The sequence below is a fragment of the Coenobita brevimanus genome, chromosome 30 (assembly GCF_032717465.1).
Source record: "Coenobita brevimanus isolate Jiangsu-jjx chromosome 30, ASM3271746v2, whole genome shotgun sequence".
Classification (NCBI taxonomy): Eukaryota; Metazoa; Arthropoda; class Malacostraca; order Decapoda; family Coenobitidae; genus Coenobita; species Coenobita brevimanus.
Genome location: NC_136983.1, coordinates 28,441,958 through 28,586,136, shown reverse-complemented (window position 1 = coordinate 28,586,136; position 144,179 = coordinate 28,441,958).

The window sequence follows — 144,179 nt, the reverse complement described above, 5'->3', positions numbered from 1 at the left end:
AATGTGCAGTAATTAGACAGGAATTTGCTAGTTAATTAACCATCATTTAAATTAAGTAAAGATAAATAAAGATGTCAGCTAGATGTAGGCAACACACACACACACACACACACACACACACACACACACACACACACACCTCTAACTATCCCCATCTCTAACTCCTGCTCTCTTTCAGACTAATTCTTACCCACTACATTATTATTTCGTAACAGTATGTTACTTTCAGTTTAAAGTAATGGAAAAAAAACATTGCTTTTGTATAAACAGCCTTTAACCCCTTAGCCACAGAGCGTCACTTTCGTGACACTTGGGAGCAAGGGATCATACCGCGGGGCATCACTTTTGTGATTCTGTGTTATTTTGAATTCGCCCGGGCTTTCAAGTGGTGGCTTGTATCAACTATCAGTACTGCCAATGTCCAACACTAGTCAGCACTCCTAATCTCATCTGTACTCCCATCCATTGTTGACAATTTAGCCATTTCCCCCATTCTTGACTCCCCTCCCTACCTCCCCTCCATTACCCTCTCCTCTCACCTGCCCGGCCATGCTACGGTAAGTAAATCTTTCCTGGAATTTTCCACTGATTTCATCCATTGAAATAAGCCCTATGCCCTATTTTTATACCAAATAATATATACAAAAAAGAAATAAGGTAAGTGAGAGTACCATACACCTGGAATTGGCTAATTATCATCTATCAACACCTCACATGCACTCGTTCGCTAATTTTCGCTGTTTATTTCCTCTTGAAATATGCTGTATAATTTACTCTCATAATAAAAATATTTATAAGAAAGGAAGGGAGAAGCCTAAGTGATATTTACATTCACCTGGAACTACCTAATTTATTATGTATTGTTTAGATTTCCTGCCAATCATTTCACAGCGTATATATTAGCAGCTCTAACAAGGCTGACGTTGGCAGTATTGCACTGCCCCTAGGCAGGCCACCACTGTATTCTATGCTAAGTAAATCTTCCCTGGAATTTTCCACTGATTTCATCCATTGAAATAAGCCCTATCCCCTATTCTTATACCAAATAATATATGCAGAAAAGAAATAAGGTAAGTGATAGTGCCATACACCTGGAATTGGCTGATTATCACCTGACAACACCTCAAGTGCACTCATTCGCTAATTTTCGCTGTTTATTTCCCCTTTAAATATGCCGTATAATCTATCATCGTAATAAAAATATATATAAGGAGGGAAGGGAGAAGCCTAAGTAATATTTACACTCACCTGGAACTACCTAATTTATTATGTATTGTCTAGATTTGCTGCCAATCATTTCACAGCGTATATATTAGCACTGTCACAAGGCTGACGTTGGCAGCAATGCACTCCCCCTAGGCTAAGGCAGGCTACCAGTATCAGTTTACTGTCATCTTTCAAGGTGAAAGTACGTCGGATTCACGCCTGTCAAATTCCGCCACTTTTTAGCCCCATGCAACGGGCCCTGTGACCTCTACCTCTTACGAAACCTGGCCCTGTGACCTCTACCTCTTACTAAACCTTGTGTGGAAAGATGTAAAGGGCTAATTGACTGCCGGAGAAACGTGAACTGGCTAATTTGTCAATGAAAATGATAGAGAGTGACTACGATCTTTCTGATGAGTAAAACAGTGCAAGTGGAAATGTAAATAATATGTAAATAATGTGTAAACAGCAAGTGAAAGCAATGAATGTAAATATAAGTGAACAGTAGAAAATAGTTTTATAAGTTACTGCAAGTGACAGTGCCTAACACAGTGTAAATAAAATAGAAATGTAAATAATGTAAGTAAAATAGAGAATATAAATAGAAATGTAAATGAGTAGTAATATAAGAATACAAGTATATGTACTAGGAGTAATGAAAGTGAAAGTTTCACTCTAGCACGTATGAATACTATGAGTTGTGAAAGTGAAGGTGAAAGTGAAATTCACTATCAATGCTAGTATACATGACGAGAAAGTGAATGCTACGTATTTTACTGAAAGAGAAATTGAATGCCTGCAGTGACAATAAACTAATATTACTGAAGGAAACTTATGGATAAAGACTGTAGATATATATAAGTGTTATATAGTAATAGAAATATAAAATGTGAGGAGTTTTATGAATAATAAATGACAGAACACCAGTGGCGAACGATCGCAAGTGGGAAGGTCATACGCACTCATAATTTTCATTGCATTAACAGTGTTTTTTTTTTTTAGTATGGATTCCAAACTATTTGAGAATCATAGAATAGTGTTTCTAGTGATAATATCAGGCTGTGGTAAGCATATTACGAGTTGTCGGGAAGTGTAAAGTGGAGACTTCGTTACCCAACTTCAAAGGTCTCCAGAAGTCCTACGGTACTCAACGAAGGATCAGCAAACATCCCAGGAGAAAGTTGAAGGTATATGCCATATACATATTTAATTTTAATATTCTAGGACTAATAACTGATTTTTGACAAATATTTTTATAGAGTCTGTCGGAGCACGAATATGCCCGTGGGACACGCAAGTCAAAGCAAAACAAGCCCACGTTTTAGGGGTTAAAAGAATGCCCCAGTTCATTTTTACTTTCGTTTTCGTACATAACTTAAATAGGTATCATTGAAAATATAATAAAATCATTGAAAATATAATAAATATAGTAAATAATATGTATCATTGGTAGGCCACATTTTTATTGCCTTTTATTTATGTATGTTACTTTCAGTAGGTATACTAGGTAACAGTGTAAAAGAACATTTGTTACATTATACAATAAATAGGTTTTTCCTGTACCTTCGGCTCTAAGCTTCATTAAAGTGACACAGATATGTATATGATTTTTTTTTTAATATAAGTATATACAGACATTTCTGGTATGCAACATAACCACTCAGACTGACACATATCAAAAACAGAATATGGTGTACCTCTATATCACAGATTTTTGATAACCTTTCCTTCGTCTAGCTTTTTTTTACCCAAAGTAGCGGGAGCGCCACTACATTTCGTATCAAGTAGCGAAACCAGTCACGCCACTACTTTTTCGAGCTAGTAAAGGGAATGGGAGCGTCGCTACTTTTTATTAGTAGCGTTCCCAGCATTGCCTTTGATCTGTTCTAGGGCATACAGAATCCTCTTAAAATCTTTTCGCAGAGCACTGGTTGCATCAGCATGACATGACCAACAAGTATCTAAGAGTTGTTTGGGCAATGGTACCTGTTTGTCTAATGCACTGAGAAGTATGCTCCAGCGATGAGTAGATGCACTAAAAAATGTGTACACTTTCTGAACTACATCAAATAAGTGAACAGCAGCAGGACAGCAATCAAGATTTCACCAAAACGGCCCCACTTAAACCAAAACGGCCCCACCCTATGACCAAAACGGCCCCCACCCTATGACCTCTCTTTGTTTTCGTATTTTGTGCATACTGCAGTGTTGTCAACAACTCAAGGCTGTTCAGCCCTTCATAGTCATTGAAATGCAAAGATAGTGCAAGGAGATAGATAGATAGATAAAAGTTTATTGTTAAAAAAGTACTACAAAGGAGGAGGTATGTGCCGGCCTCCCCTCATTCAACAGATAGATGGATAAAAGTTTATTGTTAAAAAAAGTACAGCAAAGGAGGAGGTACTTGCCGGCCTCCTCCCATTCAATAGAAATGTACAAAAATATGTAGGCCTACATATGTTTGAATCTGTTCATACAATAACTGAAAGACATTAACACCTGGGAGCAAACTTAGGAAATTCTTTTAATATGTTGGCAATAATGTTATGACTAAAAAAAACAACAGATCATATCTGTGAGATCAAATTGGCCCTGTGGTCTGAACTTGTCAATGAGGGGGCATTCTATGTCATAGTGGTGCAGTGTGTGACCTTTTGGCCTTCCCAGTCGAAGACGCATTGCTGCCACATCACGAGATGCACTGTATCTACCATAAGTGTATTCACTTTTTTGTAAGACATCCACATAGTGACAACTACTGGCACTGCCAGTGTGACAGCAATGCGCCAACTGGACCCTATTAACCTAAAAAAGGACCCTAATTCTATTACCTAAATTTACACTGGTATACTGCACAATATTGTGAGCAAAAATCCAATTAAGATGGTGCAACTCTTCTACAGCAGCAAATTTTCATGAAACGAGAAGTTGAGATGGCATTTGATTCATAATCATCCCACAGTTTGAGAATTTGACCCTGCAGTGTTCTGAATATTTTTCTTTGGTACCTCTTCAACTTGTCTTCTTTTACCAACTTGACTTGAAGTACCTTGATGAGAACCCAGAATTGCAATTTCTATCCAGCTTTACTATTAATTCTTTGATGCCATCCCTTGACGCAGTTGTTAGTCCTGATGGGAATGGACCATGATATCAAGGGCCAGGATCCTTCAGTACATGTGGTGCGGATATATTCTTCGAATGGGGCAGTGAATCTATTTCCCTTTCTTATTAAATTGTTGAATGCATCCGTGATGTGTGAACCAGGCAGGTAGGGTAGGGATTAAACTGCTGGAGATATTCATGTAATGGACTTCCTTTCTTGTACTGTGGGCCTAAACCTATTTCCTGTAACTTTCGGTATACTGTCCACCCCCAGTGGAAGTTCCATCCTTGTATGCGTGACTCTGGAAATGTTGCTCGTACACCCTTCCAAATAGCAGCCTCAAAATCTGCGCAGAAGTCAGAAACGGCTGGTGTCTCATGTCTGTCCACTATGGTTTGCAGAACTCGACGATAATCTCTCTTCCTCCTCCATGACATCAACATGAAGCATAGTGGCACTTGCTCGATATTTTCTTCTTCACTTTTAATAAATGTGTGTGCACTAAAGAGCTGGGTGAACGGAGATGGGACGATTTTGAACGTTCCCTCTAAATACCAAGTTTTTGCTTCTCTGAGAAGAGTAAGCTGTTGATATGTGGGAAAAACAAGATGACGTGCTGCATCAACCTGGATGTCTGCTTGTAGAAACTTTTCTGGCATGAAATGAGCTCCGTCTTCTAGATCAAAGTCTAAATCTTTTGGGTGAACTGATTGCATTTTTTGTCGTAGATAATTGGCACGAAGTGCTAAGTTTGCTGGATGTGGACTGCTATCAGGTGGTACATTCTCAGGAATGGTGTTTACAAGTACCTCTTCAACAATACAACTTTGCTGGTCTGAAAACGTCCTCCTTACTGGCCTGCTTCACCTTGACAATAGCTTTCACAAAATACCCTGCGTCTGGTGTTACTGAGTGGCTATGGTCGTGTAATCCTGAACTGAAGGTGTTGCCATCCTGAATAACTGTTGCTTTGCAGGTGTGAGACATTGCGTACAGAACAGTGCCAGGTGACTTTTGTAGTTACCTGTTTCCTTGATTTGATTCCCTTTCTGTGAACCCACCTCCACAACTTCGTAACCACTCTTTTCCTATAGGTTGTTCCTCTGGAAGCGAGTCATATGATAGTGGTGGTTCCTCTGTGTCACATGTAGTAAAACTTGCACTTACTCAAAATGAGAGTTCACTTGTATGGATGGATGAGTGGTCATTGGCTATATGCTGGTTGTCAGTCTCCATGGGTGTGGAGGAGTTGTTTACAGTGATCTCCTCCATAGGTCGTGTTTGGCATTGAGAGTGTTCTGAATCTTCTGTGGTGCTGGAGCATGGACTACACACCCAAGGGAAATCCTGAGTACTTTGCGTTCCACATCTTGATTGCTGCCAGCAATAGCATGTGTTACGCTGTGTGCCATGACGAGGAAGCACTTTTCTGCCACAGGCAATGCAGTGACTGAGCATGACCACAGCCATGTTGACGGTCCAAGCTGTTTGGATTAACTAACGATGGAAAGCGGAATAAGGGACAAACAAGACTGGCTGGCTAGTAGGGGTGGGCACGATTCTCTCACTTTGGATTCGATAGAATCGAGTCAAATGACATCTCAGCTTCTCGTTTCATGCAACAAAACTGGTTGGCTAGTAGGGTGGGCAAGATTCGCTCATTTTGGATTCGATAACCATCTCAACTTCTCGTTTCATGAAAATTTGCTGTATAAGAGTTGCACCATCTCAATTGGATTTTTGCTCACAGTATTGTACAGTATGCCAGGGTAAATTTAGGTCATAGAATTAGGGTCCTTTCTCTTTGCACTATCTTAGAGTGGACCCGTTTTGGTCATAGGGTGGGGCCGTTTTGGTGCAGGCCATTTTTAACTGGGGCCGTTTTCTCCTGTTTCCGCAATTAACAGCACTTTCTCCCACCAAGTTTAAGGAATGAGCAAAACAGGGAATGTATGCAGCAAGAGGGTTGATTGAAAGAATATGATCCTTTACACCACTGTATGTGCCAGACATGTTTGATGCATTGTCATAGGTTTGACGACGGCAGTTACTGATATCTATATTGTTGGTCCTCAGGAAACCTAGAAGTACAGTGGCCAGTCCTTTACCTGTGTGTGTTTTAATATCAATGAAAGAAAGGAATCTTTCAACAGGCCCAGCATCCTGTACATAACGAACTGCTATTGACAGTTGATCAACATAAGATATATCTGGTGTAGAGTCAGTGCAAACACTGTAATGCTTGGCCATTTTCAGTTCCTGAACAGTTACAGAAAGTACTTTATTATCCATGACACAGATCAATTCTTCACATATTGTAGAATACAAGTATGACTTTTTACCTTGCCGTGGGTTACCATATTTCTCGATGAGGGTGGCCAGAAAAGTGTCATACATAGCCAGTAGCTCAAGTACACCCATATAATTACCATCTGCTGGTGATCCAAACTTTTCATCATGTCCTCTAAAGGACATAGCTCGCTCAGCCAAAAATTTGATGATGTCTACCGAACGTTGAAGAACTGATATCCAATAATTAGTTTCACTTATCACTGCCTTTTGCATTATGTGAACACAACTGATCAGTCTTGATCGATGTTTAAGAGCAACGCTAGCCAACAGGTGAGTCTGACTCTTTTCATGAAAGTCAGTGGCACACTTTACATTCTTCCAATCATTAAAGCCGTGGGATAATTCACTGTCATCAGTTGATAATAGTTTACATGTAAAGCAGTACACTTTGCCTGTTGTTGGAGAGTAGCATAACCAAGTTCGATTTGATTTTTCACCTGTAAGAGTCTGTACACGATGTTGATCAGCATATGAGCATCTGGACTTGGCAGTCTCATCATTTTTATGCTGACAGTGCACACTACTTACATTAATAAAATGTGCTTGCGTATCACATGAGATCTCTTTCCATAATCCTCAATCTGTCTCATAAAAGCCTGAGGATGTATTTCCATTATTTTTTATGGTTAATGAAGCTTCCTCATGGCCATATGGCTGTTTGTTAACATCATAATTATCATGTTGACTGTGAGGCAGAGCTTCTTGATGTTTTATCGGCACGGATGTCCCTTCTCTTTCCGCTGAAGAGGAAGATGTAACAGGATCAGACATAGATTGAGTGAAAAACGTCTCTATCCGTGCTGTTTGTTTGATTACACTTTCATCTTTTAATCTTTCAGCTGTTTTCTTTCTTTTAACTGCCCCACTTTCATACTTTCTAAGAGACATCTCTGGAAACAGAAGTGAATTCTTGTAAGCTAACTGTAATGAGAGTAAAATTAAACTTTTGTTCTAACATACTGAAGACCACAAAAATTCTACTTACCACATTACCACAACACAGCCATACCACACACCTTACCACAATACCATATCACCATACCACACACCTTACCACACTACCACAAAACACATTCTTATCATACTATACACACTACCACCATACCACAACACTATTATAACCACACTAGTAATCACTCACCAGTTCACTCACTCGCCCTTTTCGGTGGTTATGCAGCTACTGTATCTGCAATATTCTTAACTTGTTGCAGTCAACCAAGCACAGCATTTCACGGCAATTATATATTTATAATTTATAATAATTTATAATAATAATAATAATATTTATAATTTATAATAATTCTTGTCATAAGTCACAGAATAATAATGCACAGAGCTGACACTTGTAATGTTACTGGAGCTAAGGAGACCTAACACTTTTTCATAACAGAACGAAGGAAGGAAAAACAAATGAATAAAAAAAAAAAATAATCCATACACCAGATTACTGGTGTCCTCTGTTCATAAAATATCAGTAACAGTTATCCTTGAACAGATGTGGGTTGATATTTGGAGGGAAACAACTCTTGGGAAGCGAGTTCCTGAGAGATGCAATTCGGGGAATGAAAGAATTCTGACAGGCAGTGTAATACCAGGAAAATTTATCCCACCGGTTGACACCAGTGTAACGGTAAGAATTTACTATCCCCATCGTTATAGGTCATCCAGTGTAATGCTAGTGATTTTATCCCACCGGTATTCTTCAATCAGTGTAATGACGGATATTTATAATCTTACCTGTTCTGGGTACTAATCAACTCGTCCATGGATAATATAGGTGGTACTCGACTTAGTATAATAGTTGATAGTAATTTAAGAAATATTGTGGTGGCGTTTGTAGTTTTTGGCCGAGCTTAGATTTAGTCAGTACCACAGGTGGTCGTCGTTCCCTCAGTGAAGGAATCTTGAATTGGATGGGGAGTGAATTAGGCTTGAGTACATAAATTCCTTGATTAGGTACACCAAGAAAGAAAAGAAAAATGATATATACTTTACTCTACTTTAATAACTTGATGCTAGTTTCCACAAAACATTTTTAATTACATGACCCTTTTTAGTATGAAAGGAGATTGTACATTAAAACCATGGTTTGGATGATCATTCCTCCAACATTGTTACCAGGCGAAACCAATTTGATACATACAAGCGATGTATGAAATCATTGTACCTTACTTTCTTTTTGTCAGTTACTCTTGGGCTCGACAATAGCCTCAAGACAGGGACCTTTTTACGAGCATGGGTTGTCAGCCTCGAACCAATAAGAATGATTACTCGTGTTCATTTTCGTCTATATAATATACTCTCATCATATAATTCTCTATAATCCACTATCAGTGCAGGATTATTTATAGTTCATAATCATCATTACTACATAATCACCAAAAATGTATAATCACTCGGGTCTGTGTAGCCTCGAGGTACAATTAAAAAAAAAAATTGTTTAATCACTAAGAATTCGTAATCACTCGGGCTTGTTTAGCCACGAGGTACTATTCAGACATTGTATAATCACTAAGAATACATAATCACTCGGGCTTGTTTAGCCTCGAGGTTCATTTCAAAATTACATCATTGCTCACAGTCACTAAGTTCCCTTCCACGCTCCTAATTTCCCAACCTTAATTACAGGAAAGAAAACGGTTAATGGTTTTGAATTTCGCTCTTCCGTTACCAGATTACATCACTTTCAAATTTCTATTTCTTATTTACAAAATAAAATTCACTTGATAGATCAATAATACTATTACAATTACATTTGGTTTATATAATAATTCATTGGTAGTGTAAGTGTGTATGTTCTCGTCTAGGGACAATACCACGAAGAGGCCTCATGCTCACACTGACGTCGCCGGTGTCTGGGGACTGAACGAACGTCCATTATATACGACGTCTGGACCTCGAGTGGCTACGTTAAACTTTCAACAATATTACTTCATATAGTCCATGACAAGTAAGGATTAAACAAAGAAAAAGAGGGGGGGGGGAAGGAGAAATGTGGACGGCTCACCTGAACGAACGTCCATTATATACGACGTCTGGACCTCGAGTGGGCTCCTTGGGTACACTAGCGACACCACTGCTAAGTCAAATGAGGTGGTGTTTTTGAAATATGGTGGGTTTCAATTCTTTTTACAATTTATTTGGTAGTGTACCCATGGCGCCAGGACTTTTGACTGAATTGGGGAAAATTTGGGCTTTATTCCTTGCTTAATTTAGATACTGATTCTATCACTATCTCACTTTGAATTTTAGGGCAGCTCATGCCATCTAGTGACGGCTAAGACAAACGGGACCTGTAAATCCTCACAAATAACATTATTTAGGCCTTTTGGACTGTTAATCTTGCATATTTGGGTTCTAACAGCTTCATGGGTAAACATTTCACAACTAGGTTACGGAAAGAATTGTATATTCATCATTATTCTGTTTAAGGTTTAAACTCGGCGCCCAATAGCGATGCACAAAGGAAGAGGAAAAGCTGCGCGCATCTGTTATTCATTACTCGACCAGACGGGGAATTCCCGTAGCTCAACATCCACAATTACATCACCCAATGCATAGATACAGAGATACATACATATAAAAATAGTTAACCCTACATTAATCATTAACATATGAATTACTACTTAGGATAGGAACTTATAAACTAATATTCAGGTTACACCCTATCTAACTTAAAATTACAGTACCTCTAAACACATACATGAATATCAAATGTGTGGCACTACACAGCTCCCACGTTCGGAAAACAAATTTTACCCAAGTCAATTTTCTAGGACATGTGCATGGATGGAATGTTGTTACTCTGATAACTGCTGTGAACACTTTGAATTAGATACCTTTCCCCACAATCGGTGGCACCTGTCGGTCCACATTAAACACCTGATGCGTACCTCGAAAGGTCGCTTGCTCACTTCATTAGGAGGTATGATCACTCCTTACACAGGATATTATGAGGGAATTTATGCCCCAGTCAGCCTCAGGTTTTGGAGAATAGCTTGTCACTCACCTGAGCTCGACAGGGTCTCTCGAGAGTGAGATCACCACGGGAGGCGCTTCCTTACACTCTTCCATTCACAATCACATTCACTCTGTCCTTTTGTTTCCAGCTTTCCGCCTGCAAGAGGTGAGCGCTCATTCTGTCCTGAAGACTCCATTACCTCACAAACCATGCTAACTGTAAAGTGAGGGGATTGATCACTCCCCTCGAAGTAAGGCACTTCCCGGTTCCAACAGGAACTCTTCTCTCTTTTCCTTTTTACACCCTCTCCTCGGGGATGAGTCCACCCGGAACATAACTTTAAACAGTTATGTTTCACAACATTCGTCACATGCATTTGTCTACTTTTCTAACTAACACTCCTCTTTGAGTCTCCGAGGGGCATTCCTCACTCGCGGTGGTAATCGCTCATCGTCGGGCTCCGGGGCAAGCTCCTGTTGCAACGGTTCTAGGAGCCATTCCTCGGTACCATAATATGGTTTTACCTTTTCAGCAGCCCTTTATATTTTTTTCCACTAAATACATTTTCAATGATATAAACACTTCCATCTAGCAGCACTTCAATCACTTTATACGGGCCATCCCATTTGGCATTCAGTTTCCTACAGGTACCCGGCTGTATGGTCTCTTTTTTCGCCCACACCAAGCTATTGACTCCAACCTTCTGGGCTCTCCTCCGCCTGTTGGCCACCTCCCGGTATCGCCTAATCATCCTTTGGTTAATACCCTTGATGAGTGTGTGTGCTCTCACCAGGTCGTCCTCCTCTGCATCCACGGAAGGCAATAAGGTACCAATGAGGCGAGGGGGATGGCGTGAGAAGAAGGCATAATAAGGCTGTTGTCCCGTGCTCGAGTGCACCGCTTGATTTATGACGATTTGACACGATTGGAGCAGCTGAGGCCAACGCAGGGGGTGTCCGTTGCAGAGAGATGCTAGGATGCTTTTCATAGTCCGATGCATCCTTTCAGTGGTGGAATTTCCCTGGGGATGATAAGGGGTGACGTAGAACAAGTCCACCTGGTTCCTCCGGCAAAACTTCTTGAACTCTCCACTCGTGAACTCTCCGCTGTTGTCCAGCACCATACCTTGTGGCATCCCAAAGTCGGTAAAGTATTGCCCAAGACAGTGTATGATGTGTTGTGTATGTTTATCCCTGAGAGGATAATATTTCACAAACCTACTATAATGATCTATCACAGTAAGGACATAGCGGTAACCCTGAGATCCATCAACCATGTCAGTCAAGTCAATCCCGATATGTTCCAATGGTTTGCTTACAGGCAGGAAACCTTTCCAAGGTTGCTGCAACCCAGTTTCACCTTTGAATCTCTGACAAGTGGGACACTGTTTCACATACTCGCATACATCTACCTTTAGATTTGGCCAATAGAATAGTTCTTCGGCTTTCTTAATGGATTTTTTCTGACCTAGATGCCCTGAGATTTCATAAGCGTGTTTGATAGATTCTTTAATGATTGACTTAGGAATCACCAAACAATATTGGATGCTACCATCATTTGTTTCATGGGCAAAATATAATAGTTCGTCAATCAATGCGAACTGGCTCAACATAGCTTTTGGTAGTCTTTTAGCAGGGAGCTTCTCACTACGCAAGTACTTAACTAACTCATCCCACATGGGTTCTTCTCGTTGCTTATCTCTCATCTCGTCTCGACTAAATCCAAGCCAGTTGGTTTCTGACTGGTGGAATATCACTCTGACAGGTCTAGAAAGTTGATTGGCGACTACATTATATTTACCCTTGACGTACTGCACGTTGTAGTCGTACTCATGCATCTCGAGAATCCATCTGTTCATACGTGGGGATTTGGTTTTACGTTTAAAAATGCTGGTAAGCGGTTGATGGTCTGTCAAGATAGTAAAGTGGGAACCCCACAAGTAATGGTGAAAGTTGCAGCATGTGAGAACGACTGCCAATGCTTCTTTGTCTGTTGCGGAATATTTTCTCTCGCAAGGATTGAGCTTTTTGGAAAAGTAACCAATAGGCAAGTTGGAGTTGTCTGGTTGGATCTGACTCAATATGCCACCAATATGGGTGTTGCTCGCGTCGGTGGTTACAATGAATGGTCGAGACACGTTGGCTCTTACCAATACTGGCGCATTCCCTAAGCTCGTCGTCAATTGATCAAAAGCGGATTGACACTCATCTGACCATTCGAACGCTACTCTGGATCTGGTTAAGTTAGCAAGGGGAGCTGCTATTTTTGCTAACGAAGGTACATGTTTTCAGTAGAATCCGCACATTCCAAGGAATCTCCGGACTTCTTTTACTTTGGTGGGTCTTTTCATTTTGTTGATAGCCTCTATGTTTTTGGGGTCCGGCGTACTCCCGGCCGCTGAGATTTGATGGCCAAGAAAGGTTACTTCTTTTAACCCAAAGGTACATTTGCTTAAATTTAACTTGGCCCCATTCTGTGTGAGTAAAGTGAATAATTGCTGTAAGCGACTCAACAACATGGAGAAGTCATCAGCCCAAATTATCAAATCGTCCAAATAATTTTTTACCCAGCCTTGCTTCAACAATGGAGTAAGAATGTCCTGCATTCGTCGGGAAAATATGGCTAGTGAACATTTTAGTCCGAATGGTAAGCGCCTAAATCTGTAAAGTGTGACTCCATCACTGAATGTGGTTAAATCACGACTTTCCTCGTCCAGCATGATTTGAAAATATGCCTCAAGCATATCAAGCGTCACATAGTAATTATGACCTGCGGCCTGCTCAACTAATTCCTCCAGTCTGGGCAGTGGATAGATATCCGTGGCTAGATGTTGATCCACGTGGCGATAATCTAAACACATGCGCTTGCTGCCGTCCGGCTTATTAACTAATACTATAGGAGATAACCAGGAAGCTGTTGATCTTTCAATAATTTCTCTCTCTTCCATGTCTTGCAACATTTCAGCGATCACCTGTTTAGCTTGTTCAGGATATCGATAGATCAGTCCACGGCTGGGCTGTGGATCTGCTACTTTAATGTGAACGGGGGGACCGCTGATGGTTCCTAGTTCTCCTTTTTCCAAAATGAAGTGGGGATCGTGTTGCAGAATTACGTTAGCTAATTCTTCTTGTTGAGCTGAATCTAAGTGTGGCCATGTCTGTTCGTCAATTAGCTTTCGGAGTCATTGAACACGAGTTCCGCTTTCATCTGTTCGATCACTGGTAGGGATCAGGTCATTATGAATTTTGGTAACTGAGTTGACTGTACTTACAGGAGGGTCGTCAATGATTTCATATGAGCCTAGAATGGTACCTATCCGAAACAGTTTATCTTGTTTGGCTCTATTATTGAGGGGCAAATAGACTAGGCCCTCTGAATTCACCTGTCATATGCAAGGGTGACTATTATGACTGAAACGCGCTTGTAGGTAAAACAGTAAAGTGGTTTTAGGCTCCTCACTGACTGGCACGGCTATGAATTTGGTTTGATATGGGGTGAGTCTCTCTACTGTTACAAGATTAATTTGCTTCAACTGTTGAGGGTTCCTGACGGCTCTGATAGGGGTGGCCTGGACTCGCTCAACTTTCCCTTTCCGCCGCACAACATAGTTCATGACGTACGGGGCTCCTCCCCACATTAGTGCTCGTTGCGCACCATTCCAGATCAACGGAGATTGTCCGAGGACGTCACATCCCAACAACATTTCAGTAGTCAAGTAGGCATTCAGGACGACTGGACACCACTGTTGATGAACTTTCTCATCTCCCACTCTGATATCTACTTTGACCATACCCAGGATACGGAGTGGCGCTCCTGTGACTCCCTGTAATCTCGGTGGATTTCTCCTCGTATTTATTTCTGTTCCTCTTTAAGTAAGGTATATCCACTCCCTGTATCAACTACAGTTTCCACGATCTTATTATTCACGCTGACACTTATTGTGGGCGATGTTATACCTGCGGTTAGTCAAATAGACTGATGGGGGAACTTTGTTTGAGTGGCAGACTGCCTCACATTTGGACTGGGTGGGTGAAATCTGTTATTGCTCCGCGTCGCTGCGGTGTGGTTTATGCGACCTGGGCAATCACTACTGCCTCTACGACATCCCAACCTACGGCAATCAAAACAGTGTCCTGGTGGTGGTTTGGCCCAACATTCTTGCAACGTGTGTGAACTCTTCAGACAATGACTACAGTATTTCTGCTTCAGCGTTACAGGAGTAGATTGTTTTTGATTGAGTTGTTCTAAATTTGTTTTCAAATCCCTTAATTGAGCTCTCAATTCAGTCACTTCCTTGTCTGACTCGGATTGACAGTTATCATGGGATGGTCTTGGTGGAGTATCAACTACATTGGTATCTGAGGGATCTTCCCTTTTATTGTCTCTATCCGGCATTGCATTAACTCTGGTGGTATACCTTTCTTCGAGAAGCTGCCTTTCATTTTCGATCCTGTCAATGAATTTACGGAGTGGATATCCGTCATCAAGGTAAGCTTCCAATTTTTCCCTAGACTCGAGCGGAAGACCATACCACAGTTTCTTCTTGATCCGTTTATCTCGAGAGGGAAACTTTTCTTTGGGGAACTTTGTTTCGAGAGCCGCATGCTTACACATGAACATATGTACAAACGCCTGGGGTGATTCTTCCCAGTCATAGGTCATGCTCTCTAGCTCTTGCCAAGCTCGATCTACACTCAGCTCGATGGCAAACTCCGCATTCAAGAATTTTTTAAGCTCGGGCCATGACAGTGCAAAATGCTTCTTTTGATAATTATAAATAAAAGTGGCCAATTCGGAACCCATTCGACTTTTGGCAACCTGGATTCTAGTTGCGTTGCTAGTATGAGTTTGTTCCACCGCCTCACAAAACATTTCGAGGCGAGATGTAGCTTCTATCCCTTGCAGCTGATTTAATTCCAAAATTGGGATATCGCGCGGTTTTGTGAGAAAGTGATGTGAACTCATAATGTGTGAACAAGGGGTCGAGTGTGAAAGCAGCGTTCTGTTAGTAGCACCGAACTCTTCCTCAGCCTCATCCAATTGAATGGTTACATGATCTCTCCCCACTTGTGACGGACGATCAGCTTCCGGCTGTGTCTGAGCAAACAACTGTCCATACAGAGACATGGTGACACTAATGTACTATTCTTACTCACAAAAAAAAGGAAATTAAATTTTGAAATGTTGTCTCTTTACCTTTCACTTCCCTTCATTTTCTCACCAACGCCACTAATTTGGGAACGATGAATATCCCACCGCTATTGCCACCAGTGTAATACCAGGAAAATTTATCCCACCGGTTGACACCAGTGTAACGGTAAGAATTTACTATCCTCACCGTTATTGGTCATCCAGTGTAATGCTAGTGATTTTATCCCACCGGTATTCTTCAATCAGTGTAATGACGGATATTTATAATCTTACCTGTTGTGGGTACTAATCAACTCATCCATGGATAATATAGGTGGTACTCGACTTAGTATAATAGTTGATAGTAATTTAAGAAATATTGTGGTAGCGTTTGTAGTTTTTGGCCGAGCTTAGATTTAGTCAGTACCACAGGTGGTCGTCGTTCCCTCAGCGAAGGAATCTTGAATTGGAAGGGGAGTGAATTAGGCTTGAGTACATAAATTCCTTGATTAGGTACACCAAGAAAGAAAAGAAAAATGATATATACTTTACTCTACTTTAATAACTTGATGCTAGTTTCCACAAAACATTTTTAATTACATGACCCTTTTTAGTATGAAAGGAGATTGTACATTAAAACCATGGTTTGGATGATCATTCCTCCAACATTGTTACCAGGCGAAACCAATTTGATACATACAAGCGATGTATGAAATCATTGTACCTTACTTTCTTTTTGTCAGTTACTCTTGGGCTCGACAATAGCCTCAAGACAGGGACCTTTTTACGAGCATGGGTTGTCTTTTCGGGCTGGCATAGCCTCGAACCAATAAGAATGATTACTCGTGTTCATTTTCGACTATATAATATACTCTCATCATATAATTCTCTATAATCCACTATCAGTTCAGGATTATTTATAGTTCATAATCATCATTACTACATAATCACCAAAAATGTATAATCACTCGGGCTTGTGTAGCCTCGAGGTACAATTTAAAAAAAAATTGTTCAATCACTAAGAATTCGTAATCACTCGGGCTTGTTTAGCCATTGTATAATCACTAAGAATACATAATCACTCGGGCTTGTTTAGCCTCGAGGTTCATTTCAAAATTACATCATTGCTCACAGTCACTAAGTTCCCTTCCACGCTCCTAATTTCCCAACCTTAATTACAAGAAAGAAAACGATTAATGGTTTTGAATTTCGCTCTTCCTTTACCAGATTACATCACTTTCAAATTTCTATTTCTTATTTACAAAATAAAATTCACTTGATAGATCAATAATACTATTACAATTACATTTGGTTTATATAATAATTCATTGGTAATGTAAGTGTGTATGTTCTCGTCTAGGGACAATACCACGAAGAGACCTCATGCTCACACTGATGTCGCCGGTGTCTGGGTACTGAACGAACGTCCATTATATACGACATCTGGACCTCGAGTGGCTACGTTAAACTTTCAACAATATTACTTCATATAGTCCATGACAAGTAAGGATTAAACAAAGAAAAAGAGGGGGGGGGAAGGAGAAATGTGGACGGCTCACCTGAATGAACGTCCATTATATACGACGTCTGGACCTCGAGTGGGCTCCTTGGGTAAGCTAGTGACGCCACTGCTAAGTCAAATGAGGTGGTGTTTTTTAAATATGGCGGGTTTCAATTCTTTTTACAATTTATTTAGCAGTGTACCCATGATGCCAGGACTTTTGACTGAATTGGGGAAAATTTGGGATTTATTCCTTACTTAATTTAGATACTGATTCTATCACTATCTCACTTTGAATTTTAGGGCAGCTCATGCCATCTAGTGACGGCTAAGACAAACGGGACCTGTAAATCCTCACAAATGACATTATTTAGGCCTTTTGGACTGTTAATCTTGCATATTTGGGTTCTAACAGCTTCATGGGTAAACATTTCACAACTAGGTTACAGAAAGAATTGTATATTCATCATTATTCTGTTTAAGGTTTAAACTCGGCGCCCAATAGCGACGCACAAAGGAAGAGGAAAAGCTGCGCGCATCTGTTATTCATTACTCGACCAGGCGGGGAATTCCCATAGCTCAACATCCACAATTACATCACCCAATGCATAGATACAGAGATACATACATATAAAAATAGTTAACCCTACATTAATCATTAACATATTAATTACTACTTAGGATGGGAACTTATAAACTAATATTCAGGTTACACCCTATCTAACTTAAAAATTACAGTACCTCTAAACACATACATGAATATCAAATGTGTGGCACTACAGACAGAAGTTCTGCAATATGGCTGAGTGACATTCCAGTCATGAGCGCTACCAGATGCCCGGGTAGCATGAAGGAAGGCATGGAGAAGTGGCAACATGGATGCAACTTCATCTGAGCATTTGCCAAAAAAAATATCTGTTAAATAATGCAAGGGAGGCAATATTCCTTCTTACTTGCAGGGGAGGTAGTTTATTTGTAATGGCAGGGTTGTTAATAATTCTAACAGCTTTGTTCTGAATTTTGTCTAGTTGTTTTAATGCAATCTCTCTACATCTATTCCACAAGGGTGAGCAATATTCAAGTTGAGAGTGCACATGACTCTTATAAATTATAGCTAACTGCTCATCAGCGAAGAAGTTATGGACTCTGTACAATAATCCAAGTTTCTTTGAGGCGGTTTTAGCAAGTAATCTACCATGAGAGGTCCAGCTGAGGGCATTGTTAAGTAAGACGCCAAGAATTTCAATACTTTTGGAGATGAATATCAGTAGCACTGAAGGTAATGTACGAATCTGGCAATATCTGTCTACTAGTAAATTGTATATATTTAGTTTTACTAGCATTAAAAGAGACAAGGTTGTTTTGTTCCCATTCACTGATCATAGATAGGTCTTGATTTATGGAGATGGCTGTACTGAGTTGAGAGGTAGAGATATTAGACTTTGTAAATGGGTGTCTGAGTGTGAATGAACTATGTAGTGTTGAGTCATCTGCGTATGAGTGGATGGGATTGTGGGTGACAGATAAGAGATCATTAATATGAAGCAGGAATAGGGTTGGCGCCATAACTGACCACTGCGGTGAAAGTTCACAAGTCAGGTTCAGCATGCTGAAGCTCCCTGCGTTACCATTACATAAGCAAGACTGAGCCTCTCTGAGATTGGAGAAGGCCGGCCAAGCCCCGCCAGTGCCGGCCGCCAGTGACACATGAAGTATTATTGCACATGTATACGCAGTACACTTTAAGTCACCTTGAAGTCCGTGATTTAGCCGTACCATTAAAGAAATTTTATTCTTTGAAATTATTTGAAGCACTTATTGAGTAGGTGCATGTATGAAAAGCCTAATGTAAAAAATCACCAAATCCTGCCGACTCTAGTGCTGAGTTATGGCTGCCTTTGGTATATGAACATTCTTAGACTTTTTAAAATTATTGTATTTTATTTCACATTATTTTTATTTATTTCATTTATTTTATGTATTGATTTATTTTTTAATCATCAGGGGTCCCCTGAATGCCCAGGGCCTGAGGCTGCAGCCTCATTAGCCTCAATGTAAATCCGCCATTGGGGGCCCTTGCATTCTGCACATGGGTATGAGGTCCCTTTTCATGCTGGGGGATGGTGTTTGGTGGTGTGACAGACGTGGCATCACCTGTAGGGCTGATGACCTGCTGTGGTACGGCCAATCTCTACCAGCTTGTGCTGCCGGAAGTACTCAGCATTGCTGAGCCTGTCCCCCATAGCCGCTGTTCCCCTCGTTGCACCTGGCACCTGTCCAGTTGAATATTCTTCAAGGAGTTCGCATGCCAGCTCTCTCTCAAACTCTCGTAGAGAGAGACGTTTCCTGACAAGCTCCTTGAACAGTATATAACTGTTATGCTACGTGTTTTAGGATCGCCTTCTCGTCCTTAGAACAGTAGCTACTGAGCTGGGATTCTCTTTCGAGACTGGGTCCAGAATATACAACAAGAGGAACAGGGCATAAAAACTCGGGTCAACCAACCTTACTTGTATATTACCTTATTTACACAGTGAACAGGTTACAATATTAATATTATACACTGGTCAGGTTAGGGGACACAATAGGACTAGTTGACTCTGGCCCAGGCTGCTGTGGTCTTGGGCTGCTTACAGATGTCACCCAGGTGTGGGAGGTAATGTAGCTCAACAGGTGTGCCCTCCCAGAGTAGGCACGGTACTACTGCCGAGGGCTGGGTTGTCCAGAGTGGGCTGCTGGTCGGCATGAAGGAAGGCCCTACCCTAGTGGGGCCTTGGTGGGAAAGGTGGCCCTCTGGACTGGGGCTGAAGAGGGTGAGCAGGTGGGCTTGCCTCTGCCCACTCCTGGAGGAGAACTGCCTACTGGCAGGGCTGGGGAGGTCATGCCCCAGAGTCCTGGGAGTGCCCCTGAGCATCTGGGGTGGAGGGGCTGTGGTCTCTTCTAGGTTGAGTCACCATCAGGAGTTGCCTGTGGTGTGCCTTCCCAATGGAGTCCGACAGCAGGGGGTGTCACCTGGGTGCTGGCTGCAGGGTACTGACTCCCAGGCTCACAACAGGACCTCGCCAGAGCTCCTCCAGCTGCAACTCCTCTGGGGAACTGCACCTGTGGAGAGAGAGAGAAGGGTGTCCCACTCGCCTCTGGGTGGGTGGTGAAGCAAGCAAAGGACTTCCTCCGTAGGGGTAGTCACAAGGGCAGTGGATGAGGTACGTACAATGGCCATGCCCTCCTTCCTGAGGGGGACAGTGGCTGTCAACACGGTTCCACTTGCCCCTGAGACAGCAGAGAAAGGGTGTACGGTGGCTGTCCCTTCCTTCCTGGTGCAGGCGGTGGCTGTCACCATGGTTGTGCCCTTCTTTGGGGCCACAGTCGGAAGACGTAAGGTGGCCGCTCTCCCCTTCTCGGTGTCGATGGTGGCCGTCACTGTGGTGCTGTTCCCAGAAGTGGCTGCAGACAAAGAGCGTACGTGTACGGTGGCTGTCCCTTCCTTCCTGGTGCAGGCGGTGGCTGTCACCATGGTTGTGCCCTTCTTTGGGGCCACAGTCGGAAGACGTAAGGTGGCCGCTCTCCCCTTCTCGGTGTCGATGGTGGCCGTCACTGTGGTGCTGTTCCCAGAAGTGGCTGCAGACAAAGAGCGTACGGTGGCCATCCCTTCCTTCCCCATGTGGACAGTGGCCATCACCACGGTCGTGCAGGCGGTAGCAGCAGAAGAGCATACAGTGGCCGTCTCTTCCTTCCCAATGCGGACGGTGACCATCATCACGGTGCTGCCTGGGACTGTATAGATACAAGTCCCACCCCAGTCCTGGCGAGGGCTGGTCTGGTTGGAGAGTAGTTTACCAGCACTGCGTACCTCTCGTTGGGTCTGCCTGAGAGGAAGAGGGGCACATGGTGGGTGGGAAAGTAGGATCCTCTGGCTCGGATCCCTTAATCACTCTACGCGCCTCCCCGTGGCCTCCCCTTTGGATAGGTATTTTGCCACCCTGTCCGTGGTCCCTCCTTGGGGTGGATATTGCACCACCCCTACTATGGTCTACCATTGGGGTGGGTATTTCAGTAACTGTTCAGGACAGCGATGACAAGAAGGTGTAAAAACACCTTCTTGTACCACCTGCAGGACTTACATAGGCAATGAACCTCACGAATTTGGATGTCCAGTTTATCAACAAGCCGCATGTTGATATAATTGTTGACAGTGTCTGGCTTTATCATGGGTTCCCTGGTCCTGTAGTCTGTTTTTCCAGTTTCTTCTAACACACCCTTATGTACTGTAGACAACATGTTAACCCATTTCTTGTCATGCCAGAGAAGGGCTAATATTTTGCCACATTTCTTGGTAAGAAGGGCTCCTTTCTCACTATTTGCTGGAAATACAGGCAGATTCTTTCTGTTGGCCCTAACAGTTCCACAGGACCCAGTACCGTGGTCAGGCAAATATATGGTCAACACCAGGGCAGTGTAATAATTATCGGTATACAGAATGTGGTGCCTGTTGAAATACCATTCAATAGCACTTTCACGACAGATGCCTAGAAACCATGAGGATCGTCACTAGGTATATCAACATCTGTTGCCAAATAAACTATCACATCTAGCACATATCCACTTTTGCAGTCGCAAAGGACAATGAATTTGTGGTCAGATAGGTGATGCTTTGACGGCACTTACTGAATAAATGCCAGCCTGCCCCAGAATAACACCAGCGACTTGTCAGTAACCACTTTCTGAAACGGACAAGAAACCCTGGAAAATGACTAATTGAGCATTGTTAGGATTTGTCTTATTTTCCACAGCCTGTCATTCGGTGCGGGCCTGTAATTTCTGTTGAAAGGAAGGAACCTTAGGATGGCCAGGTACCTGTCACAGACCATATACTTACCGAAGACAGGTGTGCCCACGAGTTAATCAACCGACCAATAGTCATGGAGCAAATGTTTTCTTATGTGTACCATCTACATGGTAAGGACTAGCCACACAGACATCTCCCCCACCTCCACAGGTATCCAGTCATGTATGTGCATGCTCTCGCAGGCAGCCATGTCCAGCCAACGCACACACATGGCCTGGTGCAAATTGATTTCCTCCACCAGGTATTGCATGATAGTGGTTAAGAATATTGCCCTGAAAATGTTGCTAGAAATCCAAGGCCTGAGGTGAAGCTCATCTTCCTGCACACCTGCTCTCCCTTATCGAATACCGGCACAAACGACTCGAAGCCGGCACCATCTTCCCAATTAAAGGTATTGACTCTACCCATGCTTGGTAAAGCTGGCTGTCTAGCAGTTGCAGGACGGTTTTTCATGACTTGTACACGCCCACGTGCATGCCCATGGACAGGGAGTGAGGGGGCAGGAGAGGGAGAGATGTGGGAGGTGGGGGAGTAAGTGGGTGATGACTCACCTGACACAGGACTTGCCTGAGGAAATGCTCAATATTAAGTATCTCCACGTGGGGCCTGTGTGGGAAATACCACTCCCGAAGGGCCTGGTTGTGGAGAATCAGCTCTTGAGGTGCTAGGATGAGGTGTAGGGGATCGTTGTAGGGCGAGATGTCGGTGAGCAGGCGGCGAGAGTGTAGGAGAGACGGCTCTTCAGAGTTTGTTCCAATGATGACCGCCAGCTCCACAGTTACCTTCCCGGTGTACAGGGTGATTTCATCACTTTCATATGCCCTTCCCTCCTCCTGAAGGAATTTCAGAGCTTTCTCTGGCATTGGAGAGTGGGTAGGGTTCGGAGGCTGAGAGAGGTCACTCTCCTCCAAGGACATGCTCTTGCTATGTGTCCGTGAGGACACAGTGTCGTCCAGGGCACATCAAATGGCACTATCACTTAGCCCTTTCCCTTGCACTAAGGGTAGAACTTTCGTGGGGGTCGATGAGGTGATCGGCCTTTCACCCAGTGTAATGGAATTGGATGATGATGAAGAAGACGTGGCTCTTCATGCTACCACTGCCATGTACAGACTGAACCGCGCATCCATGGGGTACCTGGGGGTCATATCTATGCGGTGGGTACCGGTATCATAGAAAATGGTCACGAATTCAAAAAATGGCGGGAAGGTGAATGTGGTATATGTTGTCAGCCGGCGGTGCTCCTTGCCCAGAATCGTGACGGCTATACACATCAGCCATCAGTTAGGGGTTAAGGAAAAGGTGCTAGGGAGCCAAATTACCTAACGAGAATACAGACCTCATTCACTTACCATTCAGTTCCTTCAATCCTGACTCCACTTCACAGGCATAACCAACCTCACACATGTGCTTTATATCACCAGTCAGATAAAGTAAATCCATTGACTATAAAGTAAGAAAAAAAAGAAAAGAGGGGGGCCTTGCCATGTGCTCGTCCATACGAAATTCAGTCAACCAGCTCGAACTCTTGTCAGTTCCCTTGCCTCTTCATCCACCATACCTCACTTTCTCACACCTTCGTGATCTATAGTTCCTCCCTCCTGCCTTCAAACCTGCATATTCTAATAATAAAAAAAAAGTTGTATTATGGCTGGAATTTAGGCTAAATCACATCTCTTTACCACTCTGCAGTGCCTAGCAAGCACTCTACTTTAATGGTCAAGAAAGACAAAATATCTTCGCTGGAAATTTAGGAATGGTTATAGAAATCTGAGGACGATGAGGCTGGATGCCCGTTTCATGGGATATGCGTGGTAGTATAGCAAGGCTTCTGCCAAAGATCTGAAGTCTTTCAACACTGTTTCAAGATGTGACCGAGAGACTGGTGGGATCCTTGCGAATCTGATTGCAGTTACCAGTTACTAACTTAATCACATTGTTCAGAAATAGGGTTTGCTAAATAGGAATTACTAGAAGGTTCTCAGTATTTCTCGTATTTTCCAGTTACATGTCAGAGTTGCCAGTTAGCCTGTTATTGTGAGGGGAGTTATTTTGTAAGTTATACATTAATTATTGTGCTATTTTTCTCTATTATGTTTTATTTATGTGATTGTTAAATTATGTAATTTTGTCTCAGTTTGTATGGAGAATAATTTTGTTATTTTATATAAGTTGATATCCTCACTCAACACCAAAAATGTAAGAAATTTCTGGTAAACAAATCATAGGCCCTCACTCGAGGCACCAAAAATTTGTCCTTAAGTAAATTCACATAAGTCTCTTAGGTTTAAGTGTACCATAACTGATACTTTGACTCACCTAATTATTACTCTCCTATCTCCTAGCTAAACCCCCATTGAATTGGCCAATTCGTAAATGTTACTAAGCTAGAAAGAGTCGGACATCAGATGACAACGAGTTTGACTTTAAGTCATGTCCTTGAGGTGTTAGCTTGACGAAGTCCAGGAGCAGAGCGCGTGAAAATGGTGAGCCTCTATCTCCCTCATTGAATTGTAGAGGTGCCAACTATTAGTTAATTACAATGCTAAACACAGTTAGATTACATCATGATATATACAGAATGAAACTAACTAATTAATCTTAGTTTTAATTAAACTAATTCCAACCCAAATATTCCCTTTATCTCTGTAAATATATTAAACCCACATCTGCATTTCCTGTGAGGCCTCTTATCCTCTAGTCACGTCATCTAATGCACCGACTCAGTTTAGGTCAATGGAACTTTCCAAATAACGACTCAGTTTAGGTCAATGGAACTTTCCAAATAATTACATGTATTTACAATATAGTTGTCCACGAGGGTTAGATGCAGTACAATTAATTTATTAATAATAAGAATTATTAAAGGGAACATAATTTCTGGGTTATAAAAAATGCTGGAATAGGTATTAACAATCTCAGGTCTTCCTCTGTTCTCTAACCAGGGACGACTATTTTAAAGTAGAGAGTGCATCTGCTCTGGGGGGAAATATTTCCCACAGTTTTGGGGCCAGGCAAAAAATGATATGCTGTATCATGTAATATGACCTTTAGCCAGGAGTTCTCTCCATAGGTCTTGAGAACCCTGTGCTTCGGCCCTTTTAGGTCATGCATCTTGACTCGCTTGGGGTAGCCGCTAACTCAAGGGGTATCAGTTTATCAATAGTTTTTATGTTGGTATGTCCCCTACATTTTATTTTTACGAGTCTCAGCACCCCCTCTGAATCTGGGTGCGTGGAGATCACCTTCGCTAATTGCCACTGGGATCTTGGTTGTTCTGTCTTCACCAAGATCATAGCTCCTATGGGTATGGCAGACTCGTTACTGGCAGCCTGAGCTCCATAAAATCTTTCTCGTAGGCTCAAAAGATATTCTTCGCTCCAATGTCTATTCCAAGTATCCAATACCCCTTTCAGACGTTGATATTCCTCCCGCAGATGTTGTCCTAGTTCATTATTTTCTGTGGTAGGGTCATTTACTTCTTCTTGGATATCCACACAAGGCACCGGATGGAGCTTTCTGCCATATAACATATGAGCCAGTGTCAAGGCCTTAATCGAAACAGTAGTGTCATCTAAAAAAGTTAGGGGTCTTTTGTTAATCGTAGCTTCAATTTCTGTTATCACGGTTCTTAACTCTTCTCTTGTGATCTTAGTTCGGTGTAATGTTTTTCTTAGGCAGTTCTTCACAATACCGATCATTCGTTTGGTACATCCGTTCTGCCATGGTGCTCTTGGAGCTATGAACTGCCAGGTACGATTTTGGATTCCCAGTGCCGACTTAACCTTTGGGTCATTCATTATGTTCAAAAGTAAAGGTGTAGCTCCAACGAAACTGGTTCTGTTGTCGCTTATTAATTTGTTAGGACAAGACCTTCTAGCAGCAAATCTTCGAAATAAATTCACGAATGTCTCTGAACTCAGATCTTCCGCCATTTCTAGATGGACTGCCCTTGTGTAAGTGCAAGTAAATAGACATATGTAAACCTTATGGGGAGTTCCCTCACCTGTAACAGTTACAGCTCCTGTGTAATCCACTCCAGTTACCTTGAAAGGCCGACTCACATTTACCCTATCTCTTGGTAAGGCAGATGGTCCTGGATAGTCATATTGTCGTTGTTCATACCTCCTACATGTGATGCATCCTTTGAAATATTTCTTTTTGACCTGTCTACCCTTGGGGATCCAATACCTTTCCCGGATTCGGGCCAAAGTCTGCGGCACACCTCCATGAAGAGTCAAATCATGGGCTTGCTTTATAATTAACAGCACAAAGTATCCACTCTTGGGTAATATTATGGGATGTCTCGTTTGGAGAGGCAAATCAGCCTCTATTATTCGGCCTCGGCATCTAATCAGACCCTTTCCATCTAAGAACAAGCCTAAATCTCTTAGCTTATTCTTGTTCCCAGTGCCTTGGCCTGAAAGGTCATATATCTCTCCGTAATAATTCCTTTGTATCCTTTTCAGCCAATATTCCATAGGATCTAACTTCTGAAACCCCACATTCTTATCCAATTTTTCAACAACTAATTTAGTAGTGTTAATAAGTTGTCTTAGTGATGAAAATCGGTTGATGTCAATTACTTCTGGTTTAGGTACTACATGATCCAAGTTTACTACACCAACCTCAGGCCAATTTTTAGTGAGTAACCATTTAGGACCTTTAAGCTACAAGTTATCTTCAATCAGTCTCTTTACAGTCGAACCTCTCGAGAGCAGATCAGCCGGGTTTTGTTTAGAGGATACATACATGAGTTTAAATTTGGAAGACAGCTCTTTAATAGTCTTCCCTCTATTGTGGACCAAAGGAATTTTACTGTCTTCCTTCCCTATCCAGTAAAGACATATCTCACTGTCAGTCCATATATAGATATCCTCAAACTGAGTATCAAGGGTAGTGGTCAAATACCTGGCCAAATTTAGTTCCTACGTCTACGGAAGCCAATTCCATTTGACGTAGGGTTCTTCCTTTAATTGGCGCAACTCTGGCTTTGGACATAATAATCTTACTATCCTCTCCTGTTGCACAATAAACTACTGCTCCATAAGCCCTTTGAGAAGCATCACAAAATATGTGTAAGTGCAACTTCTCATTACTGTTTATTTTCCTGGGAATACATATGTTTGATGTAGTTTCAAACTCCTTTCTAATCTGTTCCCATTGTTCCACCTATGTCTCACCTAATTCCGTGTCCCAGTCTAACTTTTCTTGCAAAGCCTCCTGCACTAAACATTTGCCCCTGATAGCTGTAGGACTGACCAAACCTAATGGGTCAAATGACGTGGACACCTGACTTAACAAGGACCTCATGGTGAGAATGACATCAGAGAACTTAATTGGTTTCAAACTTATTTCATCAGCTGTTGTATCCCAGTTAAGACCCAACACATTTTGAATTTTGGGAATGTCAGAATTTGGATAGTCCTCTTGTATTTTATTCCTCAAAAACGGTGAATTTGTATTCCAGCTCTGTAACGGCAAATTTGCTTTCCCGCATTCGGAATTCGCTACTTCATGAGCCTTCAAAGCTTCCGATTCTGTATCAGCAACACCTTGCAAATTATCCATATAAAAAGCCTGCTCCATTTCTGGGCATTTGGCATTTCAAAATGATGCTTTAAAGTGTTGCAAAGTAGGAAAGGACTAGCACAAGAGCCAAAGAGCACCGATCGGAAACAGTGAGTTTTCAATGGACTATCCTCATTTTGAGGATCACGAGGCCAGAGGAATTTTGTAAATTTCCTATCCTCCTCTCTCAGTCCTATTCAGAGAAAAGCCTTACTAATGTCTGCTGTGTAAGCGTAAGGTTTCTCCCTAAAGCTTAGTAACACATTGTCTAACTTCTCTGTTAGTGTAGGTCCAGAGTATAGGGAATCGTTCAAGCTAGCTGATCCCTTGGACGCTTTACTACTACAATTGAAAACTATCCTTATGGGAGTAGTTACTGAATCCTCTTACATCATGATGTGGTAAATAATGTCCTTCCTTGTGGTTAACAGGGAATTCTACCTCTTCTATAAATTTATTCTTCAATTGATCTTTTATAATATCATCATATATGGTTAGATGTTCTGGATTATCTCTTAGCCGTCTTAGAAGAGAATTTAACTGAGCCTTAGCTGCTTGGTAATTTGTTGGTAACTCCGAATGATTTAGTTTCCATGGTAATCCTACCCAGCCCTGTCCATCCTTAAATTCCACAGACTGGTTATGCAAGTTCAAAGTTATTTTATCTTCAAGGGTTCGTTCTTCAGAGTGTATTCTTACACTGTCTAGGCCCCACAATTTGAGTACAGGTTCAATATTTTCATCCAGCAAATCATTTGTCTGGGTAGGTTCTTATTCTGCACCTATTCTAGCTACCATCAATGACCGTGTGGGCGTAACAAGGACTGAGTCTACTAGTTTAGCCTCTCCTTTAACCTGTTTTGGAAAAGGCAACTGACCCATAATTAGGTTACCTCCTGGACTCTTGGACAACTGTACCTTATTCTACTTGATAGTCCTATGTAGGAATCTCCCACAGTAATGAGAATCAATTATCATTTTTGTGGGACCCACAGTATCTGATTCCACATTTCGTTTAGCCAACTTTATCCCTGAGCTTTGTAAGTGATCAGAGGTTTCCTTCAATCCTTTTATATATATACTTGTCTCCATATTAAGTACAGCTGCTGTTATACGGCATTTATATCTGCCTAATTGTATTACAGGTCTAACTATATCTAAAAGACTGAGCTTTCTTAGTTGTTAAGAATCCTGTAATGGCTAGATTTACCTTGCCAATAATAGGTAACTTTAACTTCTTCACAATGTCTGCAGAAATGAAGGTTTTCTGAGCACTCATATCAAAAAGGGTACATACTAATAGGTTTCTATGCTCAATCAATGCCTTCACATCTGCTACTGGAACTGCAGCTGGCATTATTATTGGAACATTCCCCCTTGCAATTGTCATATTGACTCTTGCAGGTTTAGAAACCTCATTTTTCATCCTTGGGCATAAACTACTATGATGATGATCCTTTTTTTCATTTATATTAGATTTAATTTAGTCTTGCAGTCTGCGGCAATGTGTTCGAAATTCATACAGATTATACAACACCCCAGTTCCTGAAGCTGTCCTACTTTAGAAGCACAATCAGGATAATGTTGACAAGATGCACTGGAATGTTGTTCATCACAAAATGCACAAACTTTCCTGCCCCTTACCATGGAAGGTTTTACTTCCTTATTTTCATCAGCTTGTCTATTCCTTGTCTTTAATACTTTATCCTCAGGCTTTATGGAACTAAGAAAAGTACCTATCTCTTTTTTAGGCACATACTTAGTCTTCTCAGATTTAAGTTTCCCAACCAGTTGGTTACCAGGTTTTTTCTTTATTTCAGTCTTGTGTTTAATCTCAGTTGGTTTTACTGTTCCTGGCAAATGTTTACAGAGTTGCATCAAGCCTTCCTCAATCTCTTCGCAGGAGAAATTATCCTTTTGGTACCTACCATACAAGGCATCCTTGGTTTTTGGTAGAAGCTTTAAGGACACAATTCTGGAAAGCACCCAATCTGATGCCTTAATATCTCCGTAAGTACCAAAGGCCTTTAAATTACAACTCATTGTAATTCAAAATTTTTGCAAGGAATCAAAATCGTGTTAAGGTATGGGTACTTCTATTAGAGTCTTCAGTAATTGGGTGATAACTTGTTCCCTGTCTTCATAGTTTTGTCTAAGAATAGTCAAGACCGCCTCATAATTATTTTCTTCTACTGGTAATTACTTTATCAGCTGATAAGGTGTTCCTTTGACCTGTCCTAAGAGATATGTGAGTTTCCTCACCTTAGAGAGATCGGTTCTATCATGAACTAAGTGTCTGAATTGATCCCATTCAGATCTCTAATTCTGCTCCCCATCAAACTCTGGAAGCGGTATTTGTGGTAGTACAAACTCTGCTGTTCCTCAACATGTGTTTCTGCGGCACTCAGCTAATGACTTTACTACAGTTATATATTCTTCTAATTTACCTTCAAATTTCGTACTCTGTGACACTAACAGATCTTTATCATCAGACTTTACTATAGCCACTTCTAAATTTATATAACTTTCTTCATACTTAGTCCATTGGTCTTCCAATATATTTAGGAGACTATTTAATTTCTCCCTGGACAAGGGTATTTCATCTAACGATTGTTTGCAATCATTTATGGCTCTTGTTACCCATCCTGCCTTACTGCTAGCAGATCTCTGCAATAAGGAAGTAGACATGTTGACTGATTTCTAGTGTAATAATTTTATCATTAATTTCAACCACAAATTTACCCCAGCTTAGTAATTATGTAATTATTTTAAATTTTGAAGAGTGTAGGAATTAGGTCTGCAATATCAAGCCTATTCCCCTGGGTTGTTAAACCTCTAGGGTTATATTTTCTCCACACACTCAATTTAAACATCTTCATGAATATCATTTCCTCCCAGGAAAAGGATAGTACTGTCATGCCTCCAGTCTAATACGGCATTCAGCCTTCCATTGTCGGAGAAGGGACTTGACCATCCACCCGGAGCTCGGTATATACTTATTTCCGTCATCCACTTCAGCCGAACGTGGTAGTAGGCTATGCCCAACAAAAGCAACTTTAAACACATTCAGTACTTCTGCACACATCTGCTTTCCTCACTTTCTGGGGGCACCAGAAATGTCAGAAATTTGATTTTATATAAGTCGGTATCCTTACTCGACACCAAAAATGTAATAAGTTTCTGATAAACAAATCTTAGGCCCTCACTCGAGGCACCAAAAATTTGTCCTTAAGTAAATTCACAGAAGTTTCTTAGGTTTAAGTGTACTGTAACTGATACTTTGACTCACCTAATTATTACTCTCCTATCTCCTAGCTAATCCCCCATTGAATTGGCCAATTCGTAAATATTATAAAGACTTATTATATATAAAGATATATTATATATATTATAAAGATATAAAAACAAAAAATGAGATTGTTAATGGTTACTTTGTGAAATAAATCGTCTAGGAAGAGATGCTAGGGAGTCTCCTTAAGTGAGGAGAATACCAGCCTCAGAGATGTGGTGGACAGTGTCAATGGACCTGACGAAGGTGAGATATTTGTATGCAGATGATTTACTCTTTTGTGTTTTTAATTTGGTGGTGTCATGAGGAGTTTAACTGATGCAGCCATTTTTACCATGAGGAATGGAAAACAATGCACTGATCATAAAGAAAATCAGGCACAAGCTCCCATCTTAAAAGACAGGTTGATAATCCATTTAATTATAGAGTAGGAATTAGTTTGTAACAGTAACCACTTCATTATCATCGCAAACCCAATTTACAGCTAGAAGACGGGGTGATTAGTCCATCAGAAGCAAGGATAAACACAGAATTAGAGAGGCATCAGACTCCATGCACAGTGAAATGACTAACAAAATCATTCCCACTAATGCTTATCGAAATCCTAGTTGTATCTCACTAGGAACCCCATCTCCCCATATGTACTGCGCTATACCTGCACGTATGATACACCGGTGGTATGTCGAATGCAAAGTAAACCATGACATGTGGCCATACAATTACCTTGAGGAAATATTGATCCGTCGGCAGCAGAGAAGATTGTAGACTCCAAGACAAGCAGCAAGAAGAACCGATACACCATTTCTACCTTCTGTGTAAGAGACTGAAATACTCTTAGGTTCAGCTGATGACCTCTGCTTGGACGGCATCATACATACATAGTCTAGTCGTATACCCTTTTCATCTTAACTTGGCCTAGGTTTTCGTCTATTTACCTATTTCACGTAGGTCATTGACGGAAAATGACATTACTACAGCTCTACATTCTTTTAATAGCACTTGCTCATAACTATCATCATATAGTAATATTAATCAATTGTATTCAGGATGCTGAGACTGCAATTTTAGGCCAAGTTAGAGTAAAACGAATATAATATCTTTGTTGCCGTCGACAGTACGGGGATAAATATTTGAAGTAGGATAGAAAACTAAACAAAGAAAGTGTATGATTTATATAGCAGGTAACAGGTATAATTATTCCCTTGTACAAAGGAAAAGGGGAAAAAGAAGTGTGTGGTCATCATAGGGGCATTTGTCTTCTTAGTATAATAGGAAAAGTGTATGGTAGGATACTTATCGACAGAGTTAGAGAAAGAACAGAGAAATTAGTTGGAGAAGAACAGGGAGGCTTTAGGAAGGGAAGAGGTTGTGTAGATCAGATATTCATTCTCAGATCTTTAGTGGAAAAGTTTCTAGAGAAGGGAAAGAAGTTGTATGCGGCTTTCATGGATTTGGAGAAAGCATATGACAGGGTGGATAGACTAGGATTGTGGAAAGTGTTAAGAATATATGGAATAGATGGGAAGTTGTTGAATGCTGTGAAGAGTATGTACGATGGTGCGAAGGCTGCAGTGCGTGTGGATGGTGAACTAAGTGAATTTTTCTCTTTGAAAGTTGGGTTGAAACAGGGATGTGTCATGTCTCCATGGTTGTTCAATCTGTACATGGATGGGGTAATAAAAGAGGTACAAGGTAGGGCAGTGGATGTTGGAGTGGCCCTGGTGAGAGAGGATAGTGTTTGGAAACTCCCTGTACTGTTGTTTGCAGATGATACCGTGTTGTTGAGTGAAGACGAAGGGGAGCTGCAAGGCTTGGTGGATGAGTTTGAGAGAGTGTGAAAGAAACGGAATCTAAAGGTGAATGTAGGGAAGAGTAAAGTGATGGTCTTTGAGAGAGGTGAAGTCAGTGAATGTACAGCGAGGTTGGATGGTGAGGAATTGGAAAATGTGAGTACGTTTAAGTACTTGGGTAGTGTGATGAGTAAGGATGGAGGTTTGGAGGGTGAAGTGCTTGAAAGGGTACAGCAGGGAAGAAAGGTTGCTCGTTCTTTGAAAGCAGTTATAAGAAACAGGGAAGTGAGCATGGAAGTGAAAAAGTTACTACATGACAGTATTGTGATACCAACTCTAACGTATGGAAGTGAAGCTTGGACGTTGTTGGAAGGACACAAGTCAAGAGTGAGAGCCGTGGAAATGAGTTATTTAAGAGGAGCCTGTGGAGCCACATGGAGAGACAGGCTGACGAATGAGGATATAAAGGAGCATTGTGGTGTTGATGTGGATGTGATAGGAGGCGTTATGAGGAACACACTGAGGTGGTTTGGCCATGTGGAGAGGATGGAGGGTCAAAGACTGACGAAGAGAGTGTATGTGAGTGAGGTGGAGGGGGAAAGAGGGAGGGGGAGGCCGAGGATGAGATGGAGAGATGGGGTGGAGAGGTATATGAGAGAGGGGGGTGTGAGTTGGGAGCAGGGGAGTGAAATGGCGGAGGAAAGGGCGACTTGGAGGCGATTTGTTTGTGGCCACCCCAAACGGGATTGAGGCGTCTGGCAATAGATAGATAGATAGATAGTAACAGTGAAGTTTACTGAATTCATTAAAAGTTTATTGCAGTATTTAAGTACGACGTAATTGTAATGTTCTAAATAACTCTACAAGTCTTCTCTTTGTGTGATACCTACCGTAACTCCCTGATGACACCATATTATCAGAAAAATTACATATTTATCAATATACTTCCCTCATGTCTAACATAGCATCGATAATTCAACGCAGTGTTGACACGGCTTCCGACAAATGATGAAGCATCCTCCTGTGTCATTATACATCTGATACTTCCTGTATCCTAGCACTACCATTTGCTTAACCACTTCACTACGATGGCGCAAACTTCTTTCCACTTCAGGTGGGTCAACATTAAGGGACAAGCCTAATGGCTCCTTGTATACTGTAGTTTACAATGTTGGATGGTAACAATGATGCCAAACTGCGGGGTGAACTGGAGCCTGCTATGGTGTCCCTGTTAGCTGGGTGGAAAGACGATGTGCGGCGACCATTCAGGAACCAAATCTCCATATTATTTCCCGCACCTGGCTGTGGTAAGGTGCTGTCAACCGCAAGGAAACATCGGTTCACTGCATGGTACAACCATGCAGGGGCGGTTGCTTCCCTGCGGTAGATGGATCTGCTTGGTCATGCAATCCGAGATTAATCAACAACAACTACCACCAGATAATTTTAGTCAACAGAGAAGAACGCCTGATGGTAAATGGTTAGTGACGTCTTAGTGTAGCCACTCCACTTCAGCAAGTATGCCCTAAGCTGAATAAACTCGGCTGGGTGATCGAAAGATTAATATGATCACTATTTCTCCCAGTTAAAGGAGAGTCCAGGTAACGTCCGTTTTAGTTTAGTCTTGCTGCTGCCAGACGATTTTATCCAACGTATGAAAAACGTCTCGTACTGAAGAGATCCATTCAGGTTAGACCTAAGATCTCCAATTCGAATATATATATATATATATATATATATATATATATATATATATATATATATAAACCGTATAAAATAATGAAGAGATGGCATGAATAAAGTATAACCGCGACTGCTGGCACAAGATTTAGCCGGAGATAATTCAATTTACTTTTTCCAGTTTTCACTGATATGAAAATAATACACACTGAGATCTACTAAAGCTTGAAGTTTTGAACTTGTTAGCTTGGGAGCACTGGAATTTTCATATGTTATTAATTGAAAAGCGAATATTTAAAGCAAGAATCAAACTTACATTTATATTGGTAAAATAGACAGCGTTTAATTGTATATAACCTTAAAGTGTATAAAGTAAATTTTTAAATATAGTAAATTTCTTTTTAATTCTTCGTTGTTATATATATACATCAACCTAAATCTTAAACACAAAATTATACGAAGCTCTAGGTAAACACCGAGAGTACCCTCCGGTCCTCCTTCTTCCTCTTCTCCTCCCTCTCAGCCTGCAATCCAGAACGAGCACAATCTCAGGTCCACAATCTCAATATATAAGGAGACCCATCTTGGTCTTATAAGACAGTGATTCATGCGGCCATATCTCTGATGGAACGGGGTTCGGCTGTGCCTTAGAGGCTCTCCCGCATGTGCTCAAAGCACTTATGCTAACAGAGCCTCAGGAGCCTCACCTCAAGATGGAACTATGAATTTTATTCTAAAATGGTTCTTATGCCACTCATTAACTCAGTATATCAAGGAGGTCTGAGTCAAGTCTTTCTCATGAATATATAGTGGCCCTTTATTTAGCAGATTAGTGTATTGTCATCCTAAGTCAATGTGTTAAACAGCCAGATCTTGTGTGTGTGTGTGTGTGTGTGTGTGTGTGTGTGTGTGTGTGTGTGTGTGTGTGTGTGTGTGTGTTTTGTCCGTCTGTGTGTCAGTTCATCTCACCTGCACACCTTTTTACACTACAACACTGGAAATTTACCACCGTTTTAAAATTCACAAAAAGTCTACCAAGTTTTCCAGTCATGCGCCAGGATTCTCAAAGTTTTTATGATGGGTTCCCTGTCGTATCTCAAATTAGTTCTTGCAGGATGGCGGGCAACATTAGATTCTTCCCCTGTCTTACGTTCTTTCGTCACAAACAGTTCCTCATGACGAGAGGAAAAGTGTTGCAGCTGTTGTTTGTTTTGGATGGAAGGACAAAGAATGGACAGTAGACACTTTCCATGCCTCCAGTTCTTCATGCACAAAACACATCATGGTTACAACAAGGCAGGGATCGTAAATATGGCTGAGAATCCCACCCCTGGATTATTTCAAATGTAGCCTTCCCTTTGGCAAGTGGAAATTGGAGGGAATATATTATGAAGTTTTCTGAGTCAGGAAAATGGTGGCAGTAGTTTTTTATTCTCTCTCTCTCTCTGTCTCTGTCTCTGTCTCTCTCTCTCTCTCTCTCTATCATTGGAAGGACATCCATTTGGAGGGCTCAGATACATCTTTCTCTTCTCCTTCACTTCGAGGGACGTCTCTTAAAGTAAACAAATCAATCAGACATTAACAATAGAAAAGTTAACTAGACATCATCAGGCCAAATGGATTAACAGACAGCCTAGTGGACAAGATATTTTATGTATTTGGCTGTAAGCATTGACCATCGCGTCCGTTTCCGAGGCTCAGCAGCCATTATGCCTTCACGAATTAACGTATATCGATTTCTCATATCATCACTCTGGAAGTTACACCCACCGAGTGTTCTGGTTTTATGCTTAGGCTCTCTGATTAGGGCTGGTGTGATGGTTTTAGCACTGGTGTTGTTTACATATCGATGGACTTTGTTATAAATAAACTAAGAATGATTGAACGAAATATTGTCTATCTATTGCCAGACGCCTCAATCCCGCAAGGGGTGGCCACAAACAAATAGACTCAATGTCGCCCTGTCCCTTGTCATTTTACTGCCCTCCTCCCAGTTTACACTATCCTCTCTCATATACCTCTCCACTACACCCCTACATCTTATCTTCGGCCTCCCCTTTCCTCTCCACCACCCTCCACTTCAATCACATACACTCTCCTCGTTAGTCTCTCGCTCTCCATCCTCTCCAAGTGGCCAAACTAACTCAGTGTATTTCCCCTAACGCTTTCTATCACATCCACATCCACACCACAACACTCCTTCGCGTTCTCTTGTGTTAGTAACTCCACATGTTCCTCTGACATAACTCATTTCCACTTTTCTCACTCATGACCTGTGTCCTTCCAACAAGGTCCAGGTTTCTCACTTCCATACTTTACAGTTCGTATCACAATACCATCATGCAGCGACTTCTTTACTGACATGCTTACTTCCTTATTTCCTATCACTGCTTTCAAAGAACCAGCAACTTTTCATCCTCGCTGTACCGATTCAAGCACTTCATCCTCCAAACTTCCATCCTTACTTATCACACTACCCAAGTACTTAAACGCACTCACAGTTTCCATTTCCTCGTCATCCAACCTCACTGTACATTCAGCGACTTTATTTCCCTCGAAGACCATAACTTTACTCTTCCCTACATTTACCTTTAGATTCCGTTTCATATGCACTCTCCAAAACTCATTCGCCAAGCCTTGCAGATCCCCTTCGTCCTCACTTAGCAATACAGTATCATCTGCAACAAAAATGTAGGAAGTATCCAAACGCTGCCCTCCCTCATTATGGCCTCTGCAACATCCACCGTACTACCTTGTATCTTTTTATAACCCCATCCAGTTACAGACTGAACAACCATGGTGACATGACACATCCCTGTTTCAATCCAACATTCAGACAGAAAAATTCACTCAGTTCACTATCCACACACACTGCAGCCTCATCACCCTCATACACACACTTCAGGGCATTCAACAACTTCCCATTTGCTCCATGTATTCATATTTTCCACATTCCTTGTCTACCCACTCTTCTATAGTGGTTTTCAACAGACATTTTTAATTACATGACCTTTAGTCATATGAAAAAGGGTTGTACATTAAAACCATGGTTTGGGTGATCATTCCTACAACATTGTCACCAGGCGAAACAATTTGGTACATACAAGCGATTTCTGAGGTCATCGTACCTTACTTTTTATTGTCAGTTATTCTTGGGCTCGACAATAGCCTCAAGACAGGTACATTTTTACGAGCTTGGGTTGTCTTTTCGGGCTGGCATAGCCTCGAACCAATAAAAATAATCACTCGTGTTCTGTTTCGCCTGCGTAGTATAACCTCATCATGCAATTCACTATAATTCACGAACACTATCAATTTATAATTGTTATTAGTTCATAATCATCATTAAGGCATAATCACTAAAAATATAAAATCACTCGGGCTTGTTTAGCCTCGAGGAACAACTCAAAATTGCATAATCACCAAGAATACATAATCACTCGGGCTTGTTTAGCCTCGAGGAACACTCAAAATCACATTATTGTTCACAACCACTAAGTTCCCTTCCACGCTCCTAATTTTCTAACATATTAATATAAGAGAAAGAAAAACGGTTAATGAATTTGAATTTCGCCTTTCCGTTACAAGATCACATCACTTTTTACATTTCTATTCATTATCTACAAAAAAAAGAAGTTCACTTGATAGATCAATAATACCATTTCAACTACATTCGGTTTATAAAATAATTCATGGGTAGTGCAAGTGGGTATGTAAGAGTCTATGGGCAATACCACGAGCAGGCCTCGTGCACACTCTGACGTCGCCGGTGTCTGGGGACTGAACCAACGTCCATTACACACGATGTTTGAGCAGCGAGTCCACGTTAAGCTTTTAACAGTATTACTTCATATGGTTCACGCCAAGTAAGGATTAAACAAGGAAAAAGGGGGGGGAAAGGAGAAATGTGGACAGCTCACCTGAACCAACGTCCATTACACACGATGTTTGAGCAGCGAGTGAGCCTCCCCGGGCACGCCAGAGACGCCACTGCTAGATCAAATGAGATGGTGTTTTTGTATTATGGTGGGTTTTAATTCTCTTCACTATTTATTTAGTAGTGTACACATGACGTTAGGACTTTTGATTGAATTGGGGAAAATTTGGGATTCAATCCTTACTTAATTTAAATACTGAATTTACCACTATCCCGCCTTGAATTTGGGGTAGCTTATGCCATCTAGTGACGGCTAAGGCAAGCGGGACAATTAAATCCTCACAAATGACATTATTTAGGCCTTTTTGACTGTTAATCTTACATATTTGGGTTCTAGCAGCTTCATTAGTAAACATTTCACAACTAGGATACGGAGAGAATTGTATACACCTCTGTTTAAGGTGTAAACTTGGCGCCCAACAACGATGCACAATAAGGAGAAAGACTGCTCGCATATGTTATTCATTACTCGACCAGACAGAGGAATTCCCCGTAGCTCAACATTCACAATTACATCACCCGATGCATAGATACAGAGATGCATACATATAAAAATAAAGTTAACCCTACATCAATCATTATCATATGAACTACTACTTAGGATAGGAATTTATAGGCTAGTATTCAGATTACACCCTATCTAACTTAGAAATTACAGTACCTCTAAACACATACATGAATACTAAATTTGTGGCATTACATTATAATCGTGTTACTTTCATTCTCATGTTCAATAGTTCCTTAAATGTTCTGTCCATCTGCTCACATTTTCTTCTTTCTCCACAATCAATCTACCATTTTTATCTTTCACTCCCCTATTAACTTCTTGATCACCTTGTCTAACACTCTTTACCTCCTTTCAGAACATTTTCTTACATACCTTCCATTTAACATTCAAATTCTTTCCACATTCCTCATCCATTCTCTTCTTACTCTCTCATACTAATCTTTTCACCTCTCTCTTCATTTCTACATATAGCTGCCTCTCAACTTCCTCCATGCCTCTGCTTCCTTCCACTCACTATATGTTTTCTTCTTTTGCGCCACAACTTGACTCTCCTCTTCATTCCCCCATGCTGTTCCTTGCACCCCCTCTCGTCTTCTCTTCACCCACATGCCACCTCACACGGTGCACAGATTTCTTCTGTGAATAACTTGCACAGACCTTCCACGTCCCCCATCTGCTCCATATCATAATTATGCCCCTCCCCCCATTTCTCGCATATTCTGCCTATTTTCCATCCTTTTGCAACCTTTGTACCCTCCTTGTTTGAACTGCTTCTTCCTATCATTCCCTCCATCTATTCATCCATTGTTCTTGAACCTTGACTTTCACAACCACCAAGACATTCAGAAAATCCACTACCCCAACCTCTGTATCCTCTTGCATACATTACATACCTTGTCATCCACACGCATATTAATCATTGCCATCCGTTCATTCAGTTCAACAACGCACTTCTTATCACTTGTCACGTATACCTGAGGATCATTTTGTGCCCAAAGAGGATTTTTGGCAATCACCAACCCCTCCCCGCACAAATATCCATTAGAACACTGCCATTCTTATCCGCTTAAGCAGGTACACCCCATTCATCCCATCCACCTTCACACTCCCTACTTTTCCCTTTATATCACCAGTCAAAAACACTCTCATTCCCCTCAGACTTTATCCTGCATGCTATTACATTTCCCCTGAACTCTTCTTTCACTCTGCTTGCACGATCTTGCGTTGTGGCATACACACACACAATCGCTCACGTTTCTATTCCCACTTTCAATCTTATCCCTTAAGTTGTCCTTCCATTTCTTGCACTCAACAATACATACTCCCTCTTCTCCCCTTCATTGTCACCTACTCCCACGCATGTACCCCATCCATACCCCCACCCTCTCACACTCATCCTCCATCTAGTTTCATTTAATATACATATGTCCACTTTTGCACCCTGAAGCACCTGGTCAATCTCTCTCTCTTTTTCACCTCCTCATTCGCACCCCGTACATTCCATGATGCAATCCGTACCATGTCCTTTGTCTTGTTCTTGGTTGGCACCTGTTAGTCAGTCCTAATCCGAGGCTTCTTATTTGTGTTTGTAGTAATTTGCTTTCATGGAAGGGACACTAACCCTCTGCCTACCCAATTGCTGACACGTAGCCAACACTTGTTGGCTGGTTATAGGGTTACCACCCAGTGTACTTAATGATTTCCTGGTTTACAGGAAATCATTTGGCTTGTCACTCACTGCAGAGTTACCCGAAATAGAGTACCACTGCACTGAATGAATGGATGATGGTCGCTCCCACCGACCTCCTGGACAAAATCCATTTTCCAAAACTGTTCCCAGAACTTGTCCGGGATCGATCTCGCATTCTCTCAGTCAGCAGTCCACCACATGACGCAAACTGTAGGTGGCGGCGTAGCATATAATGACTTTTTTCAAAAATCACACATTTCGATATGGGATACATTCACGTGAAAGGCTTTAAAAATATCAGTGTCATTTTTTATAAGTACAGTACTATATTGTTTTTACTCTAACCTGGCCCAGGTGTTCTTCTTTCTCTATATTTTACGTTGCTCAGTGGCAGAAAAAGACAATACTATAGCTTTACATCCTTTATATAGCACTCTTAGTGACTAGCATCTTATTCTAGTATCAATCTCTTCTTGCAACTCAATATTCACGAAGGAGAGATGGCAGTTTTTGGCTGTTAGAGTAAAAAAAAAAAGTGTAGTTTATTCTCTTCAGTATCACACCAGTGGAAGGGTTCTAAGTCCTTTTCACTTCACTGGCGTCTTTTGAAATACCCAGACGAAATACTGGGCCTAGGAGACGTTTCTCACTGGAAAAGGTCTATTAAAAAAAGAAAAAAATCTCTTGAACCTAATATACCGCAGATGGCACTCAATCAGACTATTCTGTACTCTTTTCACCCTCTGCCCATCTATACTGTAAACAAAGAAATGAAAAAAAAAATGTACGGTGACAAAAAGATAATGCGATGGCTCTACACCCTTTCCATAGCACTTCTTTATGACTAGGACCATGTTCTAGTGTTAATCTTTTTATTAAAACTCAGTATCCAAGATGGAGAAAAGGCAGTTTTCGGCAAGTTAGAGTAAAAATAATACAGTCATCTCTTGCAGTGGGTATGATGATAATGGAAGTAAGACATGGATAGCAAAGAAGATACTTTTACAGACTTGTCTTTTATCAAGCTGGATAAAATGGTGTGAAGTAATGACTGTAGTGAAATGGTCAGTGTTTTTGTTCGCCACTACAATACACATATGGCTTTTGCAAACTGCGCTTTCTAAACTCTGTACTGTAGTAACTGGCTTTGTCGATCCTAGGAGGAAAGTTACTCATGTTAGGAGAGAGGTAGTATCCCATCTGATGAATCACATATTGTGCTTGTTGATCCAGTTCACTCCGTCTTGTTTGATCTATTCTACGCTGTGCTCTCCTGTTGCGTAGGTTGCCTTCCTCCTGCCAACGCATCACCCACCTACGCACAGTCGTCGTGCTGGCTCCCGTCCACTGCCCTACAGCTTTGAATGACAGTCCATTCAACCACAACCACACGATCATTTCACGTTCCGCCAGCAGTGTCCTTATGAATGGTGGGCGGCGCTGTGTGGTCAACATCTGTGCACGCTTGTATTAACCCTTTCGTCGCACGGAATTTCTTAAAGCTGGATAAGACCATCCGTCATGAACTGAAATAAAGTACGAAGTTGTGTATTCTCCACCAGAACAAACAATGTATTTATTTTTATATTATACTCTAGGAGACCTGACTTTCTTTATTAGATTTGGTTTTAGCTAATAAAGAAAATATCATTAGCGATATAGAGGTTGGTGGACGACTTAGTAATAGCGATCATGAAGAAATTAAGTTCAAATTTATTTGGGATGTCTGTTCCACTGAAAATACCTCCACCGTTCCTAATTTTCGTCTAGGAGATTTCGATGGCTTAAGAGCTTATTTTCGAACGGTATTCCACAGGGAGATTAACTATTTGAGGGAATGTCAGGTTAGTGGGGATCCCCAGGTCATAGGTCAGGCGCAGGAAGCACGTGGGGACGTCCGTCAGGTGTCTGTGAGGGGGGAGGTGGTAGATAGGAATGTAGTCCAGGTGACGGAAATTAACTCAGCTCCAGTACCAAGCAGACGTTCAACCAGTGAGAAGTATAACGAGTTAATAAATATAATATACGGAGGCCAAGATAGATATATTCCTTCAAAGCCGTTTAGAACTAATAATTCGGAACCTAGATGGTTAAACAACAGATTAAAATCTCTCATAGGCCAAAGGAAAGGAATATATAGAAAAATAAAACGTGGAGAGGAACACTTACGTAACCGGTACACAATTTTAAATAGAGAAGTAAAGAGGGAGATAAGAAAAGCAAAGAGAAGTTATGAAATTAAGGTTGCAAGTGAATCAAAAGTAAACCCCAAGGGTTTTTATCAAATGTACCGAACGAAAAATAAAGATAGGATAGGACCACTCAGAACAGAATCAGGTGACATTACCAGTGAAGATAAAGAAATGTGCTCCATCCTAAATAATTATTTCATATCAGTATTCACCAAGGAAAATCTAAGCCTGGTCCCTCAAGCAGCAAATATTTACCATGAGAATACGGAAAATATTCTTAGTAAAATAACCATTAGTAAGGAGGACGTATTGAAAGAAATTAACAAGTTAAAACCTCAAAAATCGCCAGGTCCGGACGATATATATGCAAAAATTATAAAAGAAACCAAAGAAGAATTATGTCAGCCACTTTTAACGTTATTTAATGACTCTTTAAGTTCAGGAGAAGTTCCAGAGGCGTGGAAAACCGCAAACGTAGTGCCCATCTTTAAAAAGGGTGATAAATCAGCTGCGTCGAATTATCGTCCGATAAGTCTAACGTCAATAGTAGGAAAAATGTTAGAGTCAATTTTGGCAAATAAGATTAGAGAACACTTAGAAAGATTTAATCTTATAAACGAAAGTCAGCACGGATTCAGGCAAGGACGATCCTGCCTCACAAATTTGTTGTCATTCTACTCGGAGGTCTATGAGGCAGTAGATAGCGATAAAGCTTACGATGTTATTTATCTGGACTTTAGTAAAGCTTTTGATAGAGTCCCACACGAAAGGTTAGTTAGAAAGGTTCGAGCACACGGTATAGACGGCGATATCTTAAAATGGATAGAATCCTGGCTGAATGGACGAAAGCAGAGAGTATTAATAAATGGAACTAAGTCGGACTGGGGATTAGTAACTAGCGGTGTACCACAGGGTTCAGTACTCGGTCCCTTATTATTTATCATATATATAAATGATCTAGACTTAGGAGTCAATAGCAGAATCAGCAAATTTGCCGACGATACAAAAATAGGGCGTATCATTAACTCGACTGACGATTGCCATTACTTACAAAAAGACCTCGATACATTGTCCAAATGGTCTAAAACTTGGCAAATGGAATTTAACGTTGAAAAATGTAAAGTACTTAACGTAGGCAAGACCATTGGAGATACTAAATACAGCTTAGATAACAAAGAAATTAGCAAATCGGAATGCGAGAGAGATCTAGGAGTTATGATTAGTAACGACCTTAAACCTAGGCAACAGTGCATTAATGCGAGAAATAAAGCAAATAGGGTCCTAGGATTTATTTCGAGAAGCGTGAGCAATAGATCATCTAAAGTAATACTGAAACTTTATCTAGCATTAAGGCCACATTTAGACTACGCAGTACAATTTTGGTGTCCTTACTATAGAATGGATATTAATTCGTTAGAAAATGTACAGAGAAGAATGACTAAAATGATACATGACGTCCGGAACCTGTCATATGAAGACAGACTGAAAAGACTAAGTCTGCATTCGCTAGAGAGGCGTAGAGTAAGGGGAGACTTAATTGAGGTTTTTAAGTGGATGAATGGTATAAATAAGGGAGATATTAGCAAGGTACTTAAAGTGAGCATACAGGATAGAACTAAAAATAATGGTTTCAAACTAGAAAAATTCCGTTTCAGAAAGGAAATCGGTAGAAATTGGTTTGGTAATAGAGTAGTAGACGAATGGAATAAGCTACCTAGTAAAGTAGTTGCTGCCTCTTCCATTGAGAGTTTCAAGCATAGGCTAGATAAGCATATGACAAATAAGGGGTGGATATAGAATAAAGAAAATATTATAACCAATACTAACTAAAAAATAAATTTTCTTTTCAGGTTACACTATGATAGTCTCTATTCTCCTTTCACACTTTCCTGTAAAATGTCCAAGCCAGTTTTTCTATACGGCGTGGTGTTCTTTCTGACTTTTTCCTGCCGGCTTCGGCTGGAGGGTTTGGAGGGCGGGGGAGAGCCTTCTTCTTTGCTATCCTTATCTCATTCTAGTAGTTCAGTTACTCTTCTAGGAGCTGCCTAGCATGGGCCAACCGGCCTACTGCAGTTATCCTCTCTTCTTATGTTCTTATGTAACTATACATCGTCTGACATCGATCGAAATAGGATGTTGTGGTCGCAGTAAGAATAATTCAAAAGAGGTTAATGCATTTTTTTTTTCTGTTTCCTTTTAAAAGAATCTTCTTAACCCTTGATAGGTATAGTGGGGTATCGCCTACCACACACTACTCATAAGATGTAGTTACAGATTTCAAGGTTATGGAGGGATATAACCAACAAATTGAAGCATCATAAGCGGTGGAAAAAACAATCCCCTTTGTACTTTCTGCTGTTATTGGAAAACTGATGAAGCTTGTGTTGGGGTGTGCCGCAGTAACCTATACCGTTATTTTAACTTAGGTGAATTTCATACATTTAAACAAATTAATTCATTAAATCACTTCTGTGTAATTTCCCTGTTCAGCCATTGCTAGTACAAGAGCGTTGCCTAATAGAACAAATGTTTTTTCTTTTACTTTTTTTTCCAAGTTCATGAAGAAATTGCTTCCCCACAGCAGGGAAAAGGTTATGATTTTATTTTAATACTTTACGATCTTTCGCATTATCCACGGACATCTCGTAAAATCCCATCGGCAAATATCATCACACCAGCCGTTTATTGCACATAAGACAGCTGGACCTTGGGGAACGGACTGTACAGGCCCAGAATCAAGTATATATTGTTGATGTACAATATAATGAAGATGCTGGAGCTGGAGATCAGCAGTTATAGGAACTGTGTCTTGTTTTTTTTTAATTTTATCTCTCTGTTTTAAAGGATGATCGAATAGGATGAGTAGAAAAAAACCATGTATACAAGAAAATAAAAATTTCTTTCTAAAATAGTTGTTAAGAAGCAGGAATGGCGAAAATGTACAGATGAGAGATGGACAAAGCACAGAAACAGGAGAGCATTCAGGATGGGAGGAGATTTGGAGACTTATACTCATTACTATATTCCACACTTTGGCCACAGACTTGTAGCAGGTGGAATGTGGTAGTGGATATAGGTGTCCAAATCTCCAACCATCCTGAATGCACTCGTGTTTCTGTGCTTTTTTCATCTCTTATCTGTGCACTTTTGCCATTCCTACTACTTAACAATCATTTTAGAAGAAAATTCTTGTTTTCTAGTTTATGATCTTACTGTGGAATATAATTATGCTTAACACAAATGTTAGATTTTGATTGTTACTTACATAGCGTACTGAAAACCGAAAACGAGGGGGCTTTCCCGTGAAGAGAAGTGTTTTGGTACGTTCTTTAACTGTAGGTGAGCTGTAGCTAACCAATATTCCACAAAACGGCGTACCTACGGGAGACCCCACTGTGGTTTTCCGGCCGTAACTCGCGAACTGCAGCCTGAATGCCTTTCTAAACATGAAAAGAAACATCTACACTTGACAAGCAGCGTTTTGGTTTAGTGTACGCTCGCGTATGCTTCTTTTTTTCTTTTTTTTTCCTAACATTGGCTGATGAAGTGGAAAGAAAGAGAGAAAGAAAGAAAATGAAGAACAAAATCGACATTTTTGCTGTTCGGTTTTGCGACTCCCACGAAGGTTAGCAAGACTTTGCGAGTAGTTTTGCGCCAGGATACTGGAGGTCTTATAGTTCATAAGCTTAGAACTAGGCTATGTGACCATTTTCGCGTAAATGTACAAGATGTACTAGATGCCATTTTGCACCTGCGCCATCCCTACTTATGTAGTGGCTACCGCAATCAGTGATACTCGTGTGTGTGTGTGTGTGTGTGTGTGTGTTTATATATATATATATATATATATATATATATATATATATATATATATATATTGCCAGACGCCTCATTCCCTTTTGGGGTGGCCACAAACAAATCGCCTCCACGCCGCCCTGTCCCCCGCCATTTCACTGCCCTGCTCCCAACTCACACACCCCTCTCTCATATACCTCTCCACCCCATCCCTCCATCTCATCCTCGGCCTCCCCCTCCCTCTTCCCCCCTCCACCTCACTCACATCCACTCTCTTCGTCAGTCTCTCACCCTCCATCCTCTCCACATGGCCAAACCACCTCAGTGTGTTCCTCATAACGCTTCCTATCACATCCACATCCACACCACAAAGCTCCTTTATATCCTCATTCGTCAGCCTGTCTCTCCATGTGGCTCCACAGGCTCATCTTAAATAACTCATTTCCACTGCTCTCACTCTTGACTTGTGTCCTTCCAACAACGTCCAAGCTTCACTTCCATACGTTAGAGTTGGTATCACAATACTGTCATGTAGTAACTTTTTCACTTCCATGCTCACTTCCCTGTTTCTTATCACTGCTTTCAAAGAACCAGCAACCTTTCTTCCCTGCTGTACCCTTTCAAGCACTTAACCCTCCAAACCTCCACCCTTACTCATTACACTACCCAAGTACTTAAACATACTCACATCTTCCAATTCCTCACCATCCAACCTCGCTGTACATTCACTGACTTCACCTCTCTCAAAGACCATCACTTTACTCTTCCCTACATTCACCTTTAGATTCCGTTTCTTACACACTCTCCTAAACTCATCCACCAAGCCTTGCAGCTCCCCTTCGTCTTCACTCAGCAACACAGTATCATCTGCAAACAACAGTACAGGGAGTTTCCAAACACTATCCTCTCTCACCAGGGCCACTCCAACATCCACTACCCTACCTTGTACCTCTTTTATTACCCCATCCATGTACAGATTGAACAACCATGGAGACATGACACATCCCTGTTTCAATCCAACTTTCAAAGAGAAAAATTCACTTAGTTCACCATCCACACGCACTGCAGCCTTCGCACCATCATACATACTCTTCACAGCATTCAACAACTTCCCATCTACTCCATATATTCTTAACACTTTCCACAATCCTTGTCTATCCACCCTGTCATATGCTTTCTCCAAATCCATGAAAGCTGCATACAACTTCTTTCCCTTCTCTAGAAACTTTTCCACTAAAGATCTAAGAATGAATATCTGATCGACACAACCTCTTCCCATCCTAAAGCCTCCCTGTTCGTCTCCAACTAATTTCTCTGTTCTTTCTCTAACTCTGTCAATAAGTATCCTACCATACACTTTTCCTATTATACTAAGAAGACAAATGCCCCTATGATTACCACACACTTCTTTTTCCCCTTTTCCTTTGTACAAGGGAATACTTATGCCTGACTTCCAATCCTCCGGGACTCTACCTTCCTCCCAGGCCAATCTGCACATCTTCCACATCCATTCTACTACTATCTCTCCCCCATGCTTCAGCATTTCACCACACACTCCATCAATTCCTGGGGCTTTCCCCGATTTAACTTTCTTCATTGCTTCCACAACTTATATCCTCCTGATTTCTTCCTGTCTTCTCACCTCCCTCCTTCTCCCAGCCATTCCCCAGCCACTTATCTCGCATTACTTCCATCCTCTATGTTCAACAATTCCTTAAAGTGTTCTCTCCATCTGCTCACTTTTTCTCCCTTCTCCACTAGTAATCTATCATTTTTATCTTAAACGTACTCACATTTTCCAATTCCTCACCATCCAACCTCACTGTACATTCACTGACTTCACCTCTCTCAAAGACCATCACTTTACTCTTCCCTACATTCACCTTTAGATTCCGTTTCTTACACACTTTCTCAAACTCATCCACCAAGCCCTGCAGCTCCCCTTCGTCTTCACTCAACAACACAGTATATATATATATATATATATATATATATATATATATATATATATATATATCTTTCTCTGTAATAGGGGATCGAGTAACAGTTATCTTGGTGTCTGGTAAAATCAGTTTCAGAGAGAGAGAGAGAGAGAGAGAGAGAGAGAGAGAGAGAGATTATATACCCGCCCTCCGTTGTGCAGTCTGTTCTGAATGTGTATTTCGTGTAATGATTAAATGCCCTTGTCATTATAGCGACGATACGAAGTACTCTCACAATTTGTTGTAATTTTTGCCCAGAATTGTTTGCCAAGTGTGCATTACAACACACCCTAAGCCACACCAGCACCACACTAACACCGTCAGCCACACCAGCACCACACTAACACCGTCAGCCACACCAGCACCACACTAACACCGTCAGCCACACCAGCACCACACTAACACCGTCAGCCACACCAACACCACACTAACACCGTCAGCCACATCAGTACCACACTAACACCGTCAGCCACATGAGCACCACACTAACACCGTCAGTCACACCATCAACATTAACACCGTCAGCCACGCTTACCAGCGGAGAAGCGATGGTCCGGCGCGGCGGGTGAGGCAGTCTGCCACTCAGGGTCAGGCTGCCAGTGACGCGGACACACCGACACGCCCCTATTTATTGCACCGCACACTCCCCCTCCATCCTCACACCCTCATCCACCCCAAAACCCTCACCCTCACTGTACGCTGACAGCCTGACACTCCCCTCACAGATCACACCGCCCTTCTAACGTAGGACACCGTATTCTTGAACAATTATTATTATTATTATAATTATTATTAGTTGTAGTAGTTGTTTTTGAGAGAGTTTCTACCTTCCACTAATTGCACACACACACACACACACACACACACACACACACACACACACACACACACACACACACACACATAGTCACTGTCTAGAATCATTCTTTCGTTCCCACAGATTGTAGCGTATCTTCCTGAGCGATTTATTCATCAAATAATTCCTTAATTATTTCTTGTATATGTCTTATATCTTTTTACTATTATCACTGCCTTTCCGAGAAGAAGGTTTGGTAATATAGACTAATGCATGTACAAGGCCCGTATTCTTGTCGGTTAAGGAAGCGCCCTAGCACCTTTTCCTAATCGATTTATTTAATTTTTTTTTACTACACCTTACTCTAATCTTCTATATTACATAAATCTATCTAATATCACCATACTCTGTAGAAACAGTGTACAAGAGGATATCAACCACCCATATTCAGAAATAAATCGCTATGGAAGAAATGTTAGTGAGCTTTCTTTACCGAGGAGAGTACGAGTCACCTTCATCATATTTACATCAGTAATACACAAGACGATACCGGAATAATACTTGTTTGTATTACCTGGTTACTTCAGTGCACAGCGCCGTCTTGTCATCGGTTCAGGAAGCTTGTTTTCAGTTTTGTCAAGAGTTCTGCGTGTTAAGAAATATTACTCGTTTGTACGTAATTTTATTCCGACTTAGACTGACTATATCACATACCTTACATGAATGTATTAATTTTTATGATTAGGGAAATTGAGGGTATGGCACACATATGCTAACGCTGTCACTGTTAACATCGAATTATCAGATCCACTTTTGTTACACCCAACTGTGCGTTCGCGGGAATGGGGTATTATTTTACATTGTGTGTGTGTGTGTGTGTGTGTGTGTGTGTGTGTGTGTGTGTGTGTGTGTGTGTGTGTGTGTGTGTGTGTGTAATGACTGACTTTTTATCCAATTTGAACCACATTTGATGGATGGGTTGAGGATCTCCCCAGGAGTTGACCAAATGTTTTCTGTAAAGCGTAGGTCTCAGGTCAGGGTAACTTACATAATTTTTATCCGATTTAAGCCAAACTTAGTGGAATGGCTGCGAGGGCAAGGATGAAGGGAATCGATTTTGAGGTCGAGGTCGTAGGACAAGGTCAAAGGTAACTAAGTTTGACTGGGTTGGAACCAAACTAAGTGGAAGAGCTGAAGTTTATTCAAAGAAGAGGAAATTCGATTTTTATTATTCAGCTGAGTACAACAGGTTGAAACGGATGAGTGCAAGCGCTATAAGTAACTGTGATATAGTTACATTACTGGCATAGTCACGTAACCCCGAATCACCGAGAGAACCGAATGAAACGAAAATGGAAGGGAAAAAATAGTGATTATAAGAAGATAGGCTACCAAAAGTCTCAGAGAAAAGAAGGAAGAGAGAAGATGAAGGTGGAATGATGAACTCAAAATCAGAAAACTCTTCAGCCATGGACACTGGTTCTCACACTCGCAGCCATGGTCCCCAAGGGGACCACGAGAGGATATTACAGGGTTTATGGCGGGCTAGTGTAAGTAGTACATCAAAGTGAGTATGTATAATCGAACTTGGAGTCCTCTTGCCATTTTCCACAACATATCTGTGAATCTGGTATCTCCACCCTTTTACACATAAAAAGTAAAAACTGAAACCGATTGGATGTGGACCCATATATGACATGTGTGTTATCAGTGAATTAACAGACTGAAAGAAAACAGTGTCATTCATCCCACTGACATGTAACAAAATATGAATTCTGATTAATAGTTGTAAGCATTAAAATAGCTGGAGAGAACCGAAACAGTTTTTTTATCATTATTTGTAAGGGGCATCAGAAGAAAATGAAAGGGGGCCGCGAGGATGTTAACATCCGCACAAGTGGGGAATGAATTGAAAAGGTTCGAGAAACATTGGGCTAGAACAGGAATGGCCGGGAGGGAAAAACATGAAAGAACTTAAGTTCCCTAGGACTACACAGAGTCCAGAGAGAGACTAGAAAAGTGAGGAAATCAGAGATATTTACACACAACACGTCCTTGGGACCTTTGTTGTGTCTATTGCTAATTGGATGCCCTTCTCAATTGTATTGACCTGACTTGGTGGTCTTACTTTGACCTAAACCAACTCCCTATACGTAATTGCTCATTCTTCCCCTCTCATTTGGTGAGGTCAAAGCTACACCTGCAACAGTGATTGACCAACAAACAATATCTCTTTGATTAGTGACTTGATTTGTACATCTATGTGATGCCTCTAAAGGTTTTCCCTCCCACTCATTCCTATCTGTTCGTCAAAATGAACCAAGCACATGTTCAGCCTAGCTTTGAAGATGCTGACAGGGACAGTGTGTATGTCCTCAGACAGAAGGTTCCACATATCAACATTCGAAGAAAACACCATTGAAACTGGTAACACGGCATCTCATCGGCTGCAATTTCAGAATAACAAAGTTGTAGGGCAAGGTAAACTTACATAGTTTTGAATACATTTGATCCTGACAGTGGAAGGCATAAATGTCAGGTAAGAATGAAATATTTCGTTTTGAGAACAATCGGTGGAACGTGAGGGTCACAGGACAAAGTCAAATATTTGGTTAGCTTAAGTTTACTAAGCTGAGAGTTGGTAACAAAAGCCTGACATGGTTAACCTACCAGATACGGATGCAAGTACATACAGGTAAAGATGAGGTGATAGGAGGACATTTTAAAAGAAACTAGAAGGCTCAGAGAGAATGCATGCCTCCGCCACGACAGTATTATTTATTACGTCTAAACCGACCTCAGTCTCTCCGTGTTGGCGCAGGTAATTAAAGGACTTATTACAACAATGAACACATAACGTCTGATTTACCAACAGTATTACCAATATTTAAGACTTGGGCAACGAAAAACTATTTTTGTTTTGTTTTGCGCGCGCGCGCACACACACACACACACACACACACACACACACACACACACACACACACACACACACACACACACACACACACACACACACACACATCTTCCTGTTCCTCGCCATATTCCCACATCTATCCTCCTGTCTTCAGCAAACATATAACTCTGCTCGTCATCATTTCTTATTGTATTGGCGTCTCAGATTCTCGTGCTCTCTTCAACCAAAGCAGTGGCTGTGATTATGGATATATTGTGTTGGACCCGTGCTCTCTTTAACACCTTTAGCACCAGATTTTTTTTTTTTATTCTTGCTAACGTCAGGGTACGCTAACTGAGCTTAAAAGACCTTGCTGGCGTTCACTGGGCAGAAAATGGCTAACATGTCAGCAGTTTTTGCCAGCCAAATGATAAGTAGTCAAGCAGCATTCAGCCTGATTGGAGATTGGTTGCTGTGTTGAGTACTCAGATGAAATAAATATTAAATGTTTAATTGTTTTAACTGTCATTTAAATAATCTATTTGAACACCTTTTTTCGATAAATCCAGGATTCCACTGACTGGGGGAGAAAAGTAGGAAGTTCGTCGTCGTCGTCATCATCATCATCATCATCATCATCATCATTATCATCATCATCTGAACGCTGCTCAAACAAATGGTTACAAAATCCTAATCAGTGAAGGAACAATGTAAAAAAGAACTAAAGTCAAAGCTGGCCATCCTGTAGTGTGGAAAGATCATGTTACATCTCTTGTAAAATCTGCTTCCAAGAGATTAGGTGTGCTAAGCTGACTCCGTTCCTTCTTTACCCCTGCACAGTTGTTGACTCTTTTCACTGGTTTTATCCGCCCCTGTGTAGAGTACAACTCTGATGTGTGGGGAGGCTCCCCACGTGCAGCTCTTCTCAATAGGGTGAAGTCAAAGGCTTTTTGTCTCATTAACTCTCCTCCTTTTACTGGCTCCCTTCAACCTCTGTTTCTTCGCCACACTGTTGCATCTTTATCTCTTTTCTACCGCTGCTTCAATGGTCACTGCTTCTCTGAATTGTCTGCTTGCATTTCTCCACCTCTATGAAGGGCACATAGCACCCGTCTAGCATCTAACTCTCATCCCTTTTCTGTCCAACTCTCTAATGCAAGAGTTAATTGTTACTCCCAGTCCTTCATTTATGCAACATGTCAACTCTGGAACTGTCTTCCTCTGTTTCTATTTCCTGCTAACTATGATCTCCAGTCCTTCAAACGCAGTGTGTCCAAGCATCTCGAAATGATCGGATCTTGAATTTGGCTCTCTTGTATTTTGTTTTTCTCTTGGAAGGAACAGTTATTGCAGGCCAGTGGCCTTTGGTTCCTTCTTCCTAGCATAAAAAAAAAAGTACTGTACGGTCGTGGTGCTGCTCTGACAGATTATAATAACTTGACACTGACTCTCCAGAATCAGACACGCCAACCAGGTTAATTTCCTTTTTTCCTCAAGGAAGTTTTTCCCTCGGATTTAGACAAAACAGTGATATTATGCTGGTAATACTGAAGACTCTGGATGAATTACTAAAAACCTGATGCCAGTTTAGTCCCGCGATACTCCTGAGAAGTTACCACAACCAATGAAGCTGGCAACACACCAACATCTGCCTCCTGACGCTGCAAGTAACTGCTACGCCACACAATTATCGGCTGATCCATCAAGTGCCCGTTAAACTGAAATCTACTCAGTGAAGCGGTGCAGAGATCATGAAGTAAATATCAGAAAGGAAAACATTTTAGCAAGAACTGAGAAGGTCAAATTTGCCCACCCAGTAGTACTGTGCATTACAGGTGGTGGTATGAGGGTGCGGTCACACTTGCTTCTAATATGTGATCGACCAAAGAAAGTGAGGCTCAGGGTTCGTTCAACGTTCAGGCATGGTATAAAGAAGAGGTGGTGTACTCACTCGCAGGCGGATTGGGTACAGACGCGCGCAAGACATTAGGAGGACCATACTCCCGGGACAGACCTTAGTTCAGTGTTGGTTTTCAGTCAGTCAAAGTCAACCCAATTTTCTATCATTAATTCTCTGTTTTGCTTGAAATATGCCTGACAAATGTGCTCATCAGGTGCTCACTGCACGCGCGAAATGACGAAATTTCCCTGTACCGCATCTCAAGAAATGAGAACTCCACCAGAAATAGATTCGTCTGTGTGGAAGAAAAGACAAGATCAATGCTGATAGTGCATGGATTTGCAATCACCATTACTTGGCTCCCAGGTATCAAGTATCAAGGAACAAGGAAAGTTGATGAACCCAAGTAAGAAATTGTATGAAAAGCTTCAGAAGATGGAAAATCTATGCAAGTGTTTTCATAGGCACCGAGGAAGTTGATTCAGAATGCTTCGTGTGGTGTGGCATAATGTACCGTGCCGTAAGGGTGCCGAATTTTTTTTTATGGCCTGTACTTTTCAGCAGATACAGCCAGGCATGTAGATATGCCAATCGTAATCACTTTTTCTTTGTTCACGGCTTCATGTATTTTAGAATGTGTATCTTAAACACTAAGGTGAAATCATCAAGAAAATACAATTGCAAGATGTCAAAGCTTTGGAAGAGGTAGATAAAGAAGATTGAATGAGGGAGAGAGATTGTGAAGACGGTTATGGAGTGAGAGAGCAACAGAAAGAGGATGTGACAGAAGGAGGGAAAGACAGAGAAAGGGGGATGAGAGAGAGACAGAGGAGACAGATACGGAGAGAGTACAGTGAGGGTGAGACAGGTACGAAGGTAGGGCAAAGGGGATACGGGGAGAGGAGATAGTGAGAGGGAGACAGAGGAGGGAGATAGAGGGAGTTTGAAAGGAGAAGACTGAGGTTAAATATAGCAAACCAGGAAGAAGGGACAGAGAGATTGGACAGAGAGAGGAAAAGGCAGAGGAAGCAAAGGACAGCGAGAAAAAGTGAGATAGGGGGAGACACAGGAAAGGTAATGCATGAGGAAAAGATATTCATGCTACCAATGTTGATAGCTAGTGATGAATCCTTCTTTTATTTCAACAGTAGAATACGCATATCCCACTCGAGTTATCCAATTCTCTTAATGTTCCTATGTATATACTTCATCATGCAGACACAGTGTCTATGTAACAGAACAGAGTATATCCACAGCTTCTTTGGTTTTATAACCTTATATTTCATATAAAAGTTTCGGTAGGCTAATCAACGGTATATACAAGATTAGAAACAATTTTCTACCCATCCTCATTGCTCTGAAGCTGCATAACCACTCTAGCCACTGAAGAAACGGACAAAACGGCATCACCACTCTATTCTCTGGTAGACAATTCAAAGCAGGGCAGGCTAGCTGTTGCCTCCAGCTTACGTCAGCATGGGTCCGCCCACCTGCGCATGAGTAGACCACTTCTTTACACGCACCATGTAGTTAGACACGGATACTGCGGTGGCTCTGACTCGGTGCTTTGTTTTCTCTTGATGGTCACATGTTTGGAGCAAGTGTGGCCGCACACTTAGTGACGTGAGGGTCGTCCAGCACGTGTACGACTGCTGGATATGGCAACACCGACATAAGATTACCAGGGTAGCTCCTCACCAACAAGGCCGTGAACATCCAACCAATCACTCCTACTCGTCTCCACCAGTGCCATCTACTTACCGAACTATCTGGTGACACGCATATCATCATCAACATTATCATCACAATAATAATTATGATCATTACCATCGATATCTTCACTGTAATCCCATCGTCACCGTTATTATCCCCACCAGTATTCCATATAATGGGGATATAGGAATCGCCCTTATTCGTCTGTCTGTCTGTCTGTCCATCTGTCCGTCCGGTCCTGTAACTCAGAAACTACCTGGTGGATTGCCTTTATATCACACAAAAAGACAAAGTATGTGTCGTACCTGATGCCCGTATATGAAAAATTGCCATACTGTCTTAACTTTACGAGCTATGACCATATAAGGAAAAGTCTGACGTGTTATATTTTGGAAACTTCTTGCTGGATTCTCTTCTTATTTTACAGAAAAATAGAGTATAAGTCCTACATTATGTCTTTATACATGAAACTGCCACATTGTAAATTTACGAGCTATTTTCGTATAAAGAACTAAGCTATAAATAGCTGTATCTTGAAAACTAATTGCTGGATCATCTTCACTTCTTAAAGAAGGGTACCGGTAGTGTATGAGTCCTAAGTTTATGACCCTGTACATGAAATTGACATACTTATTAGTCAATATATGTATATACTTTACCACATTGTGGAGTTACGTCTCTTCTAAAGGCTTCTTAACGTTATGCTTCAGCTCATAATGTTCACCTTCAAATAAATTATCACAAATCACTCCAGCAATCACGGGATGAGGCTTTGGTGCACAATCTTCTAAACCAGTGGTTTCCAAACTTTTTCGGGCTGCCACAGTGCCACCCCCTTGGCTCCTGGGCCACATCCCTGGCGCCTCCCCACCCTCATACATATACAAACACACTCCTCTTTCTTGGTATTAGGTATACTGCAAATTCAAAACAACAATAAATCTAACACTGTAAACACACGTATGTATTTCACAAATTAAATTTAACCTAGTAATCCAGTTTATTTAGCTGTTTTAACAATATGAAAGGGTAAATTTACATCTCACCTGTAACTACATTGTCTTCACAGTTTTAATGGGATGGATGTGCTTGGTGCAGGGATATCAGCTTCTCAACATCGGGCTGGAAGTCATTAAGAAGTCATAGATCCCTGCGTTCCGTAATTTTCAGACTGTTTCTTTGTTTGGAAAGAAGCTGGGCAACTGCACTGAAGCCCTACTCTACTGTACTTAATAGCAATAAACTACATGACTTTCCACAGTGCAGAGTAGTGGTCAGATTTGTTTTGTTTTGTTTTTTAGCAAAAAATCTTGATGATTTTTTGAACTTTGGCCTCAGTTCATTGTCATTTTGGAGTGAAACAAGTTCTTCCTTCACCATTCCTGTTTCCTCATTGCTGATATCTAGGAATGATTACCCAGTCTAGTATTTTAAGCACAAAAAAAAAGTTCCTGAAATCTGTCAGGCATGTCTTTATGCAGCTCATCCAGGTGTGCCCTGCTGAGGGGGGTCACCTTGACGTGGTGGCAGAGCTTGAAGCGTGGTTAGCGGTGCCACCTATTTTGGAGGCATGCCTACCTTTGTAGGGTTTGGCATTTGTCGGCCTCGTGGACCAAGCACCCCCTACATCACTGGTGGAGGAGGCCTGCTGGTGATGTTAGTCCATGCCCATTGCCATCTAGGGCGGGACTGTTGCCTCCCCACGTGTTTGCCGTGCGTGGTGTCCCGTAATGCTGGGAGACGGAAGTTCTGGGGGTTGAGTGATGCTGCGACGCTGCCCCTGCAGCTAGCAATACACCTCTTTGGTCCCTTATTCCGGCTAGACGGGCGGCCTGGTTGGGCCCGACTAGGTCAATTGGCTGGTCATGCGTTGGCTAGGGTCAAGTGGGCACTGGGGGGCCTGGTGGCTCCTATCGTCCTGGAATCACCCTTGCCTAGGTCCCCTGGTGGTTACCTGCGTATACTCCTCCGCTACCCCTGGGGTCGCCAGTGATACTGACCCTAACATATGACCTCCCCCTGTTGGACTCCGTGGTGGGTGGGGGAGTGGGGGAATGAAGGTTTTTGTTATGTATTATGGATTCTTTATTTAATCCACCTCATCCACAATTTAACAAGTTCTTAGTCGTACGTGGTCCTGCTGGGGTAGACCTCCAGAAATGTGACATTTTCCGTACCCATCGGGAACTGGTCACTGCTTGTGGTGTGACCCCTGAAGTTGTTCCACAGGCTGATAGCAGTTTGATGGTAGAGGTGTCTGACCCTTCTCAGAGTGTGACTATCCTACCTTTATCAGAGCTTTCTGGTCAGTCAGTTACATGCTCCCCCCACGCTTCATTGAATCATTCTCGTGGCGTTGTCTATGCTAAGGAACTACTGGCTTATGATGAGGCATGCCTTGTTGAAGAGTTGTCTGCCCAGAATGTAATAAAGATTGAGAGGATTAAGAAGAAGATAAATGGTGACCTTGTGCCAACTCCATCCTTGATTGTGACCTTTGATTCCATGAGCCTCCCTGCTGTCCTTAACGCTGCATGGTACCGATACAAAGTTAGGCCATATGTCCCTATGCCTCGTAGATGTTTCCACTGCCAGCGTTTCGGTCATATTGGCCGAACTTGTAGGCGCCTTGCCGTAGGTCTTCCAGCAGTCTGTGCATCATGTAGTTTAGATGTTCATGAGGGTGTGGAATGCCCTGGCCCTATATCTTGTGTCAATTGTGGTGGTAAGCACGCTGCTTCTTCTAAATCTTGTGATCGTTACAAAATGGAACATGAAATTTTGTCTCTCAGGGCCTTCGAGAGGCTGAGTTTTACCGAAGCTAAGACCCGTGTCCTTTCTATGTATTGCCGCCCTCGTGTGTCCTTTGCTTCTATTCATTCTCAGTCAAAGCCTGTTGTGCACCGTCATGGAGCCCCTGCTCCACATTCTGACCCTCCTTCTCGTCCCTTTATGATTCCAGACGTCCTATTACTCCTCCTCGTGGTCGCTCAGAGACCCCAGTACCTTTGCAGTCTGCATCTCGTCCGGCTGCTGCTCCTGTACCGGCTGTTACTCCTGTACCGGCTGCTACTACTGTACCAGCAGCTACCCCTGTACTGGCTGCTACTCCTGTACTGGCTGCTACTACTCTACCAACTGTTACTCCTGTTCTGACTACTACTCCTGTATCAGCTGCTCCTCCCGTAATGGCTGCTGCTCCTGTACCATCTGCTTTCTCTGCTACTAGTGTTCAGTCTACTCCACAGTGTGTCTCTACAGATTCTAGTGCATCCTCAAGTTCTGGCATGGAGATGGAGATTGCGTCTGCCAACCTCAAATGGGTGAGGAGTGAGGAGTCTTTGGGTGATTCCCCTCCACCTAAGGTTTAAATTTCTGTGCCACATGAGGACTCTGAGGAGGCTCTTTGCTCAGCAACCCAGGCAGTGGTGGCATCTAAGTCAATGGGTGTTCTTGATGGTCTTTCTAAGATCCCAGTCCCTGCTTCTTGCTCAGGTGTGGCGGGGTCTGGGCCTTTGGATACTCAAAGGACTCGGTCACCCGCTCACTCTGATCAGTTACCCGGCAGCCAGGCCTTGGTAGATTCAGCTGGGGAGGGTTTGGTTGGCCCCAAGGTGCCAGCCAGACCCCCACATGAGGGTGTGGCCGGAACGAGTAGGTCTTCCAGGACGGTCTCTGTGCCTTGGGCTCATTCTGGCGATAGGCGGGACCGATCCTGGGGTAAGGGCCCTTCCACCCATGGAAACTCTAAATCTTCATTGTCTCCTCGTTTGGTAAGGCAGAGCTCCACGCCTAGGAAGAAGGGCTTTCACACTCTTCCCAGTGTGGTTGTTATATAGCCTTGATATTTCGCATTTCATAATATTTATTACTATTCACTATGACTCAATCAGGACCAGTTTGTCTCCAATGGAATTGTAGAGGCGCCATGGCGAATTGGGAGGAATTGCAGTTATTACTCTCTGCTCTGAGTCCGCTCTGTGTCTGTCTTCAGGATACAATGCTGGGGAATAGACAGTTCCCTTCTGTTAGGGGGTATGAGGTCTTCCATGCATCTCGTCCTGGCGGTCAAAGAGGTGGATGTGCAATTTTGTGCCGTTCTGATGTCCCCTTTATTTCCTTTACAATACAGTCTTCCCTTCAAGTTCTAGCCATACAGATGCACGTTGGGAGGTGCTATACCATCTGTTGTCTGTACCTTCCACCTTCCGTTCCTGTTATACGTGCTGATCTGGAAACCCTTATCAGCCAACTTTCACCCCCTTTCCTTCTCCTTGGTGACCTTAATGGCCGCCATCATTTGTGGGGTGACTCACTTTCAAATCCCCGAGGTGATCTTCTTGCCTCTTTGGTTGGGATTTAGATTTGGTTGTCCTAAACGATGGGACATCGACCCATTTCCATGTTCAGATTGGCACGTACTCTGTCATTGACCTCACCATCTCCTCCTCTGATTGTGCCCTTGATTTTTCTTGGGATGTTTTGGATGATCTTCATGGTAGTGACCATTATCCTGTGTTGGTCCAGACTACTCGCTCTATTCCTGCAGCCCGTATGCCACGCTAGTGTCTGGATAGGGCTGATTGGTCTCTTTTTGAGGAACTATGTGTATTTGCCTACAGGGTTATTGATTTTTCAACTATCGATGATGCAGAACATTATTTTACTAAGACCATTTTCTCAGCAGGGGTTCATTCAGTCCCACGGACTTCTGTGTTTTTTGCCGGAGACCTGTGCCATGGTGGAATGACGACTGCTCTATAGCAAAGGGAGCTTACAAAGTGGCTGCCTGTCAGTATTTTGCCAATCGTGATGTTGTTTTTCTAAAATTCCGTTTCGCAAAGCACGTGCTCACTACAGATGGGTCATGAAAAATGCTCGTCGTAACTCGTGGAGGTTGTATGTTTCTAAAGTTACATCCTCCACTCCAATGCACAGTGTGTGGAAAAAGATACACAAGATTTCTGGTAGGTTCACGTCCCCCTCCCCACTGGTGTTGCGAATTCACAGAGACCTAGTGTCTGCACCTGATGCAGTAGCCTCTGCTTTTGCAGATCAGTTTTGCACTCTCTCAAAATAGGATTCTTCTAGGCCATATGCTAGCTTTCGTAGGAACCAGGAGAGGTTGGGTCTTGACTTTAGCTCTCGTGGCGGAGAACCGTATAATTTAGCCTCTGAGAGCTGCGTGCTGCCCTCTCGGAGTGTTGTGACACTGCTCCTGGGGCTGACGACATTCCATACACTATGCTACGTCATCTGCCGACTGATTTAATTAAATTCTTATTGGACCTTTTTAACCCGCCCCATCCCGACGTTTTCTGGGCGGTGATACGCCCCAGTCCCGACATTTTTGGACCTTTTTTTTGGGGGGGCTCAAACATCCACTTTTGGTGAGAAACATCAAAAATTCATAGAGAAATCGCTCACCTGAGGTTTAAAATACTCGATCTAGGTACGAGTACCTCCTTGCCTGACTGGGTTTTCTAATAGGCTAGCACCAAAGAAAACGAGTTCTATGCGAGGGTAACTATTTTATCCACTCATAAACAGTATTTATTTATTTACTTGGTACGAATTTATATGTAGTACAAGAGTATATTGTTTTTCAAACAGTAATATAGGCATTATAAGCATTGTTTCACTCACTAACTCATCATCATTCATGAACTTTTTTTGCCACATTACCTGATCATCATTTCTGACTGTTTCTTCCTCTAATGCTATGTAAACTTTGTCCTCCACATTGTCATCGATTGGGGAATCACTCTGGCCCTGAATGTCTTTATTGGCCAGGTCACTGGTAACAGGAGAATTGCCAAGACAATGGCGTGCAGGGGGGGGGGAGGTTATGCGGTGTAAGGCATTGTCCCTGCTTGACATCTTGTAGAGGAATAGAGGAAGGTGTCCCGTGTATACGTGCCAATAATCACTCGCGAAATCACTCGCGAAAATTGAAAATTGTCCATATTAGGGACCTTGCAATGTTGCCACGTTAATTCACGTCTCCAGGATATGAGTGCACATCATGTGAGGACGTGAATTCACGTCTCCGGGACGCAGCGGGTTAATAGGGTTTGGAGTGAGGGCTCTATTCCCAAGAGTTGGAAGTTGGGTGTTGTCCTTCCCATTCCAAAGCCTGGTAAGGACCATTCCCATACCTCTATCGCCCTATTAGTTTGACATCATGTGTGTGCAAACTGTTTGAAAAGATGGTAAATTTCAGGCTTATGTGGTTGCTGGAGAAGGGTTGTTTTCTGTCTCCTTCGCAGAGTGGCTTCTGGAAATTACGGTGCACTTCAGACAACCTTATCAGGCTCGAGGCATCAATCTGTGAAGCTTTTGCCTCTAAGCAACATTTGGTGGCTGTGTTCTTTGACCTTGAGAAGGCTTATGACACTGTCTAGCGCTATTTCATCCTCCAACAACTTCATGCTTTTGGTTTATGTGGTTGCCTGCCTGTGTTGCTTAGAGACTTCATGACTGATCGTGTGTTCTGGGTCCGTGTGAGTTCTACCTTCTCTGTGCCACTGTGCCAAGAGGAAGGTGTCCCACAGGGGAGTGTCTTAAGTGTTTCCCTATTTGCGGTGGCCATCATTGGTATTTTCGACACTATGCCTACCGGGGTATCCTCATCCCTTTATGTGGATGACTTAGCTATATGGTTTTCTGGCTTCCGCATGTCTGCTATTGAGTGGCGTATGCAACTTGCCTTGGACAAGAATTCTGCCTGGGCCACTTCCAAGGGTTTTCGGTTTTCCCAATCTAAGACTGTGGCTATGCACTTCTGTAGGATGAGAGGGGTACACCCAGACCCTGATCTCCAGCTTTGTTGCAGGAGACTCCGTTGTGTGGAAGAGACGAAATTCTTGGGCCTGACTTTTGACTGTCGTTTGACTTGGGTTTCACACTTGGCAAGTCTTAAAGCATCATGTATGAAGGCTCTCAATCTGTTGAGGGTTCTGTCCCATACCTCTTGGAGTGCTGATCGGAGGATGCTCTTGCATTTGTTTCAGGTTTTTGTAGCCTCCAAACTGTCATATGGCTGCGAGATCTATTCCTCTGCCACAGAGGCCAGATTAAAAACTCTAGATGCTGTGTATCATGCTGGTCTTCGACTTGCAACTGGGGCTTTTCGGTCATCCCCAATTCCCAGCTTATTGGTGGAAGCCTGGTGTGCCTCACTTAGATGTACTGCATCAGTCTATTGCAGTACGGTGCTGGCTCCAAATTCATCGCCTTCCAGACTCACTTGTCTGTGAGTGTGTGATGCAACAGTCTTGTTTTTTGTATTATAGTAGACACCCTCGCATGCCTCATCCATTTGGCTATAGGGTTCCGGATATCATGGAGGAGTTTGGTTTGTGAACAGTATCTGTCAATCGTGTTTGGATCCCGAGGGTTGTACCTTGGATCTTGCCCAAGGTGAATTTCTGCAGATTTTTTGCAGACTCCAAGGATTCTGTCGCTCCTCAGTGTATTTTACAGTTATTTTTAGAACATTCCTCTAGTCATGGTGGATCTGTGCCTGTGTATACTGATGGCTCCAAATCTGCCTCTGGTGTTGGTTTTGGAGTGGTATTTCCCAATTTTAGTCGTGGAGGTAGTCTTCCTTTGGCTGCCTTAGTTTTTACTGCAGAGTTATCAGCTATCGTTTTAGCCCTGAAGTTGGTGTTTACTCACCATGGTACCCATTTTACTATCTTTAGCGACTCTCAAGGGGCACTTTTGGCCCTGGACTCTTTTAACTCTTCCCATCCTATAGTTTTAGCTATACTGGAGTGGCTGTTCCTTATTCGTCGTCGGGGGAAGAGAATGGATTTCTGCTGGGTTCCCGCACATGTTGGTGTCATAGGTAATAAAAGGGTAGACGCACTTGCTAAGGCTGCGGCTTTGCAACCCGTAGGTGCTCCTTGCCCTCTAGCTGCTACTGATTTATGTGCTTCAGTATTGTCTGCTGTTCGTACTTGTTGGCAGTTACGATGGGATAACGTTCCTGTCAGCAAGCTAAAGGAGGTCACCAAGTTCGTCTCTCAGAGAGTTTGTTTTACAATGCCTCGTAAGTTAGAAACTGTTCCGGCTCGCCTTCACATTGGACATACCAAGCTCACGCATGAGTTCCTCATGTGTGGAGGCGTGCAGCCATTCTGTGATAACTGTTTGGTTCCCCTTACTGTCAGGCATTTGCTGGTTGAGTGTCCCAGTTTGGGCGACTTACGTCGGAGGCTACTACTGAGGCACCGAGGGGAGGGTGGTGTTTACTGTCTATCTTCGGTGCTTGGGGGAGAGCCTGGTACCCCTGGGGATGATGTGTTTTTATTTCTGAAGGAGGCTGGCCTCCTTCTCCTGTTATGATTCCACTGTTTTTACTTTGATGTCTAGTTTTTAATATGGAGTTTTACTTTTTAATGTTTTTATATTTCTACTACTTATATTTTTGCTTATATGGCACCATATGACCATGTTGTTGCGGTGCCATGCGTTCTATCAATCAATCACTCAATCATCCAGGTGTGCACAATACACTTGAAGGTCAGTGTCTCGTATGTTCTTCTCCAATGCAGAGAGGGTAAGAAACTGGAAAAGTTCACGACGGGCTATGTTACGTTTGAATACCTGTAACTTGGACAGAATAGTGGGGAGGGATGATTTGACTTTGATAAGGTTAAGTAGATCTGACAGACATGTGTCAGGGAGAAAACGGGTACCGTTATGCTCTCACCATTGTAGATCATTACAGTAGATATGTTAAATTTTATGTATTAAGGACCAAAACCACTGAAGAGGTGTGTTCAAAGTTTAAGGAGTATTTGTTTGACTTTGGAACTCCTACAGTGTTAGTGCTTGATAATGGAACTGAGTTTACCTCCCAACAGTTCAAAAGTCCTTGCAACATTTCCATATCAAACTTTGCTACACTTCACCCTATCGCCCACAAGGGAACAGTGTGTGCGAGCGTCTACATCGCACAATGAAAAGTGTGCTAAGTAAACTGTGTAAAGATTATCCTCTTAGGTGGCCGAAATATATTAGTGAGTGTAAGAGAATCTTAAAACCATGCTGTTCACACAACTTTGAAAGAGACACCACATTTTGTGTTTTTCTCTCTCAGAGCCCCAAGACAAATTAATGCAACTCTTCCAGTGATTGAGGACTCAGACGAGGGACAGGCACTAAGAGTAGCCCATGAGCTAATCCAAGAAACTTCGACATATCAATCTAAAAGGGCTCTTGACAGAACGAACAGAAACCGGTAAAATGAAGTTGTGGAAAAAAATAATTTAGTGTGGGTGAAAGTTGAACATAAAGTGGTTTGGACCATTCCGAGTGTTGGAAATCATTAGAGATGGTTCGGCATATAAACTGTTGAATATGTTTGATGATGTGGTGCTCTATCGAGCAGCCGACAAGATAAAGAAATACCATGGAACTGAAGACTAGCTCTCTAAACCACAGGAACATGTGCAAATGTATAGTGACGTAGGTAGGGACTGTGCTACTGGATCCCAGCCAAGAATGAGGAAACCTCCATCGAGGCTGATTGAAGAACTTTAGAGTTAGGACAACCTTTGGATGTATGATTGTACTGAATGTATTTGTTAAGGAAGATCATTGTCTTAAGGTGTAAAACGGAATTCTTGCATGAGGTATGCTGACCTGTGATAGTAATAATTACACCAAATATTTATATATATTATTTCTGTACTCATTTAACTTAATTACTTAATTTTCTCAGGAACTATTGGCTGTAATGAATACTTTGGATCTTAATGCCATTGTGAAGGTGCTATTTTCTTTGGTGCCATGTGATTTTACAGGTAATGATGTACCTTTGAATTTTAGTGAGAACTGTTCTCAAGTTTGTATTGTATTTGGGTGATGGCTTGTTCGCTTGTGATTTTCATAAGTCTGTTTTCTTAATTGATAATCTGCAGGAGACAGGTTACACTTACAGGCTGACAGCCTTTTTCCCGCTGGCCCGTTGGGAAGTTGGCTGACTTTGAGTAATCCTCATTAAAGGAATTGTCTAGTTCCACAAGGAAACTTTTATATATCTGGTATTATGTTAGTGGACACTATGAACTGTGAATGAAATTGTATAAGGTTTCCTAGTTGAGGCTCAGTTCAGTCTTCCGAGCGTGCACTAATTGCCTAGTCTGGCAGTTTACTTTGGGAAAGGATACAGGCACCCTGGTAAAATCAGACTATGACATCCCTGTGATGTGTCTCTAAGGGACACTGTGTACTGTGGTATACATAAAGCCAGTTTAGGGAGGAAATTTGTTTGTGCATTAGTTGTATCTGGTACTTTATCCCCTCCATGTTAATTTTTAATAAGAGCACCCATGTGTGTGTGTGTGTGTGTGTGTGTGTGTGTTTTTAAGAGAACATTCTTCTTTGTTTAAGTATCTTTTGGCCCAGTGTCATTTTGCAGTATTTGTCTGAATACCTCAGTAGCAATTCTCCTCACATTTTCAGTTATTACATTCCAAAGTGTTATTGGACAACCAAAAAAAAAAAATTTTGGGAAGGATGGTCAGCTGTGATGGTTGGAAATTAATGCTAGTAATAATTTTGCACCTTGCACTGCAATATCCCATGTTTTTATGCATTTTTACCATAATGTTGTGTATTCTCTAAATCGATTCTGTATTTATTTTTTTCAGTTGAACGATGACACTTGAGGCTAATGTGTTACCAGTGAGTTCCTATATACAGTATTTTGCGATATTTATCCACACTTCTAAAAGAAAATATCATAGGCAATTTAAAAGTTCTTTTTATATTAAGGATCCCTAAGGGAAGATTTGGCAACACAGGAGGGGAAAACGAAGTGCAAGGTGTTTTCTGTTTTGGTTTCTGAGCGGACGGCATCCTGCCTGGAGCTTTTTTCTCCTAGCCCCATTATGAGTTAGAGCATCGACTTCTATTTCCTTAAAAGGTATTATAATTGTATTATGCCTATGTTAGTAATGTTTTGAAAGTGAAATCTGCCCTGGAAATTGTTAGATATGAGAAGAATGCAGAGAAACTCTCTGTGTGAGGAGAGGCAGAAAACCGTTGACCTCAGCAGCATGACGCCCTGTGGTAAGGCTAGGCGGTCACGGACACCACCGTGATACTAAAATCTGTTTTATAATTGTGAATTTGTTGAATGTAGAGAGTGAGAGCAGTGTGAGTATAAGTGGTTGGGGAATGGCTGGGAGAAGAAGAGATGAGAGGAGGGAGGAAGAGATCAGTAGGGCGGAAGTAGTGGAAGCGATGAAGAAGATTAAGCTGGGAAAGGCCCCAGGAATTGATGGAGTGTGTGGTGAAATGCTTAGGTATGGGGGTGAGATTGTTGTGGAGTGGATATGGAAGTTGTGTAGATTGGCTTGGGAAGAGGGAAGGGTTCCAGAGGACTGGAAATCAGGTAAAATTGTTCCTCTGTACAAAGGAAAAGGGGAGAGAGAAGTATGTGGTAACCATAGGGGTATTTGCCTTCTTAGTGTGACTGGTAAAATATATGGTAGAATACTCATTGATAGGGTTAGGCATATGACAGAGGAGCTAGTTGGAGAAGAACAAGGGGGATTTAGGAAGGGAAAAGGGTGTGTAGGTCAGATATTTGTTCTAAGATGTTTAGTGGAGAAGTATCTAGAGAAGGGAAGGAAAGTGTACGCTGCCTTCATGGACTTGGAGAAAGCTTACGACAGAATAGATAGGAAAGGTATGTGGAAGGTATTAAGAATATATGGAGTGGAGGGGAAATTGTTGAGTGCTGTGAAGAGTATGTACGAGGGAGCTAGGGCTACGGTGCGAGTGGATGGTGAGCTGAGTGAGTTCTTTGATCTCAATGTGGGACTGAAACAGGGTTGTGTGATGTCTCCATGGCTGTTTAATATATATATGGATGGGGTCGTAAAGGCGGTACAAGGTAGGGCAGTGGATGTGGGGGTGGCCCTAATAAATGAGGGTGAGATTTGGAAGCTTCCGGTGTTGCTGTTTGCTGATGATACAGTATTGTTGAGTGAAGATGAATGGGAGTTGCAAGGTTTGGTGAATGAATTTGGGACAGTGTGTAGGAGGAGGAAGCTGAAAGTTAATGTAAACAAAAGTAAAGTTATGGTGTTTGAGAGGAATGAAGTCACAGAGTGTGCAGTGAGGTTGGATGGTGAGGATATGGAGAATGTGAGTGCATTCAAGTACTTGGGTAATGTGATGAGTAAGGATGGAACTTTGGGGGATGAAGTACGTGAAAGGGTACAGCAGGGAAGGAAGGTTGTTGGCACACTGAAAGCAGTGATGAGAAATAGGGAGGTGAGTATGGAAGTTAAGAAGTCACTGCATGATGGTATTGTGATCCCTACCCTGACGTATGGAAGCGAGGCGTGGACCTTGCAAGAGGGGAACAAGTCAAGAGTGAGAGCAGTGGAAATGAGTTACTTGAGAGGAGCATGTGGAGTGACATGGAGGGACAGGTTGACGAATGAGGAAGTGAAGGAACGTTGTGGGGTAGATGTGGATGTGGTTGAAAAGATTAGGAGAAATACACTGAGGTGGTTTGGACATGTGGAGAGGATGGAGAATGAAAGACTGACTAAGAGGGTGTATGTAGGTGAGGTGGAGGGAGGGAGAGGGAGGGGTAGACCGAGGATGAGGTGGAGGGATGGAGTTGAGAGGTATATGAGGGAGGGGGGGTGAGTTGGGGGGAGGGGAGTCAAATGGTGGGTGACAGAGTGACTTGGAGGCGTTTTGTCTGCGGCCACCCTTTGCGGGATTAGGGCGTCGGGCTATAGATAGATAGATAGATAGATAGAATTTATGGTGATGAATTCTTATCCTATGCAGTATCACCTACCTGAAAGTTCAAACACTTTCAGGGGAACGAGTCTTGGAGCAATTCTTGGTGCATGCCTGAATATAATTCTGGGAGTGGAGTTTAGCCAAGTCCTGGCAGAGTATTTTACTTCTGACACTGGGTCCAGCATGGCCATTCTCTGGTTTTTAAGCAGTAATCAAGTTTTGCCCAGACCTGGAACAAGTCCAACCTCCCTGTTGTAATCTAGCATGAATGGAGAAGCTGTACATAAATAAAGGATCAACGCCTACAGTCAGGGTGTTTCATCAACCTCCCGCATCACTCTGTTCTCCTTCCCTGAAAACCCGAAGGGTCAACGTTACCACGTATATCTTACACCCTGCTTCAGGTCACCCCTTTTAGTTAGGTCCATTTATTATTTTTAAATGTATTACTACTAACAATTCCCCAAATATTTCATATATTCTTAAACTTCTTTAATTTAAATGTACTGGTCACTCATTTTCATTTGTAAGTGGGTTTTTTAGTGGTTATTTTTCCACCAGTACAGAATGGTGGCCAGTAAACTGGTGTCTCCAATGTGCCTCTCCAGTTTGGAAGTAGAAAATATGGAATTAGAGTTTTAATTGCCCTTGAATACCAATGGGCGCTATGTAAAGATGATGGTTTCCTCCATTTGATTTCTGAAAATGCCCCTTGTTCCTTGTAGAAATGGAATGTCTGCACAATTCATACAGGAACTTGAAATCATCTCTCCATCCCAGATTTTCACCCATTTTCAATTTCTTACCTGCTTCATAAGAACTTTGTAGTTCCGCATATTTTTCATTCAGTTCCTCAACAAATTCGTAACTCAAATTTGGCTTACTGGAAAACTTTGTCAGGAAGAAGTCCAAAACATGCTTCGTGATCACTGTCCAGTACATGATCCTGGCATTCATTATATTGTGGTTTGTCGAAACCCTTTTCAGTCGTTTTCTACTGTATCCTAACCACAACACCATTCATATGTCCTGAGTTTACAGCCATTGTATCATAAATGATCATTTTAATACTTGGCCAAGCATTATATTCATCTAGAACTTTCTCAAGGCCAATTAAAATAGCGTGAGCTGATCCACTACTACATTTTATGATTCCCAGTCTGATCTCCCTAGTTTCTCATTGAAGGCAGACTACCTGGTACTCACTATTCGATATTTTTTTTTTTCCATCATAATACAAACAATAGTTTTTCTTTTCTTGTAGTAGCAATTCATTTTTTCCTTCTGTTTTTCTCCAGCCCTGACAACGCCACGCCATACACAGGATTGTGTAGTTGTGGAAACAGGGATTCCTTCATTATCGATTCTCTGTTGGTTGGCAACGAATGACCTGTTGTCAGTTTCGTTGCATGGTATGTTGAAGATGGCGTCTTCCTTGTTCTTGAGGCTTCTTCATCGGTGTTGTTCCCTGTATCACTTGTGGAGACACTTGAGGTAGCATCTTCAGTTTCAGTCCCATAAAGATGTACCAACTTGCTGTGTTATTGGAGTATCACTTGTTTCACAGTGTTTTCGTCTCTTTGATGGATGGATTGAGGATAATTCTTCAAGATTATGTGTGTAGTGTATCCGACATTTCCACCAGATGTAAATTATTTATGATACAGTTCCCTATCTTCCCGGCAAAGCCACTCCCCTTCAACTTTGGTTATGTCAAAAAGATTTTTCAACTCGTTTTGAAACATTTCTTTTGGCCTTCTTTGGTAGCTTTCATATTCACTGATCAGTTTGTCCAACGTATCGTGCTTTAATCGCTAGTTGACTCAATGCATGAAAACTAAACTTTGGCCATAACTGGATTAGTTCATCATATATTTGCTGAATCCTGCTTTTCTTCAGTTTATCCCCTTCTAATAGTACATGGTACCTTCCCAATATATCACGTTTGGAGGCATTCTGACATAGTCAAACATCCTATCCTGTGTAGATTACGCCGCTTCATATACCGTGATTTGACTTTGTTACGTTTGCACCCCATTTCTGCACGTTCTTTATGACGGAATCGCTAGATTTCGAGTATGCCATGGTATTGTCGTCTCAATAAAAAGTAGGTACCCTGTGAACACAATAATAATAGAAATATATCGATCTTGACTGAACGGCACAAATTGTAAAAAGTATGCAAATTCAGCCCAATGGAAAATGTTTCTGTTGGGTGATTTTTATAAAGCAAATGCAAAACCAACATCATATTTCTGATTTATACATTAATTGATTGATTGATTGCAAATAATTAAAATCTGGCGGCGCAACTACCAGGATCATATGCCGCCGGACGACAAAGTAAAACACAGCAAAATAAAAAGTGCATATTCAAATTAAAGTTAATATATGTTAGTAGGAATAAAGCACAGAAAATAATAAAAGAATCATTTATAAAGTATCAATTACTTATAAAAGTGGAAGGAGACCCGCCTCCTGAAGAAAACTAGAAACATCACTAAAATCGCTAGAGGCTTCACCAATCATCGAGGACAAACAGTTGGCACCATCTGCCCCCTTATGCCTATGAAGGAATCTCTGACGTAGGTCCCCCAGACTCGAACACTCGACCAGCAAGTGACGGACAGTAAGGGGAACAAGGCAGTCATCACAGTACGGTTGAGATTCACCATTCATCAGGAACCCATGTGTAAGCTGTGAATGCCCAATGCATAGCCTAGCAAGAGCCACCTCCAATCGCCAAGACATTGAGGGAAGAACCCTTGGCACAACACTCTCTGAAAGATTTCTTTTAGTTTATTGTGAGAAACAACATCCCAGTGTCTCTGCCAGCAAGTATGAATTATGTACCACAAGTAAGGTGTTACATCAGAAGCAGGAAGTGGGTAGTCGGTTGGGGGCTGAGAAGATGCAGCTTTAGCTAAAGTATCTGCCCTCTCATTGCCCACCACACCAACATGTGCGGGTACCCAACAGAAGTCTACACGATGGCCAAGAAGAAAAAGCCACTCTAAAATTGATAAAACCAATGAATGGGATGCATTAAAAGACCACAGTGCAGACAAAGCACTATGTGAGTCACTAAAAATCACAAAAAAGGATTGGGGGAGAGTAAAAATAATTTTAACAGCATATAAAATTGCAGTCAGTTCCGCTGTATACACTGAAGTAATGCCAGGAAGGCTACCGCCCCTACTAAAGGAAGGGAAGACAACACCAAATCCTACTCCAGTATCAGTCTTAGACCCGTCAGTATAGACAGGGACAGAACCCTCATGAATGGAGGCATGTTCTAAAAAGAGGGAGAGGGACACGAGAGGGAAGTGAATCTTTTTCAACAACGGACCTACAGAATGTCACGCGAGGGAGCAGCCAAGAACCCGCCCTTGGGATCCGATGTGGACAAATTGCCAGTCTCGGAAGAGAGAGGGCTAACATAACAGACCAGAACCTGTAACCAAATGGCTTTGGGAAATTAGGATGGGTGTCAAAAACAGAAGATTGGGAATCCTGGGAGACGATGGCACAAGAAATTGAGTCTGGAATGCAGTGAAGACGATACAAACACCTCATCATTAGCAACTGGCATCGCAAGTCCAAGGGGAATACACCAGCATCCACCAATAAACTTGAAATCGGGGATGATCTGAATGCCCTGGTTGCCTGATGCACACCAGCATGATGCACAGAATTTAACAACCGGAGACGGGCATCTGTTGCACCCTTAAAATTCGTTTAGATAAAAACTGTTGAATAAAATTAGGCAAGCGTCCACGAAGACCAAACTCATGAAGAGAGGGTAAAATACCATGACGCCAGGCAGTGTCATTTGCCTTCTCCATATCAAAGAAGACCGTGACTTGGTGTTGGTTAGTGGAGAAAGCCTCAGTGACAGAAGATTCCAAGGACAGTAGTACATGAAAGGTAGATCACATTTTTCGAAAACCATACTGGGCAGGGGATAAGAAGTCACCTCTCTCTAAAAACCACACAAGCCTAACATTGACCATCTTTTCCAAAACTTTACTTATACAAGACGTCAAAGAAATAGGCCGATAATTTGTCGCCTATAGGTGGTCCTTACCTGGTTTGGGGATGGGGATAACTACAGGAACACCCCAACAAGCCAGAAACTCCCCAGAACACCAGATCTTATTAAAGAGTGAAAGCAAAAACAACTTGGACTCATCAGATAGGTGGCATAAAAAGGCAAAAGGAATATCATCATAACTAGGAGAGGAATCATGGCACTGCGACAGAGCTGCCTGGAGTTCAGAAATTGAAAATGGATCACTGTAAGGCTCTCCTCCAGAGGAGGCAAAACTGAGACCACGAGACTCTAGGCGGTGACGGTGGCAAGCCAAAGGCCTATCTGCAAACTTCTTTGACACACTGGCAAAATGATCAGCAAGCAACTCTGCAACAGCAAGTGAATCACCCACAGTTCCACCTGCTGCAGATAAAACAGGAGGGAAGAGAACAGTAAATTTTCCTGAAATTTTCCTTACCTGGTTCTACACCCGGGTGATGGAAGTCCTCGAACTGATGGAGGAAACATAACTCTTCCAGGATGAATGCCTGGCCTCCTTTAAAACCCACCTTATATGAGCTCGTGCCCTCTGATACGCCACCAAATACTGAGGATCCCCACGGTGACGACGAAGTCGAGAGAAGATGACTTGTTTGTCTCTCACTGCGGAACTGCACTCAGAGTTCCACCAAGGAACCGGACGTTTAGGAAACTGACCCTCGTTTTTGGAATAGATAACAGGACTGCTGAGTGCAACACGGTGTTGAAATATGACAGCCTCAGTAAGACAGCCAAACCCGTTGACAAAAAGGAATGGAATGGAATGGAATATGAAGTTTAGGCCAAAGGCCAAGCACTGGGACCTGATAGGTCATTCAGTGCTTTGATGAGTGAGATATGAAAGACGATAGTTTAAAAGAATGAGTATAAAAATAGAGAAAACTACTACACAATAATCATGCAACTAAAAATCATAGGTAAAATGAAAACAGATGTGGACAGCAAGCCCTAAAACGTAACTATGACAACACTAATCACAGCTTGCAATATAGCACTGTCTCCTTTAAAAACGCCATAAGGCTAGAAACATTTGCCCTATTACCTAAAACAACTGATAGGGATCCCCTATTTGTTAAAAATTTCGCCCGAGAGCGGGCATAGGTTGGACAGTCAAATGAGAAATGCCTGCAAGTTATTGTGACATGACAGATGTCACACTGGGGTGGGACCCCTCGGTCCAAAAGGAACCCATGAGTCAAACGCGTATGGCCAATTCGCAGCCTAGTCAACCTCGTCTCAAAACCCCAACAAGCCTGAGAAGAGGATGACCAGACATAGACCGAAGGCTGGATCTCTTTATACTTCAAGTTATTGGCCAGGGAGGGGGAAGCCCATCTTGCCTGCCACTCAGACCAAACAAAGTTATGGATAACGGTCTTCAAATCAGAATAGGGAACCTTTTTATACCCAACAGAAGGAAGAGAACATGCCGATTTTGCCTCTTTATCAGCAAATTCGTTCCAATAGAGATTAACATGTGACGGTATCCAGCAGAACGAAACAAATTTATACTTTGTAGCCAGGCTCCAAAGCCAAAACTGAATCTTCCTTATTATAGGGTGGAATGTGTTAAACTGCTTAATGGCGGTCAAGCTTCCATAGGAGTCTGAATATATTGTGAACATCTTTCTCGGCATTGAGTAAGCCTCTTCAAGAGCCTTCTCAATAGCAGTAAGTTCAGCAGTGAGAACAGACGCATTATTTGAAAGCCGTCCAAGACTTACACCCCCTTTATGGACAACAGCACAGCCCACACCAAGGGATGATTTTGAGGCATCAGTATACAACTTTACTGAGTCTCTGTGGAGAAGGTCTTGGTGCAAAAACTTCAAATTAGTTTCTTCATCCGAAAAGATTTTTCTACATATGGTTTTGGAACACACATTAGGTTCTGGAATGAGCCAAGGAGGGAGACTGCTGTACCTTACTGGTTCAATTTTTTGCTCCCTCAGCGATGTGTCACCCACAGAAAGCATGCGAATCTGGAATGGTATGGAGGCTCTTGGACCACAGAACTTAGACGAGTCACACTGCAACAGAACATCAACACAAGGATTGGAGTAACGATTGCTCTTAATTCACGCAATATAGCGAAGCCCTAACTCATGCCTGCATAAGTCCAGAGGAAGCTGGTCGGTATCTACATATAAACTTTCCACAGGGGAAGTGCAGTAGGCACCCAAGCACAGTCGTAGTCTTGTATTGTGGAGCACATCAAGCTCATGAAGTTTGGTCTTACATGCAGAGGAATAAATTTGCCAAGCGTGGTCAATCTGTTACCAGCACAAAGAGTTATAGAGCCTGAGAAGGGAGTTTGTATCAGCACCCCAATCAAAACCAGAGACCACCCTAAGGATATTTAATGATTTCTTGACTTTAAGCTTCAGATAATCAATGTGCTGTGACCAAGAGAGACGTGAGTCAAAGATCATGCCCAGAAACTTAACCTCCTTCTCAAAAGGGATGATGTCGTCGTTTAATTTTAAGTGTGGGACAACCTCCTGGCGTTTGCGTCTAGTGAAGTGGCCTGCAACAGTCTTGGAATGTGAAAAGCAAAAACCATTATCATCAGCCCAACGACAAATAGTATATATGGACTTTTGCAGGTGATGACTAATCTCGACTGCGTCATAGCCAGACACACAAATTGCCTCATCAGCATACAGGGAGCCCAACATGGGGCGGGAAATTTGATCGAGAACACCATTGATAGCCACAGCGAAACAGGTAACACTAAGAATGCTGCCTTGGGGAACACCCTCCTCTTGCCTATAAGGGCTGGATACAACATTTCCGACACGAACCTTAATGTAACATTCCGACAAGAAGGAGTGGATAAAACGAAACATATTTCCCTCTATGCCATATTGAAACAGCTGAAGAAGAATACTAGTGTGCCTGGTTGTGTCATATGCCTTCTCGAGGTCAAAGAACACCTCAATAGTCTGACAATGGTTGGCAAAGCTTTGCTGGATTTTATTTGAGAGGATCAGGAGGGGGTCTAATGTCAAACGGTTCTTCCGAAACCCAAACTGGTAAGGAGAAAGCAGCTTTTCGGATTCTAAGTACCACACTAACCTTGCATTAACTAGCTTTTCCATCATCTTATAAACACAGCTGGTCAATGCGATAGGCCTATAGGTGGTAGCCAAAAGGGGATTTTTGTTTGGCTTGCTGATGGGAATGATGAGGGAAACTCTCCAACTGGCAGGAAAAATGCCCGTTTCTCAAATTTTGTTAATGATCTTTAGGAGGAACTTCGTAGCCATAACGGGCAAATTTGTGAGCATTGAATAGAGGATGTTTTCCTCACCTGGAGATGTAGAGGTAATCGATGACAAAACGTTTTCCAGTTCCCGGAGTGTGAATGGAGCATTATAGGCAGCATTGCAAGATGATGGAGAAGGTAGAGGCATGTCAGGAATATCATTCCCTGATATTCGAGAGGACTTGGAGACATCAGCAAAATGCCTCCCTAAGGTCTCCACAACCTTGGCAGGATCAGTGAGGAGGTCGCCACCTATTTTCAATGTCGAGTTGGGAGATGGGATAAATTTGCCTGAAAGCTTTCTAATTTTCCTCCATATGACCCTAGAGGGAGTCTTGGAATTAATGCCGGTGATGTAAGATATCCAGGAGTCCTGCTTGGCCCTTCGAAAGTAGCGACACTGCTTTGATGTGGCACGTTGGTAAATTTGGCGCATGGCAGCTGAGCCACTGGTCTTGTAACGCCGATAACATTTTCTCGTAATTTTCCTTAGTATGGCACAGGTTTTATTCCACCAGGGGATCGCAGGTCGAAGCGGTTTGCCTTTCGACATAGGGATGGCCTGATGGGCACTGTCCATAATCACAGCAACAAAATAATCATAGGCTTCCAAGTGACTAGAGAAAGACTCGAAAGGCCTAGCCAGAAGTATACCGTTTTTATAATTCAACCAATCAGCCTCCCGCTTCCTCCACTTAGGAGAGGAATGAGCAGGAACATTTTTCACACACTTTAAATGGATTGGGTAATGATCGCTTCCATTCAGAAAGGAATTTACTGACCAATGAAAATCCATAAGGATGGAGGGAGAACACAAGCTCAAGTCAATAGCGGAGGAGGCTCCACTACAGACATTGTGGTAAGCCATAGAGCCATCACTGTAAAATGAGATATTATATAATTGGAGTATGTCATCTATAATCCTCCCACCAGCATCCAAAATTGTACTACCCCATAGTGGATTATGGGCATTAAAGTCCCCATGAAGGAGAAAGGGGACAGGAAGTTGACGGATTAACTCTTCAATGTCATGCTCACTGAAACCACCACCAGGTGGAAGATACAAGGAGCACACCGTGAGCAAATATTCCAATACAACCATAACAGCAACAGCTAAGGACATATGCCGCCAGACAACAAGCTAAAACACGTGGCAAATAAATAGTGCATAATAGATATAAAGTTAATAATTTTTTCTAAAAATAAAACACTGAAAATAATAAAAGAATAGTTAAAAGCAAAAACAATTACTTATAAAAGGGGAAGCAGGCCAGCCTCCTGAAGAAAACCAAAAACATCAGTAAAATCGCTATGGGCTCCACCAAGCATCGAGGAGACACAATAGACAGTACAGTAAGGGGAACAAAGCAATCATCACAGTACATTTGAGTCTCACCACTCATCAGGAACACAAGTGTAAGGCAAGAGTGCCCAATGCGAAGCCTAGCAAGAGCTACCTCCAATCGCCGAGACGTGGAAGGGAGAACCCCTGGCACAACCACTCTCTGAAAGACCTCTTTCATCATATTATGAGCAACACCATCCCAGCGTCTCTGCCAACACACGTACATTCTGTCCCGCAAGTAAGGTTTTAGACCAGATGTAGGAAGTGGATATTCTAATGGGGGCTGTTGAGTAGCCACAGCCTTGGCCAATGCATCCACCATCTCATTGCCCACCACACCAACATGTGTGGGAAACCAGCAAAAATCCACTCTCTTCCCCTGACGACGAATGAGGAACAGCTACTCCAAAACAGCTAAAACTAAGGGATGGGAAGAGGTAAAAGAGTCCAGGGCCAAAAGCGCCCCTTGAGAGTCGCTAAAAATAGTAAAATAATTGTCAGGGTGAACAAACACCAACTTCAAGGCTAAAATGATGGCTGACAACTCTGCAGTAAAAACTGGGGCAACCAAAGGAAGACTACCTCCATGGCTAAAATTGGGAAATACCACTCCAAAACCAACACCTGATGTGGATTTAGAGCCATCAGTATACACAGGCACAGAACCACCATGACTAGAAGAATGTTCTAAAAATAACCTTAAAAGACACTGAGGAGTGACAAAATCCTTTGAGCCAGCAAAAGGCCTGCAGAAAGTTACCTTGGGCATTATCCAAGGTACAACCCTCAGGATCCGAACAGGACTGACAAATACTGCCGACAAACCAAACCCCTCCATTATATTCTGAACCCTATAGCCAAACGGACGAGGCATGCGATGGTGTCTACTATAACACAAAAGACAAGACTGTTTCGTCACACACTCACAGACAAGTGAGTCTGGAAGGCGACGAATCTGGAGCCAGCACCGTACTGCAACAGGCTGAAGCAGTAGATCTAAGTGAGGCACACCAGCTTCCACCAATAAGCTGGGAATTGGAGAGGACCGAAAAGCCCCAGTTGCAAGGCGAAGACCAGCATGATAGACAGCATCTAGAGTCTTTAGCCTTGATTCTGTGGCAGAGAAATATACCTCACAGCCATATGACAGCTTAGAGGTTACAAATGCCTGAAACAAATGCAAGAGCGTCCTTCGATCAGCACCCCAAGAGGTATGGGACAGAACCCTTAATAGATTGAGAGCCTTCATACATGATGTTTTAAGATGTGCCAAGTGTGAGACCCATGTCAAACGACAATCAAACGTCAGGCCCAAGAATTTCGTCTCTGCCACACAACGGAGTCTCCTGCCACAAAGCTGGAGATCAGGGTCCGAGTGTACCCCGCTCATCCTACAGAAGTGCATAGCCACAGTCTTTGAAGGGGAAAACCGAAAACCCTTGGAAGTGGCCCAGGCAGAAATCTTGTCCAAGGCAAGTTGCATACGCCGCTCAATAGCAGACATGCGGGAGGCAGACAACCATATAGTTAAGTCATCCACATAAAGGGATGAGGATACCCCAGCAGGCACAGTGTCAATGATACCATTGATGGCCACTGCAAACAGGGAAACACTTAAGACACTCCCCTGTGGGACACCTTCCTCCTCAGACAGTGGCGCAGAGTGGGTAGAACCCACACAGACCTGAAATACACGATCAGTCAAGAAGTCTCCAAGCAACACAGGCAGGCGACCACGTAAACCAAAGGCGTGCAGTTGTTGGAGGATGCCATGGCACCAGGCAGTGTCATAAGTCTTCTCAAGGTCAAAAAACACAGCCACAAGATGTTGCTTGGAGGCAAAAGCTTCACAGATTGACGCCTCGAGCATGATAAGGTTGTCTGAAGTGTATCATAATTTACGGAAACCACTCTGTGACGGAGAGAGAAAGCAACCCTTCTCCTGAAAACACATAAACCTGACATTGACCATCTTTTCGAACAGCTTGCACACACATGATGTTAAAGTGATAGGGTGATAGTTGGAGACTTGGGAATGGTCTTTACCAGGCTTGGGAAAGGGGAGGACAATACCCTACCCAACTTCCAACTCCTCGGAATAGAGCTCTCACTCCAAACCCTGTTAAAAAGGTCCAATAAAAACTGAAGTGAATCAGTCGAAAGATGACGCAGCATAGGGTATGGAATATTGTCAGGCTCAGGAGCAGTGTCACGACACTCTGAAAGGGCAGCACGCAGCTCACGGAGGTTGAAATCTAAATTATACGTCTCTCCGCCACGAGAGCGAAAGTCAAGCCCCAGCCTCTTCTGATTCCTATGAAAGGTAGCAAATGCCTGAGAAGGATCCTTTGTGGAGACAGTGTAAAACTGATTTGCAAAAGCAGAGGCTACTGCATCTGGTGCAGACACAAGTTCTCTGTGAAGGCGCAACACCGGAGGGGAGGGGGGCGAGAACCTACCAGAAATCTTGCGCGCCTTTTTCCACACCATAGACATTGAAGTTGAAGATGTAACTGTAGAAACATATGACCTCCATGAGTTACGGCGAGCATTCTTCATGACCCATATATAGTGAGCACGTGCTTTGCAGAACTGTATTTTTAGAAAAACAACATTACGATTGGCAAAATACCGATGGGCAGCTGCTTTGTAAGTTCCCTTTGCTATGGAGCAGTCATCATTCCACCATGGCACAGGTCTTCGGGAAAAAACACCAGAAGTCCATGGGATAAAATGAACCCCTGCTGAGAAAACGGTCTTAGTAAAATAACATTCGGCATCATCGATAGTTGAAAAATCAGTAACCCTGTTGGCAAATACACATAGTTCCTCAAAGAAAGACCAATCAGCCCTGTCCAGACACCAGCGTAGCAGACAGGCTACAGGAACAGAGCGAGTAGGCTGGACCACTACAGGATAATGGTCACTACCATGTAGATCATCCAAAACCTCCCAAGAAAAATCAAGGGCACAGTCAGAGGAGGAGATGGTAAGGTCAATGACAGAATATGTGCCAGTCTGAACATGAAAATGGGTCGGCCTTCCGTCATTTAGGACAACCAAATCTAAATCTCCAAACAAAGAGGTAAGATCACCCCAGGGATTTGAATGTGAGTCACCCCACAAAGGATGGCGGCCATTAAGGTCAGCAAGGAGTAGGAAAGGGGGTGAAAGTTGGCTGATAAGGGTTCTAGATCAGCACGTATAACAGGAACGGAAGGTGGAAGGTACAAACAACAGATGGAATAGCACCTCCCAACGTTCATCTGTACGGCTAGAACTTGAAAGGGCGACTGAATCTCAAAGGAAATAAAGGAGACATCAGAACGGCACAAATTGCACATCCACCGCTGTGACCACCAGGAGGAGATGCGTGGAAGGCCTCATACCCCCTAATGGAAGGGAACTGTCTGTCCCCCACCATTGTCTCCTGAAGACACACACATAGTGGGTTCAGAGCAGAAAGTAATAACTGCATTTCCTCCCAATTTGCCATGACACCTCTACAGTTCCACTGAAGACAGATTGGTACCGATTGAGCCATAGTGATTAGTATTGTATATTATGAACTTATAAACACCAAAGCTATGTAGCAACCTCGTTGGGAAGAGAGTGAAAGCCCTTCTTCCTAGGCATGGAGCTCTCCCTCACCAACCGAGAAGACAACGAAGATTTAGAGTTTCCATGGGTGGAAGTACCCTTACCCCGAGACATGTCCTGCCCATCGCCAGAAGGAGTCTGAAGCACAGAGACCTTCTTGGAAGACCCACGTGCCCCGTCTGCACACCCATGTAAGGGTTCAGCTGGCACCTCGGGGCCAACCGAATCCCCCCCAACCAAATCAACCAAAGGCTGGCCACTGGGTGATGGACCAGAGGGAGCAAGCGACTGAGTTCTTTGAGTATCTAAAGACCCAGGCCCCACCACACCTGAGCAAGAGGCAGGCACGGGAATCCTAGAAGGCCATCATGAACACCCACAGACTTAGACGCCACCACAAGCTGGGTTGTCGAGTGAAGAGCCCCCCCAGAATCCTCTTGCGGTACAGAAGTTTGAACCTTAGAAGGAGGGGAGTCACCCAAAAACTCCTCACTCCTCACTCGTTTGAAGTTAGCATCTCTGCACCAGAACTTAAAGCATTAGAAACTGTAGTGCCACACTGTAAAGAAGAGTGAACAATAGTAGCAGAGCAGGCAGATGGTACAGGAGCAGCAGTCAGTACGGGAGTAGCAGCCGATACAGGAGTATGAGATATGCTGGGTTTTTTAGATGTGTCAGGACAAGGATGCACAGGAAGGACATCAGGAGTTTTGGATGTGTCAAAGCAAGGTGTAGCATCGACAAGGGTGATTGTCACATGAGGAACCGGGATGGGGGAGGCACTTCCAGACACTGGAAGAACCACCACAGAGGGGACACCCCCAGAGACAGGAGGCACCTCTCTGGAGGAAGCACAGCTGCTTCCAGGCTGCACTCCCTCAGTGGAACCCCCTGGCCGAGAAAACCGGGAAGTAGAACCCTGAGAATTTGATGGGGCATTGTGTGATGGCCTCAGCACCTGCCAGGTAGCTTTATGGCGAGACAACATAGCAGCAAAGGTAACCCCAGGGCGGAGGAACCTCTCACTTACCCTGGCCTTTGCCTCAGAAAAGGAAATTTTCTCCTTCGTTCGGACAGAAATAATCTCATATTCATACTTGTATACCTCGCAATCCCTTGAGGAGGCTGCATGTGCTCCTCCACAGTTCAAACATTTAGAGGGTTGAGAACAATCATCCATACCATGAGAAATTCCACCACAATTTCCACAAACCTCAGGAAGGCCAGACGCTTCCCTCCTGCAAGAACAATGAACATGACCAAGCCTTTGACAATAATAACACTTTCTGGGTCGGGGAACTAAGGTTTAACCTTAAGCTTTCAACATGGAGCGGTGATGACCTCTGGCAAAGTAAGACGATCAAATGTCTAGATAAGAGTGGGTGTGGGGGTTAAAATCCCATCAACTTTCTTCATTATTCTTTGTACTGCTACAACTCCCTGAGGAGCCAGCCCCTCTAAGAGGGAAGAATCAGAATATGAGATCAAGTCACGAGAATACACAACCCCTTGGGACTGATTTACGATCAAGTGACGAGAGGCAGATACAGGATAACCAGCGACCATAGTTAGGGACTGGATGCATGAACACTCCTCTTCATTCCTGGCTTCTAGCAATAGAGAACCATCACCCTGCAAAGAGACCCTGAGGGTAAATCCACATGCTGAAACTAGACCACTGTTAATCTGAAAACAATTCAGGTTCCGGACGGGAGTACCACTATCCATTTTAAGGACTATGTATTTTGTGTATGAGTTATTAACAAAAACACCAGGTAACACCTCGATAGGAAGGGCATCTTCATTCGCAGTTTTGGCAGATGACCCTGGGGGTACAAGGTAATCGGCCAGAGAGTGACCAGGTGATGCCAACTCGTGCGGCTGGTCACCGACCACAAGAGTGGTTAAAGAAGTTCGGGATGTATCCAAATATACATTCTTGAGACAAAATGGCACCAGGAGCCAAGGGAAATCGCCTACCAGGGAGTGAGGGGACCGAGCGCGGTCTGATGGGAGCGGGGTACCTCATCCTCAGAAGGTGTCCCCAAAAGGACACTCCATGATACGAAAGTTTGCTCCCACCAGTGCAAAGACCCCCTTCCCCAACACCCACCAACCCAGACACCCAACCAACCAACTCAGGACAGCACCGAAGCGATCCCTCTGGAGGGCGGCACCGATGACCCATACAGGTAACCTACGTTTCGGGCAGCGCTTAGTCAGACCCCTCACCCACAACCCTACCCACATGGAAGACCCTGCCAGATGTCGTTACATCCACAGGCAGGCTTGTGGGATCACAGGGGCATGCAAGCCTCCCCACGACGACAAGGTGGCTGCCCACGGGGGGGGGGGAGCAACTGCACTCTGCTTACTGACGGCCTTTGAAGTGTGAGGTAACAATGACTGGGCAGAGGACAACCGAGAAAAGGAGGGGCCCTTACCAGAGACAACGCCAGTACCACGAAGGGCTTCGAATGAATGCAAATCTGAAGAAGTTGAAAGACCAACAGAAGACCTGTCACCAGAAGCTGGAAGGGGCTTAGCGGGTGACTGAGGAACATTCTGCTCAGTGCTGCTAATATTAGTGCGAGGAAGTTGAGGGGACTGTCCATCAGAACGATGGGATTGAAATCCTTGGACGATACTTGAAAATTTGGAGCTTGGGTGTTTGTGGGCCGTTAACAACCAATGCCGAGCACTTCCAAAGCTAATATGCTCATTATCTGTGAGCGCAATGATTTCCTGCTCAAACTGGTACCGCAGGCACGTTTTTTAATTCGGAGAGTGATCACCACCACAATGCTTGCAGAACTTAGAGTTAGAGCATAATTCAGGATCGTGACTGGCAGAACAAATAAAGCATAATTTCTGACTTTTGCAGGAGTCCTTCACATGACCATATCCGAAACAGTTATAGCATTGTGTTGGCCTACGGCGAAACTTCTTGACATGGAATCTCAGATGTTTGATTTTGATGTAGTTTGGCAGATGAGGTGATGAAAACGTCAGACAAATTGCGGAATTTGCGCCTTTCAGCTTCATTACCTCAATAACATTTGCAGGACAATGATGCAGTATCTCCTCATCCTTAAAATCACAAAGATCACTGCTGTAAATGACTCCTTTAGCAGTGTTGAAGGTTTTATGTGGGGAGACAGACTGAAAAACCGAGTCAGGAGATGGAGTAAATTTAGACAAAAGGCCGGCCTGTGTGTCATTCCTCACTTTGACTAACAAATTTCTCCCATACCTCATCAAATTCCCCTCAGGGATATTCCCTATTTTTCTCTCGAGGCATTCAGATCCTTTAATAAAATTGTTAAGTCCATCCTTATATGTGGCGACATGCCAGTATGGCCTAGGAACGTCTCTAGGAATGTCGGGAATGCCATCATCATCCTCAAAAGGCTTAGGTATGAAGTCAAAGTCATCATTAGACAGATTTGCTACACTGAAAAGTTTAGCCTTGCATCTAAGCGACACTGTACCTTCATCTATTGCTCGAAGAGCAGCCAATGCAGAAGCACTCTCACAAAAGGTAATGTAAGCATCAATTGAAGCTCCATCCTGGCACAAAATCAACTTTAACCTGCTCATGACACCAAAAGGCCTCATGGCAGCATAAAGAGTATCATATGCTATTGTTTTCCGGATTCCGGCACAGAAAAGCACCCTTAAATGCGGGTTGTCAAGAGCAGGGACTCAAAGGTCTGGCCGTCCTCCACACGAGCACCAAATTCAGAGGGAGAAGTAGTCATGAATAAGAAAAAACCTTCATTCCCCCACCCCTCCACCCACCATGGAGCCCAACAAGGGGAGGTCAGATGCCAGGGAAAAGACCACTGGCAACCCCAGAGGTAGTGGGAGAGTATACGCAGGTAACCACTGGGACACCTGGACGAGGGTGACCCCATGACGATAGGGGCCACTAGGCCCCCCAGTGCCCACTTGACCCTAGCCAACGCATGACCAGCTGATTGACCTGGTTGGGCCCAACCAGGCCGCCCATCTAGCCTGAATAAGGGACCAAAGAGGTGCAGGGTGCACCATGCAGCATTGCTCAACCTCCAGGACTCCCATCTCCCAGCATTACGGGACGCCACGCACAGCAAACACGTGGGGAGACAACAGTCCCGCCCTAGATGGCAAGTGGGCAGGGACTAGCATCACCAGCAGGCCTCCTCAACCAGTGATGTAGGGGTGCTTGGTCCAAGACACTGACAAATGCTGAACCCTACAAAGGTAGGTGTGCCTCCAAAGTAGGTGGCACTGCCACCCAAGCTTCAAGCCCCGCCACCACGTCAAGGTGACCTCCCTCAGCGGGGGTTGACAGAAAGGGAAATGGAACTTAATTCCCTGAAACGTGGCCAGTCAGCTTTATCCAGAGATTTATACATTAAAATTCATCACCCAGCATTGCAGGGATTTTAAAATTAGGGATGTTACTCTTGTGTCATAACCCTAATGTGCAAACCAATACAACACCTTGATCAGAACACTTTACCACAAGCCCCCCTGTCTTCAGTACATCCATTCGCCAGATGTATCACTAAACAAAGCTAAATAGAAATCACTTGGATATGCTAGATCAAGACACCATTGCACTTCACATCTCAAAGGCTTGCGATTGAGTCTGGCATAAATCTTTAATTTCCAAACTACACTCGTACGGTTGCTATCATTCTATCTGTGCCATCATCTAGAGCTTCCTTTCTGGTTGTTCTATAGCTGCTGTTGTAGACGGCCACCGTTCTTCTTTTAAATCTTTCAACACTGGTGTTCGTCAGGGCTGTCCTATCACCAACTCTCTTCCTTTTATACATCAATGACCTAAGCTGTACATCTAACACTATCCATTCATATGATGATGATTCCACCCTTCACCTTTCCATTCGGTTCCTGCTGAGTCCATCTCAGCAGTTACTTCAACAAACAAGTGATGAGACTATGGCACACCTAATGTCTGACTTGGTTCATATCTCTGACTGGGGCAAAAATAATCTTGTTGTTTGTAATGCATCAAAGACTCAGTTCTTACACCTATTAACCTGACAAAATCTTCCACAGGAGTACCCACGAATGTTTATAATATCCAGCTTAATCCTGCGTCTTCCTTAAACATACCTGGGGTTTCATTCTCTCAGGACTTATCTTGGAACGATCATATTACATCTCTTGTGAAATCTACTTCCAAGAGATTAGGTGTGCTATGCCAACTCCAAACCTTCTTTACCCCCGCACAGTTGTTGACTTTATACACGGGTTTTATTCGCCCCTGTGTAGAGTACAATTCTCATGTTTGGGGAGGCTCCCCACATACAGCTCTTCTCAATAGGGTGGAGTCAAAGGCTTTTTGCCTCGTTAACTCTCCTCCTCTTATTGGCTTCCTTCAACCTCTGTCTCTTTGCCGCACTGCTGCATCTTTATCTCTTTTCTATCACTACTTCAAAGGTCACTGCTCCTCTGAACTGTCTCCTTGCATACCTCCACCTCTACGATGGGCACATAACACCTGTTGAGCAACAAACTCTCATCCCATTTTTGTCCAACTCGATAATGCGAGAGTTAACCGTTTCTCCCAGTCCTCCATATATGCAACAGGTCAACTCAGGAACTGTCTTCCTTTTCTGTGTTTCCTACTGCCTGTGATCTCCAGTCTTTCAAACACAGTGTGTTCAGGCATCTCGAAATAAAGAGATCTTGATTTTGGCTCTATTTTGTATTGTTTTTTTCTTGAAAGGAACGGTTTGCAGGCTCTTGGCCTTTGCTTCATTCTTCCTTGCATAAAAAAAAAAAAAAAATAGGGCACTGCATAGCACATGCCACACTAAGATGCAGATACAACAACAAAGGTGTTAAGATCCTATGGAACAACTCCGTAGGAGCAATTTCTTACCTGCGGTCGACATGTCTGCTCAGCAAGACAGAATGCCGTTGAGCAAAACAACAACTACCTGCCAGCTTGAGTGTCAAGCAATGGCCGCATTTCCACTGATGATGGAACGTTTTCTGATTCAGACGATGGCAATATATACCATAGATTTTTTATTTATTTGCTTCTGCCTATCTATCTCCAAACCACCCCACACATATCAGTGTATGTGTACTGCACCTAAGATTAACATTTAATCTCTTCAGTTCGGTGACATCAGAATTATTTATTCATTTATTTATTTTCATATTCACTTATTCATTTGGCCAAAGTCTGATGATTTTATGACTTAAAAAAATATTTTGAACTGACACCTTCACCGTTAGAGATGCTCCCCAGTTTTAATATAATAGACTTGTGGCAGCCTCACTTGCATGAAGACATGTATACAGCCCTCATGGTCCTGCATCTATCTAGTACTTTTGTATCTCTGTCTGTCTGTCTCTCTCTCTCTCTCTCTCTCTCTCTCTCTCTCTCTCTCTTACGCACACACACACACACACACACACACACAAATATGTTTGCAAATGATGCAAAAATACAAAGGAGAATTACTAACACAGACTCTTGTAAAGTGCTACAAGAAGAATTAAATAAACATCATGAATGGAGTAATACATGGCAAATGGAATTCAGTGTGGACGAGTGTCATGTAATCAAGTTTGGTAAAAGTGGAAAAAGACCGGATTGGGATTATACGTTAGGAAATAAAACCCTACACACATCAGAAAGAGGGAAGGACCTAGGTGTGATTATCAATAACAGACTATCTCCGGCTGACCACATCAGCGAGAAGGTATGGAACATGTATACACTACTTGCAAATATGAGAATAGCATTCACATACATAAATGAAGACATGCTAAGAAGGATAATAACATCATTCATCAGACCAACCCTAGAGTATGCATCAGTAGTCTGGAGTCCTCATCTCAAAAAACACATAGACAAGATTGAAAAAGTTCAAAGGTCCGCTACAAGATGGATACCAAGCTTAAGGGATCTAAGCTACGAAGAAAGACTAAATAAACTGAATCTACCAACACTACAGGAGAGAAGGAAAAGAGGTGACATGATAATGCTATATAAATGCATATCAGGGAAGGAGAAAATAGACATAAATGATTACTTAACATATGGGGAAGCATCAGCAAGAGGACACTGCAAAAAAACTGCATAAGAAGAGAGGTGATAAAGACGTGAGGAAATTCAGTTTCCCAAACAGAGCAATTGATCAGTGGAATGCACTACCGAATGAAATAGTGTGTGCCAAAACAATTCACAAATTTAACCCAGATTATCCCAACATGTCTAATTATATTTCAAATTTCACCAGATTTTGTTATGTTGTTGCAAATGCCTTAGTTAAGAACGAAATAACGTTGGTTTTCGTATTTTACATCATGTTTCCTGATAAATTGCATGACTGCATATGTAGTCATTGGGCACAATTTCGATTTGTCTCCTAGTAACTTTCCCTCTTTCCAAGGTTAATGAGCTTGGTATAGTTTCCTTTTATAATGTCATTTATCTAATTCAATAATAAAAAAGAACATGGGGATAAAAATACCTCTTTTGAAAGTTAAATGTCTTTTTTTATTTGAAACAAATCATGACATTTTTTGCTCACTGGATATCTTGTGATACCATCATATTAATAACATTTGTTGTCCTGAAAAAATATATATAGCAAAATAAACAAATGATATGTGATTGCTTTGATGAAAGACAAAGTATCTTTAGAAACTAGAATTGATAAATGCTAACGAAACAACCCATTTTACTTCTCATGGTACTTCTGGAAGCACTCATTCAAATGCAAGGACTTTCTGCGTTTTACACACTGAATTCTGCAATTATTCTTGCATACAGTACAGCGTCGAACTGGACAGCTTTGTGGGTAATGGTTTCTGTTGTCAGTCCTTACATGTTCAGGAACAGAGAATGAGGGACCAGGCCGCGAATCTGCTCTTGGTCTTGGCTGCGACTGCTTTAGCATTACGGTGACTAAGCTTCTTCGAAAATCCGTCTGCTTTGATTCATGATCCGTTGTTAGCTGGTAAACTTGCCAGCTGAACACAACTGCAATGTTTATTGCATTGACTAACAGAGTCCAGTACCATTTTTTCCCAAGAATAGTAGGCCTGTAATCTGCTAGTGCTCTGTCCAACAAATCTACTCCTCCCATTCCTTTATTATAACATGCAACAAGATGTGGGTGAGGAACCAACTCTGATCCTTTATTCTTTACCCTTCGCCTTACCTGTCTAACTGGCTCCACTCCAGCAGCATTGCTACAAAGGGTTACGACAGAGTAGTCATTCCATCTCACAATCTCTACATTGCCATCTGATCGGTAATCATATGAACCTCTTTCAGTCTTCTTCATGTCTGCGTCTGTCTTCAGTGGGCATCCTTTTATGCGATTTTGTCTAATAGTGCCAGTAGCTCTGTACCCAAGACTTTTCAACTCTGCTATCAGATCATACGACGTGAAGAAGTTATCAAAATATATGTGGTGGGAGGCTGGGTTTTCGCAGACTTTCAGGCAGTCCATAACAGTCCTTGTTCCTAGAGGATCTTTGCACGTCTCAGTCTTTCCTTCATATACAGTATCTTTGTAAGGAAGTCCGCATGAACTAGCAATTACCCAACATTTATAACCAAATCGAATTGGCTTTCATCTTATAAATCGCTTGCATGAATGTCTCCCAAAATATGGCACCATGGACTCATCTATGCTGAGATTTTCATGGAGTACACCAAACATGAGCAAAGACTGATTTAGTAAATCATACAACGGCTTGATTTTTGCCATTTTGCTTGAGTTAAGTGATTGATTATTAGCTGCATGGAGAACACATTTGATCTTTTGAAACCGATTACGGCTCATTGTTTCAGCGAAAGCAGGGCATGACAGATTAGGTGATTTGCTCCAGTAATCTTTCTCACTAGTACGCATGTTGTAACCAGAAAGCAGTAACAAACCTATGACTCTGTACATTTCCTCATTTGTTATTTGGAAATCTGGCATGTTCTTGTCTCTGTTAACATACCTATTAGTCTCACAAACAAGATGGTCAAGCAGGTTCAGAAATACTTTCACAAAAACAGTCCACTCAGAAGCCCCACCGAGATCAGGGAACTTCTTTAGAAGCAACTGTTTTGCACTTTCATGCTAGTCTTGCTGTAAATCTGGTTCAGGGGAAATATGATTATGCTTCCATTTAGGCAGACTGCTTTTCTGCATTTTCCTTGATGTTTGCAAGGTGACTTCTTCATCAGATTCCTCATATATAACATCAACTTCACCGGCTACTTCTGGCATTGTTCCATCATCTTGACGGTTGTCATCATCAAGCTGTTCTATATCATTTCCTTCACCTCCTCCTGGTGGACCACTTATAACAATATCAGCATCCCCTTCTATGCCCTGAACAATATCAGTGGCGTCTCTTAGAAATCTTTGGGAACTAATTCTTGGACCATAAAACGCTCTGGTCTCCATCCTGCTGTTCTGAAAAAAATAACAAGAAAAAAAAATTACGAGTCACTAGGCACTTACAATCATGGTATTATTTTTTTTCATAAAGTGTTATTAGAAAATCAAGAGCTGATAAGGTATTTATAAGCTGAAGGTGAAGGGAGGGGGCATACGATATTGCTATGAGTTGCCCGATGACTACATATATACTCACTCAATTTCGTACTCATCATAAGAACACGAGATCAAAGCACTAAAGCAGTGATGCAGATGACCATTAGGTGTGATTCCTCTAACATCCAAGAAGTGAGTGACAGAGCGATACAGATGCACTCACACCGACTTTATGCAGGCTGAAACACGTGTCATAAAAACTTTGTAACTCCTTTTGTAGTTATATATATATATATTAAACTTGTGGACGAGCGGTTGTTATACTTGAGTAGCTTTGTAAGTAGATAATCTTCTTTCCCATTTGTCATTCAATGACAAGGAGAGGTAAAGAATAGTATGGAACTATTTTTATTTGTCTTGGAAATATTAACAAGTCTCTCACACAGAGCGAAGTATAAAGTAGAGTCCCGGGAGCTATCTCCCTGTCTCGCTCTCTCTGTCTCTCTCTCAAGTTGCTAAGCCCTTCTCCCTGCGACCTGTCTGTTCTATCGCTAGCTTCCTTCTGAGCTCTCCTAAATTTTGGTGAAACAGGAGTCGTATCACGTGTGTTCCCTGTGATTGGAAAGTTCTAGAAGCCTGTGTGTGAGTATGTGTGTATGGTCAACAAGGCTTTGTTCACCTGGTGAATTGCTGACAACTAACTGACTGGCTACTTTGTAATCTGTCGTCAGCTTTTCCTCAGTGTAACTTGCAAGATCATTTCCCATTCCCAGGCTCGCACAGAGCTGTCTGTCTATCTATTTATCTATCTATCTATTATGATTTGTAATTATAATATGGACTCATAATATATGCTCGGCCGCGCAGCTGAAGGTCCTCCGACAGCAATTATCATTGACATATGCTAATCTATTAGTACATAATATTGTATACATGTAATATTTATAGTAAATAGTGATTATTCAGTAATATTACATTTTAAACAAGTTGTATACATTTTGTGAGATGTGTATGTATAACAGACATACGGATATAATTGTGCAATGGTAATACTGCTAGGTTATACATTACATATTGAGTTATCACTTTAGTAATGTCTAATATTTCACCTAACTTGTATGATGATACTGGTAATACAGAATTGTGCTATAGTTGTATGACTCATAATATTGTACTAACATTGTGGTAATACATAATTGTAACATTTTTATGAATTGTTACAAAATATTGTGGTAATGCATAATTGTGTTGCCCTTATAACTGTAGTTACATTTTGTTAATGCAATTGTTACATAAGTGTCTTGGCCTTATAATTGTAGTTAAAGTTACATAAAAGTTACATCTTGTTAATGCAACTGTTAATTGGCAAAATGTAACATAATGCAATCGTTTGTCGTTACATAATTGTTACATATCGTTTGTAGTTACATAATTGTAGTTAAAGTTACATAAAAGTTACATCTTGTTAATGCAAGTGTTACATAAATGGTACATATTGTTTGTAGTTACATAATTGTAGCAAGTGTAACATAATGCAATCGTTTGTCGTTACATAATTGTTACATGTCGTTTGTAGTTACATAATTGTAATAAGTGTAACATAATGTAATCGTTTGTCGTTACATAATTATAATATGGAGTTACATCATTGTTACATATCGTTTGTAGTTACATAACTGTAGCAAGTGTAACATAATGCAATCGTTTGTCGTTAAATAATTGTAATAACTGCAGTCCTCACATATGAATACGGTCATGCTGCGGTCGATGATAGTGATGATGTGACATGCCACTGGCTCGTGGAGACAACAATCTGCTTTTTTGTTTGTAGTTTATGTGGTATTTTGGCATATGTAGTAACACTTACACTTATTTTCATTTGTTTGTTATGTGATCCTACTCTATTTCTCTCTTTTTTCTTTCTTACATTTTCTTTTTCTTTTTTTTTGTGTGTATGTATTGATTTTCTATAGTTTGTTTTTCTTCGCTTGTGTATGCTTTTTCTATGTTGTTCATAGTTGCATAATTACTGGCTAAGTTCCTTGGGATACTTTTTTAAAGTTTAGTTTATATTGCACAGGTATTACTGAAAATGATATTATATAGTCCCATATTTTGTTGTTTTATATAAAAAATATATACACTATATACAGTATTAACTATATACACTGACTTGTTCACTTGTACCTGTCGTGGGTAATATGTGAAACCATTGTCTTCATGATGTTCACTCTTGCTAACGTCATTTGTGTTGGCAATTTTTTTTTTTTTTTCTGGTTTTCCTTGTAACTTAATTTATATGTTTCCACTAGGTAGCTTTAATTAATAAATGTTTAATACAGTTCTTTTAATCGCTCACTGAGTAACTGTGATGGTATATTTTCTTTATCACTTTGTAGATATAATAATGTATAACTGTATGTATGAAACACGTATTTTATGTAGGTATAAATGGTAACACTCGTTGGTAGTAAATAAATGTTATAATAAATGAATGAATATATACAGTGTAGAATATTTATTGTTGGTGCAAGTATTTAATGATTGAATTATGCAGATAACTGAAGTAAGTATGTGTATTTAAGCTGTAACTATACAGCACGTTTTATATGTTTGTGCAGAAGCTTATTGTCTATCACTGTGTATTGTATAAATGAAGTAACAATGTAACTCACTAATTTTTACCGTGGTGGGAATGGTGTTAGTGATGGTGCAGGTGGTGAGTTGACTGACGTGGCGTCTTTTCAGCAAGCACGCATGATGACGTCGACTTCCCACACTGGTAGCTGTGGTGAGTAAATGAGTAGCGATGAGTAACTTGAGTGAAGATGAGTAAGATGATTTGTGAATATGGACTTGGTATTTGCTTCGTCGTCTTGACCTCTTGACTCCTGCGTCAGCGTTGGGGGTTGTGTGGATGTAGCAGAGAGAGGAGGGTGAGGTCTGGTGGTTATGAGGTATGAGTCGTGTCTCACTCTTCGTTTGTTTGTTTTGTTTTTCTTTGTCGATGTTTTCTCGGTCCTTTTCTCTTGTGATTTACTCGTTGTAGGATGAAGACTGCCGCTACTTGTAGGTGCGTGTAGATTATACAGACGACTCGTAGAGTTGTTGCTTGTAGTTGATTGTAGATGGTTGTAGTTCGCTGGTTTGTCGTAGAAATTGCAAGATTGTTTGTATCAATATATTGTTAAACTACTTGCAAGGCGTCCTGTGACATCTTCACCTCTACATCAGCGTGATGATCGGGGAGACGGAGAGGGCTGGTTGGAGAGAACTGTCAGGAGCTGGTTGTAAGTTGTTGGTTGTGAGAGGTATTCTTGTTTTCAATCTTGATATTTTGTAGGAATTCACTGTTGATTCGTAGACGAGGTTCGTATCCCACCGCTGCCACCAAATGTCATAAAAAAAACTTTGTAGTTACTTGTAGAGAAGTTATATATATATTAGACTTGTGGACGAGCGGTTGTTATACTTGAGTAGCTTTGTAAGTAGATAATCTTCTTTCCCATTTGTCATTCAATGACAAGGAGAGGTAAAGAATAGTATGGAACTATTTTTATTTGTCTTGGAAATATTAACAAGTCTATCACACAGAGCGAAGTATAAAGTAGAGTCCTGGGAGCTATCTCCCTGTCTCGCTCTCTCTGTCTCTCTCTCAAGTTGCTAAGCCCTTCTCCCTGCGACCTGTCTGTTCTATGGCTAGCTTCCTTCTGAGCTCTCTTTCCTAAATTTTGGTGAAACAGAGTCGTATCACGTGTGTTCCCTGTGATTGGAAAGTTCTAGAAGCCTGTGTGTGAGTATGTGTGTATGTGTGTGTATGGTCAACAAGGCTTTGTTCACCTGGTGAATTGCTGACAACTAACTGACTGGCTACTTTGTAATCTCTCGTCAGCTTTTCCTCAGTGTAACTTGCAAGATCATTTCCCATTCCCAGGCTCGCATAGAGCTGTCTATCTATCTATTTATCTATCTATCTATTATGATTTGTAATTATAATATGGACTCATAACACACGATATGGTAGAATATCACGGAAAACGTTAAAAAAACACCATTTCTTTACCATGTGATATGTAGGGATAACTAAAGGAAACAAATTTGAGCGTATTTATAGGTTAAGGAGAGGCTCAGTATTTGGTTGATACCTATGAAATAGTGAAATAATAAACTTTCTAGAAATGGCGGTCATCTAAAGTATGGGACTACATTATGTAGTCACTGGGATAATCTGGGTTAAGGATATGTACGATAAATATGGTTTAAGACACGGGACAGTAGTAGCTTGAATCATTCCTATAAAGATACAATTAGGTAAGAACAATTAGGTAAGAACACACACGTTATAACCTACTCTCCTTCGTAATATACTCATACATCTAAATGGTTTGTTGTCACCTGAGGGAACTGGGCCACTCACAACTTCAGTCCTAAGTCGTGTTTGCTTAAAATTCGGTGAGCCTTAGTTATGAGGCAGCACTGAGTCTCCTTGGTTATTAGTCAAATTAGCCCATCAACATGACTACACCTGGCCATCAACTAAGCTGAAAGGGGTTAACCTGCGCCGTCCCGGCGACGTGAATTAACGTCTGCACATGATGTGCACTCATGTCCCGACGACGTGAATTAACGCGGCAACATTGCAAGTTGCATAATTTTCACATTTTTCAAAAATTGCGCCTGATTTCTGTTTCGCCCGCCTACGCAAGCCTCACCTACTCCCCGCCAGGCGGATAATCCTCTAGACCCAGATTAACCTCACCAGACCCCTTGATCCTCCACTTACCTCTCATCAGTCACCCAGGTCAGATATGGTGCGTTGTGGGCTGTCAGAGGAGGAGATACAAGTCGCCCTGGATACCTTTACAGGAGATAGTGATTCCCCAATGAATGATGACACCCTCGATGTCGATTATGTGCAGCCTGAGGAGGTAACCAGCAGCAGTGATGAGGAGGTCCCTTCCCCAAGGAAAGTCAAATATATTACATATAGGAGGGCAGGGGCCGTACCAGCCTGCACCAAGTGCTGCATCTAGGCAGCAACACCTACCATCAGATGAGGATGAGGACGAGGAAGCAGTACATGGTGGCGTATTTTCCTGGCTGGGGAAGGAAAAGATATCGCCACGTAGGACTGGGACAGACGGCACATCGCGACTGTTCCACAGGTATGTTCCTTTTATGTGTTCTGTGGCAGGAAGTAGTGGTGTGGGGATGGTTAGGGCAGTAGAAAGTGAAAGTGTTGGGGTGGGAGAGCTCAGACAGATTCGTGAAAGCAAGAGTGGTGTGGGGGAGGCAACACATCAACGTGGTGTTCCTGTTAGGCATAGTGTGAGTTAGCAGAAGGTGAAAGGACTTGTCTAACATGTAAATGGGTAATATGTTCTATTCGAAGTATTATAAAAGGTGAATAATTAGATTTTGAGTTGAAAAAATAATGACGGTACCTGAAGTCACGTTGTAGCGCTATTGCTATGCTCATTCTTTTCGTAAAGCATGTACATCTATAAAAGCAATTGTATAGTTACTGTAAAGTTAGTATGTAAGTTGAAAAATAGTCTAAGTTGAAAGTCATACGACATAAATTCAGTAAGTAAATAAGCGCTAGGAAGAATTCTGTTCACAGTGTAAGATGAGTGGAAAATTCCCCAGTGGCTCCTAATTTAGCCACCAATTATGGGATAAGCTGTCTCCCAGTGGACCACCATCCCACCTCTCTCTCTCTCTCTCTCTCTCTCTCTCTCTCTCTCTCTCTCTCTCTCTATATATATATATATATATATATATATATATATATATATATATATATATATATATATATATATATATATATAACATGTAGAGGGGTAATATGTTATATTGGAAGTATTATAAAAGGTGAATAATTAGATTTCGAGTGACCTGAATTCACGTGGTTACGCTATTGCTATGCTCATTCTTTTCGTAAAGCATGTACATCTATAAAAGCAATTGTATAACATGTAAAGGGGTAATATGTTATATTGGAAGTATTATAAAAGGTGACCTGAACTCACCTGGTTACGCTATTGCTATGCTCATTCTTTTCGTAAAGCATGTACATCTATAAAAGCAATTGTATAGTTACTGTAAAGTTAGTAAGTTGAAAAATAGTCTAAGTTGAAAGTCACAGAACACAGTCATAGGAAGAATTTTGTTCACGGTGTAAGAGGAGTGGGAAATTCCCCAAGGGCTCTAAATTTAGCCACCAATTATGGGATAAGCTGTCTCCCAGTGTACCACCATCCCACCTCACTCTCTCTCTCTCTCTCTCTCTCTCTCTCTCTCTCTCTCTCTCTCTCTCTCTATATATATATATATATATATATATATATATATATATATATATTAGGATAAGGCTTACTGTAAATCGTGTACTACTGTGAAAGCAAATGTCTGACATGGAAAAGGCCAGAATGTAATGTGAGAAGTACTATAAAGGGGGAGAAAATAAATTCAGAGGTGAAAAAATGATGATATCTCAGTATTTGGTAACGTAAATTAGCGCTACTTCTATGCTAATTCTTTTCATAAAGCATGTATTTCTGTAAAAGCAATTGTCTAACATGTAAATGGGTAATATGTTATGTTATAAGTAATCAAAAAGATGAAAAAATAGAATCTGAGTTGGAAAAAGCATGAAAGACCAAGTTGTCACATGGTAAATAAGCTCTATTCTTATGCTAATTCTTTTCGTACAGCAAGTACATCTATAAAACTAATTGTATAACATGTAAGTGGGTTATATATTATAAGTAATCTAAAAGGTGAAAAAATAGAATCTGAGTTGAAAAAACATGACATAAAATGATCTCACTTGGTAAATAAGCGCTACTTTTATGTTAATTCTTGTCATAATGCCTCAAAATATGTACAAACAATTATGTAAAGTTGAAAAAGGTATGATGTAATTGTGGAAGTAATATGGAACATGAAAAAATACAATAGCTGATGAAATAACGATGTTTGCTACCATCGGTGACATAATCGACCGATTTCGCTAGGGTCGCACAATGGTACATACCTTATTTCTCAGTTTTTTCTGTATAAAACCCAATATACTTGTGGTATACATATTTCCAACATATGAATACATGATAATAAACGTATACTGTATCAGTTCAGAGTACCCGTGCCACCATAGAAAACTTACGGCGAAAAGACTACTCATAGAGCATGGCAGTACCTGTCAAACTTACCTGCTCCAGGTAAGCCATTTCTGGACCCAAGGGACACCTTTCTTTGTGATTTTCCTTGGTTTCTGACCAAAAGCGAATGTTTGAGCAAAAAAAAAAAAATGGTCCAAAAAAGCCGGGACTGGGGCGGACCAAAGCTCAGAAAACGTCGGGATTGGGCGGGTTAAGGATATCTGTTAGATGGAAATAAGTGACTATAAGCTTTTCTGTGTTTACGATCCGAGTTAAACTTTCCAGCCCGAATACATTATTTTCATTCTTTACTTCCTTTATTTATTTAATCTGCTATATTTCTGCCAGATTACATTCATTTTACTTACACTTGGCCTAAAACTCCGTCTCTTCATCCTGAATGCAGAGTTGTAATAATAGATGAACATGAGTAGGATGCTGGTTATGAAGAAGTACTATGTAAAGGATGTGGAGCTGTAGCAATGTCTTTCTCTGCCGTTCAGCTACATGAAATACAGTTGAGCTGCAAAAAGACGAAAACCTAGGCCAAGCCAAGAGGTTCATGAAGGTGCCATCTAACTGCTGTCTAACTCTTTCCTGAACTTGAACATTTTTTTATGTGCACGACTCTGTGAATAGGCTTAACATCCCATTCCCTGAGGCCCAGCAGTCCTTCTATATACCATAGACCACATGCCACCACTTTGGCGCAAACACCCATCATCTTTACTGAATACAAGGTTGGCTTGTTTAATTCCGGTCTGGTGTATTGGTATTGGAGGGGGGCATTTTTATGGGCGGGTTTTATGGTAGATCAATAATGTCAAATTTAACGACATTCAGATCCTTAAATTGCTCCCTTTCCTAGCCGAAGATCAATTTCGCTTCCATTGAGACATAAGACCACCCCCCTAACCACTCATCTATTGCCTCCCCCAGTGACTTCATTTAAAACTCATCCTTGCTGCACACGCAGCATTGTATTCCTGTCAGTAGAGCTGCCTAGTAGTAAAGGTGTTAATGAAGGCTGCATGTGATTACTCCCTTTTTACATCTCTCATAAACTTAATATAATCATCTAGTGATAGTAAAAGATAATTAAAAATTCAAAAATCATTTCTTCTTTTTCTTCCATCTCTTCCCACTTTTAGATAAGGTCGAAGTCGGGTGCCCCTTGCATAATAATAATAATAATAATAATAATAATAATAATAACTGTAATAATAAAAAGAGTGACAAATCAAATGGCACTGAGTACTGTTGGGCACAAACAGAATGATGGGGGTGGTACGTCATCGTTATATTTCATGGGTTTGCTAATGTACTCCCTAGGTGATTAGTTGGTTTGGATGGGTGGGGAGGATAGGTGTAAATGGGATGGTCAAATGCTTGCATATGTGCAATTTTGATGGTGTGAGAAGGCGTGGTAGCTCCCCCCCCTCCTCCCCAAAAAGTGTTTTTTTCCCTTCAGGCAATTTAACTCCTTAACTGCGGAGCGTCACTTTCGTGATGCTCGGGTGCAATGGATCATACCGCAGGGTGTCACTTTTGTGATTCTGTTATTTTGAATTCTCCCGGGCTTACAAGTGGTGGCTTGTATCATCTATCAGTACTGCCAATGTCCAACAATAGTCAGCACTCCTAATCTCATCTGTACTCCCATCCATTGTTGACAATTTAGCCATTTTTCCCCTTTCTGGACTCCCCTCCCTACCTCCCCTCCATTACCCTCTCCTCTCGCATGCCCGGAATTTTCCACAGATTTCATCCATTGAAATAAGCCCTATGCCCTTTTCGTATACAAAATGATATATACAAAAAAGAAATAAGGTAAGTGATAGTGCCATACACCTGGAATTGGCTAATTATCACCTGACAACACCTCACGTGCACTCATTCGCTAATTTAACCCAGTAATTTCCCCTTTAAATATGCCGTATAATCTATTCTCATAATAAAAATATATATATGAAAGGAAGGGAGAAGCCTAGGTGATATTCACATTCACCTGGCACTACCAGTTTTTTTTATGTATTGTCGAGATTTCCTGCCAATCATTTCATACCAAGTAAATTAGCAGCTGTCACCCTATTGACCTTGTCAACCCTTGCCTGCCCATATACACTGCGGGAATCAGTTCCTTGTCATCTGAGGTGAAACCATGTCGCACTTGGGCCCCGCCATTTCTGCCGCTTCTGCACCCATTGCAAAGGGCCCTGTGACCTCTACCCCTAGAAAAACTCGTGTGGGAAGCAGTAAAGGACTTAGTGACTCGGCAGTGGAACGTGAACTGGCAGAATTATCTATGATAATGATGGATAGTGACTTTGATCCTTCGGATGAATCATGTGATGAGCCTGGGGAGGAAATCGTTATGGAAACTCCTAGTACGAGTGCTTCAGTGTCCCAAGTTATCCCTAGCTCCAAGATAAAGGAGCCATTAGTGCAAAGAGGGAAGGAATTTCGGAAGGGAGTGAAAAGGCGGCGGGTTAGCCCCGGAACAATGGCCTCGCATGACCCAGGCCGCCATGAGTCCCGAGGTGATTCACCTGCCCGCTCCCCCAGCTCCACTTCACTAATTTCTTCCTCATCTTCAGCAGAATTTTCTCCTGAGTCTTCGTCATCATAGTCTCTACCAGCACCAACAGTGAAGGCAGGCCGTAGGGGACAAGGTAAATCCCTGACTTGTAAAAGTAGAGTATCAAGTAGAGTAAGGGCTGCTAGTGCTACACGGCAACCTAGGGTCAGTGAGAGTGACCTTGAAACAGCCCAGTCTGCCTCACAGCCACCCTCCACCCTCACCCACCCTACACCACCATGACAGGGAATCCTGGACGCCTTCGTGTGGACGGAAGGTTCTGATTTCATCCCTGAACATCTTCATTTTGACGAGAGTTCCTCAGGGATACAGCCTCCCTTCACTCTTGACGAGGATGCTGAGCGTGTGGACTTCCTTTTGGCCTTCCACGATGACGAAGTCATGCAGCAAATATGTGATGAGACAAACAGGTACGAATCACAACGTGCTGCAAGTGGTGCAGGTGCAGCGAAGATGCAGCAGTGGACCATGCTGGGAGTGCAGGAGCTGTATGTGTTCTTCGCCCTCATGCTTCTCATGCCACACTCAAAGAAGCATGAGTTGAAAGAATACTGGTCCATGGACCCCTTATTACCCTCACCCACCTTCAATAAGTACATGGCCAGAGATCGCTTCCGGAACATCATGGGAAACCTGCACTTCGCTAACAACAATGTACCTTCCCAAACCGACCCACTCTGTAAGATCCAGGAGATTCTGAGCAGAATGAAGGATAAGTTTATGTCATTCTTCCACCCTTTTCAGAAGGTTGTCATAAACGAATCCTTGGTTTTGTTCAGAGGACATCTTAGGTTTGTACAGTACATTCCAAGAAAACGCCATCGCTTTGGAATCAAGTTCTTTGTACTGTGCGACTGTAAGACGGGGTACATCCTTGGCTTCGTCATCTATTCAGCCAGCACTGTCGATCTGGACAAAACACACCCCCTTGGCTTCTCAGGCTGTGTAGTGAAAGTGCTGCTTGAAAGGTATTTTGGTGGGAATCATGTGCTGTATATTGACAACTATTATACAGCACCGAAACTTACTAAATATCTTTCAGAGCACTGCATCAGCTCCTGTGGCACTGTCAAGAGCAATCGTGCCCACTTCCCCAAATTCCCAGAGGCAGGAAACTCATATCGAGGAGACTTGCACCTACGCAAGTCTGAGAAGATGCTGGCAATACGGTGGCATGACAAGAGGGCCGTGCACATGCTCACCACCGTACACAAGAGGGAAATGAAAGACAGTGGGAAGGTCGACCATAGGACAGGCGAACCTGTGAGGAAACCTGATGCTGTCATAGACTATAACATCAACATGCGGCTGGTGGACAAGTCTGACATGATGATTGGAGAGATCGACTGCCTGTGCAAGTGGAAAATGAAAATAATGTGTAAATAATGCGTAAATAGCAAGTGAAAGCAATGGATGTAAATATGATGGAACAGTGTAATATAGTTTTATAAGTTACTGCAAGTGACAGTGCATTACGTAGTGTAAGTAAAATAGTAGTGTAAATATTGAAAATACAATAGAAAATGTAAATAGAAATGTAAATTATTAGTAATATAAGAATATGAGTACAAATACTTGAAGTTATGACAGTGAAAGTGAAACCGTGGCTCTCTACGTATTTTACTGAAAGAGAAATTGAATGCCTACAGTGACAATAAACTATTATTACTGAAGGAAACTTATGGATAAAGACTGAAGATATATATAAGTGTTATATAGTAATAGGAATATAAAGTGTGAGTGTTTTTATGAATAACGAATGACAGAATACCAGCAGCGAATGAGCACAAGCGGGAAGGTCATACACACTCGTAATTTTCATTGGTTTCACAGTGTTTTTTTTTTGGAGTATGGATTCCAAACTATTTGAAAATCATAGAGTAGTGTATCTAGTGATAATATGAGGCTGTGGTAATCATATTACGGGTTGTCAGGAAGTGTAACGTGGAGACTTCATTACCCAACTTCAGAGGTCTCCACAAGTCCTACGGTACTTGACGAAGGCTCAACAAACATCCCAGGAGAAAGCTGAAGGCATGTGCCATAAGCATATATGATTTTAATATTCTAGGCCTAATAACTGATTTTTGGCAAATATTTTTAGAAAGTCATTTGGAAAGCAAATATCCCAGTGGGACACGCAAGTCGAGCCAAAACAACCCCACGGTTTATGGGTTAATGTGCATTCTGGCCCTTCAGTGCGTTTCAATTCCATCATTTCAGACTCATTCAAGGTCATTCAGCATCACTCAGCTCCACCCTGCACCAACTCGTTCACTGGGTCCACTCAAGCCTATGACATCCACTTTAGTGTATTAAAGCAATTTCAAGTCCGAGTCATTTAGATACAAGTTGGTCTATTCAGGTCAGTCACCTCCAGTCACGCTTACATGAGTCCAATTATGTCCACTGGTGTCCAAGCAGGCTACTGGGTCTCAATAAGTCTCAGACATACTTACATGCATTGGGATTGATCAACTATTGATGCCTCTCCACGCTGCATGATCCCTATTATCTTCAGTTTAATCCTTTATCCCCAAGGTCCCCACTGAGGAGGTCACCTTGAAGTGGTGGTTGGGCTTGAAGCATGACTGTCAGTGCCACCTACTCTGGTGGTGTTCCAACCTTTATAGAGTTCGGCATCTATTGGCCTCGTGGACAGTGCAGCCCCAGCGTCACTGGTAGAGGAGGCCTGCTGGAGATGCTAGTCCCAGACCATTTGCCATATAGGGCGAGACTGTTGCCTCCCCATGTGTTTGCCGTGCTTGGTGTCCCGTAATGCTGGGAGACAGGAGTCCTGGGGATTCAGTGATGTTGCATGATGTGTCCTTATTCTGGCTAGACAGGAGGGATGGCTGGGCCCAACCAGGTCAATTGGCTGGTCATGCATTGGCTAGGGTCAAGTGGGCACTTAGGGACCTAGTGGCTTCTGTTGTCGTGGAGTCACCCTTGCCCAGGTCCACCCATTGATTATCCACGTATACTCTCCTGCTGCCTCTGGGGTCACCAGTGGTGTTGTTCCTGGCATAAGACCTCCCCTTGTTGGGCTCTATGGTGGGTAGATGGGTTGGGGAATGAATTTTTTTTTGGTTAATATGTGGCAAGTTTTAAACATCATTTGGTTGGTGACTGACATTATCCCTGGCCACTCTTCCATTGCAACTCTGGAGTCTTACCAGGCCCCTGGTGAGTATCCTTCTTTGCCACAGCATTCAGCTGGGACTGGGAGGCATTCACGTCGGGTTGTTGCGGCTCCAGGGTTAAGAGCAGATGTAACAGTGCTGGCATCATATACCAAATATCTAGTCCTGAAACCCTCCATGGGAGGGTCAATGTTCTATCTATCTACTGTATATACCTAGGCTGCTTCCCCCAAGGAGAGGGAGGTAGCCGAGACAGGACGACACACTCCCCATTTTCTCATCCATTCAAACACATTCATTCGCATCTTAGCCCCAAGGGGAGAACAGACAGATCCTCACCGCATCACACCGCACAAGGGTCGACTGTGCAATGCAATCAGTGACATCCGCAGCAGGGCCCGACAGCAGAGCTGGTTTACCCCTGCCACATCATAACAGACCCATCCCCTTACCTGCACCTGACCTGACTATGTTAGATATTGATATTTTTTTAGTTGCACCATGCCATAGTGTCAGCTTGTGGAAAGGAGCCTAAGATCTCATCCCAGGGTGATGGGAGCATAGATACTGAAGTGTACTCCCTTGAAAAGAGCTCCTGTTTACTGACTCTGACATCTATCCCTGATGCAGCCAATTCATGCATTCCTCATGGTAGTTTAAACCAGTGTAAGGGTGTCATATTTTCCTGTGACCTCTGATACTCAGAGGTAAGGCTGTTGGAGGAACAATGGTCATCTGGTGTGGTGAAGGTTGAGCACCTTCAGAAGAAAATCGATGGAAATTTGACCCCGACCCCAACATAGTTTTTGATATTTGACATATTGACAATGCCTACATCTGTGAAACTGACATGGCTATTGCTTCCTGTGAAGCCATATGTGCCATCCGCAAAGCGCTGCTTCCACCGCCAGGGGTATGGACATGTTAGCTGATTTTGCCGCCATATGCAGCCTGGTGTCTGTATCTCCTGTGATGGACCAAGTCATACCAGTGACTGTTCAGGAACCCTTAACCCAAGGCATCCAGTTGATGTATAGGTACGTCACCACGTCTTGTCACAGTGACACCCAATCACGTATCCATTTGTTTTGGACTTGCAAGGTCTGTCATTTGCACATTATTCAAGTTTTGCAGGTGATTTTTGGTATGCATATGTGGGAGACCTACTTCTATCCGCTATCAGGTGGGGATAATGCCTGACCTCACCTGACCCCTCCTACCCCCCACACGCCATTTTCTCGGCAACTCACTTGTTAGTAGTGACCTGCCAGTAAAGACGTGTCGCGCCATGGTCTCTCCGATGACGAAATTCAAGGCGAAAGTGATTCCTGAGGTGGAGAACAAAGGAAGAAACAAGCCAAAGGAAGAAACAAGGTGAAGTGATGAGGCAGTAATGTCGTACAGGAAGGTTCCATAAGTATGTTGATGTGTTTGGTGAGAGAACAATGCTTATATTGCCTATATTATTGTGTGAAAACCAATATGCTAGTACTCTTGTACTACATATATATTTGTACCAAATAAATAAATATTTACATATTATGACTGGTTTGAAATAGTTACCCCTTCCATAGAAAACGTCTTCTCTGGAGCCTGGCCTGAGAGAACACGGTACCAATGTGAGTGTACTGTCACCAGTACTGGCATTTCCAAACTCAACTGAGGACTTACTCTCTGATTTTCGATGTTTCCCTTAAAAAGCGGAGGTTTTAGCCAAAAAGGAAAAAATCTGCCGGGATTGGGGGGGGGGGAGGTCATTGGTGAGAAATTTGCTGGGACGTGGCAGGTAAACCCATGGATTCCGAGCCACAGATCTGTCTGGGTAGCGTTGTGTTGTGAGCTACAGCTCTGGCTGTGCTGGCCGTGCATCATCGTAAACAACTCAACCCCTACACAAACTTACGCATGGCCTTATGCAAAGACAGAGAGAGAGAGAGAGAGAGAGAGAATTTTTTTTTCTTTTCACCAGATAAACAAAAACTTTTTTTTCACTACTCCCATACATATTCAATCCCTACACAAACTTACGCATGGCCTTACGTGAAGACAGAGAGAGAGAATTTTTTTCTTTTCACCAGATAAACAGAAACTTTTTTTTTTTTTCACTACTCCCATACATAAACTTACGCATGGCCTGACGCAAAGACGGAGAGAGAAAGATTATTTTTTTCACCAGATGATGCCCTGGATGTTTATCTTGAAGTTTATAATAAACAAAAACTAAAAAAAAAAATGTTTTCCTTCATATTTTCTGCACCACGAGGTGGGATAAAAAAAAAAAGGTAATTGCTCAATCCACGGGTTAAGTGCTATTACTGTTGGGGTCTTCATGCTGTATCTTCAAAAACTGTTCTATTCGAACACGAGAAATTTTCGTTTCCTGAGGCAAAGAAGGGAGCCCAGACTAGCTTCTTCCAGCCCAGGATTACTTATACTGCTGTCCTTTCTTGAACGCCAATGCACCGCCCTGTGTCTCAGACCTGGCCTCAACCCAGTCCAGTGTCCACTTCATCAATTAGTGCTTTGCAGGATGCTGTCCCCATGGCTCGAACTGTTTGTGAAACTGATGTTCGTCCGCCTGCTACTTTGACTGTTTCTGCCTGAACTTCAGTGGCTGAGGGTCTGCACACTTCTGGTGCTGGTACATGTACACATTGATGTGACTCCTTCCGCCTTGTCCAGTATGCCCGAGGTCCCATTTGTATCCAGCAAATGTCACCATGGTTCTTCAGAGTCCTCTGAGCCTGAAGACCAACCACCTAAGGTCTCTGTTGTCAAACCTTGTGTCGACCCCTCTCCTATTCCCTCTCCCCTAGAGGCTGAGGGGTCTAGCCAGTGGAAGCTCCAGCTGATTGTTCAGTCTTTGTTGTCAAACACTGTGTTGGCCTCTCTCCTGTTCGCTCTGTTCTGGAAGCAAGGTAGAAGCTGCAGCTGATGGTTCACCTGTGGTCAGGTCCCCACCTGGGGATGGGGTTGGGCAGACCATAGTTGCTTCCGTTGTGAAACACCATGTCATCTTCACAGGGTTCTAATCCTGTGGACACTCCTTCAACTTCTAGGCCTTCTGATGTTGGCACTGGCCATCCTACATCACCCAGGGTGGCCTCCAAGCCACTTTCCAAGCCAAGTGTTATTCCATCTCAGAGGAGGAGTGTTGCAGAACTTTCGTCTTCCTCATCCTCACATTTGCCAATGGACGTTTGACATACGATGAGGGTTCCTGGTACTGGGGAGTCTCTTCCCAAGGGCCTTCCTAAGCATCAGTCCAAACCAGCTCGCTTGTCAGGATTGATTGATTGCAAATAATTAAAATCTGGCAGCGCAACTGCCAGGGTCATATGCCGCCAGACGACAAAGTAAAAGACACAGCAAAATAAAAAGTGCATATTCAAATTAAAGTTAATATCTGTTAGTAGGAATAAAACACTGAAAATAATAAAAGAATAGTTTATAAAATATCAATTACTTATAAAAGTGGAAGGAGGCCCGCCTCCTGAAGGAAACTAAAAACATCACTAAAATCGCTAGAGGCTTCACCAAGCAACGAGGACAAACAGTAGGCACCATCTGCCCCCTTATGCCTATGGAGGAATCTCTGACGTAGGTCCCCCAGAATCAGACACTCGACCAGCAAGTGATGGACAGTAAGGGGAACAAGGCAGTCATCACAGTACGATTGAGATTCACCATTCATCAGGAACCCATGTGTAAGCTACGAATGTCCAATGTGAAGGCTAGCAAGAGCCACCTCCAATCGTCGAGACATAGAGGGAAGAACCCTTGGCACAACCACTCTCTGAAAGATTTCTTTTAGTTTATTGTGAGAAACAACATCCCAGTGACTCTGCCAACACGTACGAATTGCGTACTGCAAGTAAGGTGTTACAGCAGAAGCAGGAAGTGGGTAGTCGGTTGGGGGCTGTTGAGAAGATGCAGCCCTCTCATTGCCCACCACACCAACAGCGTGCAGGTACCCATAAGAAGTCTACACGACGCCCAAGAAGAAAAAGCCACTCTAAAATTGATAAAACCAATGGATGGGATGCATTAAAAGACTACAGTGCAGATAAAGCACTAAGCGAGTCACTAAAAGTCACAAAAAAGGATTGGGGGAGAGTAAAATTAATTTTAACAGCATATAAAATTGCAGTCAGTTCCGCTGTATACACTGAAATAATGCCAGGAAAGCTACTGCCCCTACTAAAGGAACGGAAGACAACACAAAATCCTACTCCAGTATCAGTCTTAGACCCGTCAGTATAGACAGGGACAGAACCCTCATGAATGGAGGCATGTTCTAAAAAAAGGGAAAGGGACACCTGAGAGGGAAGTGAGCCCATTTTTTTCAACAACGGACCTACAGAATGTCATGTGAGGGAGCAGCCAAGAACCCACCCTTGGGATCCGATGTGGACAAATTGCAAGTCTCGGAACAGAGACGGCTAACATAACAGGCCGGACCCTGTAACCAATTTTTTTTTTTTTTTTTTTTCATGATAATCATGGCGGCGCAACTGCCAGGGTCATATGCCACCGTATAACAAAGAAGTAAAAAGCAAAAAAACAAAAACAAAAAACAGAGGATAAGCCACACAATCAAAAAAGAGAAATTCTAAATATCCTTAAGAAATCCTGCCTCCTTCACAAAGGAGAGGGTTGCCCCTCCCAAGACACAGGCATCCTCCCCAAGCACGGAGGAAAGATGATACACACCACCATCCGTTTGGTGGTCAGAGAGGAACCGACGCCGCAAATCCTCAAGACTAGGGCACTCCACCAACAGGTGCCGAACAGTCAAGGGAACCAGACAGTCATCACAGAATGGAGGAGGAGCCCTCTCCATTAAAAAACCGTGAGAGAAACGGGTGTGGCCAATGCGGAGGTGGCACAAAGCAGTCTCCCATTGATGAGGGAAGCCCTGGTAACTGAATGAGCCCACCTTCTGGCAAATCGAGCACAACTTATTTGCACCCACAGCATCCCAATGCTCCTGCCAACAGCACCAAACCCTGAAGGCAATAAAGGAGCGCATATCTGCAGCAGGCAGACGATACAGAGGGGACTGTGCAAGAGGGGGACGAGCTGCTGCTGCCTTGGCCAGCTGATCAGCTCGTTCATTCCCTGCCACTCCTACATGAGCTGGAACCCAACAGAAATCTACACGACGTCCATGACGCCCTAAAAGGAAAAGCCACTCTAAAATGGATAAAACCAAAGGATGAGAGGGATTAAAAGACTCCATTGCAGAAAGAGCACTTCGTGAGTCACTAAAAATAGTAAAAGCAGTGTGGGGGAGAGTGAAGAGAATCTGAAGGGCAAATAAAATAGCAGTCAGCTCAGCCGTAAAAACAGAAGCAGTCACAGGGAGGCTCCCACCTCGACAGAAGGTGGGAAACACTACACCAAAGCCCACACCCGCATCAGACTTAGATCCATCAGTATAAACTGGTATGGAGTCCCCATGAGAAGAGGCATGCTCTAAAAACAGAGAAAATAAAACCTGAGAAGGAAGGGAGGCCTTACTGGATGAGAAGAAACGACAAAATGTCACCCTGGGGAGAAGCTAGTAGCCCACCCTCGGGACACGGTGGGGAGTGATCGGCACAGAAGGAACAGAGAAGCTAGACATAATTGACTGCACCCTGAAACCAAAGGGCTTTGGAAAGGATGGCCGAGTGACAAAAATAGGTGACCGAGAATCTTGAGAGACCTTGACAAAGGGCACAGAGTCTGGGAGACGAGATAAGCGATACCAACATCTCATCAAAAGGGAAGAGCTGAGCAAGTCTAGAGGAAGGACACCAGCATCAGCCAACAAACTCGAAATCGGGGAAGATCGGAATGCCCCAGTGGCGAGACGAACACCAGCATGATGTATGGAATCTAAAATACGAAGCCGGGCTTCTGAGGCAGAGGAATAAACTTCACATCCATAATGAAATTTGAATAAAATCAGAGACTGATGCAACAGGAGGAGGGTCTTGCGATCAGCTCCCCAGTATGTGTGCGCTAAAACTTTCAAGAGACCCAATGCTCTGAGACACTCAGCTTTTACGTACCTCAAGTGAGGGACCCAAGTCAATTGGCTGTCAAAAATCAGCCCTAAAAACCGGGTTTCCTTTAAACACGAAATACGACGCCCATCTAAAAAAAGGTTTGAGTCAGGGTGGACTCCATGAACGCGCAAAAATGCATGGCAACGGTCTTCTTGAAGGAAAATCGAAAACCTCGTTCATCAGCCCATCTAGAGACACGGTTGAGAGCCATCTGCATCCTCCTTTCTGCCATTGACATCCGTGAGGCAGTGACAGAGATTGATAAATCGTCAACATATAGAGAGCCACGAACACCATCAGGGAGCACAGAAATAACGCTGTTAATTGCCGCTGCGAAAAGGGTAACACTTAGTATGCTCCCTTGTGGCACACCATCCTCAAGGGGACGTGCAGTAGACAGCTCACTCCCAACTCGGACCTGAATAAAACAATTAGATAAAAACTCCCTGATAAAAGTGGGGAGTTGCCCATGGAGACCAAACTCATAAAGAGATTGCAATATACCATGACGCCAGGAAGTGTCGTACGCCTTCTCCAAATCAAAGAACACTGTGATATGACGCTGGTTAGTTGCAAAAGCCTGGCAGATGGAAGATTCTAAAGAAAGGAGAGCATCTGTGGTCGACCGCATCTTCCGAAACCCACACTGGACTGGAGGCAAGTAACCACCCTTCTCTAAGTACCACACGAGCCGACTATTCACCATCTTTTTGAGGACCTTACAAAGGCAAGATGTCAGCGAGATAGGGTGATAATTAGTGGCCTGCAAGTGATCCTTACCCGGCTTAGGGATGGGAAGAACCACAGCAACACCCCATGAGGTCGGAAACCCACCATTGCACCAAATTCTGTTATACAGTGACAACAGAAAATGAAGGGCTGCATCAGGCAAGTGGTGTAAGAAGGCATATGGGACATCATCCAAGCCTGGAGATGAGTCGCGACACTGCGACAATGCCGTCTGAAGTTCAGAAGCAGAAAAAGCAACATTATATGACTCCTCCCCAGTAGATGGAAAACTAATGCCCAAAGATTCCAGGTGCCATCGGCGGCGTGCCGACTGGGATGAGGTGTCCTTCCTAGACACATTAGCAAAATGAGCTGCAAATATCTCGGCAACAGACGAAGAATGAGCCACCACCACACCTGCATGAGATAAAACAGGAGGAGAGGGAACGGGAAATTTCCCTGAAATCTTCCTCACCCGTTTCCACACTTTTGTGAGAGGAGTCTGTGAAGAAATTGAAGAAACAAATGATGCCCAAGACTTCCTCCTAGCCTCCTTCATAACCCGCCGGGCATGAGCTCGGGCCCTCCTATATGCCGCTAAGTAACCAGGGTCACCTCGGTGACGACGAAGTCGGGAGAAAGCAGCACGTTTAGCCCGAACAGCAGAAGCACACTCATCAGTCCACCCGGGAACTGGACGGCAAGGAAAGTGACCAGCTGTTCTCGGAATACTCTGCAGTGCCGCCGAGTGTAGTAAGTCTGTGAAATACTCAACAGCAGCATCAGTGCTGACAAAATCCTCCACACATCGGTTCGGGGAACACAGCTCCTCAAAAACCGGCCAGACCGCCCTATCCCAGCGCCAGCGGGGAAGACGACGCCAAGGCGCACTCTGTGTCGATCTTAATAAAATAGGGAAGTGGTCGCTGCCATGTAAGTCCGGTAACACAGCCCATGTAAAATTCAGGGCTACCCCTGCAGAGCACAGAGACAAATCAATAGAAGTAAAAATACCCGTTTGACTATGGAAGTAAGTAACTTCACCAGAATTTAAAATGTACAGGTCCACATCCTCCACAATGGAGGCTAACATAGTACCTCTAGCATCAGCTGTGGAGCCACCCCACAGGGGATGATGACTGTTCATGTCGGCCAGCAAGAAATAGGATGAGGGAAGTGCACGAATAAGATTTTCAAGATCAACCCTCGCAATAGTGGCACTAGGAGGGAGGTACAAAGAGCACACAGTATAACGACGGGGAAGGAAAATCTGGAGAGCAACAGCCTGCAGTGGAATGTTAAGACTCACAGCAGTGAAAGGTATGTCACTGCGCGCTAGAATAGCCACACCCCCACCATGACCCTGTCCAGGAAGAGGATCTGAATAAAAAACCTGGTAACCAGGTGCACTGGGAGGCGCAGCATCACCAACCATTGTCTCTTGTAGGCAAACACACACAGGTGAATACTCAGCTAGAATCCAACGGAGTTCCTCCCAGTTGGCTCGTAAACCACGGCAGTTCCATTGAATAATATTAGCCATTAAAACTATTGAAATAAAAAGGGGCAGAGGAGAGGGACAAACAGAAAACCATAAAAAAATACTAAAAATATTAAAATGGAGGAACTATATACACAAAAGAAAGGGTCACTTAGTGGAAACCATTGAGCGACCCTGGGAGACAGTCTTCTTGGGAATGGGGATATGCCCACTGAGGGGCTTGTCACGGGCAGCAGCATGGCTAGAACGAGGGCCTGGGGTCTGCGAAGTGTTGGGAGACTTCACAGACACCCGTCGCTGCCCAGCAGGAGAGGAAGAGCTACTCCGAACTCTGCCCAGGGCCCCCAGTGAACCAAGAGGTCAAGCAGGAGGGACTGGGGTCCTGGCCTCCAAACATGGAGGGGGCAGGACAGGATCCTCCGAGGTAACCGGAGGAGGAACATCCGATACCCCGGAGGAAGAGGTGCCAGACTGACCTGACACCCCAGAAGCCCCCGAAGACCCAGAAGCAGGGTCCGAGGGCTGTTGCACAGATGGACTAACTACAGAGGATGTGGACTCCACGACCGACACCTTGCTTGGAGGATCTTCAAGACTCAAAGACTCTGAGGAACCACGATGACGTTTAGCAAATGAAGAATGTGCACCATGACTACCAGGGGATACCATAGATGTAGAGGTCGAGTCTTGAACTGTAGCGGCAACCATCTCAAGTGCGGGAGAGTGTTGCACTGACATGGAATCAGCAGATGAAGGCATAGGAGCTGACACAACAGGAGGAACTCGGGTCTGCTGCTGGACAGGACGACGAGGACGGCTATGACCAGACAAAACTGACGCATAAGACACTCCGTTACGGAAAACAGATGACATGGCTCTACTCCTGGCCTCAGGAAAGCTTATTTTATCCCGATTACGGATGAGGAGGATCTCCTTCTCCAAGCAAAACCGGGCACAGTCTTTAGATGAAGCAGGATGTGCCTCGCCACAGTGCAAACAACAAACAGGTCCAGAACAGTCCTGTCCTGCATGAGTGGATGCTCCACAACTGACACACACCACTGGGAGGCCCTGTTGCAAACGACGACAGACTCGCCCAACATGCCCGTACATCTGACAGTGGTAGCAGCGTCGTGGATTTGGGACAAAGGGTTTGACCCTAAGGGACAACCAAGCCACCTTGATGGATGAAGGCAGAACAGTACAGTCAAACGTCAGCAACAAGGATGGAGTTGGGGTAAGAACACCATCAACCTTCTTCTGAAACCTCTCCACTTTAACCACCCTGTGGACCTGGAGTTCTTCAAGCAGCTTCTCTTCACTGTAATGCAGTAAGTCTTTTGAGAAAACCACACCTCGACTATGATTAAAAAAGGCATGGGGAACACAAGTGAACAGTGCATCCGGGTCCTTACACTGTGCAGCCAGCCGGGAACCCTCCTCAGGGGATGTAACCTCCACTAGGAGGCTACCATCCCCCTGAGGTGAGATCTTCGGCTCTCTCCCACAGATTGACACAATGCACCGATGAATAGTAAAAATGTCCAGATTACCAATAGGCTGACCATCCAAAGTACGAATGGTGTAGTACCTTGCGAAATCAACCCTCTCAAAGACACCCGGCAGGACCTCACGGGCATGTCCACAATATGTTGTCTGTTGCCGGCTCTTTATAGTGGCCACTGACCGTAAACCACTGGAACCAGGAAGGTATGGTTCCAGGGTGGCAATATGGGCCTCACCAGCCAGAGGCACAGGAGGCACACAGGAGGGAGACTGTAATGGATGGTCAGGGACGGAACCAGGGTCGTCAGCTGCAAAAGATTTATATGAAGTCATATTCAAAATAAACCACCTTCATTCCCCCACCCCTCCACCCACCATGGAGTCCAACAAGGGGAGGCCATATGCCAGGGAAAGCACCACTGGTGACCCCAGAGGTAGTGGGAAAGTATACGCAGGTAACCACCAAGGGACCCTGACAAGGGTGACTCCAGGACGATAGGAGCCGCCAGGTCCCCCAGTGCCCGCTTGACCCTAAAGCCACTAGGTGACTAGCCTGGATGGCTAGTCAGTGACCAGCCGATTGACCTGGTCGGGCCCAACCAGGCCACCCGTCTAGCCAGAATAAGGGACCAAAGAGGTGTATTGCTAGCTGCAGGGCGCACCATGCAGCATCGCTCAACCTCCAGGACTCCCGTCTCCCAGCATTACGGGACGCCACGCACGGCAAACACGTGGGGAGGCAACAGTCCCGCCCTAGATGGCAAATGGGCAGCGACTGACATCACCAGTAGGCCTCCTCTACCAGTGATGTAGGGGGTGCTTGGTCCACAAGGCCGACAAATGCCAAACCCTACAAAGGTAGACTTGCCTCCCAAGTAAGTGGCATTGCCAACCATGCTTCAAGCCCCACCACCATGTCAAGGTGACCCCCTACAGTGGGGCCCTGTAACCAAATGGCTTTGGGAAATTAGGACGGGTGTCAAAAACAGAAGATTGGGATGGGAGACGATGGCACAAGAAATTGAGTCTGGAATGCGGTGAAGACAAGACCAACACCTCATTAGCAGCAGGCGTTGCAAAGCCAAGGGGAGTACACCAGCATCCACCAATAAACTTGGAGTCGGGGATGATCTGAATGCCCCGGTTGCCAGATGCACACCAGCATGATGCACAGAATTTAACAACCGGAGACGGGCATCTGTTGCAGAGGAGTAAACCTCACACCCATATTCAAGTTTAGGAAGAATAGGAGACCTATGCAAGAGGAGGAGGGTCTGACGGTCAGCACCTCAAGAGGTATGAGCTAAAACCTTCAAAAGACTCAAAGCTTTAAGACTAAAGAATATGAGGAACCCAGGTTAGTCGTCTATCAAACAGAAGACCCAGAAACCACGTCTCTTCCACACAGGATATTCTCCTACCATAGAGATACAAGTCAGAGTCTGAGTGAACCCCTCAAAGACGACAAAAATGCATAGCCACTGTCTTTGTTGAAGAAAAATGGAAACTGCGAGTTTCTGCCCAGTCAGAAATTCAATTGAGAGCTAGCTGCAACTTCCTTTCTATCAGAGACTTGCTAGACGCGGTGAGGGAAATTGAGAGGTCATCGACATATAATGATCCTCGTACACCATCAGGAAGTACACTAATAAAACTGTTAATGGCTACAGCAAACAGAGTAACAGTAAGGATACTCCCCTGTGGTAATCCATCTTCTAGTGCTCGGGCAGTAGAAAGCACTCCTCCCACTCACACCCTTAAAATTCGGTTAGATAAAAACTGTTGAATAAAAACAGGTTAGTGTCCACGAAGACCAAACTCATGAAGAGAAAGTAAAATACCATGATGCCATGCAGTGTCATATGCCTTCTCCAGATCGAAGAAGATTGTGACCTGGTGTTGGTTAGTGGAGAAAGCCTCACAGACAGAAGATTCCAAGGACAGCAGTGCATCAGAGGTAGATCACATTTTTCAAAAACCATACTGGGCAGGGGATAAGAAGTCACTTCTCTCTAAAAACCACACAACCCTAACATTGACCATCTTTTCCAAAACTTTACATATAAAAGACGTCAAAGAAATAGGCCGATAATATAATTCGTCGCCTGTAGGTGGTCCGTACCTGCTTTGGGGATGGGGATAACTACAGCAACACCCCAACAAGCTGGAAACTCTACGGAACACCAGATCTTATATAACAGTGAAAGCAAAAACAACAGGGACTCATCAGACTGGTGACGTAAAAGGGCATAAGGAATATCATCACAACCAGGAGAGGAATCATGGCACTGCAACAGAGCTGCTTGGAGTTCAGAAATTGAAAACGGAACATTGTAAGGCTCTCCTCCAGCAGAGGCAAAACTGAGACCACGAGACTCTAGGCGCCGACGGTGGCAACCCGAAGGCGTATCTGCATCCTTCTTTGACACACTGGCAAAATGATCAGCAAGCAACTCTGCAACAGCAAGTGGATCTGCCACAGTTCCACCTGCTGCAGATAAAACAGGAGGGGAGGGAACAGTAAATTTTCCCGAAATTTTCCTTACCCGGTTCCACACCTGGGTGATGGAAATCCTCGAATTGATGGAGGAAACATAACCCTTCGAGGATGAACGCCTGGCCTCCTTTAAAACTCGCCTCATATGAGTTCGTGCCCTCTGAAATGCCATGAAATACTGAGGATCCCCATGGTGATGACGAAGTCGAGAGAAGGCGACTCGTTTGGCTCTCACTGAGGAACTGCACTCAGAGTTCCACCAAGGAACCGGACGTGTAGGAAAATGACCCTTCATTTTTGGAATAGATAACAGGGCTGCAAAGTGCAACATGGTATTGAAATATGACACAACCTCAGTAAGACAGCCAAACTCGTTGACAGAGAGGGAAATGGAACTTAATTCCCAAAACTTGGCCAGTCAGCCTAGTCCAGAAGCCAGCGAATAAGACGTGGCTGAGGTCCACCAGCATTAGCAGTTAAAAGTAATGGAAAATGGTCGCTGCCATATAGGTCTGGCAACACATCCCAGTCAAAATCTAAAACAACATCAGCTGAGCATAAAGACAAATCAATGACAGTAAAAGTTCCAGTCTGACTATGGAAATAATTCATTTTATTGGCACTGAAAATGCTTAACTCCTCATCTTCCACTAAAGAGGCCAGCATTACACCCCGAAGATTGGCCTCACTATTTCCCCATAGCGGATGGTGAGCATTCATATCTCCTAGTAACAGAAAGGGAGGTCATGAATAAGACATTCCAGTTCTACCCTTTCAACAGTAGCACTAGGAGGAAGATAAAGACTGCAAACTGTATACTGCCGACGTAAAAACATTCGGACAGCGACAGCCTGCAAGGGAGTGGAGATGTCGAGATGATGGTATGGAATATCCTTGTGAAGGAAGATAGCAACACCTCCATGATGATCTTGGCCTGGCACAGGATCAGAATAAAGGGCATGGTGGCCAGAAGGACCGGAAGGAACAGTATCACCTACCATGGTCTCCTGGATACACATGCACAGAGGAGTAAATTGAGAATCCAGATGACACAATTCCTCATAGTTGGCACATAAACCCCGACAGTTCCACTGGATGATCGAACCCATAATCGAGGAATGATGATTAAGTGTGGGACTGCACACCTGACAAGCGAGCGGGTTTTGACTGATGCTTATGAAGGGCCTTGACATGAGCCTGCCCAGCACCAGAAACCCACACCCTCTGTCAAACATCCGTGGGTAAACGAGAGGCTGAGGAAGTAAGTTTTACAGCACTCCTTCTTGGAGTGGGCATACCAGTTGGATTGGAAGGTGGCTTGGAGGCTATTTTTGAAGGTGTAGGACGGCCAGTGTTCCCACCAGAAGCCCCAGAAGTAGAGTCCACAGGACTCGAATCATTTGAGGAGGCCATCCTATCCTGCTGATCTGAAGCACCTACAAGCTGTCCAACAACATCCCCAGGTGGGGACTGGACCAGAGCTGAACCATCAGTTTCAGATGGCACTTGGTTAGGTCCCTCACCCTGCTGGACAGAGGGAACAGAAGAGGTGCCAACAGAAGGATCAACAACAGAGACCTTAGGTGGCCGGTCTTCATGTTCAGAGGACTCTGATGAACAACGGTGACGTTTGCCAGGTACAGATGGAGCCTTGGGCATACTGGCTATGACAGGAGAAGGAGTCTGGTCAACGTGGTTGTCTGCTGCCACCACAGAAGTGTGCAAGTCATCAGCCACCAAAGTGGGGGCAGAAACAGTCGGAGTAGAGGGTGCACGAGGTTCATTTTCACAAACAGTATGAACGAATGGGACAGCATCCCGCAAAGTGCTAGATGATGCAGTGGGCACTGGATTGGGTCGAGGCTGTCTCTGAGACATAGGGTGGTGTACTGGTATCCCAGAAAGGACAGAAGCATAAGTAGCACCGAGCTGGAAGAAGCAAGTCTGGGCTCTCTTCTTAGCCTCAGGAAATGAAACCTTCTCAAGTGTTCAAATTGATAAAATCTCCTTTTCCAGGCAGTAGCGAAGACAGTTTTTAGAAGATACAGTATGAAGGCCCCCACAGTGATAGCATTTAAGGGGTCCTGGACAGTCACTGGCATGACTTGATTTGCCACAGGAGATATAGACACCAGGAAGGCCACCCTGTGAGGTACGCCAAGTCAGCTAACATGTCCATACCCCTGGCAGTGAAAACAGCGCTTTGGGGTTGGCACATACGGCTTCACAGGAAGCAATAGCCATGCCAGTTTCATGGGTCTAGGCAAAATCAATTTATTAAATGTCAAGAACAATGTTGGAGTCGGGGTCAAGATCCCATCTATCTTTTTTTGAGGGCGCTCAACCTTCACCACACCAAATGACCGCAGCTCTTCCAACAGTCGCTCCTCTGAGTATCGGAGGATGTCACGAGAGAAAATTACTCCCTTACATTGGTTGAAGGTTCCATGAGGAACACAGGTAACAGTAGAACCAGCAACGGAGGTCAAATTCATTAGCCGGGAGCTCTCCTCTGGGGAGGACACCTCAATGAGAATGCTTCCATCCCCCTGGGAAAAGATCTTGGGCTCTCTTCCACAAGCTGAAACTATGGCACGGTGCAGCTCAAAGATATCAACATCTAGGACTGACCCTCCTATGGAGGATTTCAGCACCAGATACTTTGCATAAGAAGCTGGCACCAGCTCTTCTGTGCTCAACCCCAAAGCTGTACCTACTCGACATGACCGCCTCCCAGTCCCAGTTGAATGCTGGGGCAAAGGAGGACATTCACCAGGGGCCTGGTAAAGCTCCAAGGTGGCAATAAGGGAGTCGCCAGGGACAGAGCCAGAGTCATTAACAAAATTTTTTTTTGAGTGGCCATGTGTTTTAAATAAAACCTTCATTCCCCCACCCCTCCACCCACCATTGAGCCCAACAAGGGGAGGTCTTATGCCAGGGACAACACCACTGGCGACCCCAGAGGTAGCAGGGGAGTATACGCAGGTAACCACTGGGGGACTTGGGCAAGGGTGACTCCAGGATGATAGGAGCCAGCAGGCCTCCCAGTGCCCATTTGACCCTAGTCAATGCATGACCAGCCGATTGTCCTGGTTGGACCCAACCAGGCCGCCCGTCTAGCCAGAGTAAGGGACCAAAGAGGTGTATTACTAGCTGCAGGGTGCATCGTGCAGCATCGCTCAACCTCCAGGACTCCCGTCTCCCAGCATTACGGGACGCCACGCACGGCAAACACGTGGGGAGGCAACAGTCCCCCTAGATAGCAAATGGGCAGGGACTAACATCACCAGCAGGTTTCCTCCACCAGTGATGTAGGGGGTGCTTGGTACACGAGGCCAACAGATGCCGAACCCTACAAAGTTAGGCTTGCCTCCAGAGTAGGTGGCACTGCCGGCCACGCTTCAAGCCCTGCCACCATGTCAAGGTGACCCCCTGCAGCAGGGCGCTTGTCAGGAGGTATAGTCCTGCACTTAATCATCATTATCCCTCCACCATGGATTGCATCATCCAGTGGAATTGTCGGGGTTTATGTGCCAGCTATAAGGGACTGTATCATCTTTCTCAATTTACTCCTCTATGCATTTGCATCCAGGAGACCATGGTAGGTGATGCTTTTCCTTCCAGTCCTGCTGGCTACCATGCCTTTTTTTCTGATCCTGTGCCAGGCCAAGATCGTCATGGAGATGCTGCTATCTTCCTTCACCAGGATATTCCAAGCAGTCATGTGGACATCTCCACTCCCCTGCAGGCTGTTGCTGTCTGGTTGTTTTTACATCGGCAGTATACAGTTTGCAATCTGTATCTTCCTCCTAGTGCTACTGTTGAAAGGGCGGATCTGGAATGCCTTATTCGTGGCCATCCTTCCCACTTTCTGTTACTAGGAGATATGAATGGTCACCACCCACTATGGGGTAACCGTGAGGCCAACCCGATGAGGACCTGGCCATTTTAAACTCCAATAAGATTATTTATTTCCATAGCCAGACTGGAACTTTTACTGTCATTGATTTTTCCTTATGCTCATCTGATGCTGTTTTAGATTTTACCTGGGATGTGCTGCCAGACCCATATGGCAGTGACCATTTTCCTGTACTCTTAACTGCTAGTGTGGTGGACCTCAACCTCATCTTCCTCGCTGGCTTCTGGATAAGGCTGACTAGCCACTTTTCAGGGAATTAAGTTCCATTGCCCTTTCTGTCAGTGAGTTTGGCTGTCTTACTGAGGCAGTGTCTTATTCCACTGATGTGTTGCACTCAGCAGCCCTGTTATCTGTTCCAAGAATGAGGGGTCAATTTCCTAAACGTCCAGTTCCATGGTGGAATTCTGAATGCAGTTCTGCAGTCAGAGCCAAATGAGTCACCTTCTCTTGACTTCATCATCACCATGTGGATCCTCAGTATTTGATGGCATGTTGGAGTGGATGAGCTCATATGACGTGGATAAGGAGGCCAGGCATTCATCCTGGAATGGTTATGTTTCCTCCATCGATTCAAGATTTCCCCCAATCAGGTGAGGAACTGTGTAGGGAAAATTTCAGGTATATTTACTATTCCCTCCCCCTCCTGTTTTATTTCAGCAGGTAGAACTCTGGCTGATCCTTTCACTGTTGCAGAGTTGCTTGCTGATCATTTTCCCAGTGTGTCATGGAAGGATGCAGATTCGCCTTTGGCTTGTCACCGTCGGCTCCTAGAGTCTCATGGTCTCAGTTTTGCCTCTTCTGGGGGAGAGCCTTATAATGTCCCCTTTTCATTTTCTGAACTCAAGGCAGCTTTGTCGCAGTGTCATGATTCTTCTGGCTGTGATGATATTCCTCATGCCTTTCTACGTCACCTCTCTGATGAGTCCCTTTCGTTTTTGGTGTCATTTTTAATAAGATCTGGTGTTCTGATGAGTTTCCAGCTTGTTGGGGTGTTGCTGTAGTTATCCCCATCTCCAAGTCAGGTAAGGACCACCTACAGGCGATGAATTAGGCCCTCCACACACAGGCCACTTTTTCATGGTGCCACTAAATGATGGAGAGGGAAGCTATGACACCCTGCACAAGGGTCACTTTTTCATGGTAACCATGGGCAGTTCCATCATGGACGTCGAGGAGGTGGCATGTGTCATCAATGTGCTCAAAAAAAAAAAAAAGCGTAAAAGAAAGTACTGGATGCACCCGATAATCAGCCATAGGCTTATCAGGAACCAATTTTATACTCAATATGAAGATTTAAGAGCATACCCAGAGAAGTTTACAAATTATTTTAGAAGGATCAGTGCTTCTTTTGATGATCTGCTGGGCGTTTCTCTACTCCACCTATCAACATTTCAGGCAGCAAGATTTAGCATAGCCATTCTCTTCACTGACTACACCCATCTGAGGCCCTGCACAACCGTCAACAATACCAGTCCATCCACCAATGCCACCGCAAAGTGGTCCATGTGCAGGCTGGCACCTGAATTAACGGCATCTGCCAATGGTCACCAGTGGCAAGCCACCATGGCGTGGCTGGTAAAATGGACCTGATCACCATTTTTCTGTAGCTGCCACAGATACTTGGCTCATGTGCAGGCCTCCACAGAAACATGTGCATTTTATTTCTCGCTGTGCAAAAGTGGCAACCACCAACCACTGAAAAGTGGCCTGTGCACGGGAGGCCTTATGGACCCGTTTCTCTGACTTCTTGTATGTAAGATTCCGGAGATGATAGTCAGTGTTAGGCTTTGTGGTTTTTGGAGAAAGGTGACTTGTTATCCCCTGTCCAGTATGGTTTTCATACACTGTGATCTACCTCTGATGCGCTACTGTCCTTAGAATCTTCGGTGTGTGAGGCTTTCTCCACTAACCAACACCAGGTCATGGTCTTCAGTCTGAAAAAGGCATACGACACTGCCTGGAGTCATGGCATTTTACATTCTTTTCATGCATTTGGTCTTCGTGGGTGCTTGCCTATCTTTATTCAGTAGTTTTTATCTAACCTTTTCTTAAGGGTCCAAGTGCGAGGAGTGCTTTCTAATACCTGTGCATTTGAAGATGCGATACCATAGGGTAGTATCCTTAGTGTTAATCTTTTTGTTCTGGCCATTAGCAGTGTAATCAATGTACTTCCTGATGGTGTAAGAAGCTTTATATGTAGATGGCCTCTCAATTTCCTTCACCGCATGTAAAATGTCTGTGATAGGAAGCTGCAACTGGCAATTAATAGAATTTCTGAGTGGGCTGAATCTCGTGGCTTCTGTTTGTCTTTAACAAAGTCACTGGCTATTCATTTTTGTCTTTGTGGGGTGCACCCAGACCCTGACATGTATCTTTATGGTCACAGAAAATCCTGTGTGGACAAGACGCTGTTTCTGGGTCTTCTGTTTGATAGACGACCAACTTGGGTTCCACATCTTCATTATGTTACGGCAGCTTGTAATAAAGCTTTGAGTCTACTGGGGGTTTTGGCTCATACCCTTGAGGTGCTGGCCATCAGATCCTCCTCCTCTTTGCACAGGTCTCTTAACCTTCCTAAACTTGAATATGGGTGTGACATCTACACCTCTGCAACAACTGCCTGTCTCCGGTTGTTAAATTCTGTGCATCATGCTGGTGTACGTCTGGCAAGTGGGGCATTCAGGTCATCCTTGATTTCAAGTTTGTTAGTGGATGCTTGTGTCCTTAATTTAGATTTACGTTGCCAGTCATTGATGATGAGGTGTTGGTATAATCTTTACTGTATTCCGGACTCAATTTCTTGTACCATTGTCTCACAGGATTCCCAATCGAATGTTTATGACATCCATCCTAGTTTCCTGAAGCCCTTTGGTTACAGGATCTGGTCTGTTATGTTATCCCTCTGTTCCAGGACTGGTAGTTCGTCCACATCGGATCCCGAGGGTGGGTTTTTGGCTACTCCCTCGTGACATTTTGGCGGTCCGTTGTTGGTAAAAAGGGCTCACTTCCCTCGCAGGTGTCCCTTTCTCCCTTTTTCGAGCATGCCTCAACTCATGAAGGCTCAGTCCTTGTCTATATCGACCGATCTAAGACTAATATTGGAGTAGGCTATGGTGCTGTCTTCTCTTCCTTTAGTAGAGGAGGTAACCTCCCTGGTATTGCTTCAGTATATACAGCAGAACTTACTGCGATTTTATATGCTCTCCAAATCATTTTTACTCTCCCCAATCAGCTCTTGCGATATTTAATAATTCCCATAGGAAAACCACCCTTTTTAGCCATCGTGCAGCCTTGAGCGACGATATTCGAGCTCTGGACCTGCCAGAGCTTCAGTGAGCCATGTGTCCTAGTGCTGAGTGGGTGTATACCATTCCGTCTCTCATTGTCGTGCTGTGCCAGCACTCGTGGTTGCCATTTTGGGCCCACTGAATCAAGTCAGTACGTCTATTGTCTTTTATGAAACTTTAGGATGTCTTGCCACACTCACCAGTGTATTATAGATATGTGAATGAGACTAATAGGCAACTTAGCCAGAACCTTTGGCTACACGAAATAGTAAGCGCCATTATCCGGTGTTGCCATGTTACTCCACAGGAAGATTTTTCTTCTGATTTTTTTTTTTTACTTCTATACTGTTGAACATAGAGAATGAAAGTAATGTGAGTTTAAGTGGCTCAGGAATGGCTGAGAGAAGGGGGGATGTGAGAAGACAGGAAGAAATCAGTAGGATGGAAGTTGTGGAAGCAATGAAGAAAGTCAAAATGGGGAAAGCCCCAGAAGTGAACGGAGTGTGTGGTGAAATGCTGAAGCATGAGGGAGAGATTGTGATAGAATGGAGGTGGAAGATGTAAGATTGGCCTGGGAGGAAGGTAGAGTCCTGGAAGATTGGAAGTCAGGTATAATTATTCCCTTGTACAAAGGGAGCGGGGAAAAAGAAGTGTGTGGTAGTCATAGCGGCATTTGTCTTCTTAGTGTAATAGGGAAAGTATACTGTAGGATACTTATTGACGGAGTTAGGGAAATAAAAGTGGAATTAGTTGGAGAAGAACAGGGAGGCTTTAGGAAGGGAAGATGTTGTGTAGATCAGATATTCATTCTTAGATCTCTAGTGGAAAAGTTTCTAGAGAAGGGAAAGAAGTTGTATGTGGCCTTCATGGATGTGGAGAAAGCATATGACAGGGTGGCTAGACAAGGACTGTGGAAAGTATTATGTGGAGTAGATGGAAGGTTGTTGAATGCTGTGAAGAGTATGTATGAGGGTGCTAAGGCTGCAGTGCCTGTGGATAGTGAACTGAGTGAGTTTTTCTCTCTGAAGGTTAGGTTGATACAGGGTTGTGTCATGTCTCCATGGTTGTTCAATCTGTATATGGATGTGGTTATAAAAGAGATACAATGCAGGGCAGTGGATGTTGGAGTGGCCCTAATGGGAGAGGGCAGTGTTTGGAAACCCCCTGTATTGTTGTTTGCAGATGATACTGTGTTGTTAAGTGAAGACGAAGGGGAGCTGCAAGGCTTGGTGGATGAGTTTGGGAGAGTGTGTAAGAAACGGAATCTAAAGGTGAATGTAGTGAAGAGTAAAGTTATGGTCTTCAAGAGAGGTGAAGTAAGTGAATATACAGTGAGGTTGGATGATGAGGAAATGGAAAATGTGAGTACAGTATGTTTAAGTACTTGTGTAGTATGATGAGTAAGGATGGAAGTTTGGAAGGTGAAGTGCTTGAAAGGGTACAACAAGGAAGAAAGGTTGCTGGTTCCTTGAAGACGGTGATAAGAAACGGAAGTGAACATGGAAGTGAAAAAGTTATTACATGACAGTATTGTGATACCTAGTCTAACGTATGGAAGTGAAGCTTGGATGTTGTTGAAGGGACACAAGTCAGGAGTGGGAGAAGTGGAAATGAATTATTTGAGAGGAGCCTGTGGATTCACATGGAGAGACAGACTGACAAATGAAGATGTGAAGGAGTGTTGTGGTGTGGATGTGAATATGATAGGAAGCGTTAGAAGAAACACATTGAGGTGCTTTGGCCATGTGGAGAGGATGAAGAGTGAGAGACTGACGAGGGGAGTGTATGTGGGTGGGGTGGAAGGGGAGAGAGGGAGGGGAAGGTCGAGGATGAGATGGAGGGATGAAGTGAAGAGGTATATTGTATTGTTATTCAGGTTTGAATGAACACTGCAGTTCTGCGGTGTCGGATCCGTTTAATGATTCAACCTGGTAAATACAGCTTCATAAATAATAAACAACAAAAGAATGAACTCAGATTCACTTCCCAGCAATAATCGCAAACACACGTCATATATATAATTACAAAGAACCTTAGTATGATATCAAATAATAATATCACACTATACAATGTGACCGACCATACTAAATATGCAAAATAAAATGGACAATTATTCATGAACTTAAGCATAATTTGAAAATTTAAAAAATGCAGTAAACTTACAACATGGCCGCACTGTCTTCCAAACATCCACCCGAATAACATCAGTCCACATACAGTATAGACAATTTCACACAGGACAGCTGCCAGACCTAAACTCGGGGCCCCTCTGCTCAGCTCCTTAACCTCGTACCAACTGACCCCAGGACTCCCGGTCCGGCTGTGAGCCCGGCTTGAAATATGGCCACGTGACTGGCTACTAATAGTTTATCACAAACTGCCGCCATTCGGCTTGTTTCACACGTTAACCGTACAGCTTAAATTTAACCATTCATAAACAAGTATCAGTTAAAACACTGAACTTAGCAAATACAACATTTTCAAGACATTCCAATATTAACTAATATTAACAGTACACTATGATTATACATAAATGTAACTTAAGCGTATATCACTAACAGTACCAAATCACCCAAGGGTATCAACATACTCCTCGTCATTCCAATAAACAATCAGTGAAATCTTAATACATACAATATACAGTATATACAGTATTTACACATAAATAATCCTACACATATACATCCACAATTGTGATAGACAAATATGCATCTAAATAATCACCATAGAATAGTAATACAAAAATATCGTGATTTCTGATAATCACGATACACTCCCCGCCTGACATTTAAGCTATCTTGATTACTGCTCCTCCACCGGAAGTACAACTAAGCTATGAACTGATCTGGTTACATTTACATCCCGTTGGCCTGAATATTTGCCTCCTGGCTTATTAATTTTATACCGGAGCAACACATCCCTGACCTTTCCATCTTTACTTCTGAGAGCACTTACGACCTGTGCCATTTTCCATTCCCCTTTCAATACATTAGAATCCTTTACCAAGACTATATCTCCAGTCTGGACATTCCGTACATCTACATGCCATTTCTGCCTAATAAGCAGACTAGAGAAATAGTTTCGCATCCATTTCTTCCAGAATGAATCAATAATTCTGTTCATGAATGCATGCCTCTTACTAAAATTGCTACTTTCATCCCACATCCCACTTGGCACTGTGACTGTAGAACGACCCAAAAGAAGATCATTAGGACGAACAACAGAAACATCTTCTAGGTCAGATACTTTGTTACATCCAATCGGTCTTTCATTGAGAAGGTTAGCTACCTCAAACATTACTATTTGTAACTCGCCATATGACAAGACACAGTCCCCAACAATTCTACACAGGGATCTCTTAACCAACCTAATCAAGGCCTCACTGCATCCGTTCTGCCACGGTGCATCTGCTGACTTATTAAACTCCCAAGAAAGACCCTCAAATCTTCCAAATTCAGTTAATTCCTTAAGATTCCACTTAGAAACCATGTCTCTCAACTCCTTGTTTGCTGACACCAACTGAGCACCATTATCTGAGAACACCTTTCTTGGAAAACCTCTAATAGATGTGAATCTTTTAAATACCTTAAGAAAGCTGCCAGTATCATAGCCTTCTGCAACATCTATATACACAGCTCTGGTAGCCATACAATTAAATATGACTCCATATACCTTCCTTTTCACCCTTCGTTTTACAGTATCACAAACAGAATAAGGTCCAAAAAGATCAAGTGATACATTGAAAAATGGTGGTGAAGGTTCAAGTCTCTCTTTTGGTAATTCGCCCATGCATTGAGAGGTCACTTTCTTGTCAATCATACGACAGGTGGTACAGTGCCGTTTCACAGATTTAATAACTCTTCTAGCACCAGGCACCCAAAATTTTAACTGCAATTTAGCAAGACAAGCCTCTACACCATCATGATTTTCCTGATGTATCTGACTAATGTATAGTTTTGTGAATGGGTGGTCTGATGTTAAAAGAATGAATTCATCACGGTTCCAATTAGCTTTCATCCACTTCGATATTCTGGTTCCTACCACTACTACTTTCTGATCATTTAGCGTGGGCCCCAGTCGTTTGAACCTAGTCCTCCAATCTGGATGGATTGAGACTTGAACTTGTCTGATCCAGTAATTCTCTGCTGCTCGTAGGCATTCTGCGGTAGGCTCTTCACACAATCCTTTCAATGACTTTGCCTTGACAACTTGCATTACCCGAGCTGTGACTGAATGCAGTTTCTTGTAGCTGCTAAACCTACCAATATCTATCACTGTCTTTACCTCCTTAGCCTCACATGCATGGGTAGTTGCTTTCACAAACACAGTATCAGGTACATCTCCCTCAAAACTCTGCTTCACCGGCCATTGATCATGATCTAAGTAGAGAAATTCTGGGCCTCTTTGCCACACAGAATCTGGTCCTAATTCTGATGGGGTACACTCCCTTGTTGTCAGGTCTGCTGCATTATTTTCAGATGGCACCCAATACCATTCTGTTGGTTTTGTCCTAGATTGGATTTCAGCCACCCTTTTTGCAACAAAAGGATTAAATCTAAAGGATTCCTTTTGAATCTGAGCTCGTACTATAGAGGAGTCTGTGATATGAATAACTCTTTGGAACTTAAACTAAATTTCCCTTTCAATTGTAGATCTCAAACGACTAGCTACAACAGCACCACATAATTCTAATCTCGGTATACTGATCTGTCTTGTTGGTGCAATTCTGTTTTTGGAGCACAATAGATATGATCTAACTGAACCATTAGACAATTCCCATCTGACGTATGCAGCGGCCCCATATGCTTTCTTACTACTATCAGAGAAAACAACCAATTCTGGGTGGCCTACGGTGGGTATCGGTTTTATACATCTGGGAAATTCCAACTCTTCTAACAGGAACATCATCTCAAACAGTGATTTTGCCTTTTCATACAAAATTTCATTAATTGGTTCATCCCACCCTCTTGGTCGATCCCCCTCACTGTCTGTAACTACATCTCTCATCAATAGCTTAGCTTTAAGGGTAAATGGAGTAATAAATCAAAGAGGATCATACAAGGTTGCAATCTGACTAAGAATCATGCGCTTCGTCAACTGGCTTGGCAAACGCCTTTCTAGATCACCTAACAAAACATCTGGTTCAGACCTTCCTTGACGAGTTTTCCTTGAAAAATTGAGTTTGGCTTTGAACAAAAAGATATCCTCCTTTAGGTTTCCAATCTAGACCTAAAACCTTTTCATGATTTGTATCCAAAACTTTCTCACTGATGCATCCATCATCTCCAGACATGATCCACTGTTTCATTACAAATCCTCCTGCTTCCAACACTTCTTCCACTTGTCCCATCCTTTCAACAGCTATTTCGGAACTATCAAAGCTTCCTAACACATCATCCACATAAGAATCTTCAATAATAGTCTTTATAGCCAAAGGATATTCCTCATTCATTTGAGCAGTCTTCCTCAATGCCACCATAGCTATTGCCCCCCCCTGGTTTATCTCCAAATGTCACAGTCTTCAGTATATAATGATCAGGAACTTTCTCTGCATCTAAATCTCTCCATAGAAATCTATGAGTATGCATATCAAACTCTGATATTTTAACACTGTTGTACATTTTCTTGATATCGCCAACTATGCCAATCCTATTTTGTCTGAAACGCAAAAGAATCCCCAACAAATTATTTAGAACATCAGGCCCTTTAGCAAGAAAATCATTTAGAGCCATTCCTTGGAATGATGCAGCTGAATTAAACACAATCCTTAGAGGTGTTGACTGAGATTCTGGCTTATGGATTTCATGGTGTGGCAAGTAAAAAGTAGGGCCCTCATAACTCTCCAATTCTTGTTGGGTCAACTTCTGCGCAACTCCTCTAGATACCATGTCATTAATTTGTTCCTGATACTTTAAACAGTACTTCATTCCCATCTTTTTTAATCTTTTCTCTGTAGCTCTTAATCGAGCCAAAGCCATGGGAAAGTTATTAGGTAACTTAGAAGGGTCACAGATCCAAGGGTATTCTGAAATCCAACATTTATTTCCCCTATCATAGTGCAATCCATCTTCAATAAGTCTAAGTTCCCTTTCTTCCTTTATAGTTAAATTTCCTTTAATGGAACAACCTCCACACTTGCATCCCCCACATCTTGGGGTACACAAAGTTCCTAAGCTTTCAGTCAAAAAGTATTCTTCAATTACTTGACAAAGGGTTTAGCCGAGATGTAAGAAGCCACTCTTCAGGCTTAGAACATGCAACATGATTCACCTGAACATTAAGGCTAACGCTTTGCTTTCTTTCTCCATCTATACTTCCTCTAAGGCAAAATCCAAAGTCATTAGCCAACAGTTGAACACTGTGCACTGTTTTTACAACTTGAGGTAAAAGAGCACAGTAATCTGATCCAATCAATAACTCAATACGTCCGCTGGGTCTCTTTAACTGCCATTCCTGTAACCCAAACATATGTGCAAATGGAGTCACGTCTATCTCACTTGACACACCAGTGATTTCAGTTATACCACAGGCATCAATTATTTTTTCCCTCCCAAATTTATCTTTCAACAAGACTTTATACATGTAACTTTCTACCTGTTCTGTTTGCGCACCAACCTTGGTTAAAGTTAAACTCACAGGAGTCCCAACAAGACCCAGTTTCCGTGCCATCCTATTGGTGATTAAACTTAAATTACTTCCTGGATCATAAAGGGTGGGTATTACCTGATTAGCACTGTTCACATAACCCGTCATGAGCATTACTCCATCTCTTGTCACATGGCTACTTGATGCTTCCACAGTAGTACTTCCATGGCTAATGAATATGGGATGAAGGGCAGAATGATGATATTTTCCACAGCGTTCCCCATCTACCAGAACTCTACATGAATATCCTTGACTGCAATTCCTTGCTAAATGTCCTTCCTTCAAGCACATATAACATATACCCTTAGATTTCAGAAATTCAAATTTTGTCTCCTTAGGCCTTAGGCCACTGTTTAAAGGTTGCACAATCTTTTAGATCATGAGTATCAGACTCATGCACACAACATCTCTTGGTATTTCCCTTTGGTCCAAAATTTGACCCATTCCTGCTTGGCATTCCCTGAAACTTATTACTAGCAAAGGATAAGTTAGATAAACATTTGAACATTTGATTTTGAAATTTTTCCTGACCTGTAGCTAACTGCTTAATCGCCTCTGCAAGTTCAGAGTCCTTGGAAGTCTTCTTCACACACATGAACTGTCGCCCTAGCACTTGCAATCCTTGACTCATCTTGCAAATACTCTATAACTTTGCGCTGTTCAGTCAAGAATGTTACTAAGCTTTTACACCTGTCAGTACCGATAGACTGTACCTTTATTGCCCATTCTCTTTTCAAAGTAGGTGGCAACAATCTCTCCACTTGAGTAATTACAGTAGTGTTTTCAAGTTCCTGTAACTGACCCAAATTATCAATATCCAACCACACTTTCTCTACAGTATTAATCATGTTAATAAGCCTTTTATTGTCACCTTCAACCACTGGTTTAGTTGCTCTGATATCTCCTAAAATAGAATCTATCATTTTAGCTGGATCACCATAAGTCTCTTTCAGACGAGCCCACATTCGGTTATAATCGTCTAAATCTTCCACTAATTTCCTAGGTTCACCTTCCAAGGAATTCCTCAGCACGTACGGGTCCATTCCTTGCTGAGACACAACTAACCTTTCATAATCCTTAACAAAAGTAGGAAATGCTCTGACAGAACCACGAAATTTAGGAGGCTCCAGTTTCTTTATGGCAAGTGATGGTTTCTGTTTCACCTTCCCAGTTTCAGTTATCAAAATATTATAAACTTCATGTTTTATATTTTCAAGTTCAGTTATGTATTGTTCATACTCATCATAAGGTTCAGATTCCTTTAAAAGGGCGATCATTTCCTCATTCCTTTCATCCACCACTTTGAAGCACGTACTAACCTCCTCATACATTCGTTGAAGCACTTCACATGATAACTTCTTTCCGTGGGCTTCCTTGAAGATGTTGACCTTCCTAGTGAACCTTCTCTTGGCTGCTGTCCGGTTTTTCTTGAGCTCATCCATGGTTGCGAGTTGTTGAATTGTATTGTTATTCAGGTTTGAATGAACACTGCAGTTCTGCGGTGTCGGATCCGTTTAATGATTCAACCTGGTAAATACAGCTTCATAAATAATAAACAACAAAAGAATGAACTCAGATTCACTTCCCAGCAATAATCGCAAACACACGTCATATATATAATTACGAAGAACCTTAGTATGATATCAAATAATAATATCACACTATACAATGTGACCGACCATACTAAATATGCAAAATAAAATGGACAATTATTCATGAACTTAAGCATAATTTGAAACTTTAAAAAATGCAGTAAACTTACAACATGGCCGCACTGTCTTCCAAACATCCACCCGAATAACATCAGTCCACATACAGTATAGACAATTTCACACAGGACAGCTGCCAGACCTAAACTCGGGGCCCCTCTGCTCAGCTCCTTAACCTCGTACCAACTGACCCCAGGACTCCCGGTCCGGCTGTGAGCCAGGCTTGAAATATGGCCACGTGACTGGCTACTAATAGTTTATCACAAACTGCCGCCATTCGGCTTGTTTCACACGTTAACCGTACAGCTTAAATTTAACCATTCATAAACAAGTATCAGTTAAAACACTGAACTTAGCAAATACAACATTTTCAAGACATTCCAATATTAACTAATATTAACAGTACACTATGATTATACATAAATGTAACTTAAGCGTATATCACTAACAGTACCAAATCACCCAAGGGTATCAACATACTCCTCGTCATTCCAATAAACAATCAGTGAAATCTTAATACATACAATATACAGTATATACAGTATTTACACATAAATAATCCTACACATATACATCCACAATTGTGATAGACAAATATGCATCTAAATAATCACCATAGAATAGTAATACAAAAGTATCGTGATTTCTGATGAGATGGAGGGATGAAGTGAAGAGGTATATGAGAGAAGGGGGTGTGAATTGGGAGCAGGGAAATGAAATGGCGGGGGACAGGGTGACGTGGAGGTGATTTGTTTGTGGCCACCCCCGAGTAAGGGATTAAGGTGTCTGGCAATAGATAGATTTTGGCATGTCTCGCAAGTCTATACCATGGAAAGACACTCATTACATTCTATTCGATGATGATGGTGAGGCTAGTGATGCAGCATCCAGTACCTCTATTCCTGATGAGGTAGAAGACCATGGAGAGCAGAAGGAACATGGTGAGGAGGAGGAAGAGAGAGAAAAGTTTTGCCACTGCCCCGCCAACCATCCCATGCCATTCGGCCCCATCACTGCTACTTCCACCTCATTTACCACTTCTGGCAAGGATATTTCTCGGTACTATTATGGCTCCATTAGTTAGAGGCATAAGATAAAGGAAGCCCTGAACTGTTTTAGAAGGCTAGACTATGAATGACCCCAAAGTTCCCTCAAAAGCTATACTTGTTCCTGCCCCAACATCAGACATTACACAGCCACCACGTGCTGCTGCCGAGCACTTTCCTCATCCAGGGACTTCTGCTGGTCAAGGCCCTTCAGGGTATAGTCAGTGCACACACCCTAGCTCCACAGGGTGGACTGCAAGGAGGAGAAAGGGAGACCCCACGACGTCAACAACTAAGCCTCTACCTGTTGCTGCCCCAGCTACCATGCCACATGCTTCCTCCAAGCCACCTGCCTCTCCAGTGCCTTCTGCTACTTGTTCTGCGTCAGGTTGACACACTTAGCCCAGCCGTAAGAGGGGAAGGCCTAGGAAAGTTGATGCTGCCCCTATGCCACCACCTACTGCCCCTACACTACCACCTGCTTCTCCAGCACTTTCTGCTTCGACCTCTGAGTCCAGCGCATGAACTCCATGGAAGTGAAAAGGCGAAATAGAAAAGGAGTCCCTTGCGCCCTGCTGATGGAAAGCCCATTCTCCAGCACTGTCTAACATTGTCAGGGCCAAGGATGGAGGTGTTTGGCAAAGGGATCCAAATCCTTATTTACCTGTTCTTTCAAGAACACACTAAATAAAGCAGGGAGGTCCCATGTTATGTACAGACGGTGTCAAAATACCTGTGGAGCTCTTTTCACTGCTTGTGTCAGACACCCAACTAACTGCAGTTTGTGTTCACACAAACACCAAGACACAGAAGCCAAGAATTCACTGCAGAGATGAAGACAGGAACACCACCAGCGATACTGGGCTCATGGAACTGAAGGGGCTGCTGGGCATTCTCATAATGTCAGGCATAAAGGCTGAGAACTACGTCTCTATCCTTCAGTTGTGGTCACCTGTTCGTGGGTGCCCTTCGTACCCCAGCACCATGACAAAATGCCGCTTCACCTTTCTCATGAGGACCATTCGTTTTGACGACTCAACAACGCAAACAGAAAGGTTGCCAGTTGATCGTGTGCACTGATTAGGAGCCTGTGGGAGTCGGTGGTGGAGTCCTGCAACAGGAACTACAAACCTGGGCCACACCTCACCATCGATGAGCAACTCCTTGCCTTCCGGGGTAATGGCCCCTTCAGGATGTACATCGCAAAAAAAACAGCCCCATAAGTAATGTAAATTCATAGGTAATTATAGGTAGTTACAAATTAATGATAATATAATTTTCATTTTTAATACATATCTATAATTTTCTATGTTTAGTTTTTATGATTTACTTACCTGTTATACGATGATATACTTGCCTGTTATATACGATGATATACTGTTATTACCTCTCCTGGCTAATGATGTACTTACCTTTCACTGCCTGCAGAGGCTGATGCTGTACTTCCCTTTTATTACCTGTGTTGGTTAATGCTGTACTTACCTATTATTACCTTTGGTGGCTGATAACTAACAGTTTCCATTCTCATTCATACAGGCATGAGCTCAAGATTGTGATGATTTGTGATGTCGAAACCCACTATATGTGTAACGCCATGCCTTACCTGGGCAAAGGGGACGGTGGAACTACCTCTGGGAAAGACGAATGGGGAGTACTTCACGATGGAAGAACCGTGACTACTGACAGCTGGTTCTCGTCCCTACCCATGGCCTTGTCACTCCGGGGGTTTTGAGCTCGTAGGCACTATCAAGAGCCAACCTTTCCTGCCAAGAGACATATTCAACAATAGGATGGATGTGGGGAAGAGTGTTTACAACTACGAGAAGAAAATGATGCTCATCTGCCACCCAGCTAACAAAACGAAGAAGGTCCAACTGCTCAGCACAATCCACCATAGGCCTATCGTGATTGAGAAGGTAAAAACAGACCTCCAGATGTTCTACATTGCAACTATGGGAGGCGTGGACACCTTAAATCAGATCCACAGCAACATCTCCTGCAGTTGGAAAAGATGCCAGTGGCCACTGAGTTTCTTCTATGGGATCGTGAACATTTCTGTCACAAATGCCTACATCATACACTCACATAAGGCAGGCAATGAGGCCATGAGTAGGATGAACTTTAGCCTACGGTTGACAGAGGAGCTGTGTCGGCCATGGGACACTCGACATCTCCAGTCCTCAACACTGTCACAGGAGTTGAGGTTCCATACTGGGGACACATTTGGTGTGAGAAGTGCACACATGCCTGAGGAATCCCCAACAGAGGAATCCAGGAGGCAAAAACGGTGTTATCTGTGCCCCAGAGCCAGTAACAGCACGATGGAGTTCACTTGTGTGACGTGCCACCGACTCGTCAGCACCTGCCACAAGAACGACGTCTATGTGACCTGTTTCCAATAAAGGTAAGCGTCCACACACACTTTTTCTGGTTGGCAGCGCCTTATTGTATAATGATGGTCAATTTTGTGGTTATTCAATGCATTTTGGCTGTGCTATTAACATTTTTCCCAAGAATTTTCAGAAATAATCTGGTCCCCTCAACAGTTAGGCCTATATAATGATGTTTTGATGGGATCTATTGTATTCTGATTTATTTATTTTTGTGGTAGGGGTGTTCTAAGATCATATGGGCACATGCATGTCAATTTTTGTGTCGATCCATAAATATTTAGGTACCCCCACGATTATTTGAAAATGGGATATGATTTTTGGGAAAAAACTCATCCTATTTTATTTTTCTTCACAGTTCGGCTCCTGTTGGAACAAAATAACTCCTCACCACCAGAGACCTCCATCAATTTAGTCAAACACCTCCAAAGCCCAAGTGCTCCTGGATTTGTTTAGTACCTTGTTTTATAGTTTTTATAAACATTACTTTTTCATTGAATTAATTTTTTTTATATTTTCATTAAATAAAAAGAAATCACTTGTTTCAATATCATTTAACATAATGTTAAAGAATCTTTGAAATATTATTAGCAACAAAGAAATTGAGAATCCATTGGTAAGTTTTTGGGGGCAAATATTTTAATTAGCGGTTGCATTTTGGGTATCACTGCACAAGGTAATTCAAGAATTTTAAAGTTACCTGTCCAGGGTTAATGTACTGTTTCTCATCCACTGGTTTTATCATTAAAGAGTGGCTTTTTCTTCTTGGCCATTGTGGCCGTCATGTGGATTTCTGTTGGGTTCCTGCTCATGTTGGTGTGGTGGCCAATGAGAGGGCAGATACTTTAGCTGAAGTTGCGTCTTCTCGACGGTCCTCTACGGACTACCCATTTCCCACTTCTGATGCAACACCTTGTGGTATGCGATTCGCACGTGTTGGCAGAGACAGTAGGATGATGTTGCTGATAGTAAGCTAAAAGAAATTTTTCAGAGAGTGGTTGTGCCGAGGGTTCTCCCCTCCATGCCTCGGCGACTGGAGGTGGCTCTTGCCAGGCTTCACATTGGGAACTCTTGGGTCACTCATGGGTTCCTAATGAGTGGTGGGACTCAACCGTACTGTGATGATTGCCTTGTTCCCCTTACTGATAGTCACTTGCTGGTCGAGTGTCCAAGTCTGGGGAACCTCCGTCAGAGATTCCTCTGTAGGCATAAAGGGGCAGATAGTGCCTAATGTCTGCCCTTAATGCTTGGTGGAGCCTCAGGCGATTTCACTGATGCATTTAGTTTGCACCAGGAGGTGGGCCTCCTTCCGCTTTTATAAGAAATTGATTTTTTATAAACTTTTCTTTTGTTCTTTGCAGTATTGTTATTTCTACAACTGGGTTTTAACTTTATTTTTCAATATGCACTTTTTATTCGTAGCATCCTTTACCTTGTTGTCCGGCGGCATATGACCCTGGCAGTTGCGCCACCAGGTTTTAATTATATTCAATCAGTCAATCAATTTTCCCAGAGATCATACTATACGACCTCATCCCACGTCATTTTTCGGTCTGCCTCTCACAGTTCTGCCCTCAACATTCACACTTCTCACCCTCCACACCCAGTTGTCATCCTTCATTCTTTGCACACGTCCAAGCCTCCTCATTCAATTCTTTTTCATCACAACACTGAAGTCCCAGCCTTCCTCTCAAGCCTTCATTCGCAGGCCTAACATTCAAAGACGCACTACACATCTATCTAATCATTATCATTTCTGTACGTTGAGCCTACAGATATTCTCTTCCTTTAATGCCCAGGTCTCACCACCCAACAGCAATAAACTCATAACATATCAATCAATTCAATCATTTCCTGTGGCACCCTCGGGGATGCATAGGGCCTCGATGAACTCACACCACCACATCCTATCTTGTGCTAACTCCTCAAGATCTCCCCAACACTCATCTCCAGCTTCCCGTCTCATTGTCCTCACCCACGTCTCTTTTGGCCTTCCTCTACCTCTCCTACCAAGTGCCACCCACCCTGGTGTACCTCGTACTATTCCCTGTCTCCTATACACATGTCCTAGCCACTTCCATCGTGAGAATCTAACATATTCATCGATCGGCTGCACTCCCGTTATTTCTCTAATTCTACTATTTGGTATCCTTTCCCACCACTTAACTCCTAATATTCTTCTAAGTGCTTTATTTTCAAACACCAAGAATTTATTTTCCATAGTCACTGTGCTGTACCAAGACTCGTGTCCATAAATTAAGATACTCCTAACCATTACCTTATAAAGTTTGATTTTTGTATGCACAGAAATTGTTATTATTCCAAATATTTTAAGCATTCCCATTGCCTGATTAGCCTTCTTTAACCTTTCCTCGAATTCAAGGTTCAAAGAACCATCCTTGGCTAAATAAGTACCTAAATATTTAAACCTATCAACTTGCTTTACAACCATACCTCCAATTACACATTCCTGCGCATTTTCCATATTCATATTGATTATTTCAGTTTTTCCACAATTAATAACCAAACCCACCTTGCGACCTTCACTCACCAAACAGTCCAACACTCTCTGCATCTCTTCTGGCCCATCACAAATCAAAACTATATCATCTGCATAATCTAAATCCAAAAGTTTCCTGTTCTCTCCCCAAAGTATACCTGCAACGGTTTCTGTTCCAACACGTTTCATAATGTAATCAATGACCAATATAAATAGTAAAGGCGATAGAACACCACCTTGAATTACTCCGGACTTGACTTCAAACGAATCACTCAGACAACCATCAACCATCACTTTACAAAATGTGTCCTCATGCATGTTCATAATGACCCTCACAAACTCCTCTGGTATTCCATAATGTCTCATGATCTTCCCCATAGACTCTCTCGAAACACTATCAAAAGCCTTTTCAAAATCAACAAAACAAAGACTTAACGGTACTCTCATTTCATTAACTTGCTGCATCAAATGCCTAACTATAAAGATCTGATCATTGCAACCACGTCCCTTTCTAAAACCAGCCTGTTCATCCCTCAGAATACCCTCAACCACCGGCTCCAACCTATTTAACAACACTCTACTGAAAACTTTCAAAGCTATCGGTGACAAAGAGATTCCCCTCCAATTACCACATTCACTCAGGTCTCCCTTCTTCGGAACTTTAACAATTACACCATTCTTCCAAACTGATGGTAGTAACCCCGTCACCCATATCTTATTGAATAGCTTGGTCAAGATCATTATTAATCTATCCCCCTCCACTTTAAACATTTCCGGAAATAAACCATCCTCCCCTGGTGCCTTATTATTCTTTAACTGTTTTACTGCTTTCTCCACTTCTGCAAGCCTCAACTCTCCTGTTTCTATATTTAAATCTTCCTGAGCAGACGGTATATCCTCTTCTGGTGGTATTGGTCTATTAAGAACTGTCTCAAAATGCTCTTTCCATCTATTTTTTAATATCTCCATCTTTGGTCAATAAATTTCCTTCCCTGTCTCTAATTGGTATTTCCTTGCGTTTACCTGCATTACCACTCAGTTCTCTAATCGATTCATATGCTATTCTTTGACTCTGTCCATCATTTTTGTTTATTAGGATTTCAGTCTCTGCAACCTTTTCATCCACACATCTTCTTTTATCTCTCCTAGCTAACCTTCTTACTTCTGAATTCAAACTCCAGTACGCAGCTCTTGCTAATTCAATCTCTCGTTCATCAACGCATTGCATCTCACTCCTCAATTTAGCCTCACCTCTCTTTTTTATCATATCCCACGTTTCCTCTGATATCCATTTCTTTCTCCTGAATCTATGTCTCCTTCCAATCGTACATTCAGCAGTCTCATGCAAAACTTTGTTCACATCCTCCCACATCTCATCTACACTTCTCTCCCCCTCTTCCAACGTTTCCAACACCAAAAACCTATTTCTGCATTCTAATCTGAATTCCTCCTTTTCTTCTCCTTCCCTTCTAAGCTTAACAATATCGTATCTACCAACACCAGATTTTTCCTTCTTCTGATTTTTAAGTTTAAACCTTATTTTTGCAATGCTGAGTTGATGATCACTACCAATATCCGCTCCCCGTTTAACATGAACATCTAGCAGAGAACTTCTATGCCTCCTACTGATAGCGATGTGATCAGTCTGATTTTTATATTTTCCACACGGCGACACCCAAGTTGTCTTGTGTATATTGCAATGCTGAAAGAGTGTGCCCCCGATGACTAAGTCATTTGCTAGACAGAAGCTTCCAAACCTCACTCCGTTTTCACTCATCCTACTACCAACTCCCATCTTACCCATACATGCCTCAAATCCCTCATTTGAACAGCCCATTACTGCATTAAAGTCTCCAACGCAGATCAAAACATCATGTCTAGGTACCCTTCCTACTCCTTCTTGCAACTTTTCATAAAATGTGTCTTTCCTTTCATCGAGTGCATCATTAGTAGGTGCATAACACACAAACAGACTGATGTTGCCATGATTTGATTTAAACCGTGCGTATAGCAATCGCTCATCTATAGGATCCCACTCACATAAAGCCTTATTTGCTTTACAACCCAGCAACAATCCTACTCCCTGATAATGCATTCCGTCCTGTCGGCCAGATATCAATAAACATATACCATCCTCCAAATCCAACTTATCAACTCCAGTTAATCTAGTTTCTGTCAGAGCACAAATATCAAGTCCGTAATTTTGAAAAACCTTCACTAACTCATCGATTTTACCGTCATGATTTAGCGTTCTCATATTCCAGTTACCAATTTTAATTGTATTTTTTGCATTGACAAAGGAATTAGATTGTAATTGAGGCAACCGTGAGATTCTTAGCACCCCCTGCCCATTTAAGGGCTGCACGGGACTGGGGGCCATTATTGTTCTTGCAGAGTCCATCAAGGTTTCTTTGGCTAACTTCCTGAACACCTCGCCATTGTGTTGCAGTCGCAGTAGGCAGCTAACTTGCCTGATTGCCCACACCCGAAAGACCCAGCTATGCTGTAGCCAGTCACGTGCCGGCATGCTTCCCAGCCATTTCACTCTCAAGGAGTTCCTCTGCCTGAGAAAGCAACCACCCCCCCTGCTCCCGAGGGCTTTTGATATGTGTAGGTAGAGGGCGATCACTCCCTCACTAGCCATATACAGTGTATATACAGTGTATAGGCTACACTCACATCATATGCTGCATGCAAGAACCCCTTTGCACGGAAGGAGAGCCTTCTCAGCATCAGGTGGGGGAACAACTCTCTGAACTTCTAACCAGTCTTACTATTGTCATCGAGGTAGCTCCAGCCCTACCTTCATATCCACTAAATATATTACAAAACTCTTCCAGAAACTCGATAGGCTCTACAGAAACATTAATCCTTTCTTGCCTTTCTGCTTCTGTATACTCTTCTTACACACGGAATCAGCACTGTATTGCAGACCACCACTAATACCCTAATATCTCCTATACACCCACTTATCAAAAACACTGTACAAGATAGTTATTTTCCAAACCCTTGTGGCAAACTGCACTTGGCCACACTCCCTCTGCTTTGACTACCGCCACCAGCCCTAGATATCATCACCCTTGTTTTATCCGCATACCCGGTGTACTTACAAATCCTTGTACTCCATCCCATCTCTCCATTTCGCACGCTATCCTCTTACTTTCTGCACTCAGCACCAAGTCCTCATTATACAACACCACCTGTGAGAGTACAGTTCTGAAGTTACGTGAGAGAGATTCATTCACCCTGATAAACATAAAGAGCTTATAACCAGGTTTTTCTGATCTGGGCCTTCTCATCTAGTCACACCAAAAAAGTTCAGCTCAAGTCCAGTCGCATCCATGAAGATCAGCTTAGATCAATTTAAGTCATTTTAGCTCATTTTAGCCTTGTTCAGATCTGAGTATATCAGTTTAGTGTTACTTCATCCAGTTTACATCTTTTATGGGATATAGGTCCAACTGGGTCCATTCAGAGATCATTGGACCCACGCAATCACCCAGATCAGTTCAGGTCCTGTGCATGTATTTGGGCTCAGTCAGGTAATTTCAGGTCTTTTCAGGGATATTCGGGTCCAACTGGGTTTGTTCAGGGTCTTTACCTCCCAGTCACACACAGTCAGATGAACCGAAGTCCTGTCACATCCAGTCAGGTAAGAATATACTCTTTCTAGCCATTGTAGCTTATTTCAGCCATGTTTAGACACAAGTAGATCAATGCAGGATTTTTGGTTAGACTGGTCTTTTTGTACACTCCAGATCCATCGTCGCTCAGGTCAAAACGGTTCAGTCTGGGTCTTGGTTATAAAGGCCTTTGCCGAAAATCCGTACTGACAGTGCGATGGTTTTTGAGATAGCCTGTGACTGTTCAGGTCTTTTATCTGTTAGTCAGGCCTTACAAATCATTTCAAGTCATGCCTATTAACCCTTTTGCAGGCGCTAGCGCATTTAGGTGTGTTATTCAGATTAACAGTAGAAGTATTGTTTGAATTAGAGTCATAACACACAAACGCATAACAAAATATCCAGAGCAAGCCTTTAATTGCTGTTCGTACCTTAGAATATTGTTTAGGTTGGCAATAAATGATATACTTCGGTGGAGGGAAATAATAGCAGTCAGGAGACTAAAATATGGACAAAAACTCAACCTGATGGGTACAGCTGAGATGCTGATTCTGGTCTTTCAGGAGTGGGGGGATGGGAGACAGGTGGGTTGTATGAGCTTGAATTTGAGTGGGTAATGGACCACAGCTAGGTAATTATACCCTGTGGACATGAAACACTTGCGCAGGTAAAGAGAGCTGTGAAGCGGCTGAGAAATGGGAAAGCAGCTGGGGTTGATGAGGCGTATGGAGAGATGCTTAAGTGTAGTGGAGAGAGTGGAATGAAGTGCTTGTTGGAGATACGTAAGAAGGCATGGATGAGTGAAACTGTGCCTGCAGAGTGGAAAAAGGCTGTAATTGTACCCCTGTACAAAAATAAAGGTGAGCGAAGTGAGTGCAAGGATTATCGTGGCATAAGTTTATTGAGTGTGGTAGGGAAGGTATATGGAAGATTTATTATAGAGAAAGTAAGATAGATAACAGAAGTCCTAGTGAGTGATGAACAGGGTGGCTTTAGAAGTGGCAGGGGATGTGTGGACCAAATATTTGCAGTGAGACAGGTAGTAAAGAAGGCTTGTGAGAAGGGCCATAAGGTGTTTATGGCATTCATGGATCTGGAAAATGCATATGACAAAGTGGACAGAGAAGGATTGTGTAAAGTTTTGCGCATGTACGGTGTAAAGGGTAAGCCGCTAGGTGCCGTCAAGAGTTGTTATGATGGTAGTGAGGCATGTGTAAGGGTTAATGGGCATCTAAGTGAATGTTCGCGATCGGTGTGGGCGTGCGACAAGGTTGTGTGATGTCCCCATGGTTGTTCAATACATACATATATATATATATTATGGATGGGGTGATGAGAAGTAAAAACACGAGTAATGGAGAGAGGGATGGCGTTGGTAATGAATGATGATGGGTGGAGTATCTTAAATTTGTTCTATGCTGATGATGCAGTACTGCTGGCAAGTACCGGACAAGAACTTGGTAGGATAGTCCAGAGTTTTGCTGATGTCTGTAAGCGTCGTGCCTTGAAAGTAAATGTAGAAAACAGTAAAGTGATGGTTATTGAGAGAGAAGTTGACTCCCATTGCGATGTAACAGCAAATGGAAAAAGACTGGAACTGATGAGAGAGTTCAAATACCTGGGTACAGTGACAGAAAAGAGAGGAAAATGTGCAAAAAAAGTGGAAAGTAGAGTGACACAAGGAAGAAAAGTAGCTGGTGCAATGAAGGCCTTGATAAGAAACAGAGGCTTGAGTGTTGCAGCTGCACGAGGCTTGCATGGAGTGTTAGTGCTAACTTTAACTTATGGATGTGAGATTATGGTGTGGCATGAAAATGAAAAGTCAAGAGTAAGAATAGTGGAGATGGGATTGCTGAGGAATGTATGTGGAGTACAGAGGGTGGATAGGATACGAAATAATGTGATTCGTGAAAGGTGCAGAGTGAGGAAGTCGGTGGACACCAGAATCGAAGAGAGTGTACCGAGATGGTATGGTCATGTGGAGAGAATGGATAACAATAGAGTGGTGAAAAAGGTATGTCTGAGCGAATTCGAAGAAGGGAGGAGGCAAGGTAGGCCAAGGAGAAGGTGGATAGATGTGGTGGATGAATGTGTGAGGAACAGAGGTTTGGAGTCGGTGAGGCTAGGGAACTGACAGGAAATCGAGCTGGCTGGATAAATATCGTGAGGAGAATTGCATGATCAGGAATTTTGGCACCTCTTTTTAACATGGCAGCGTCTGGATCGACTCTATCGGATACGATTAGGTGAAGTTACAGAACGTGGTGAATGTTTTTGGCATATCCGATAGAGCCAGGATTCCGGGGGCTTGAATGATGAGTGAATGGAATCGTGGCCCATTGGATTGGGCAAATTTGGGCTGTCTGGACATTGCTACTCCTCATCCTGCCCTTGGGCGGGAAAGGAGGTCCGGATGACGATGATGATGATGATGAACATGGAACCTGTAGGTGGCTGGGCAAGACATTTTCAGAAGAAATGAATGGGGTGAGTGGAAATGAGTGGGCGGGATGGGCAGAGATTGTGGTGAGGAATGTAATGGAAAGTATATACGGTGACAGTAATCGGTGAAGGTAGACTGGTAATACTGAGTGGGGGAGAGACACAGGTTAGAGGTTGGAGCTTGAATTCCTTATTGTCTCGAATGCTTCGGGTTACGTGTAGCCCAAAACTTTAGAGAAAATAAAGAATTCCAGATCTAACCTATGTCACTTTCCCATCCAACATTTCCACTTTGCAATAGATCATCTATGTAGACTAATAAGGTGAAAGATCAAAGATGGGGAATGGGATAAGGATGTGCTAATATGATGACGAGTAAAGATGGCGTTGTATGAGTGGCAGAATTGGCGGTGGGAGCAATTCTTTTAAACGTTGGATGAGGGGGAGGGGTAGAAATAGGCTGGGGTAAGTGGAGATGGATGGGCGGGTTGGGCGGTGATAGTGATGGATGGGAAGGGTGAGCAGGGCAATACACTCAGTAAAGATGGGTGTTGTAGATCGAGAAACATGGGCGCAGTGATGGATGAATTTAAACCTCTTCCAATCAAGAATCCAAGAACAAGAACAACAATAAGAGAGAAGGCAGGCACTCTTCCTGTTTAAGTAGGAATAAGGTCATTTGTTGGCATCAGGAACCAAATGAAAATGACGACACAGAACTGAAACGATTCGTGGGAACAATTTTCATTTAGGGAAAACAGATATATTCGAAGCCGAAATAATCGTGTGTTGGTTGCTAGAATTTAGCACGAAAAATTTCAGAATTGAAGTGATTAGGTCCTTCAGTAGGACGACGCCTTTATTTTACTCTCTCTATTGTCAGACAGTTTTAAATAACTGAGGATAGACTTCTAAATGGAAAGGATGGATATAGCCCTCTCTGGCCCATTACCTACTATAC